Source organism: Dreissena polymorpha, chromosome 7, assembly GCF_020536995.1.
Source record: "Dreissena polymorpha isolate Duluth1 chromosome 7, UMN_Dpol_1.0, whole genome shotgun sequence".
NCBI lineage: Eukaryota > Metazoa > Mollusca > Bivalvia > Myida > Dreissenidae > Dreissena > Dreissena polymorpha.
The window spans coordinates 91,773,989-91,905,426 of NC_068361.1; the positions used below are offsets into that span (position 1 = coordinate 91,773,989).

The 131,438-nt window shown below is 35.5% G+C and overlaps 1 protein-coding gene across 3 annotated transcripts; it reads left to right on the forward strand.

Annotated features, from left to right (window-relative positions):
- The first annotated feature begins 57,092 nt into the window (after positions 1-57,092).
- LOC127838452 (microtubule-associated protein RP/EB family member 1-like) lies at positions 57,093-121,426 on the forward strand. Of its 3 annotated transcripts, none has more exons than XM_052366240.1 (5): positions 57,093-57,168; positions 107,449-107,582; positions 110,838-110,876; positions 116,580-116,686; positions 121,073-121,426. In XM_052366240.1, the coding sequence occupies exons 2-5, from the start codon at positions 107,462-107,464 to the stop codon at positions 121,409-121,411; spliced, it is 606 nt and encodes a 201-aa protein (XP_052222200.1). In that variant the 5' UTR covers positions 57,093-57,168; positions 107,449-107,461; the 3' UTR covers positions 121,412-121,426. The 3 variants fall into 3 exon arrangements, with proteins under 3 accessions (XP_052222200.1, XP_052222199.1, XP_052222198.1); XM_052366239.1 differs by lacking the exons at positions 57,093-57,168; positions 116,580-116,686 and adding exons at positions 79,829-80,039; positions 114,849-114,955; XM_052366238.1 differs by lacking the exon at positions 57,093-57,168 and adding an exon at positions 79,837-80,039.
- Positions 121,427-131,438: the final 10,012 nt, after the last annotated feature.

Here is a 131,438-nt window from a genome sequence, read left to right on the forward strand (position 1 = left end):
AATATAATTTGTTGTTTACTTTAAAAAATTAAATTAAATGACGATTTTTTTAATCATCTAAAACTATTCTAGAGATCTACATGATCAGCTAAGATTCAAACTTTGAGGTATTTATTTTATCCTTTATTATACATTACCGAAAAAGTTTGTGATTTTATACTGCAGTCTCGACAATTAAAGAAGCGAAAAATAATATTTCCAGTATTAATAGATTTTAACTCAAGCCAACTTAATTAATTAATTAACTTATTTCCTGCCGTTCATGTACATCATTTTTCTATAATGCTTTTATATAATACTATAATTAATTATAAAGAATATAATTATTTTTTCACGGTCCATTCACTTGATTTTTTAATGAATAAAAAGGAATTTAACACTATGTTGAACATAGGTCAATTAATAAGATTAACAATAAAGAAAGTTCTAGAAAACAAGTTAATTTTGTTTCAAAAAGGTAGAATTGAGATTTGGAAAATAGAGTTGAGACTTCTAAGTATGTACTTGTATTCAAACATATTTTAGCATCACAATAATTCCCTTGTTACTTTGTTCAATTTGGTCTGCAGTTATTTAACATAAACGAATTAATAGCTAAAGATTTGATACCATAAACGCTTTAACTGGGTATAACAGCAAAAGTAAGATCATTCATCAACATGACTTGTCAGACTGTTACAATTATACCACTATGTGGCATGTCGGACTGTGATAATGGTATCGGTATGTATTATGTTAGACTGTGACAATGGTACCAATATTAAGCATGGCAGACTGTGACAATTATATCAGTACATAGCATCTGAGACTGTGACAATGGTACTGGTACGAAGCATCTGAGACTGTGATAATGGTACCACTATATAGCTTGTCAGACTGTGAAAATTATACAGTAGGTAGCATCATTGCTGCATGTGAGACTGTAACAATGGTACCACTATGTAGCGTGTCAGACTGTTACAATTATACCAGTACATAGCATGCTAGACTGTGACAATGTAACCAGTATGTAGCATGTCCAGGCTTTTTCCGCTCCATTTTGGGAAAACGCCACACTGGAATTTTGGGAATTTCGCGTCGTGAAAACCCCCATTTTGGAAAAAAAATTAATCGCAAAATTGGCTCAATTGGGAAAAATTATCGCATGTAAATAGTGTTTCTTATATTTCAAAGAAGCCGTTAACTGGTAAAAAACAACTATTTGGATAACTAATTATTAAAATTTTACAAAATATTATGAACATGTGTGACAAGTGCAGGTTTTTTAATCTGAATTTGGGGAAAAGGCCTGGCCTTTTTTGAGGTGAAAAAAATCGCGCCAAGCGCCGGATTTCGAGGAAAATAAGGAAAGTCTTAAATAATCATTAACATATTTTACAGTTTAAAAAAAAATTAAGGCAGCAGATAATTTAATTATGCAATATTTCTATTTTCTACACCGGATGAGGTAAACTTATATATTTTAATGTTAATTTTTTTTTTTTTTTTTTTTTTTTTTTTGGAATTGGGAATATTTTTGTCAATTGGGAAAAAACAACCAGATTTGCATTGGGAATGGGGCCGAATTTCGGACCCGTGGCATAGAGCGGAAAAAGCCTGTAACAATCAGACTGTAACAATGGTACCATTACGTAGCATCCGCGACTGTGACAATGGTACCCGTATGTCGCATGTCAGACTGTGACAATAGTACCAGTACAAAGCATGTCAGACTGTGACAATGGCACCAGTATGTATTATGTTAGACTCTGACAATGGTACCATCATGTAGCATGTCAGACTAAGACAATTTAACCAGTACGCAGCATGTGAGACTGAGACAATGGTACCAGTACGTAGCAACTGAGACTGTGACAATGGTACCACTATGTAGCTTGTCAGACTGTGAGATGATACCAGTGGGTAGCATTTGAGACTGTGACAATGGTACCACTCTTTAGCTTGTCAGACTGTGAGATTAAACCAGTTAGTAGCATTTGTGAAAATGGTAACACTACGTAGCGTGTCAGACTGTTACAATTATACTAGTACATAGCCTGCTAAGCATGTGAGACTGTGACAATGGTACCACTACGTAGCTTGTCAGACTGTTACAATTATACCAGTATATGACATGCTAAACTGTGACAATAGTACCAGTATGTAGCATGTTAGACTGTTACAATGGTACCAGAACGTAGCATCTGCGACTGTGATAAAAGTACCAGTACGTAGCATGTCAGACTTAGACAATGTTACCAGTATGTAGCTTGTCATACTGTGACAATTATATCCGTATGTTGCATGTGAGACTGTGACAAATTGGTACCAGTATGTAGCAAGTCAGACTGTTATAATTATACCAGTATGGAGCATGTGCGGCTGTGGCAATCATACCACTACGTAGCTTGTCAGACTGTGAAAATTATACCAGTGGCTAGCATATGAGACTGTGACAATGGTATCACTACGTAGCTTGTCCGACTGTTAAAATAATACCAGTACATAGGCTTTTAGCATGCTTGACTGTGACAATGTAACCAGTATGTAACATGTTAGACTGTTACAAGGGTACCAGTTCGTAATATCTGCAACTGTGTCAATGGTACCAGTATGTAGCATGTCAGACTGTGACAAGGGTACCAGTATGTAGCAAGTAAGACTGTTATAATCATTCCAGTATGAAGCATGTGCGCCTGTAGCAATCATACCACTATGTAGCTTGTTTGACTGTGAAAATTATACCAGTGGCTAGCATGTGAGACTGTGACAATGGTATCACTACGTAGCTTGTCAGACTGTTACAATTATACCAGTACATGGCATGCTAGACTGTGACAATAGTACCAGTATGTAGCATGTGAGACTGTTACAATGGTACCAGAACGTGGCATCTGCGACTGTGACAATGGTACCAGTGCATAGAATGTCAGACTGTGACAATGGTACCAGTAAGAAGCTTGTCATACTGTGACAATTATACCGGTATGTAGCAGAGCTCCAGATAAGGATTTGTGAAATTAGTAACGGTACTGCCAATGACAGAAAGAAAAGGAGTAACGCTTAAAATCAATTAGTACCTGTACTACCATATCCAAAAATACATGCAGTACTGTACTACCCGTGTTCTTGGATATTAAAGGGTGTATAACTGACTTTACTGAAACATTTGCAGCAATAATAATTAATATATGTAGCTTCTTAAACAGTTGCTGTATTAGGTTGTCCATTCTGAATTATGATGCTAATACAACTACACATTAAAACTCATGACTAATACTATTTCTTCATTTTTCTTGACAAGAAAACACAAGCCAACTAGTAAGCTAAGTAAATGAACACTTATTTCACTGTCCCATCCGTTTCCCATCGTGTTTTCTAACGTTTTACGCCACCGATGCAATCAAATCGTTTAATATCGGGATGACAATGTCTTTTTCTGGGTTTACAGATTTAATATGACATTATATGACAACAAAGTGTTGTTTTGAGCCGCTTTCGGTTAAGTCGGCATTCAATTGCGCGCAGACATATCGTTTTTGACGGATTAATAAGTTACAGGAAATCACGCGACAGAATAGTCAATAATATATGAACCCAGTCTACAACTTTTTGGTAATTTAAATTAACGAAAAGCGCCGTTAGGTTAGAGACCAACAAATCACGCCACGCCTACGCAGACGTATTGGTACTGCCAGATTTTTTCGTATATGTGTAAAATGGATATTAATGTCGTAATTGTACGTTCAGTTTATAAAAATAAATGCGGTAATCTTCATGAAAAAGGCGTATTTACGGCTGTACGGCCCTTATCTGGAGCTCTGTATGTAGCATGTGAGACTGTGACAATGGTACCATGCAGTGTGTAGCATCTGAGACCGTGACAATGGTACCAGTACATAGCATGTCAGACTGTTACAATTATACCTGTACGTAGCATGTCAGATGGAGACAATGGTACCAGAATATAGAATGTCAGACTAAGACAATTGTACCAGTAAATAGCATGTCAGACTGAGACAACAATACCAGTACGTAGCAATTTAGACTGAGACAATGGTACCAGTGTGTAGCATGTCAGACTGAGACAGTTATAATAATGATGCTCAAAAGGTAGGAAAAAGATCAATCGCATTTTGTTCTAGTTTCTGTCTTATCATTTTTCTTATATCACAATTATATTTGAATAGTTTGTATTTGAATTCAGAAAGAGGATTAAAGTTCATTATTTTTTTTAAATTAAAATAAGCTGATAAGATAAACTTGTTTTGACTTTAACTCTGTTGAATAATAATAATTACAATACAAATCTTAAATGATTTAAGAAAGATGTAAAGGTAATTATGTATGTTCTTGAGAATTAAAAAAAAATAAAACAACCTATAGAATGTCAAGGCCCACATGGCAAGCAAATCAAACAGTGATGTCATAATTATGATGCCATAAACTAAAGATGTAAAGATGAGTTACTTCCCTTCCAACATTGTACACTTCGTAATTTTTTGTGCTCAAAGGTTGTAACATGAGATACAACTGTTTTGCATAACAAAAAATATCCAAAATTAAATACAACCAAAATCCAAATACATGTTTTCATGGGTAAATTTTCAGAATATAATCTTAATATCTATTTAGGATGTGTAAAGTAAAAAAACAACTTGAAAAATGAAAAAATATGATTTTTGTTAAAAATGTGAGTTACAACCGTTTTGCGCTAAGCCCACGATATAGTCTATTCCCAGAGCATGTGCGTATAGTCTTGTCCCAGATTATGGTTTGAGGGTTGGGTTGGAGCGTACTCATGTGCGTATTGTCTTGTCCCAGATTATGGTTTGACGGTTGGGTTGGAGCGTCCTCATGTGCATATAGTCTTGTCCCAGATTATGGTTTGAGGGTTGGGTTGGAGCGTCCTCATGTGCGTATAGTCTTGTCCCAGATTATGGTTTGAGTGTTGGGTTGGAGCGTCCTCATGTGCGTATTGTCTTGTCCCAGATTATGGTTTGAGTGTTGGGTTGGAGCGTCCTCATGTGCGTATAGTCTTGTCCCAGATTATGGTTTGAGGGTTGGGTTGGAGCGTCCTCATGTGAGTATAGTCTTGTCCCAGATTATGGTTTGAGGGTTGGGTTGGAGCGTCCTCATGTGCGTATAGTCTTGTCCCAGATTATGGTTTGAGGGTTGGGTTGGAGCGTCCTCATGTGAGTATAGTCTTGTCCCAGATTATGGTTTGAGGGTTGGGTTGGAGCGTCCTCATGTGCGTATAGTCTTGTCCCAGATTATGGTTTGAGGGTTGGGTTGGAGCGTCCTCATGTGTGTATAGTCTTGTCCCAGATTATGGTTTGAGGGTTGGGTTGGAGCGTCCTCATGTGAGTATAGTCTTGTCCCAGATTATGGTTTGAGGGTTGGGTTGGAGCGTCCTCATGTGCATATAGTCTTGTCCCAGATTATGGTTTGAGGGTTGGGTTGGAGCGTCCTCATGTGCGTATAGTCTTGGCCCAGATTATGGTTTGAGGGTTGGGTTGGAGCCTCCTCATGTGCGTATTGTCTTGTCCCAGATTATGGTTTGAGTGTTGGGTTGGAGCGTCCTCATGTGCGTATAGTCTTGTCCCAGATTATGGTTTGAGTGTTGGGTTGGAGCGTCCTCATGTGCGTATAGTCTTGTCCCAGATTATGGTTTGAGGGTTGGGTTGGAGCGTCCTCATGTGCGTATAGTCTTGTCCCAGATTATGGTTTGAGTGTTGGGTTGGAGCGTCCTCATGTGCGTATAGTCTTGTCCCAGATTATGGTTTGAGGGTTGGGTTGGAGCGTCCTCATGTGCGTATAGTCTTGTCCCAGATTATGGTTTGAGGGTTGGGTTGGAGCGTCCTCATGTGCGTATAGTCTTGTCCCAGATTATGGTTTGAGGGTTGGGTTGGAGCGTCCTCATGTGCGTATAGTCTTGGCCCAGATTATGGTTTGAGGGTTGGGTTGGAGCGTCCTCATGTGCGTATAGTCTTGTCCCAGATTATGGTTTGACGGTTGGGTTGGAGCGTCCTCATTTGCGTATAGTCTTGTCCCAGATTATGGTTTGAGGGTTGGGTTGGAGCGTCCTCATGTGCGTATAGTCTTGTCCCAGATTATGGTTTGACGGTTGGGTTGGAGCGTCCTCATGTGAGTATAGTCTTGTCCCAGATTATGGTTTGAGGGTTGGGTTGGAGCGTCCTCATGTGCGTATAGTCTTGTCCCAGATTATGGTTTGAGGGTTGGGTTGGAGCGTCCTCATGTGTGTATAGTCTTGTCCCAGATTATGGTTTGAGGGTTGGGTTGGAGCGTCCTCATGTGCGTATAGTCTTGTCCCAGATTATGGTTTGAGGGTTGGGTTGGAGCCTCCTCATGTGCGTATTGTCTTGTCCCAGATTATGGTTTGAGTGTTGGGTTGGAGCGTCCTCATGTGCGTATAGTCTTGTCCCAGATTATGGTTTGAGTGTTGGGTTGGAGCGTCCTCATGTGCGTATAGTCTTGTCCCAGATTATGGTTTGAGGGTTGGGTTGGAGCGTCCTCATGTGCGTATTGTCTTGTCCCAGATTATGGTTTGAGGGTTGGGTTGGAGCGTCCTCATGTGCGTATAGTCTTGTCCCAGATTATGGTTTGAGGGTTGGGTTGGAGCGTCCTCATGTGTGTATAGTCTTGTCCCAGATTATGGTTTGAGGGTTGGGTTGGAGCGTCCTCATGTGCGTATAGTCTTGTCCCAGATTATGGTTTGAGGGTTGGGTTGGAGCGTCCTCATGTGCGTATAGTCTTGTCCCAGATTATGGTTTGAGGGTTGGGTTGGAGCGTCCTCATGTGCGTATAGTCTTGTCCCAGATTATGGTTTGACGGTTGGGTTGGAGCGTCCTCATGTGCGTATTGTCTTGTCCCAGATTATGGTTTGACGGTTGGGTTGGAGCGTCCTCATGTGCGTCTAGTCTTGTCCCAGATTATGGTTTGAGGGTCGGGTTGGAGCGTCCTCATGTGCGTATTGTCTTGTCCCAGATTATGGTTTGAGGGTTGGGTTGGAGCGTCCTCATGTGCGTATAGTCTTGTCCCAGATTATGGTTTGAGGGTTGGGTTGGAGCGTCCTCATGTGCGTCTAGTCTTGTCCCAGATTATGGTTTGAGGGTTGGGTTGGAGCGTCCTCATGTGAGTATAGTCTTGTCCCAGATTATGGTTTGAGGGTTGGGTTGGAGCGTCCTCATGTGCGTATAGTCTTGTCCCAGATTATGGTTTAAGGGTTGGGTTGGAGTGTCCTCATGTGTGTATAGTCTTGTCCCAGATTATGGTTTGAGGGTTGGGTTGGAGCGTCCTCATGTGCGTCTAGTCTTGTCCCAGATTATGGTTTGAGGGTTGGGTTTGAGCGTCCTCATGTGCATATAGTCTTGTCCCAGATTATGGTTTGAGGGTTGGGTTGGAGCGTCCCCATGTGCGTATAGTCTTGTCCCAGATTATGGTTTGAGGGTTGGGTTGGAGCGTCCTCATGTGAGTATAGTCTTGTCCCAGATTATGGTTTGAGGGTTGGGTTGGAGCGTCCTCATGTGCGTATAGTCTTGTCCCAGATTATGATTTCAGGGTTTGGTTGGAGCGTCCTCATGTGCGTCCGTCTAGTCTTGTCCCAGATTATGGTTTGAGGGTTGGGTTGGAGCGTCCTCATGTGCGTATAGTCTTGTCCCAGATTATGGTTTGAGGGTTGGGTTGGAGCGTCCTCATGTGAGTATAGTCTTGTCCCAGATTATGGTTTGAGGGTTTGGTTGGAGCGTCCTCATGTGTGTCTAGTCTTGTCCCAGATTATGGTTTGAGGGTTGGGTTGGAGCGTCCTCATGTGCGTATAGTCTTGTCCCAGATTATGGTTTGACGGTTGGGTTGGAGCGTCCTCATGTGCGTATAGTCTTGTCCCAGATTATGGTTTGAGTGTTGGGTTGGAGCGTCCTCATGTGCGTATAGTCTTGTCCCAGATTATGGTTTGAGGGTTGGGTTGGAGTGTCCTCATGTGCGTATTGTCTTGTCCCAGATTATGGTTTGAGGGTTGGGTTGGAGTGTCCTCATGTGCGTATTGTCTTGTCCCAGATTATGGTTTGAGGGTTGGGTTGGAGCGTCCTCATGTGCGTATTGTCTTGTCCCAGATTATGGTTTCAGGGTTGGGTTGGAGTGTCCTCATGTGCGTATAGTCTTGTCCCAGATTATGGTTTGAGGGTTGGGTTGAAGCGTCCTCATGTGCGTATAGTCTTGTCCCAGATTATGGTTTGAGGGTTGGGTTGGAGCGTCCTCATGTGCGTATTGTCTTGTCCCAGATTATGGTTTGAGGGTTGGGTTGGAGCGTCCTCATGTGCGTATTGTCTTGTCCCAGATTATGGTTTGACGGTTGGGTTGGAGCGTCCTCATGTGCGTATAGTCTTGTCCCAGATTATGGTTTGAGTGTTGGGTTGGAGCGTCCTCATGTGCGTATAGTCTTGTCCCAGATTATGGTTTGAGTGTTGGGTTGGAGCGTCCTCATGTGCGTATTGTCTTGTCCCAGATTATGGTTTGAGGGTTGGGTTGGAGCGTCCTCATGTGCGTATAGTCTTGTCCCAGATTATGGTTTGACGGTTGGGTTGGAGCGTCCTCATGTGCGTATAGTCTTGTCCCAGATTATGGTTTGAGTGTTGGGTTGGAGCGTCCTCATGTGCGTATAGTCTTGTCCCAGATTATGGTTTGAGGGTTGGGTTGGAGCATCCTCATTTGCGTATAGTCTTGTCCCAGATTATGGTTTGAGGGTTGGGTTGGAGTGTACTCATTTGCGTATAGTCTTGTCCCAGATTATGGTTTGAGGGTTGGGTTGGAGCGTCCTCATTTGCGTATAGTCTTGTCCCAGATTATGGTTTGAGTGTTGGGTTGGAGTGTCCTCATGTGCGTATAGTCTTGTCCCAGATTATGGTTTGAGGGTTGGGTTGGAGTGTCCTCATGTGCGTATAGTCTTGTCCCAGATTATGGTTTGAGGGTCGGGTTGGAGCGTCCTCATGTACGTATAGTCTTGTCCCAGATTATGGTTTGAGGGTCGGGTTGGAGCGTCCTCATGTGCGTATAGTCTTGTCCCAGATTATGGTTTGAGGGTTGGGTTGGAGCGTCCTCATGTACGTATAGTCTTGTCCCAGATTATGGTTTGAGGGTTGGGTTGGAGCGTCCTCATGTGCGTATAGTCTTGTCCCAGATTATGGTTTGAGTGTTGGGTTGGAGCGTCCTCATTTGCGTATAGTCTTGTCCCAGATTATGGTTTGAGGGTTGGGTTGGAGCGTCCTCATTTGCGTATAGTCTTGTCCCAGATTATGGTTTGAGGGTTGGGTTGGAGCGTCCTCATTTGCGTATAGTCTTGTCCCAGATTATGGTTTGAGGGTTGGGTTGGAGTGTCCTCATGTGCGTATTGTCTTGTCCCAGATCATGGTTTGAGGGTTGGGTTGGAGCGTCCTCATGTGCGTATAGTCTTGTCCCAGATTATGGTTTGAGGGTTGGGTTGGAGCGTCCTCATGTGCGTATTGTCTTGTCCCAGATTATGGTTTGAGGGTTGGGTTGGAGTGTCCTCATGTGCGTATAGTCTTGTCCCAGATTATGGTTTGAGGGTTGGGTTGGAGCGTCCTCATGTGCGTATTGTCTTGTCCCAGATTATGGTTTGACGGTTGGGTTGGAGCGTCCTCATTTGCGTATAGTCTTGTCCCAGATTATGGTTTGAGGGTTGGGTTGGAGTGTCCTCATGTGCGTATAGTCTTGTCCCAGATTATGGTTTGAGGGTTGGGTTGGAGCGTCCTCATGTGCGTATAGTCTTGTCCCAGATTATGGTTTGAGGGTTGGGTTGGAGCGTCCTCATTTGCGTATAGTCTTGTCCCAGATTATGGTTTGAGGGTTGGGTTGAAGCGTCCTCATGTGCGTATAGTCTTGTCCCAGATTATGGATTGAGGGTTGGGTTGGAGCGTCCTCATGTGCGTATTGTCTTGTCCCAGATTATGGTTTGAGGGTTGGGTTGGAGCGTCCTCATGTGCGTATTGTCTTGTCCCAGATTATGGTTTGACGGTTGGGTTGGAGCGTCCTCATGTGCGTATAGTCTTGTCCCAGATTATGGTTTGAGTGTTGGGTTGGAGCGTCCTCATGTGCGTATAGTCTTGTCCCAGATTATGGTTTGAGTGTTGGGTTGGAGCGTCCTCATGTGCGTATTGTCTTGTCCCAGATTATGGTTTGAGGGTTGGGTTGGAGCGTCCTCATGTGCGTATAGTCTTGTCCCAGATTATGGTTTGAGGGTTGGGTTGGAGCGTCCTCATGTGCGTCCGTCTAGTCTTGTCCCAGATTATGGTTTGAGGGTTGGATTGGAGCGTCCTCATGTGCGTATTGTCTTGTCCCAGATTATGGTTTGAGGGTTGGGTTGGAGCGTCCTCATGTGCGTATAGTCTTGTCCCAGATTATGGTTTGAGGGTTGGGTTGGAGCGTCCTCATGTGAGTATAGTCTTGTCCCAGATTATGGTTTGAGGGTTGGGTTGGAGCGTCCTCATGTGCGTATAGTCTTGTCCCAGATTATGGTTTGAGTGTTGGGTTGGAGCGTCCTCATGTGCGTATAGTCTTGTCCCAGATTATGGTTTGAGTGTTGGGTTGGAGCGTCCTCATTTGCGTATAGTCTTGTCCCAGATTATGGTTTGAGGGTTGGGTTGGAGTGTCCTCATGTGCGTATTGTCTTGTCCCAGATTATGGTTTGAGGGTTGGGTTGGAGCGTCCTCATGTGCGTATAGTCTTGTCCCAGATTATGGTTTGAGGGTTGGGTTGGAGCGTCCTCATGTGCGTATTGTCTTGTCCCAGATTATGGTTTGAGGGTTGGGTTGGAGTGTCCTCATGTGCGTATAGTCTTGTCCCAGATTATGGTTTGAGGGTTGGGTTGGAGCGTCCTCATGTGCGTATAGTCTTGTCCCAGATTATGGTTTGAGGGTTGGGTTGGAGCGTCCTCATGTGCGTATTGTCTTGTCCCAGATTATGGTTTGAGGGTTGGGTTGGAGTGTCCTCATGTGCGTATAGTCTTGTCCCAGATTATGGTTTGAGGGTTGGGTTGGAGCGTCCTCATGTGCATATAGTCTTGTCCCAGATTATGGTTTGAGGGTTGGGTTGGAGCGTCCTCATGTGCATATAGTCTTGTCCCAGATTATGGTTTGAGGGTTGGGTTGGAGTGTCCTCATGTGCGTATAGTCTTGTCCCAGACTATGATTTGAGGGTTGGGTTGGAGCGTCCTCATGTGCGTATTGTCTTGACCCAGATTATGGTTTGAGGGTTGGGTTGGAGCGTCCTCATGTGCGTATAGTCTTGTCCCAGATTATGGTTTGAGGGTTGGGTTGAAGCGTCCTCATGTGCGTATAGTCTTGTCCCAGATTATGGTTTGAGGGTTGGGTTGGAGCGTCCTCATGTGCGTATAGTCTTGTCCCAGATTATGGTTTGAGGGTTGGGTTGGAGCGTCCTCATGTGAGTATAGTCTTGTCCCAGATTATGGTTTGAGGGTTGGGTTGGAGCGTCCTCATGTGCGTATAGTCTTGTCCCAGATTATGGTTTGAGGGTTGGGTTGGAGCGTCCTCATGTGCGTCTAGTCTTGTCCCAGATTATGGTTTGAGGGTTGGGTTGGAGCGTCCTCATTTGCGTATAGTCTTGTCCCAGATTATGGTTTGAGTGTTGGGTTGGAGCGTCCTCATGTGCGTATAGTCTTGTCCCAGATTATGGTTTGAGGGTTGGGTTGGAGCGTCCTCATGTGCGTATAGTCTTGTCCCAGATTATGGTTTGAGTGTTGGGTTGGAGCGTCCTCATGTGAGTATAGTCTTGTCCCAGATTATGGTTTGAGGGTTGGGTTGGAGCGTCCTCCTGTGAGAATAGTCTTGTCCCAGATTATGGTTTGAGGGTTGGGTTGGAGCGTCCTCATGAGTCATGTGCGTATAGTCTTGTCCCAGATTATGGTTTGACGGTTGGGTTGGAGCGTCCTCATGTGCGTATTGTCTTGTCCAAGATTATGGTTTGAGGGTTGGGTTGGAGCGTCCTCATGTGAGAATAGTCTTGTCCCAGATTATGGTTTGAGGGTTGGGTTGGAGCGTCCTCATGTGAGAATAGTCTTGTCCCAGATTATGGTTTGAGGGTTGGGTTGGAGCGTCCTCATGTGAGAATAGTCTTGTCCCAGATTATGGTTTGAGGGTTGGGTTGGAGCGTCCTCATGTGCGTATTGTCTTGTCCAAGATTATGGTTTGAGTGTTGGGTTGGAGCGTCCTCATGTGAGAATAGTCTTGTCCCAGATTATGGTTTGAGGGTTGGGTTGGAGCGTCCTCATGTGCGTATTGTCTTGTCCAAGATTATGGTTTGAGTGTTGGGTTGGAGCGTCCTCATGTGCGTATAGTCTTGTCCCAGATTATGGTTTGAGGGTTGGGTTGGAGCGTCCTCATGTGCGTATAGTCTTGTCCCAGATTATGGTTTGAGGGTTGGGTTGGAGCGTCCTCATGTGCGTATAGTCTTGTCCCAGATTATGGTTTGAGGGTTGGGTTGGAGCGTCCTCATGTGCGTATAGTCTTGTCCCAGATTATGGTTTGAGGGTTGGGTTGGAGCGTCCTCATGTGAGTATAGTCTTGTCCCAGATTATGGTTTGAGGGTTGGGTTGGAGCGTCCTCATGTGCGTATAGTCTTGTCCCAGATTATGGTTTGAGGGTTGGGTTGGAGCGTCCTCATGTGCGTATTGTCTTGTCCCAGATTATGGTTTGAGGGTTGGGTTGGAGCGTCCTCATGTGCGTATTGTCTTGTCCCAGATTATGGTTTGAGGGTCGGGTTGGAGCGTCCTCATGTGCGTCTAGTCTTGTCCCAGATTATGGTTTGAGGGTTGGGTTGGAGCGTCCTCATGTGCGTATTGTCTTGTCCCAGATTATGGTTTGAGGGTTGGGTTGGAGCGTCCTCATGTGCATATAGTCTTGTCCCAGATTATGGTTTGACGGTTGGGTTGGAGCGTCCTCATGTGCGTATAGTCTTGTCCCAGATTATGGTTTGAGGGTTGGGTTGGAGCGTCCTCATGTGCGTATTGTCTTGTCCCAGATTATGGTTTGAGGGTTGGGTTGGAGCGTCCTCATGTGCGTATTGTCTTGTCCCAGATTATGGTTTGACGGTTGGGTTGGAGCGTCCTCATGTGCGTATAGTCTTGTCCCAGATTATGGTTTGAGTGTTGGGTTGGAGCGTCCTCATGTGAGTATAGTATTGGCCCAGATTATGGTTTGAGTGTTGGGTTGGAGCGTCCTCATGTGCGTATAGTCTTGTCCCAGATTATGGTTTGAGTGTTGGGTTGGAGCGTCCTCATGTGCGTCTAGTCTTGTCCCAGATTATGGTTTGAGGGTTGGGTTGGAGCGTCCTCATGTGCGTATAGTCTTGTCCCAGATTATGGTTTGAGGGTTGGGTTGGAGCGTCCTCATGTGCGTATAGTCTTGTCCCAGATTATGGTTTGAGGGTTGGGTTGGAGCGTCCTCATGTGCGTATAGTCTTGTCCCAGATTATGGTTTGAGGGTTGGGTTGGAGTGTCCTCATGTGCGTATTGTCTTGTCCCAGATTATGGTTTGAGGGTTGGGTTGGAGCGTCCTCATGTGCGTATAGTCTTGTCCCAGATTATGGTTTGAGGGTTGGGTTGGAGCGTCCTCATGTGCGTCCGTCTAGTCTTGTCCCAGATTATGGTTTGAGGGTTGGGTTGGAGCGTCCTCATGTGCGTCCGTCTAGTCTTGTCCCAGATTATGGTTTGACGGTTGGGTTGGAGCGTCCTCATGTGCGTATAGTCTTGTCCCAGATTATGGTTTGAGGGTTGGGTTGGAGCGTCCTCATGTGCGTATAGTCTTGTCCCAGATTATGGTTTGACGGTTGGGTTGGAGCGTCCTCATTTGCGTATAGTCTTGTCCCAGATTATGGTTTGAGGGTTGGGTTGGAGTGTCCTCATGTGCGTATTGTCTTGTCCCAGATTATGGTTTGAGGGTTGGGTTGGAGCGTCCTCATGTGCGTATAGTCTTGTCCCAGATTATGGTTTGAGGGTTGGGTTGGAGCGTCCTCATGTGAGTATAGTCTTGTCCCAGATTATGGTTTGAGGGTTGGGTTGGAGTGTCCTCATGTGCGTATTGTCTTGTCCCAGATTATGGTTTGAGGGTTGGGTTGGAGCGTCCTCATGTGAGTATAGTCTTGTCCCAGATTATGGTTTGAGGGTTGGGTTGGAGCGTCCTCATTTGCGTATAGTCTTGTCCCAGATTATGGTTTGAGGGTTGGGTTGGAGTGTCCTCATGTGCGTATTGTCTTGTCCCAGATTATGGTTTGAGGGTTGGGTTGGAGCGTCCTCATTTGCGTATAGTCTTGTCCCAGATTATGGTTTGAGTGTTGGGTTGGAGCGTCCTCATGTGCGTATAGTCTTGTCCCAGATTATGGTTTGACGGTTGGGTTGGAGCGTCCTCATGTGCGTATAGTCTTGTCCCAGATTATGGTTTGAGGGTTGGGTTGGAGCGTCCTCATGTGTGTATAGTCTTGTCCCAGATTATGGTTTGAGTGTTGGGTTGGAGCGTCCTCATGTGCGTATAGTCTTGTCCCAGATTATGGTTTGAGTGTTGGGTTGGAGCGTCCTCATGTGCGTATTGTCTTGTCCCAGATTATGGTTTGACGGTTGGGTTGGAGCGTCCTCATACGTATTGAACTGACTGCAACATTTGACCCTTTTCCCCCATAAGAAGCAAAGTGAAAATGGTTTGCAACCAGCCTAAAACCTGAACAAACTGCGAGTAACTCGCAGTCTGTTCCAGTTTTATGCTGTTTGCTTCTCATCAGTATATATTATAAAGGGTTGGAAATGAAGCCTTTAAAACTTAAAATATTATAGTAAAAAGTGTTTAATTAAATGTAACTTTCAAAGGAACTACAAATGCGTTTAAATACGTTTCTTAGTGGTAAAGGGTTGGACCACTTGACCAGCTGAGCTCGTATGTTGAATGGTGTATTTTATATTTTATACCAGCAATCCTCATCATGTCATAAAATATAACAATAACAACAGAACTCTTCCAATTATTGTTCGATTCGCTTTGTAAGGCTTTGGAATTGTCAGGTTTTAAATTGTCAAAACGTACACATCCTGGATATTTTAGAGCATAGCAAACATTAAGTTTCCTCCCTACTGTCATAACTACAACGAAAATTTGCATTTTTGTTTATTTAACGAAATGTGAAAAGGTCTCCTCAACTCATTCATGAAAATCATTTTCTCAAAACTTTGAAACTTTCCCCGGTCTCCCATCTGACATCCAATCTCATTTAGAATGCAAAGGTTGCAGGGAATCTGCAGAATATTCAAACACACACAATCTCAAGGAAATTCTTCCCACTAAAGGCAATGTGATCCATGCGCCATTCCTCACAAACATTTGGGCCATGCTCTGTGAAAAGGGGGTTAAATACGTCATGTGTGAAAAGTGTCGTCCCAGATAAGCCTGTGCAGGCCACACAGAATAATCAGGAACGACACTTTCCACCTCAACTTGATTGTCACTAAGTAGAGACTTTCTTTTAATGAAAAATATCATAAAAGCGGAAAATGTCGTCCCAGATTAGCCTGTGCAGACTGCATGCATTAAACTCCATTTTCACTTTTAAATTAAAGTCATATTGATCTTGATAATATGTCATGACGATACTGATAATAATTGATGACGATGAATGGTGTTGAAGAAAGGAAAAACAAGATGAAGAAGAAGATGCTGATGTTGATGCTGCTACTGCTGCTGCTGATGATGATGACGGATTTGATGTCAAATAGAGGCATATCCTTCAAGTAATTTTATTACATCGCACGCATGTTTATTTCAGACAAATGGCAAACAATGGAGTTTATGAAAATCAGAAACACCTTGTCAATATAAGTCAGATTGGGTTTGAAAGCTGTAAGTCTTTTTTGCTAATTGTGCATCATTGTTTTAAGGTTATAATTATAGTCTACGGGTCTAATGTTTAAGCAGTTGTACTGAAATGTCCCCATCTTGACCAAAATTATGGCAGGCATGTGTTAACTTTGCCATATCTCAAAATCATAAATCACCTGCGTTTTAAGCAATCGACACATTGTGACTAAAACCTGTGGTTGTTTTTGTAGGATCCTCGTTAACACAATATCTGTCTGTAATTGTTTAAACAGTCATTGATTGATGTGACACTCAATAGCAGGTTAATTTCAAGGATCAAAGAACTTAACTAATCAAAGAAAAACAATAAGCTGATGATTAAAGAAAACAATAAGCAGGCATGGCATTGTGGACTAATAACATGGTATTGGTTCCTTAGGTCTTTGGAGACAACCTGTGAATGAAATTGACATATCCGAGACCGTGGTACATTTGAGACCCTGTATTTAACTAATGATCACTGACAAATTAACTTTTGTAAAACGTTTGTAAAACCTTTTGACAGATTTGGACTTGTGTCAATCAACATTGAGGTCTCGGTAGTCAATGAGAGATCTGCAGTCTAAATGAAAATGTAAAGGTTGGAAATAAATACTTAAAAATTGTGTTTTTTGTGAAATTTGCTCTGGTAAAACAGGGCTTACTGCATGTGTTTAAAGTGTGGTCCCAGATTAGCCTGTGCCATCCACACAGGCTAATCAGGAATGGCATATTCTGCATTAACTGCATTATTATTTTTACGAGTTTGCCTCAGGTACTCTTTTTATACTAGCTCTACACATAAAGAATCCTTATAGCATTACCATATTTTGTAACGTTTAAAACTGATAATTTAAGTGTAACTATCATTTTTAAAGTGCACATCTTACCCTCAAGTCGCTTTTGGCAGACCAAAGTGTGGTACCCTTTGTATGACTCCGGTGTTTGGCAATACAAATTAAAAATAGTTACTTTCATCAAAATACTGTTCATTTTTAAGCTCTTGGTAAATTTCTAAGCAGCACACTATTTGCACCAGGAATCCGTTTCTGGTACAATGCATAAGTTTACGCACTTAAATTAATTTACACATATATAGTAATGTGCAACATGTAATTTCGAAAGTGCGTTTCTAGACGTAGTTGCTAAGATCAAACATCCTTAAAATAGAGTTCTCTAGGTGTGAACCGTATACTAGTTTTGTGATTACACGTTCGATGCAAAGAAAAAATTGAAAACGAATTGAGAAAAAATGTAATGTAGGGTTATTTTCAGCGATATAACTCTTCGTAGAATCGACCCAGTTCAAATCCACTATTTCATCAATAGCGCTATGTAGTATATTTTTACATTACTGCAGTGAGCAGTCAAGTTAATGTTCCCCATTAAATATGTCAAATTTAAGTTTGACTACATAACTGCAAACACGAAATAAGGATTGTTCTAATGCGTAAAATCGCAATTTACCGGTAATATAAAAATGCTACTGTTGCTATTGCGTTAAATACTAAAGCAACGATTGCAAAATGCGTTGACCGTACCTCCAAAAATGCGTTGAAATGTTTCGTTGAAGTGGCTACTTGAAAATACGGAGTTACAGTTAGCAATGTTAGACATTAATCCACTTGGTTCATATACTTATAACTGATACGATTTGTTTCTTCAGTAAAGTGCAACGAATTTAGTGACTTGTTAAACCCAAGGAACACCAGAACGGGCGCTTCTGTGGCGTCCAGAAAAGCAGAACGCCGATGTGCGCACTGTGCAGTCTTCAGCAACGCTGTGGGTGCGCCATGCTATCGCCTCTAACGTCCATCAGAGCGATCATTTTAAACATTCAAAGAAATCGACGCAGACCGCTATTAAAGCGCATTGTAAACCGCACGGTGATGAGTTGTCAAAACGCTGTAGATGTGGGTGGTTTTTGCATTGTATTTGGCTTATTTTACGGCTGCGCAATAGGGCTATAAGCCAAAAGTTTGCTAGTGGAGAGAATCAGGCTTCATTACAGCCTCATGATTTAACTGTGATGGTGCTAGGCCCAATGGCAGAAGTCATGTAATATTGGCCGCTAGTGAAAGAATATGTTTCCTTGTCTCGTCTGTCCTTGAACCAGTCTCAGTATGAACCTACGTCTGTAAATATGTATTTTCAAAGGAACTGATTGGACCATGTTAACGCTTTTAAATTGATTTAATGAGAAAATAACATCACAACGCTGAAAATTTAAGCACTTTCATATGCCGTCATAAAACTAATTACGTTTATGTGAAAGACACGCGTCATCAAGAATGACAAAACTTGAAAGCAATTTCGAGTCGGGTGCGCTTATCCTTGTTGCATAACCGTATTGCGTATTGAGTAACCACTAAAACCGAGCTTGCCATTTGTAAGGCTAACGCTCTTTGGTAAACTGTGCTGTGGTACCCTTTGTTGCGACTTGACCTATTTTTTTCGCAATACATCTTGTAAAAGTAATTCATTTTAACAATATCTTTGTTTTTAAACTCAAAATAAATTTATAAGCAGCAGTGATTTACGTCAGAGCCACAATCTGGCGTATGATAGTTTGTACATGAGACTGAGTATCAAAAGTCAATCAGTACAAAAACAAAAACAAGAAAATGTACGGTGGTTAGTTTATTAATAACTCCATGGCATTTTTTTCACAGCAGTTAAGTTAAAGCAAAAACAAATTACAAAAACTACAAACTGTCATTTATTTATGTATGATTGACAACGTTTCACAGAGACTTACATTTTCTACTGTATGCTTCATAAACAATAATATGGGCCTTGTTCTGAGAAAACTGGGCTTAATGCATGTGTGTAAAGTGTTGTCCCAGATTAGCCTGTGCAGTCTGCACAGGCTTATCAAGGACGACACTTTCCGCTTTTTTTGGTATGTTTAGTTTCAAGGAAGTCCCTCCTTACCGAAAATCAAGTTTTGGCGGAAAGTGTTGTCCCTGATTAGCCTGTGCGGACTGCACAGGCTAATCTGGGATGACACTTTAGGCTTATGCATTAAGCCCAGTTTTCCCAGAACAAGGCTCATATAATCAATAATGTAGTACTGTTTATTGTTAATGCATATTAATATGGAAACATTTACAAGAGCTTTTTACATGTTCTTTAATTTAAAGATAACAATATAAACAAGAGATGTGTTCGTCAGAAACACAGTATGCCCCCTATTGCGCCGCTTTAAAATTATTTTTTTTGACCTTTGACATTGAAGGATGACCTTGGCCTTGAACTTCCACCACTCAAAATGTTCAGCTTTATGAGAACGCCGCTTTGAATTTATTTATTTTTTGACCTTTGACCTTGAAGGATGACCTTGACCTTGATGGATGACCTTGACCTTGAACTTCCACCACTCACAATGTGCAGCTTCATTAGAACGCTGCTTTATTATTTTTTTGACCTTTGACCTTGAAGGATGACCTTGACCGATGACCTTGAACTTCCTCCACTCACAATGTGCAGCTTCATAGGAATGCCGCTTTGAAATACTTAATTTTTTTTTTGAAGATCGGACTAAACATTTGACTTTAAGAGTGCTAACAAAGTTTTACTATAGCCATATAAGGAAAAAAGCCCTGCCCCCTGGTGGCCATAGTTTTCGACCAACCATTTTTTTAACTCAGCCGAGTTTTCATTAGAACAACTTTAACCATAAGGGAAAAATGCCCCGCCCCCTGGCGGCCATGTTTTTCAACAGACCAGAACCATTTTTGAAATCATCCATGATATCATAAGCACAATTGTTCTGACCAACTTTCATGAAGATTTGACTATTAACATGACTTCTAGAGTGTTAACAAGGTTTTACTATAGCCATATAAGGAAAAAGGCCCCGTACGCTGGAGGCCATGTTTTTCAACCAACCGGAACCTTTTTGAAATTCAGCTGAAATATAATTAGAACAAAATTAATGTTCTGACCAAGTTTCATGGAGATTGGACTAAAACTAAGACTGTAAGAGCTTTTTTTCTGTTAAACATTAAGCTAAGAGTTTAAGACCTGTTTTACTGTTTATCATTCCTCTACGTCATCGATTTTAAAGAAATAATGAAACAACGCTAAAAAGCTGCAGTAAACTTAGCTGGAAAGAATATGACTTTTGTCGTTTGACGTGTTAATAATGACATCATTAGCATGCGCGCTAAATATTTGTAAAAAATGTTTTTTGCTGTTTGTGTTTCATTTTGGGTTTAAAATATATTACATTTTGGTATCAAATTGTTGTTTTTGTTAAATCTGATTTGATTTTACTAAAAATGATTACTTTGTAGTTGATTCCTAGTAATATGACAATCCTCCACACTTGACTGATATAAGAACTTCCTGTTGATCATGATATAAAACAAGAGGCCCCAAAGGGCCCTGGGTCGCTCACCTGCGAGACTTAGATGGAAAGAAACAAAGATTAAAACTCTTCATCAAATATTTCAAATTATTAGTATGACAAGACTGACTTTAAAAATAAGGTGTTCCAAAGTATTCACAATAGGCCTATATAGAAAATTACCCCACCCACCCTGGCAGCCATGTTTTTAATACCCAGATTAAAAAAAAATATGTATATAAGGAAAATGCTTCTTTCAAACATATAGAGGAAACTGCCCCATCCCATGGCGGCAATGTTTTTCCACTGATCACGGCCATTTTCAAACTCATCCGACCTATCAATAAAACCAATGTTTTAACCAAGTTTCATGATGATTGGCCAAAACATGTGACTTTTGTGACTTTTAGAGTGTTCACGGGCTTTTTCAGTATATAAATATAAGGAAAATGACCCCCCCCCCCCCCACTGGCGGTCATGTTACTAGATGGATAAAAACCATTTTTGAACTCAACCGTCGTATCCAGGAAACAAGGGTTGTTAACGTTGTTTTGTGAAAAGAAGAGGTTTGCTGTTTCGGCAGATATATACATATATGCATTATCAGTAGTTTTGTGTATGTGTGTTTAAATGTTTTAAAATAGACATTTGTTACCCGTTGCGACAAAGCTTAAATTATTTTGGATTAAAGTAATATGAGTACAGTAATTTAATAATGAGCATCAGCAAAAGAAAATGGAAGTACATTTTTCAACAAATTGTTGTCCAAATTTGAGATCATGAGATAAGCATCTCAACATCTTTTAGGGGATGACTGTTTACAATCTATTTAGCAAGAACACTTTTAGATACTGAACACAAATGTATTGTGTTTTAATAAAATAGTTTTTGCATAATTAAATAAAATATGTTGAATTGTTTTCATATATCAAAGTCAGTTATAAAAAAGTAAATGAGTATGAGAATATGTACAGCTACTAGAAATTAAATACTGATCTTTTATAGTACAACACATCACTTGATCTTTCTTATAGTGTGCAAATATAGAAGTAAACACACACAAGACATTTGAAAACGTATCATATCAAAACAACTATCAAACTATTTGTATTTAAATGCTAAAAAAAAACTGTAGCATAAATATATTATTTTTGCAAAAACAAATGCAAATCAACTTTTCTTCAAACAGTTGTTTGTGCTTCTTAAAAGATGTGATAAGTTGTTGTTTTTTACTACCAAATTGTTCACATTTTTGACAAAGTGTTTTTAAACAACTGGAACAATTTGAGTACTCACCCTGCATTGATATTTCCAATTGAAACAACAATAAAACCTGCTAAAATAAAAAATCTTTTATAATCACACACAAACTACGGACTAACTGAAAGTTGTAGGGGTAAAACATTTCAAGTTGTAATGTCTTATGTATCTTATGAATGGTTTCCATCTGACATCAACACAAAGGTCTTTGATGAAAGTGACCAGTTAATGTTGGTCAATTTCCAGGAGTGTTACACAATTACCACCCAGCAACAATGCAGGCGCAGGTAAAAATGAGTTTTATAGAGAGTAGCCTAGCTAGGATAAGTGAATGAAAAGTCAAATAAGATTCATATGTAACACTTCTTGTTGTTTTTTTGGTTTTACCACTATGTTAAATTTCTGCAAAGATATAGATAACAATCATAAGTAATGGCAATAATTAATTTGAGTAATGCAATAATTATAATTAGATATTTCGGTTTGACATTAATGTTTCTGAATCCATTACCAGTATCATCATAATCATCCTCATCATTATCATCATCATCATCATCATCATCATCATCATCATCATCATCATCATCATCATCATCATCATCATCATCATCATCAATTGTTATATAATGCTATTGAACACATCATCACACACAATTTGGTATAGTCCGGAAAGGATGGTTATTAATTTGTCTAGGAGGGCAGTCTTTTGCATATTTAATTTGCAAGGCTTTTCAAAGCGTATTCTAACATTTTAAATGATCGTGAATACATCTATAACACTCAAACGTTTGCGTTGAAGCTACCTTTGCTAATTACACCTCGAGCTTTTGTTAAAGCATTTCTTCGGAATAAATGAATTTTATGTGCCTTAATGTCCAGGAATTGTAAAAAAAACACTTACGCCCCATATCTATTTATTCTCCGGATTGTATTAAAAAAGGGTGGGGCATTCTTCAATTCCTTTCATAACAAAAAACAATACATGCTTACCGAGTGGTTTGCCAATAAACAGTAAGATATTTAACAATGCTGACATGTACAATATACTGGCTATATAAGCAAAGTATTGTTTCAAACTATGATTCTTTTCAACTGAATGTAAAGGTAATATATTGGGATCAATTTATTTTCCAATTACCAGCTGTGCCATGTATTACAATTTACAGACTACGTGATAAAAAAAGTGTTGTCCCTTGCTCGTTATTCTATCAGTAAAACGTGATTTGCTGCTGATTTGTCAATCCGCTGTCGATAATTCTTAGAAGATGAATTTAACGTTAGGCCCTGCGTCGTTTACAAAATTGCATCCAGTGTTTCTTCAATCAGGAAATTACGCAATGATCATTTCTGTTTACATTATGTTCGACCGAATTCCTTTTGAATTTCAGACATTTAAAGCCTAGGAGCGACGGATGAGTTGTGAACACTCACGATGGGCAACGAAGCTTCGAAACAGGAATCTAAAGAAGGTACTGTTGGCTTTATTCTTAACATAGACGATTTATATTAACAAGTCGTGTATGTGTCACAAATTATAGTTTTGACAGTTTATGTTGCGATTTTATTTTTGTGTCTACCGAAACAAAGGCCAATACGTGTCCAGTGGATATGTCTAAAGCCACGGTCTTAATTCCAATTCGTACCATATACAGATACGTTTTAGGGACTTCAGTTTTCCTTACCAAATATAGGCAATTTATATGAGTCACAACTTAACAAGATTAAACACGGAGTTGCACGCTATTTGTACGATAGACAAAGAATATGCAAAATATAGATACATTAGTTCAATACGGTGCTACTATATAAACATTATTAAATAATCACGCATTCTCAATTTGTTAAAGAAACGTATACATAGTACAGTACGAGTTTCCGCGTACCACATGTTCCTGCGTAACACTCTACACAAATTTTTAAAGTCATGGAAGATCGAAGCGAGTGGGCTTTAAGGTTTTTCATATGGATACTGTGACGTATTTCATCACAGTGAATCAAACTGTTCCAAAAGCATACGCTTCTACACAATTGCTTACAGTCTCTGTACTATCTATTTACTGGGTTCATTCATTTCGCTATCCTTGTGGTTAACGAAAGCTATAACACACCTACAATGATGCTGTCATGTTTGTATTCAGTTATTACTGTATTTTCTATTTTTTAAACTGCTCTTTTTAAAGGTCACACTGCCTGTTGTCCTCGTAGAAATGAAGGAAATCGCGCTTGTTAGAATTATTAAATAATATTGGCTCATAATTGTAAGTGCATGTGTAATAATTGTATATACTAAAATAATGCACGTACAAGAATGCGCCGTATACGCCTTATTTCGTTGCAAACTCATAATTTAATCCATTTGAATCTAAATTATCAACGTATACATGTGTCAAAGATACCGATGCCCAAAAGACTTTTGTTTAGAAAGAGACCAATCCACTATGTATTCTCGACTAAAGACTATACCTCAGCCTAATCTGGTCGCAGTCAAAATGTGTTTCTATACGATCATCGAAACATTAATTTCGGCCAACTTTGAAAGTTTGAGTGAGGAAAAAGTATTCGTATATAATTAAGTGTGGGACTTCTATATCCTGTAGTAGAAAAAAACTAACTCGAATCTGCCAAATCCGTTCTTAACGATCACCTAAATATTCAGGTCATTCAATTGTATAATCTAACGTATTGTTTTAATTAGTACTTGAATATAAGTTAAAGGTCAAATGTCAATTTCATTACAAAAATGCTATTTTATAGATATGTATATTCTAAAACGATTGGAATCATCACGAACAATGGCACAAGATAGTAGGATACTCAAAACGATTTTCTTGTTTTCCGTAAACCGCTCGGGTATTACCGCCACCTATTTTGGTGGTGACATCATTTTTACACAATGCACATGACACGGAAACTAGTCGATTGTTATTACGGATTGGAGCTTCAACACTTTACGCTTAACTTCAAATTTGACATTCAATATAGTCCAATATTGTTAATTGTTCGTATTTTTTTAATTGAAGAGTTTGTTGAACTGTGCATGACAAACGTTTCAACATGGTTTAGATGTTGCCTTTAGGTGCATGGAGTGTCCGGACAAAACTTCGAGCTACACGCACCGGATCTTATAACTTAGAATGCATTATATCTTTTTTGATATTGAGCGACTATAGTCTAAATGTTGTAATATTACTAGAAACACTGAAACACATTATTGTTATGCCTTTTGTATGTCACATATACGAATTATTTCAAGTGCCGCTATTTTTCATAAACATATACGCATCAATAGTTTGGTTACAAAAACACGTAATTTGAACCCTTCGATAATCATTAAGAAAGAGTAGGTGAATCAGCACAACAGTTTAAAAAAATGACAGTTAACTTTCAATTTATAAAAAAAACTGTCGTAATGGTCTGTTTCACCATAACAATTAAAAGTGTTAAAAATGGTATGCAAGTTTATCAATTATATTTTCTAAATTAATATGAACTTATGAGATAATTACGGTGACATAGAGGTGCCATTCACTCCTCCTTTTTAAAATATCACTCGTCTTTTCTCTATCTCGTGGCCACGACTTAGTAACTCGTGGCCACGAGTTAGCTATGTCGTGGCCACGAGATAGAAAAAGACGAGTGCAAAACTAAATAAAAGAGGAGTGCAATTAAAAACATAAGCGGTGAAGTAAATAAAGAAAGGGTGCATTAAACAAAAGAGGAGAGAATTTCGAGATATCGAGATCCCAACTTGGCTAACTCGTGGCCACGAGTTAGTCAGCCAATCAAAAACTATCTTGTTCCCTCAAATTAATCAGCCAATAAAAGCGTCCTCAAGGCAAGGCTCTGATATAACATAACATACTACTATTAGGACTACGATTACTACTACTACTACTGCTGTTTTTGTTGTTGCTGCTGATACTGCTACTACTACTACTACTACTACTACTACTACTACTACTACTACTACTACTACTACTACTACTACTACTACTACTACTACTACTGCTACTACTACTACTTCTACTACTTCTACTACTACTGCTACTGCTACTGCTACTGCTACTACTACGACATGTAAGTAATGATAACCTCATTTACAATTATTTTCAAAATTTCATTTTGTTATATATAATTATGTATTCATCTCTTAAAATGAAATATAATTCATGCCTTCGGCATCCAGCTTTAACTAAACGTCATTTATTTCATTGGTGGGTGCGCCGCACTGAAATGTACGATTGAGACATTTGTATTTTTTTAATTGGTCAATTGTTTTTTCTGGGCGGATCTTTCGTTATGGCAGAATTAGAACTTCAATGTTTTGATTGGAGCGCCGTTTTGGGGGGCGTAGCAGTTTGTCAAATCTCGTCAAATACACATGATTACTGCCGAGTCGGTATATGTCATATCGAGGAAATCGTTTTTCACGAAGAGTTAGGGTGAATATACGTCGCGGTGCTTAACGACCCTAGAAGCGCAAATGATAACAGGTTGTAAAACATTACAGTCGACAATAAACAGCTAAATAGATTTATTTAGATTTATTTTTATTCATGATTGCGGGCAAGTTGTTAAATCAGGATATTTTTTATACAAAGAATATTTATATTAATTACAACCGATATTTTTTAGCTTGATTACATAGAAAGCCTTGGGCTCATTGAGCCACTCCCGAGTCCGTTTCCTGCGAAGAATCCCTATTATAACTGTTTCAACTCGATATTGACACGTCCTTATATTTATGTGTTTTAGTTTGTGCGTTACATGTGTTTATCTATTTTAGCAAAATCAATGTTCATATGCTTATATGCTAATAAATGTTGTTGTTTTACTTTTTGTACAAGAAAGTTTCTTGTAAAAAACGAAAATTAAGAGCGAATATCGTATTATTCAGTTTGAAATTGCAAAAAGTATTTTTTTTATTGTGAAGGTACTTTTAACGGGTAAAAAAAAAGAATATGAAAATAAAAATCAAAAGCACATGCTTTTTGCAGACAGACTCCGCCCACTGGTTTGCAAAAGGTGGTTGACATAACGCTGATCTATACAAATTATGTTGAAAATAACTGTAATTTCCACAATCATTTAAATCTTCAAAACATTTAACTCAATTGTATTATTTATAATAAATATTATTTTTAAAAACAACAACATAAGTTTGTTTTTCTATTTGCTTATAAAGCATTTGAAGTTATGAAATCAATGTGTCAAACATGAATATACACAAACAATATTTAGGTGAATTATTACTTGTAAAAACAAGTTAACACCGTTTGATTATCATTGGTTAACCTTTTAAAGTAACACAAACGGGTGTCATAAACATAAATGACCCAAAGTGCCCCCCAAGTTCCCAACATGTGGCGGATGTTTGTCCAGTAATTAAGCAAGAATAATGATGCTTTCACTTGTATAGTGAGCATTGAACCTTGAAAAATGCATGCAGTCGTGTGTGTGTGTTTTTATCACTTTCTTCGCCTAAATAAATACATTTCATAATATAGAAGGAACAACAGACAAGTTTTTGCATATTTCTGATACTAATCAAATCAAATAACAAAAATGTTTGACATCATCATCATCATCATCATCATCATCATCATCATCATCATCATCATCATCATCATCATCATCATCACCATCATCATCATCACTCGTATAGTATAGATAACCTGTATCTTTCTATATATTTTTTAAAAGGCTGACCTTAAATCATGTTATATTACGATGATTTTAGTAACGGAACTGTTAACTAATATGTATTGGACAAAAACATAATTTTGAACCGCTCGCGCGCCTGTAAACCGTACCGGGCGATTTATTTAGTGGATAAAAAACCGTCAAATTCAGATTAGGAAACCGTCCGGGACGGTTTCCTGGCGTGAACTATAGTACGGCATATTTGTTTGTTTTATTTGTGCATACATGTCAAGCAATTTACAATTCAATGCAATCAAGGCAATAAATAACGTATAGATTGCATTATTATCATATTCAGAAACATGCATTACATGAATGGTGCCATTTATCACAGATCCAAATAAGATTACGACATGATGTATACACAGGATAACCCGTAAAGCTTAGACATGTAAACATGAAAAAGCTTATTTCCAACGGGGTCCCCGGATTTAGTCAAACAGATCTTATAAGTGACTATAAATATATTGTTTTTTCAGTTCTTAATATAGAAGCGACATGATCCTACACATGATTTCTTCTACAAATTAAGTGAATCTTTCAAAAGTTGACATGATAATACACTGACACAAATAAATAACATAAAAATAATGAATTACATAAAATAAAACAAATCTAAAAGCAAAAATACATGGAATTCTCGTCTACCTTCATATCATTTAATAGATGTGTCTTAACAAGTTTCTTAAAAGTTAATTTCGATTCGATTGACTTTATATTATCGGGTAATGCATTCCAATCCGTAATACCATTGTAGTAAAATGACGAACTAGTAAAGCCATCAACTTGAGGTACATAAAAATTAAATCGGGATCTATTCCCATACTGATGGACATCAGTACATTTGACAAAATTGTCTTTCATATAGCTTGGACATTTATTGTAGAAAATCTTATGGATGTGGTTAAGCCAAAGTTGCTTGCATCTTTGCTCAACGTTCAATAAACCAAGTTCTTCAAAATGCGATACAACAAGTGAAGTCCTACAATGCGAATTGTTAATAAAACGAACCATTTTATTTTGGACTATTTGTAACTTGTGCTTAAGATGTTTCGTGAGTCCACAATACCACGAAGAGGATACATAATCTAAATGACATTGTATTAAAGAATTTCATAAGCTTTTTCTAAGACTTTTATTTAAAAAATCACGTTGTCTATATAGAAAATTAAGTCTAGAGTTAACCTTCTTGACGATTTTATTTACAATAGAAGTACCGGACAAATCAGCATCTAGAATAGAACCAAGATATTTTACATACGTCTGATATTTTATAACATAATCATTACATTGTATATGAAAATTGTCCACCTTGGTGAGTTTACGTTTCGAACCAAAAAGAATACATTCTGTTTTGCCTAGATGGAGGGATAGCTTATTGTCAATTAACCACTTACTACAGGACTCGAGCTCTTTGCCTAAAACTTGACTGATGGTACTTGGATCTTTATGTGAATACAAAATAGCACTGTCATCAGCATAGAGTATTAATTTACAGTTGGATGATATACTTGTTTTCATATCATTAACGTAGGTCAAGAACAAAAGAGGACACAGTATACTCCCTTGGGGAACACCACACACAACCGATTTGAAATCCGATTTAGCCGCATTAACATGTACAGACTGCGTCCTATCAGCTAGGTACGAGCGAAACCACCCCACAGACTCCACTCCCATAGCACGAAGCTTCCGACACAGAATGTCATGATCTACAGTGATCTAACATAATCATACCAGTAAACAAGCCATTAGAGGTTTGCCCACGTATATGATCAGACAGGTAAATAAGACAGGAGTCAGTGGAGTGATTTCCCCTGAATCCACTCTGATACTCATACAACAGACCGTTGTTCACTAAAAAGGTTTCCAACTGCAGCCAATTGTATAAACGATGGTTTAAATTAACTGTGGTAATCTGATTACCGCAGTTATTTACATGGTTAGGTTACCACCGTTTATTTTCATTTGTATAAACGATGGTAACTGCGCGGTTACATAACCACTGAAATTTGTAAACTTACCGCAGTAAAATTACCAACAATGCAATACTAAACATGACGTCATTTTCGCGCAAATTGTAAATTTTACAGACGACGTTTTGAAAAAATGGACTCTGCAAAACGGGCTAAAGCTTTTAGCGAAAGAGAAATTGATGTTATAACGGATTTCATGAAAACAAACATTCATAAGCTTAGAGCGAACCATGACTCGGGCGGTCCGGGCATGGTTGCTCGAGTAAGAGATATTTGGGTTGAACTATTAGCGGTGGTAAATGCTTGCGGCAACGGCCCCAGGACTCTCCAACAAGTGAAAGAAAAGTGGAGAAATATGGTAAATATAGAATTAGTATGTCTTTTATTATAAATTTAAATAAAATAGAAAAATTTCCATTTAACGAGTGAAAGTGATTAAACTGTTGACAAAATTAAGCAATGAGGGATATATATTTTGCCCGGGAGTGGCTCGAACCCTCGACTGCCTTAGTTAAAACACGTTGTTTTTTAACAATTCATAGGTATACAATTCACATAGAAATGCCAGAATATATAAGAATTTTAATAGGCAAAATGAAATGTATCCAATTGCTATATTTATTTTAGACAAAAAACGCGAAATCCGAGGTTTCTAGAGAGCGAAACCATGCTGCCGCTACGGGGGGAGGAATTAAGAATCTCAGGATTGTTATTTTGTAAAATTATGCTAAGGAATTTAATGTGAATTTTTTTTTTTATAATTAACAGATAACACAATTAACAATATTTTAATAATTAATAATGATAACATGTATAATGTATTTGATTTGCAATTTGTAAATATGTAACTTAAGACTTTTGAACATTAAAATCTATTGTGAAATTTAATGGATGTTCTACTATTACTGCATTTGATTCACAATAGATGAACTATTTTTAGAGATTTGTCTTCAGATAAATAAAAAAAAGGTAAGAACAAAACTATTATTAAATGATGTTTTAATGATAGGCAGCTTTGAAGCAGTCTTAAATGTTAGTATTCTTTTAGAAAACAAAAAATTAATTTTATATTTCTATCAACATAAATTTAATTATTTGTGTTCTTAAAACATACAAAACTCAATGATTATATTGCTTTACATGCACTTGTCTGTGACCAATAATAAACTGTGTTCATTTATGATGTTATATTTCTCATTAACATGTTTGTAAAACAGATTAGATACTGGGCTAAAATTTTACAGTGATAACACTTATAAAATGTTTAATTTCTTTCTCTTGGGATTGAAAAAAAATTCTTGTTCAAAGACAAAAAAAGTTATTACAATTTTCAATGAATATTTTTTTCCTGATTTAAATATTATTTGTTGCATACATCAAATGAATTATAATTCAATTTTTAAGTAGACATTGTCTTACTTAATACACATTTGCATTATAAACATCGTGTATAAATCAACCTCCAATGATAATAAAATAACAAACTATCAAACTAAAGCGCAGCTTTCAATTATTAAACATTTTACATATGGGTAAATAAAAGCTTTTGCAAGAGGTACCCCGTAGGGAACCTCAATGTCCAAAAGTTACAATGTATACGAACTGTGTAGTACATGTATTATGCATTCAGAGAAAACTGAGTGGATTTAGCCAGTTTTCACACGTTAAGTCGCAGATACGGTCGCATTTTTATAGGAAAGATAACGGAGTTAAATAAACGTGGATGTGCACATGGACAGCAATCATTTATGTTTAAATTAAATAAAGTATGATGCGATTATTTCGTTTTATGATGTATTGTTTAATATTTTAAGATGAAATACTTGCATTGTGAACATCATTGAAACAATGAAATATGAACTACGTGTTTTGGATAAGATTCCATGGATTTAAAAATTAATGCAGTTTTTCCTGGAGATCAATAGTACATATTGGCTAACCGTCTATGTCACAAGTTGCCTGTACGTTGATCGAGTGATAGTGTTTCCTGTTGACGTACGCTGCTTCGTCGGGCTGCCCGGGTGATAGAAGACGGATGTGGGTTCCGTCTATACAACCAATGACGGAAGGGAATCCCCGAACCCGGAAGAAGTCATTAGTCGCTCGGTGTCTGTCTTCGTCGCTGGTCGGAAATTTAATGAAACGGTTCTTCAGTCCGAAAATAGCGTCAACGACAGCGGTAATAACCCGAGAAACAGTAGCTATGTCAACGCCGAAGGTGTCGCCGATAACCTGGAGAAAATTCCCAGTAGCCAAGAATCGCAGAGTTATAAGTAACTGCTGTCGTGTTGACAGAGACCTGTTTCGTCGCGTCTGTCGTCGTAAAATAGGGTCCAAGAGGTCGACAAGTCTGTCTAGGCTCTGGGCAGAAAACCTATACCTTCGGCGCAGTTCGTCGTCATCAAGTCCATTCGTTTGTAAATCAATTCGTCGAAATCGTCGCTGTTGTCTGTGTCTAAAATAGAGAACGTCCGCCATGTTGGTCAGTAGTCCGTGTGGTAACCAGAATCTAACCCAGCTCGTAGAGGTGGGTTAAAAATAACCGCGGTAATAGGGTGGTTAACGTCAACGTCGTTTTTTATACAAACCGCCGAGACGCGGTAACCACAGCGGTAACCACGATTTTGCGGTAACCTTGTGGTTAAATTGTTTATACAATTGGCTGCTGGTTGTATACAGCTCTCTCTAATATTTTTGAAACAATGGACAAAATACTAACTGGTCTATAATTAGAAACCTCGGACTTATTGTCTTTCTTAAACAGTGGTTTTACCTTAGCACTTTTTAAATCAGTGGGAACTTCATTGTTAACAATAGAGCTATTTATCAAAAATGTAATATGAGTTTTGATATAAGGAGCAGAATCTTTCAAAAATCTGGCCGGGATTTCGTCTAACCCAGTACTTTTAGAACAATTCAATTTGCTTAACTCTTTGTAAACAAAATCTTCAGAAACTGTATGAAGTTTAAAAGAATTGTGAGCAGGATTTCTGTCTTTGTAAAACGATTTAAAAATGGTAGATGCTGTATTAAATAGATTTGGAGCAGTAGGAAGCTTATCAACTAGTACTGAAGCAAAAGTTGTGAAAAAATAGTTAAAATGATTGGCTTTTGTTTTAGCTTCAAAACATAGGTTGCCCTCTACATTTAAAACAACATTGGGTGAGGATTTACTATTATTGCTATGACCTTACAATTTTAAATGAGAACACAGACTTTTAGGATTGTGTTTGTTTTCTTCTAATTGATCACAATTATATTCTGCCTTTGCTTTCTTCACAGACCTTTGAACTTTATTTCTATATGAACAAAACTTTTGAAAAAAAATCCTTATTATTAGTTTTTTTTTAATTTGTACATAAAATAGTCCCTAATTTTAATTAGTTCTAAAATATCGGAATCCATCCATGGCTCTGTTCTCTGCTTTAAACGAACTTCTGTGGTTGGAGCTACACTATTCAAAACTGTCAAAAATTTGTCTTTGAAAATAACCAAGATTCTTGTACAGTGTCAGCAGTAAACATAGAATTCATATGTTGTAAACATAGCGTTTTTAAACTAATTCAGAACATTTTTAATATAAAATGGCACGTTTGTGGAATCTTAAATACATAAGCTTTAACGAAACATTCATTATGTTGCGTTTACAACAACTGGGCTAAATTTAATAAGCGAATATTCATAACGCGTGTGAAGTTAGCCAATTTAACCTATTCAGCCTATTAAGCCTACAGTACAGCTCACGCAAAACCAACAAATTTCGCGATCCGCGGAGTTTGACGACATCAATTGTTCGCGGAGTCGACTCGGCATCGACCATCTGGTCGCCGAGTCGCCGTGTCTGTTCGCCGAGACACGCCGCGGCATGATGCCGAGGAAATTGTTGGTGATATGACGCTGAGTCACTCGGCGAACAATCTTATAAACTATAATTTACCTGGGATAGAAACTGATTACAAGTTCCGAAATCATGATGTTTATTAAATGTAGATTAACTACGTTCGGACAATTCCTCTAAATAAAATATAATTTAAACACGCTGTATCTTTACTGTTACGCTGTTTCAGTTCCTTCATTACTGAAACAATTAGTGTATTGTATACTGACTGCAGCTTCTTGGGAAAACAGGGCTTAATGCATATGCATAAATTGTCAACCCAGTACCAGAGACTGTCTTTAAACGAAAAACACCATAAAATCAGAAAGTGTCGTCCTTGATTAGCTTGTGCGAACTGCACTGGCTAATCAGTGTGCACAGGACACCACTTATTGGACATACATAAGGCCCCGTTTTCCCTGAACGCAGCCAATATGTACAGATTTCAATGACAAACTGGCCAATGTTGTCGCACAGGCTGTTAAACACTATTGATTACATACACACACTCACTGTCTGCAGTGTACCAGTGGTGAAGCATAAACAGGCTAATCGGTGTGCACAAGCAGATGCGGTGGTCATCGTTCTTAGGGTAGTTAAGAGCAGACCGACTTGGAAAACTTGTTCTTAACCTTAATTGTTCGCAAGCGAACAACTAACACGCGAGGTGTTTGTCAGAAACACAATGCCCCCTTCTGCGCCGCTTTGAAGCCATATATTTGATCTTTGACCTTGAAGGATGACCTTGACATTTGACCACACAAAATGAGCAGCTCCATGAGATACACATGCATGCCAAATATCAAGTTTCTATCTTCAATATTGCAAAAGTTATGACCAATGATAAAGTGTTCGGACGGACGGACGGACTGACTGACGGACAGACAGACAGACAGACAGACAGACAGACAGACGGACGGCTTGACGGACAGTTCAAAACTACATGCCACTCTTCGGGGGCATAAAAAACACGTACGTATTCCAAATACTGCTGTTCACAGAACATTTTTGTATTTCAGCTAATGGAACCACATATATCTCAGACACGTGAAGTATCAAATGCAAATGATGATGATGATGATGAAAATGACGACGACGACCACGACGCCGCCGCCGCCCCGCCACCGCCGCCGATGCTGCTGCTGCTGCTGATGATGATACTGATTATGTTCAATATCACGACCGCATTTGAACATAGATGTAGAAGTGGACCGCTAAACATTAGAACTGACGTGTATACATGTACATCGAACAGGCATAATAGACTTCAATTTAACCCTTTACCACTTAGATACGTATTTTCACGCATTTGTAGTCCCTTGGAAAGTTATATTTAATTTAAGACCTTTCTTACTCGAATCAAGTTCTTAAGCCTTCATCTACAAACATTAGATACTGATGAACAGCAAACAGCATTAAACCTGAACAGACTGTGAGTTACTCGCAGGCTGTTCTGGTTTTATGCTGTTTGCACATAGCCATTTCCACTTCGCTGATAGGGAAAGGGTTAAACGAGTGTTCTGATTAAAAATAAGTTGCTTTTCTTCACATGGACTGGGTATTAAAGATAAAGACCGCAGGAGCCCATTGGCAATCGAAATAGCGCGAATTCTGTACCCCGCGAATTCATGTGTTGAACATTACGTTAAGAAAATAAGAACACTTTCATTACATTTTTCTTACAAAATTCCTTGCGTGTCATGAATTACCAACAGGTTGTAATCGTTACACTATTATAAGTTTGCCTTACATATACGTATCGAAGGCAATGATACGTGAAGTTTTCAGTGGTAAACCTTTATCATGTTTTTTTGGCAAAATATGCATTGAAAACTTTGGCATTTATACCTGCTCTAACTGCCACACTTAAAATGATCGCATTACCAAAAAGTTTTAAAATTACGACGAAAATGATCAACTGAACACTATTTAAGACTTACATAATGAATTTACATAATAGCGCCTGTAACTTAAGAAGCCTCTCCAACCAAATATTCAGCAATCAATACAACCATGACCTACTTAAATATAATGGCTGTTTATACAAGTTAACATGTAATATAATGTGATTCACATAACTACTGAAAACCACACTATGGCGCATAGGCGTTTGCAAGTAACAGGATTAAAGATCTTAACTACAATGTAAAGCGTGTTGTTCATGAATGTTGCTTATTCTTGATCATACAAATAGTTGTCTGAAAAGGCTTGATGTATAATACAATGCATATTGCAAAACATTTACAATGGCAGGAAAATAATATGATCGGAAGAAACACGTATTAAATATCCTTGCATAATGACACATCCGACCACCATGGCATGCACCTGTTTGTTCTTAAGTGTTAATACTCTCTTGGTTAGTCGTTGGAAATTCTACACATTCGATACTTATCTTCCTGTTGTCATGGACAATAAAAAAAATTATATTCAGCCTGCTGGTATGCAAAATATATTAATGTAGAGCAGGCTTGGCTGGGATAATGATTTTATCAGACCGCCATTCCCGGGCGTTGTATCAGATTGCAAAGATACAATACGTATTCAAATGTTTGTTTGAAAACTAACGGCGCACTGTCATGTTTTCAGCGCTAACACGCACGTAGGCCATGTTTAAGTACAGTATACTTTTCCACAATGAAATTGAGGCCTTGACATAAATTATTGCATTTTTAAGAGGGTTTTAACATGAAATTTAGTTTCAGTCCGTAACATGTAACCGCTGCGTGCTGTAAACATTAAGCTTGTATTATGATCCGCGGGAAAAAACTAGGCCTGTTAAAGGGAGCTTACACATTTGAATGAAATAAGAAAACGAATGAGGTGTATTGCCAATATATGAAGGTGTGTCCCCCATTTATATATGGTACTATATTTTTGTGCTTTATTATTCACATATCCATAATACTTATAATGAGTTTATGGAAAAGGCGATTATATAAAGTACAACATGGTAGATAATAAGACGAGACTTAATGTCATTTGCAGTACACAGGATATTCACTTTTTTTATTAAAAAAAACAAACATAATAAAATGCAACATGAATTCAAAACCATAAATATATATAATAAAAATATGTTATGTGTTTCTATTATACAATTAATCGATTTTATGATGCTTATTTCAAACAGAAAATGATAACTGATCGCACTTAATAAAATAACTCATCCTATTACGTGTATATCCCAGTAAACCATGTCTCGTAGGAAAAGAATATAAATACACATCTAAAAACATTAAGTGTATTATCAATAACGTAAATAATAGCCAGCTTGTATGGGAATTTTCTTTTCTTTATTTAAGAGTGTGCAAATCTAGTATCAGTTTAACGATCGGTATGTCCAGTTCCGAAAATTGGAATAACAAATATATATGAAGCATTTGAGTTACAAACGGAAGTTTAATACATAAAAGTAGTTAATAAGATATCAGCTATGTGTCTGCCCGACTTAAGTATTCATTGAAAATAATTGGCATTGCAAATATGTTCTTCCCATTTCACAAAATCTTAAAACAGCAAGCCCAAAAATTTAAGGACGTACTTGCAAACCTATTTTATCATATACAAAAACAAGCTTTGCAGGGGTATCGATTGCAACAGACCGGGATTTTCCAAAGCCGTATCAGATTTCACAAGTACAATTTAAACTTATGAGGTGTTCGCCATGGGTCGTATAAATATTTGGTGTATTAACATAAACGAAATATCAAGCGCACAAGCCCTCCCGTTCATCATGTTAAAGGTACACGATCTTCAACAATATACAAATACATACTAGTAATACATACCATGGCCAAAGCGTCCTAACAATATATACCAGAGTGCAAGCTTCATTTTTATATTATAACGGGTATTTGAACATAACATACATACTTTGGAATTTTTACAAGTTTAAGATTTATAAAGAATATGTTATGTTAAAGGTTTAATAATCGTACGTCAAATAAAACATTATATCAAATCGTTGAAGGCACTGAAGTTGTTCGGTATTGCATAATCTAAGTTTTCAAAGTTATGTTATAGCTTTTTATACCGCAAGTTTGAAATGCACACAACCCATTCAAATTTATAAAGAGTGTGTCGCAAAGCACAGGTTGAGATGTGGGTGCACTGTTTATCCTCATATTAATGTTAAAGAGATAACTTAGACAAAGCAACAACGATATGTCTCTCTTTTTTCGCAGATGGTTGCTGCACTGGCAGCCATCTTTAGAATTTTGGTTGCCTTACTAAAGAATAACAAGCCTGGAATCATGTACATGTTGTGAAATGTGTATCTAATACTTCATTTATTTTCTTTAAATTATTGAGCAACAATTTTGCCGACATGACAGACTTTAAATGCATCATGTCTTGTTGTGAGCCGGAATTGAATCATTTCCTATGTCTAATTGATCCACAGTCGCCAATTTGTATTCTATGTTTAATTGGATTAAGTTGTTTCAAGCTCTGAAAAAGCTAGTTGCCCTGCTGTTTAGCCCAACTGTAACCAACTTTTGAAATTGAATTTGCTGGGCTAAAATCTACTGGCCCCAGGCTAACAGGCAACCACAAAACATGTAAGTTATTCATTATATAATATCTGACAGTGTATTGAACTCATTCAATTTGCAAGTCTGAAGACATTAAAGGGACCTTTTCACATTTTGGTAAATTGACAAAATTAAAAGATTTAATAATTTGGAGAGTTCTGTTGCTGTCTTTATATTTTTTCATACTATGAGGATTTCTTATATAGAGTATAAAATACACTCTCATTGTATCAGCACGGATGGTCGAGTGGTCTGAACGATAGACTTTTATTCCAGGGGTCAGTGGTTCGAGACCACTCGAGGGTTACTTTTTTGGTTCTTTATTTTTGTTCTTGTTTTTTAATTGAGCTTTTAAGATGCAATGTTTACATTTATCATTATTAAGCATTTAATGACAAACTGTAAAAAAGTCCCTTTTAGATGTTTACTAAAATGCCACAAGGTAAAAAAGTAGAACTCATTGGTTGTGTATTTGCTTTAAAAGTGATTTTGTTTATTTGCCTTGTTAGCGAGGTTACTTTGAAGTTATTATCACTTTTATCCTTTTTTTCAAATCATTAATAATAAGATAATTTAAGCTTCATTTTGAGAAAACATGGCGTAATGCATATGCATTAATTGTCATCCCAGTACCAGAGACTGTCTTTTAACGAAAAACCCCATACAATCAGAAAGTGTCGTCCATGATTATCTTGTGCGCTTTGCACAGGCTAATCAGTGTGCAAAGGACACCACTTTTTTGACATGCACTAAGTCCCGTTTTCCCTGAAAACAGCAAATATGTACAGATTTCAATGACAAACTGGCCAATGTCGTCGCACAAGCTGTTGAACACTTTCGATTACATACAAACACTAACTCTTACTGTCTGCAGTGTACCAGTGGTGAAGTATAAACTGGCTAATCAGTGTGCACAGGCAGATGCGGTGGTCATCGTTCTTAGCGTAGTTAAGAGCAGACCGACTTGAAAAACTTGCTCTTAACCTTAGTTCTTTGCAAGCGAACAACTTAATATATCAGGGTATTATTTGTGTCGGTTTTTAATATTCGTTAATTTGAACATTATTTAACATTTGTTATAATCTTCATACCAGATTTGTAAATATTTCGTTTCGGCGAATCGCCGCGTATTAAACTCGGCATGATAAGGCGGATCGATGCCGAGGCAGAAACAGACGCGGCGTCACTCCGCGAATTATCGCCGAGTGCTCCGGCGGCATGCCGAGTGATTACTCGTTGTGGATGCGGAGAAACTTCGAAAACAAAACAATCTGTCCGCGGCATAGCCGCGGACTTTGTTTATTTTGCGCGAGCTGTACTGTAACTTTTATTCAACAAAATAATGGGAGAATGTAGACTATAATCATCGTACCTTTCTGCTGGTGCATTGGTTTTAGAGCCTTGCATTTTCTTTTAATTTATAAAGGTCATGATATTTCAAACTGTGTTATAGAGTCCCAATTTTTGTCAAATAACCCTGAAAATTAGGTAAAACAAGAAGATTACTCATATTTTAATTTATTAATGTGTCATATAATGAAATAAAGCATTCTCTTTGCTCCATTATATTATTTTGTATGAAAAGTTGTTTTTCAGTGTCTTAATGTGATTGCATATTTATGATGCATAAAACATGAATACTTTTCACTGTCAAACTATCGTTCTTGCAATTTTATTTTCAGAAATAGTATTTTTTTGTGAACACATAATCTAGTGAATATATGCTTTTCTTATTGCAAACAAATGTTGTTGTTTTTTACGTTATGTATGAATGACTTTTACTTTATTTTCAGACTGCCGAATGTTTGGTCAGGAAAAAGCATCCCACAATGTTGCGACAGGCCCATGTTTCAGTTTATCGAGACTAGTCGTGAAACGCAGACTTCTGATTCATGGCGGCAAACATATCTGTGCGACTCGATCACTCCACTGTAAAGACCCGCACGGCATTAAAATGGATATCATCCGACGTTTGCAAACAATGGCTGCATGAGGTCTGCGTCTCACAACCTTCATCCCAAGATAGCTTTGTGTGTGAGGTTTGTATTGCACAATATAGTTGATGTAATGAAACCAGGCTTTAAAAATAAAACAAGGTCAACTACAATTTAAAATTAAAACTAGAAATGGCGCGGCAGAGGTCGACGAGTATCCCCACGCCGCATGTTTGACCCAGGGGCGCCCTAGGGTTGGTAATGGGGCCATGCATAGTCGAGGCTTTGTTGATTCTGGTGGCAGTGAAAATGTTAAAATCGAAGTCCTTAATACAAGAGTAAAATTCACTTGGATTTAGGCCCTCATCCTGCTCTCCTAACAAATCTAATACTGAATCAACTTCACTGACGTCCATTATGTACATATCATCCTCATTGGAATGAGATGGCTGAACATGCTCTGTTATAGCCAATCTTCTTGCTTCTGCTTTGGAAAAGTTATGTTTTGAGGTTAAATGGTTGACTAAATAGTAGCGTCTCAGAACTTTTCTATCGCAATCATGTACACAACAATGAAAATGTTAAATGGCATGTCTGTCTTTGATGTGCCTGTTCAAGAGTCCTTTTTGCTTCAAATTGTTTGTCACATTTTTCACACTTGAACATTTTGAAAGATTTTTAATAATGAGTCTAAAAGTGTGATTGAACAAATTGAAAGTTTCAGCCGATTTATAGATTCTTGAGGCTCTATTCCATGAGTTTCTCATGCTTTTTATGCTTGACTGCATTCTATTCCTTTCTCTCAAATACAGGTGTCCCTTTGCACCAATATTTTATAATCCCTTGTATAAACATAAGATGGATGAGTTAAACCATTTCACAGATGAGTAAACACAAATAATTGACTACTAAATACATCTCTGCGCCACTGCTGTGTAACTCTATTTATGTTTTCAATACACAAGCTTCATTGTTGAATAATTCCTTTGTCTGATGAAAATGCTTGCACTTCTTCTGCTTGGGTAGATAACAACTTAATAGATTTCGAAATTTAAACGCGGACCTTAAGTTCAAGGTCAATGTCACAGGGGTCAAAACTTTTTAATGCGCATGAAAAGGTCTCGCGGTCGCAGATTTAGAAACCTGAACGCTGACCTCAAGTTCAAGGTCAAGGTAGCATGTACAAAATTGTATGCGCATGGAAAGGTGTTGTCTAGATACACATACATACCAAATATGACAGCAATATTTGAAGGGACACAGTAGTTATGAGCCTTTTTCGAATCGCGGTCACAGATTTCAAAACCTGAAAACTGGCCCAAAGTTCAAGGTCAAGGTCACAGGGATAAAAAAAAATGCGCATGGAAAGGTGTTGTCCACAAACACATGCATACCAAAAATAAAAGCAATATCTGAAGGGACACAGTAGTTATGAGCCTTTTTCGAATCGCGGTCGCAGATTTCGAAACCTGAAAACTGACCCCAAGTTCAAGGTTATAGGGGTGAAAAATTGTGTGCGCAAGGATAGGTGTTGTCTAGATACACATACATACCAAATATGAAAGCAATATCTGAAGGGACACAGTAGTTATGAGCCTTTTTCGAATCGCGGTCACAGATTTCGAAACCTTAAAACTGACCCAAAGTTCAAGGTCAAGAGGTAAAAAATTGTATGCGCATGGATAGGTGGTGTCTTGATACACATGCATACCAAATATGAAAGCAATATCTGAAGGGACACAGTAGTTATGAGGCTTTTTCGAATCGCGTTCGCAGGAAAATCGCTGACCCGGCCCCACCCTGACCCCAATAACTTTTGGCCCAGGGGTCAGATCAAAATTCCGTCGCTGTCACCGTCGCATATATGCTCATAGCTACCATGTATGTAAGTTTCAAGGTTCTAGTGCTAATAATGTAGGAGATAATAGTGTCCAGGACGCACAGATAGACAGACGGCGGAGCTAAACACAATATCCCCACGCTTTTAAAAAAACGTGGTGATAAAAAAAGGTAAAGATGAGCACTAAAATTTTGTGTGTACATGGTTTACCTGCATAAATAGTTTGAAATTGCATATATGTTTAAATTTTAGAACAACAAAGTAAATGTTGAAAATGGTTCATGATAGTTCTATGTATATTGTTAAATCACTCATTTTAGGGCAATTATAATTCTTTGTTTAAAAAGGCAATCTTATTCAACATCTGCGGATTTAAGGTGATACATGTATTGATACTGATTTTAAGTTGATGCCATGTTTTATACAGATAACTTGAATGTACTGATAGTTTTTAATTCATTGCTTTGTAACTGAAATAATGAATTTTTTAACACCTTCCTGTTACTTTTAATTTAGTGTTTTGTGGAAAATGAGATTTTTATGTTAAAAAGTATGCATTATTCAAGATAGATTAAATCAAAGACAACTGTTGATACCTGCACATTGATAATATTTCTTTCCTTATGTGTGTAATTTCCTATCCTTGACATGCATAAGTAATCATGTAAGAAACAATTTGTTTGCAGCTGGTTGTTACTGCATGTGTAATTTCTATTCAAAATGATCGTTTTAATAACATGTGATTCAACGAGAAATACATTTCTCAACTGTAACATTTCTTAATTTATATATGAATCATATTTACTATATCATGTGCTCATGCATACATGTTGCTTATTGTTGATGTCTTAATAAACCAAGAGTATATTATCAATATGTGTTGTTGCTCGAAAATATGTTTTTGTAGCAGGAAGTGCTTTGGGCTCGATTAATCTGAGAACTCAACAAAATATTAATAAAATCCTTCTGTGCCTTTTAGTTCTGTAAACAGAAGTAGCCAGTTGGTATTACACATCTCCTAAACAAGTACAGCACAATGAAACTGAAAGTTCTATAATCCTAAATTTTTATAAAATATTTTATATCCACACAAAAATATTGATGATTGTGGTGCTCAGATTGCAAAACCACCTGTTTGGCTAAAATAATGCAAATGGTTAGATTACGATAAGTGCAAGAACAAAAGAATAACTATGGAGATAATAATTGATATGATAATCATTGCTTGACATAATCACAATTGATCTAGATATTTATTTATGTAGTGATGTATTTTTCAATGAGTGCCTTAAGATTCCAAAAACATATTGACTTGAAATAAATAATCGCGGAAATGACTTATCATTTCATGTTCATGAACCAGTTTTAAAATACTTTGTAGACTTATCTGCTAGGCGGTGAGGACTTTTAGACGACCTGATAAACTTCAACTATATTTGCCCTAGTTCAGTAACCGACTAAAGATATGCTAACATAATACTGATGACGGATGAGTCTGTTGTGTCTTATATTCTCAATGCTACTTAAAATATTGAGTCCATTTCAACGTTTAGACTAATAATAAACAAATTCGTTAAATTGTTATCCCCATGCCAAATAAATTTTGATTATTGATGGATGCAGAACTAACAGAAAAGTTTATTTGAAGGGTTGTACCCTTATCCCACTTATTTAAAAGTTACAACATAAAAAACCAACAATTGGCAATAACTCTTATTTAAGAAAGTGTAGGGTTATAGTTTTTGTGCATGACACCTCTCCTCATTGATATCTTAACATCCATTAAATTTCATCTTTAAATTGTGTATAGTATCTGTGATATAGTCCTGAAAAGTAACATCAGACTGTGCATGGCACTTATTCTCATTGACAATTATACACTCATGAAATTTCATGTTGAATTCTTGTATTTATAGTTTCTGAGATATAGCCCTGAAAAGTTACATCATACAAAAACAACAAAGGGCAATAACTCTTATTTAAGAAAGTGAAGGGTTATGGTTCTTATGCATGGTTCTATAAATGAGATATAGCCCTGAAAAGTTACATCATAAAATAACAATAACAAGAAAGGGCAATAACCGTTATGTAAGAAAGTATACGGTTATGGTTCTTGTGCATTGATAATTATACACCCATAAAGTTTCATGTTAAAATCTTGTATAGTATCTGAGATATAGCACTAGTTACATCATACAAAAACAACAAAGCGCAATAACTCTTATTTCAGAAAGCGACGGGTTATGGTTCTTGTGCATGGCACCTCTCTTCAGCTATATTTATACACCCATCAAGTTTCATGTTGAAAACTTATATTGAGATTCTGAGATAAAGCCCTGAAAAGTTTGTGAGTGACTGCACTGACAGACAGACCGACGGTACGTTTAAGTATATTTAGCGTACCCGGGGTACATTAAAGTATACATGGGGTACTTTAAAGCATTACCCGAGCCGAACCGACAATTACCAATCAAGCTTATTGACAAATTGAATAAATGATGATAGTGGTAACTATGATTGTGTGAAATATAATACAATAGTTTTCCTGAATTGAGTGTACATGTGAATTAGCTAAAATAATGATAAAAACACCGATTGTGATTATACATTTCTGGAACTGAATTTGGTTCATAAACAGTTTTTAACTTTTTAAGCTGAAATAATATATATATATATATATATATATATATATATATATATATATATATATATATATATATATATTTATAATCTGAAAATATTTTCTTAAATCAATGTTATATGTTTGTATTACAACACTATAACACTAATTACTGTAAATTAGGCATTATCATATTTCTTTACAACGTAATGCATGTACATCATCGATATATATAACATTTAAAACGAAAATCGTTTTAAAATTCAAATGTTTGCATGGTGTTAGAACTACTGTTTTGATATCTGTTTTGTGAACAACGTGTTTAGGTTCAACGTCCGAAAAAAAGATGTCCGAAAATAAATGCAAGCTGTTAAAACGCGAAATTAAGTTGAATTGAAACAACATTGCGTTAAATATTATTTTTCATCAATCTGACATTTTTTACCCGTACTCATGAGGAAATGGTGTTTGTACATTTTGCTGCAACGGTTTCATTTCCTCAAAATAAGCTGAACCTAAATCAATAGTTCTCTCAGCCATGGTCTGTCACTTAATGTCAATTTACTGTCAAAGTCTAGTATAAGTATTTCACATATAGTACACCACACACACACATTTGCAATTTAAATACAACGATATGTAAAACTCATACAAACAAGTATTTATCTAACTATTCCTGGCTCACAAAAACTTTAATTTCAATATTTATCACACTCACACCCCACCATACAATCAATAAATACTCTTTCTCCACCCAATCAAAAATGGGAGCAAATGAGCACAAGTGTAATAAAACAAATTAATGGCCATCACAACTCAAATAACATATACTAGAAAATGTAACACCCAGTATTTGGTACCGGGTATTTGTTCTTTAGTGATTGTGATTATTAATAGGGTCAAGTATAAATATTGTTCAATAGTGTGTGGTTATCTAAATGACACCAGTGTAATAATATAAAATTGTTGAAGGGACTAGGTTTCAATCACCCAACAATACTAAATAGTAAATCTTTTTCTCAACCTGATTAAAATGGACACACAAAAAGGGTATCAAATAGACATAAATGTAATAAAACAAATGGCCATAAACACCAAAAATTTATGTATCCAAAATATAACACCCAGTATTTAATGCCGGGTATTATAGCCGTAGATAACTCTCAGTATTGATAGAGACCCAGTATGAATAGTATTTACTGGTATGCGATTCTTTTACTGACTCCAGGATAATAGGCAACTATTACAGGACATGGATTGGGTTTATACCTTTAACCTCAACTCAACCAGACACTGCCGGTAAAGTATGATGCAGGTTATGCGCAATCCCCAGCGATGCCGGAGAACCGATAGTCCCTCTGCTCACTGCGACTGCGCGATCCCTAGCGATGCCGGAGAACCGATAGTCCCTCTGCTCACTGCCACTGCCCGACCGCAATACACGTCTCCTCTGTACCCTCAAGGTCAGATACCTCCGGGGGCAGGAACTCGTGCACTGGCTAGGCTAGAACACAACTAATGTAGAAACAAAGACATAAAATGATTATTCTCCAAAAACAATTAATGGCAAAGTTTTTAATCACACTGATGGCACTAGCTTGAAAAGAAACTGAAATAATTTTCAGTGTATTTGGTTAACTGTATTTAATTATTTACTAATTGCTTTAGAGTAAATACGGTATTGCTACAGGGGCTCTTTAGGAAGTAGAAAAGCTTTACGGTAAACCAAAATATGCTTGTAATATATCTAGTCGCTTAGAAAATTTACAGTTTCAACTATGCATCCACCAGTAGTGATACTAATATGTGATGAAGCAATAAAGCAAGTGGAAAATATTTGTAATATTCTTACAATGAAATGAAAATGCCACTATTTCCTAAGTATTTATTTTTTGTTTCAAAAAAAATAAAAAAACGGGTTGAAATAAACTGCAATTGCTATTGCACTCTTATATCAACTAGCGCAACTAATTACAATTATTAGTTACACTTAATATCAATGAACAATAGATGCAATTGCTGGAATTCCAATCACCGGAAAGTAAACAATGGAACGATTTCCGTTTCCGGTAGGCTCAGGGCAACAACCAATGAAACATGGGGTATCCCGAGCTTATTATAGATGGTTGTTAAATCCGGGAAATTTAAAAACTCCCAGTGAAGTATCAATAATTCTAATGAAAATACGTCTCAAAAGAATAAATCTTCAAACTTTCAGATAAACTAAAGATGGGTTTTACTAATGCATGAAAGTACCCGTACTTTCACTGTTTAATAGTGAGTTTAGTCCAGAAACTATTCTGAAACCATGCAACTAATCCAGACTAATGAACTAAAGGTTAATTCACAAAATTAATAGAATAAATAAACAAATGTACAATGCAATCGTCAATAATGACTGACGACACTTGCAAAAACAAGATGGCTGACAATTTTCCGCGAAAGCCTAAATCGCAAAAATATCACAAATATCAAAATATTGTTGCACTTTTATAAAATGCAAAACTAAACGTCACTATTGTGCAGTTTCTGCACAATCTTGACAACAAAATGAGTCATACCACAACAGAAACAATCATACAATCAAACCACAATGGCGGGTATGTTCCCGCAAAGGTTCAATTTTTGGAACTGCAAAAGTTGCAAAAATTATTGCTCGCAGCGCCAGTGAAGTAAATACTGGTTGTACTTACCTAAAAATAGAGATGTATCTGTTCCAGGATCCCTCAGGCAAGGAACGTAGACACACAAAACATAGGATGAATACAGATTCAATATTAGACGTCCGTCTGGTAATAATGCTACAGTATGACTGTCGATTATCTGCATTGGTTTCCGGTCAATCGATCAGCCTCCGGCGTACTGTTCCGGTTACACACCAGTAAATTTTACCACACCTTGTTAAGGACGTTTTGTCGTCCAACGATAGATAACTACCGCAAATGACCGTTATTCCGAGACGTGTTCGATCTTCATATGATAAACACAAAACTGGCGTAAATTTCGTATCAAACTAGTTTTCTTTTAGAGTGACTGTTGATAAGATGCATATAATCCAGGGGTGTGCTTACATTCTATTTTTAAAAAACGTCAAATTAGAGTTCATTATTACCGTTATGAGTAAATACAGGTTATCTACTATTACCAGTAGTTCAAGGCGTGTGTTGTGTACATGTGTTTTCTTCCAGTGCCCTTAACACATTAAGAAAATGGACCCCGATGATAGGGACATGCGGATACATGTGACATATAAAACAATAAAAATGTATTCGTAATATTTGACAATTATATAATATGTTATTGCATACAATCACTTTAAAAGTACAAAATAATAACGAGGAAATGAATCAAATTCAAAACATTATGGGATTGCTTTAAAGAGATCCACACAACCAATCGTAAGATATCTAACGGTTTAAATCAAATATTAGTCTTTCAAGAAAAAAAGCGAACATTTTCATCAAGAACACATTATAATATTTCAACAATGAATTGGTATTTTTCCCCAAAGAAAAAATTACTTGGTAAATATGTTTTGTAAGATATTGAGTAACCAGTAACCTTGAGTTTGACCCCAATTTCCAAAGTTTCGAACGCGTTCTAGATATTGTTAGAATGAACAATATGACCAAGTTTTATCGAGATTTGGTTATAAATAGTCGCGCTTGTAAAAGTATTTATCGCTGTCAGGATCCGACGACATTTCATAAGTGTTGACGTTTATTTGAGCTTCCAGTTAAATGAAAGCTTTCCGTTTCGTAACAAATAGAATATCTCGTTGTCTACGTGCGTCTACGTGCTTTGCCTTTTAGCCTTTCGGACTTGGAAAATAAAGTGTAAAACAGACTGATGAAAGGCATGATTTGACTTGATATTAAAAGGTCGCCTGAACTTATGCTATGTCATCAGACATAGCTAGCGGATTAAACAGAAGTATCGCACTTTCGATTATTTTAATGAAATTTGTGGAGTGGTTTTTTTTTAAGATTCGACTTCAACCCTTCCGACATTACCCCGATAAGAAAGCGACTTAGATACGCCTTATATTCAGCTTAAAAATTATGAACAAGATTAATTAAGATTTTGTTAACTCTTAAAAGGCAAATGGGCTAAAGGTTGACACAGAAAACAGCACGAAGCATTACGACGAAAGTAATAGAGCTTGATTTGGTAAGATATTTGAACTTTTAAGCTTAATTATGACAATTGACCTCGGAACCGGTTTCATTTACTTGACACTACGTCGAATCATTTTCTTCAATTCCACCAAAATAATTTCATCTATATCTGGAAACACTTATGGTGCTACAATATGTTTAAGGTCTAATTTTTACAATAATGACCTTAACCTTGTAATAAGTGACCTGCTTTTATTATTATGGTAGATCATTTGGCAAGACATTTGAAAGTTAGTAATGTGTGTTGGACATTTTTTTTCCTGATAAAATATTGAGGACATATTTTCTAAATGTAACATTTGACTATTGTCTATGGGTCTTGTTCTTGCTTTAGCACATTGCTGAGCACGTGTTTTAAATAATTTGAAAATCTATCGATGTTTTGAAAAGATATGGTTAGGCCGGCAAACGACTTAGCGGCCCGACATCTCGACAGGTCATTTAGTTTTCTTGTATAATAATAAAAGTTATAAAATGGTATTTAAGTAAAAATATACAGCATGTTGATTGCTATAATAACATATATATTGACGGTTTCAGTATGCTATATGCCTGTTTAAAAATGCATGATGACTGTTCCAACGTGCTGTTTGACTGTTTTAGCCTATTTTGGAACGTTTTAAAATACTTCATTACTGATTGAACGAACTTATAATGAAGGTGTCCAGCTTCAATGTTGAAATACGATAATAATGTCAGAAAATGTTGCTAAATTAATTCGGCAGCCATCCCATCGTTTATATCATGCTCAGCTCTACAACTAGGTTCCACACATTGTTTTAGTTAAAGTAAGTTAGCAACAATAAGTAAGCCGAAATTTAGGTACAATATTTAGCGTAAGAAACGAAAATTCTAATGCGCCCTTTTGTTACTGGTATGACATTTGATCTCTCACTTCTTACTATTTTCGTGAGTGTTTCACTTTACTTTACGCACGTAGTTCTCCATGAATTATTTATATAAGAACCGTATTTACTAAATGCAAGTTTTCGGACACCCACTCTTTTAAACATTGAAAGGTTAATTTATTTTTTGTGACACTGTTTTAGGACAATAAGATTTTTCCATATAATCAGTCACTCTGAATTTTCTACAGTTCGGTTTTATAAGAATTCTACCAAATTGCGTTATTCAGTTGACAACCTACACTTGTTTTGTTTTATAACAGAACAGACAGTTTATTAAGACTTAAATATAAGTACATCGTTTTTAAGGCATATCATTATAAATAAAGTAATTTCACGTGTTAGTATACTATAGTTGGCAACCAAATCAAAATTAAAATGTATATATGTTAAAAGATTAAATGAAATTTCAGAACAACATGTAATGAAATTTCTAAGCAAAATAAGAACTTAGAACAATAACGATTTTGAACAGGAGAAACATAATAAAGGCAGTAAGAACAAACTATTACGTTTAATTTACTTTGGTATATATAATTATAATTCAAATACTATCAGTGACTGTCAAGTGATTCATTAACTTCTTTTAATGGAATTATATCAAACTATTATTTCGAGTATTGGTATTTACAATAGTATTTCGTATTAAAGCTTCCTTTACATATTAACACACGTTTAATATTTCAAATCTACATGTTCATAATTATAAACTATGAAACCAGGGGGGCACGCGTATACGGGAGCTTACCGCGTTTAAGTGAGAAAGTTGTTGCAAAACTTCAAAGATGGCGTCGTTTAAGTGTTTTTCGTGAAGGAGTAGCGGATATTTTCACCCGGTAAGCCAGTTTATATTTATATTTCTTTTAAATGAATAAGCTCTTTCGGCTCTACGGTGTTTATGCTCCCCTCGGTTTTTTGTTTCAAAACCGTAGACGTCGGAATAAAAAAGTTATTGAAGCAAAACCGTCGACAAATTTGTTGTTTAATTTCTTGACCTTCGAGATGTTGGATGTTCGAATATCATTTTCTCTCATAATAAACAGTATTTGTGCATGTGTACAGTTAAATATAACATAAATCACGAATATTTTATTATCTCGACGCGTTGTTATGTCTATTAATTCATTTAATGCCGAATTATAACGGGTTAATCCCCATTTTTGGAACAAAACTTCCTTTAAAGCACATTTCGGGACCTGACTTCCAAATGATTAACAGCTCTTTCCTATGTTACAAGGTTTTATGCGAAATAACTTTCGTGAATGAATTCCGCATTGGTGCGAATGTCTTGGAAAACATTTTCACTTGAAGAAATCAAGAGTTTTCTTTTTTCTATTAATTGTTTTATTATTAATTTGTATTATTATATGTTTTATCGGGTACTTAACGCTAACATTTAGTGTGTGCAATATAAGACATTCGACGGTATTATAAACACAGTGTAATTCTTACCTGTTTATTTTAACACATATGGACATACTTATGTTTGAATATGCATCCAACGGAATACTATGCTTACTATTTCCAGATATCTAGACGCCAGTTATATATGTTGTGGATGCCAAGATTTAAAAAGACGGCGTAACGAAGTGTGTACCGCTCTAGAATGCGATAGGTACATGAAAACCCACCAATAAAACAAAAAAGATTACGTCGAAGTTCCTTGCCAAACAATCACATATACGTGCAATAAAAGTGTAATGAAAAACAGAAGAGGGTAAAGCCGGTTTGATACTAGTATAAGGTTGATGTAACCAAATACTGCCATTGCTGCGATTCGGAAAACATGAAGCAATTTGGAATACCTGATATCTGCTTAGAAGATGCATATCGGTGGATGTTTTTTTTATGATACTTATATATGAGTTGTTTATTTAATACAATGGCATTTGACGCGTTTTACCATAACGATACTGATACATGTATGTGACTTTGATGTGTCACATTTTGGACGTCCTTCTTTTAAACCAGTTCTGAGTTGGGGACTATATTATAATCGCAAAAAGTGAATTTGTAGTGGATAGAAAGATTTGTGCAAATGCAATGCACGATATGATTTCAGTAGAAGTGATCAGTATAATTTTTATACATGTATGTTTTTTCTCTTTTATACCTATGTGAATACATATTATTTATGAATGTTGTATTGAGGGAATAAAGTATTGGTTCACTTAGAAAGATTATTTCGTTTGTTCCTAACATTGCCTTCTAATCGTAAGTAATGTTAATATGTCAAATGCATAACGAATTAAATCCGACCCAATTCTTTTTTTTATCATGTATGTAAGTGCTGAATACAATTCAAAATTTATGCAGAGACATCGTAGGAAGAAATGACGTAACACAGATAATAGTTTATTTTCATAACAAAGTGAAAAACTAGCATCATGACATATACGGAATAAAACGTGTGAGTAAGTAGCACGCATAGCAATTATATGTCAGACGTGTCTATGTAGACTTTATAAATAAAACAAAAACACTTCAAAAATCAGCTGTACATGTTTAGTTATGTTTGTGTTTTTTATTTGCTGTTTTAGTCCGGCTCTGTTGAAGGATTCTTTCTTGCATATTCTACATTTAAACTCATGTGGTCCATGAATGGGGCATGATATCTCAATCCTCCCCTGATGTAAAATTCGTCATTACATATACTGCAACGAAAGATGCTTTTATTTTCGCCCTTTAACCTGCATCATCTAAAAACAGTAAAAGAATGGTTGAAAAAAAAGTTCATAGCAGAATAAGGTCGACACGTCATAAAATACATGAAATTAATTAAAATATTACTGAAAGATAAACGTTCTATCATCTCGTACATCAGCCACCCCACAACCCATCTTCTTGAAAATAGGTGAATTGATTCAATTGGTCGGCAGGTTTTTCGAACAGCATTATTATTATTCTACAGTAAGTAACGTGATTAAGAAAACACTTATATTGCACCACGTAACATGCTATAAAACTATAATATTGAAGTACACATATACACTTTTTTTCAGATGGGTAGTTATATCATGTCAAGCTCTTTTACATATTTAAGAGCTGTTTGTCATTTTGAAGTCAGGTCCCAAAATGTGCTTAAAAGGAAGTCAGTTCCAAATAAGGGAGTTAAACCAATGTTTGCCAATAAATTAATTATCAGTGATGAAACGGCGTCGGTAAAATGAAATAATCATGATTGTATTTGTATTTTACTGTTCACGTGTGTCAATGCTGTGTATTATAAGAGAAAATGATATTTGTACATCCAATATCTCGAACGTCCCGTAAATAGACAACAGATTTGTGGACGGTTTTCCTTCAATAACTTTTTTATCCCGACGTCTACGATCTTGAAACAAAAAACCGAGGGAAGCACACACACCGGAGAGCCGAAACGGCGTTTTCATTTAAAATAATTATAAACACAAAGGGGCTTACCGGGTGAAAATATCCTCACTTCCTTTAAGAAAATCCAACAAACGACGCCATCTTTGAAGTTTTGCAACAAATTTCTAACTTAAACGCGGTAAGCTCCCGTATACGCGTGCCCCCCCCCCCCCCCCCCCCCCTGGAAACTTACCAACAGGTGGATTAATGTAATAAAAACGTTTAATATATTTTTGCTTTCAAAACGGTAACATGAACAAACACAAATAAAATGGAACTCATCCTCTATGCCCCGTTGATTACAACAAAGTCATAAACGTTCTTCATGTGGGATATTGTTGCGTGTGTATCTTCCGGTATTAATTCTCAAAGGATGGGCAGAAGCCCATAATTTCACAAAGTAAAAACGTAGACTCTTGGGCAATAAATCTAAGTAGTTTTCATATTTTAACATTCTATACATATCTAGAATAGAAATTCTATTCATATCACCAAACCACTCTTGCTTAAAGGTGTCAATAATTGTGGATTTACATTCACATACAAAAGCATTACTACTAGTTATCTTCGCATATTACCGGATGACGCTTTATGTGGCTATGAACTAACAATTATCATACTAGTATTTAAGAAAAAAAATGCATGATATCAATTAGTGTCAATTATGAAAAAAAGTTATTTTCAATTCATAAACTACGAACAATTGTTTTATCTAATGCAATGATCTTCAGAACGTTTAATTTGCAAAATTGACTCCGATTGTATTGCGTCATATTAAAAGGTGTGTATTGCGTCATATTAAAAGGTGTGGACGTAAACGTTTCGAGAACAAAGTCGATATCATAATAAGCAAGGTATAGTTAAGTCCAAGTTAAATAGTTATAGGTCAATCCTTAAGTATATCAGATTATTATACGTGTACTTGGTGATCAAAAATCACCACATGAGTACCTTTCTGTAAAACAAATTTTGCAATTATTTCATTTTCATTTTAAATATATCTTTAGAAATTAATACTTTACGGACAATATTTTTTAAACATACGCTCTGATTGATACACTTGTGAATTGTCTCTTTGATATTCACATATAATATGATATTCAATAAAAATTATTCACACTTACCATATGTAGCATTGCATAAACTGTTAATTGGGTTGTCTGTTATACACATGATAATATGTCAATATTGTCAATTTTATGCAATTCAAGAATACAAATATAGAATGGCTTAACTGTTAATTTATTAGTTCATACCCTGATGCAAATCATAATAAATATTTATGTTATTTACATCCAATATAGCACATAGCAGCATAATTGTGGATTCAATATTCACTTTTTTATCTAAAATAATAATATGTAGCACAAGTTAAACTGTTAGTAAAGTAATTCATACAGTTATGCACATCACTACTATAAATATTCGTATTATACAGTTAAATATCTAAATAAGTATATACCTTAATAAGACACAAATACCGTTGTACACATTAATATTACACAGTATAGTTGCTTAAAATTCAAATAATGCAAAATACTCGTGTTAAAGTAGAATTTCCCTTAGATTATCGAAATGAAAACTTTCATTTTGTAACATATTAAAAGTTAAAGAATCATGTATTTCAGAGAACCAAACGAGTTGTGCAAATTTAATGTTATTGGCAATTAATTCTCTCCAACATATCACCAAATCTGATTATAATTACCCGGGTTATAGTAACTCCCAAGCGTAGTTATGTCCGCTTTTTAAATATTGCGAAATATGCTTAAAACATAAAAATCTACTCACCCTGAAGAATTATCACCAATTCGCAAAAAAGAGGTGGCGCCCGTGATTAACAGTCGTGAAAAGGCTTAATTTCAAATTAAGTAATATTAGAAATCTCAAAAAAGACAAATAGCCACTGAAATGTATGTGGAAGGTTTATTGGTTTATTTAAGTCTCATCCAATACACGTGTTATACAACATATATAAAACAGGCATTCAATGCATAAAATATAACAACTTGTACTGGACAATCTAAATTAGATTTACAGGAGACTATTATACACAAATAAACAGTAATAGCATATTAACACATTATAAAAGTCAGACTACCATTGTTAACCTTAAAATTTAGAACTGCTCTAAAAGAAGGGGACCTTAAAAGCTGAGTTTTGTTAAACCCTGGCATTATCACGCACATAATAAATGTTTAAAAGGAAAAAGGCATATATCACCCATTATCAGATAACGAGTGAACAGGTTAACAATAATTATCTTCACGGAGTTAAAACATTAAACTAATTAAAACAAAGTATAGTATCAATTTATATACAATAAAACTGCACAAGATACTATTGTAAAAGTAATACATAACTTTACATTGTAATTTAATGAAATTATATAGAGAGGAGTCTGTCAGTAAATTACCATTGTTAAGGGTCAACCAATAATCAACAAGAGCGTTCTCACCCTTATATAATAAATACAGTAGATAAAAACTTATAGATTCAACACCAACAACAGAGCAATTTATCGGACAGACCCCCTTTACTCCCTACCAAATACAAGTATTTCCAATCACTATATATAGAATTATATCACTGCACTTTGCAGAGACCCAAACAAAGGTTGTGTATATTAAGTAAACACGTAATTGTATAAATAGTTATTTCTAGTTTTTAACATATCATGGCAGGTTTTGGCAGTGTATTTAACAATTTCAATATTGGATAACAAGAAAGACATTTTATCAATATCTGACAGATTACCGAATTCACTATTAATATCATTAGCCTTTTCATTAAGTTCATTTCTTGTATTTAAGTAAGCTTGACAATGCAATAAAACATGTTCTTCATTTTCAACAGACTCTTTACATAATGGACAAAGTCTCAAATCTTCAGGTATATTTTCATATCTCCCAGTGTCCAATCTTATGGGAGCAACTCCACATCTGAATTTAGCTATAGCAGATCTATATTTATATGATAATGGCATACTTAGGTAATGTTCAGTGGAATGTACATAAATAAAATGCATTTTTTGTTCATAATTTTATCACACACAATACGCTTTATCACACATTAACTTATACCTTTATTTGTACAACTAATATAAACAATTATCTCAATTGTAAGGTCCAATGTATTTTATGTAGGCAACAGTTATTGGTGGATATTAAACAATTGTAATTAGTGTGCATGTGAAAATGAGAAAATCTGTGTTATTCCATTTGCGTTGATTTCTCCCCCTGCATAATTTCTCAATACCGGTTAATATATAGATCTAACTCAAAAAGGATTTTAGTTCGCCGAATTAAACATGTGAAAAAAATGTAAATGCTTTTATCGTTAAGTGTACGGGTAAATCGAGATGCAGATCCTTCCGATCGAAACAAGGTTAACCTTCTGTACATTTATTTTCGTACAATTATAAAGACAGATTTTTCAATCAACAAAGGTATGTATTGGTCTTTGTATAAAGTTATCTTTTGTGAGTTAATCAGTATAAATGTAGTACGGTGACGTATTAGGGACACTTATACTGCCTGTTGTTGTTGTTGTTCAGAGTTTATTTTCAGGTCCTGAACAACAACAACAACAGGCAGTATAAGTGTCCCTTATACGTCACCCTACTTATACTGCCTTGATATGTGAGCTAGCTTTTATAGCGACGCGGTAGAGTGTCTGTCTGTTTTGGAACCGGGAGGTGCCGGATTCGATCCCCATGGTGATCGGGGATTTTTCTGGCTGGGTTACATTAAGTTATGTTATATCATTTAATCCGGGAGCCATTCTAATCAAAATCCACGCAGTGATTTGACTTGTTCCGTCCCGGGGAGTAACTTCATATATACGGGTATATAGGGGTGTGCCGAAAATATGGGGTGTGTTTTTCGACTAAAATTATAGATATGGGCATGGTTTTGAGCATCTTAGTATAGATATGGGTATTGAAATCAGAAATTTACTTGTATATAAATGCATATAGATTTGAAAGTATCTGTATCAAAATGGGTATGATCAATTTCATTCTTGAATGTAAATGCATGGGTATCAAAAAGTAACTTTCATATATGAAATTTACAAATAAACATATAAATTCAATAAGTATACTGTATTGATATGATAGAGATTACAATTCTAGTATGAAATTTGTCCACTTTATCAAATTCTAATATTGAAATAGGTCCAGTTTATCAATTTTCTTGTATTGAAATGGGTAAACTTTCTCAATTGTATTGTATACAAATGGGTCTGCTTTTTCAAAAATCTTGTATCAAAATTGTTCTACTTTATCAGAGTTCCGGTTTAAAAATGGGTGACGTTTCGGAAGTCTCAGTGGGACACCCCTACCCTAAAATTTGGGAAGTTACCCCCCCCTCCCCCCCCCCCCACCTCCCGTGTTCCGTCATAGCTATGTACAGTATGATGTAATGCGAGGAGTTTGCGGAGGTAGGCGAAATTTTTGGAATTAATTATGGTGCAATGCAACCTATTTCATAAAAATAGTTTGTATACTAAACAAAACATTAAGAAAATAATTAGAATAGCTTTTCTTAAAAAGAGCAGTAGAACAATTTTATAAACATCCGTTGATTCTTTTTTAGATCATTGAATAATTATTTACTCCGATCCGGATGTCGTCACGTGACTAATTCGAAAACATTTTCCACAATAAGTGCCGGAAATTTTCACTCATCTGCTATTTTAGTGTACAGGTAACGTATAGTTACTGCTAGTTATAACATCGTACATGTAATGCCTTCTTTTTTAAACCAAACAAGTTATGTGACATGTTTTCGTTAACATGTTTCTATAATGTGTGTGATTGTTTACCCCACCCACCTATCATTAATCCAAACAAATACAGGACAGGAGAATAACCGTCGAAAGAATTTTATGAACAATCCAATGCAAGGTATGCTGCTATTCAGGGGATTTACACTAAGGCCCTCGGAATTTAAATGCTCTAACATCTGAGGTCGGGCCATTGTCTTTACCTGAAATTATGACAATTCACGTTTCCTCGAGGCTTGAGTCACCAGTTTTTTTCAATGTAAGAATTAATCGACCACATCAGATTTAATCAAATAAACTCGGCAAAATAGAAAATTCTTACATGTATACTACTTTACAGTCAATTTACTCATATTGAGATCAATCAATCCCTTTTCCATCACTGCTAGGAACATGTTACTCGTTTGAAGATTGATTTTTTTTATGCATTACTTTATTATTGAAACAATTATAATATTTTGAACACAATAATGTCCATATAATTATTAAAAATACATTGTTATCAAAAAAGCATTTGCCCGTAAATTAGGTAGCACCTATATTCATATTAAAGATGCGACGGGGGTGAATGATTCGCTCGAGGAAAAAAGCGGCCAACCTTGTTTCATTGAAACTATGCTCCGTGCTGAGACAGTATCGCACGCAACAAGGACAAAGTATTTTCCCTGAATTCCAATAAGGCATTCCATAGTGACAATATACAAATCAACAATTTCAGAATGAAGCAGCAAAACAAACCGGCACCGGTTCCGGTTTAATGGAGTAAATAAAAACTACACCGAATAAAAAGGCGACACTACACGCATTTCAAAGCAGCCTCAAGTCCAGACGGCTTAAGTCTGTAAAATTCCGGCATCTTGAATACATTCCCATTAAAGTTTCCATGAGCTTAACAGAATCATATTAGTAACATTGATATTTTTTCTTCATATTTTAGTTTAAAATTAATTTAAAATCTAAAGCAGGCGGTTACGTGTTGATGACAGTGTTCATATCGTTCATGATTACGGTTGTGGTGTACCTGTCGAAGAATATATTAGCAAGCCAAATTTTGCTAAATATACCAACTGTTATTCTGTTTATCTCTTTAATTGTACTTCATATGAGGTTTATACACAAAGTCGGGGTTCTTTGAAGTGGAAAAAGGCGCAGCTTAAAACACGCACCAACGTCAACATAAAAACGTTTTATTGTTGTTTTTTTTTGTCGCCATATGCGCATTTCTTTGTCGCTTAAAGGGACCTTTTCATGATTGGTTAAATTGACAAAATTTAAAAAAACAATGTTTCAGAATCGCAAAGTGTTTTCCTTGTTGTAATGATATTAATGAGGAAACGTTAGAGAGGTCTGTTGTTGTTATATTTTGTGACACTACGATGATTGCTTATATAAAGTATAAAATACGTTTTTCATTCTATGAGCACGGATGGCCGAGTGGTTTACTCGTTAGACTTTTACTCCATGCGTAAGTTGTTCGAGCGCAGTTGAGCGTCATTTTTTTCTTTTTTTAATTTTATTCTATTTTTTTTCATGGAGCTTTTTGATCTGATGTTTAACATTTATCAATATAAAGCATTTAATGACAAATTTCAAAACACGTCTTGTCAGTAAACTCTTTTATTTAACGCATTTCAATAAATATTGCGTACGTGAGGCTGCAAACTGTTGGGGGAAACTAAAATATATAGCGAGGGTTAATGAATGTATTTCATTGGTTTTGTTTATCCTTGTCTTAAAATAAGCACATGCAACATAAATTGTCGGAAAAAGAAGTATTTAATTTTATGAAAAAGTCACGATTTTAGATTTGCGCCGGAACAGGAAAAAATATCGTTACATGAAGCATTATTATTCGGGGGAAACAATATTCAGCGCCGAAAAACACGGCATTGTGCATAGTAAACTTATATAAATTATTTTTCTACCTTACAGCACTGAATATTTCCGGGCCGAAAAAGCCAGATGTTTTCCTTTTAACAGAAACCTTTCTTAAAGCCATGTCCATTTGCCGAATATCGCTTGTCGATTCTATAAAGCGGATAACATACTGGTTTTCGGATCGGTGTTCTGCGCCGATGGAAAATAATTTGATGTCGTTTCAATAAACGCATTTTTGGCGCTCAATAGTGGCCACAAAAGATGTAATTTCGTTGAGGTCTCAAGTTCAAGGCAAATCAACAATATGATTAAGTCCATTTGTACATCATTTAAACTCAAGTATTCAACGGGGCAGCGTTTGCGTCCGGAGTGTCCATGGTGTTTAAAACATATGGAGAACTGCGAAATAGGCGCTGTGATGTAGCGAGAATGATCGTCGCAACGCAGAAGAAGTTCTGTATCATCGCATTTGAAGGCCACATCGCTGCAATCCCTTTGATCTTCTTAAAGCACAACGCCGGAGCTGGATGGTCACATACCACGGTTGAGAGATGATTCCCTGGACAACCAACCTGCGTGTGCGTGAGTGTGTGTGGCGGGTGCGAACCTACTACTAAAACACGAGTGTGCAGTGTTTCAATACCAAGGTTATCTCTTATATCCTTAAACGTACTTTAGTGTACTTAAAATGCATGGACAAACGTACTAAAAGTGTATTGACGTTTTTTTTTGCTGTGATTCTGTTTAGATTTGCACTAAATGTATACGGTTCGTTGGCAAGTTATTTACTTACAGTGTGGTGAAGTAGAGTTTTTACCACGAGATCTTGTGAGTTAAACATGAATTTCCACTTCTTTTACAAAGATCTCAAAACCGCTCTTATTTCTGTTCTGTAAGGTTAAATTGCACGACATTAAGGACATCACGTTTCCGAACTGGGGTACTCACCTTTGCATTTCTTATTCGTTCAATATTTCGACTCTACCGGCTATGAAGCTAAAACATCCTCCAACAAATAGGTGTGGTGTCAGTCTTACGTATAATTACTCAGCATTTATTTTATTTGAAGCGACGCATGCCTTTTTCGATGGTGATTTGTTTATTTAACATTACTTTGTGCTCAGGCGTTGCATAATCAGATGGTATGCACGATGCCACACGCTCCAAGCAAAAAATAAATATGACGCATGGTCAGGTCGGAGGAGCGCTAGACCAATAAAACATAAGTTTGGAGTAAAAATGAATGGTTCCAACCCTTAAGCATTGAATTGCATGTATTCAGGATTTAAACCAACTTCGCAGCGATTTAACGAATACTAATGTTTAAGTAGTACATTACAATTGATTTATTGCTTAAGCTTTAAATACATCATATAGATGACAAAACTTGAATATTAAAAATAAGTTGTTTTCCTAAAAACTAATTCGATATCGTAATGAAGTAAATGTTTAGTACAACCTTCATAATTGGAACTGGCGTGGCCTCAGTTCATTGTTTCATTAAGAGGATTCTCGTATACGTCTTCGTTCGCGTTTACTAGTTTTTGTCCAAATATAACATGTGTGAAATGTCTAATAAGTATCCATGTGTCTCAATCACGTTTGTCAAATTTATTAATACAGTTATCTTAGCATGTCATATTTTGTACCCGTTACTAATTTGGCTTTTTGAAAGCGTATACAATAAATATGAATCTGTTTACATGAAACGTTATTCGCAATAATGAATATTATTCCTACGCTCTTCAAAGGTATGATTCGAATGCCCTTCTAAAGATAAAAGCCCATACGTTGCTGCCAAACGAAGACATTTCGGATTCAGTGTCGTTTGAGAAATGTTTCTGTTTATCTTGTGCGGGAGTCTTACGTGCGTCGTTGGAAACACAATCGAAAATGCGACAAAATCAGATCGGACAGAAATTCAACCGAACACGACAATGTCAAAGACATTGCTTGATCTTCGCAGTGAACAACCACGAATGGAGGTTTGTTTATGGTTACATTTTGTCTACAAAAAGTTTTGTTAGTTCCTTATCGGAGGACTTTTATTTAACTTGTGGTCTGTCTGTCTATCCGTGTGTTTGTTCGAATGTTGGTCCTGCGATTAATCAAAAGTAGACTGAATACAATTGGTATTAGTGCATAGGTGTTTACGAGGTAAATTAAAGTTATTTCACTCTTTAAGTCCTACAATGTAGTGGTTGCTATGGTTACGGAAATATTTTTAAACAAAAATATGGGTATTACCATAACTTAAAAGGTACTCAAAATAGGTTGAGGAAAGTTGTTATCTCGATCGCGGGCCATATTGGGGATATGCACATTCTTTTTTCTTTATCCTCATACGTTATTGTTTTTGATATATTTTAGTGGCTACGGTTTTAGAAATATTTGAAAACTTAATATAGATCATGGAATGACTTAAAATGTCAGTAAGCTAGGTTAATTTAACTTTGTGTATAAATGGAGGACCACATGGCTGTATTACAATAATTTAATATTGTCCGTCGGTCGTGCGATACTGTAAAACTGATTAAGCTATATTATTACAACTCCGTACGTGGATAGAAGCAAAATAGTGAATATGCACATAATTTCATTGAAGTAACTATAGTTTTTCGTCACAAATAAATTCTGGCTGCTATGGTTACGGAAATAAGTGAAAACAACATTCTGGATCCTAGGACTACTAAACAATTACCTAAGCTAGGTTTATAAATCTCGGTTTGTGGATCGAGGGCAGTGTAAGCAATATTCAGACAATTTGATAGATATTTCCGTTTTGTCTGTTCGTCCGTCCGCTAAATCTGGATCCTGTTTTTTTCCAAAGGATTTCTATAATTAAAGAAATACGTGAATATTCTTGATCGATGGACAACTCAAGACGTAATATAAAACTCGGTATGTGCGCAGAGGTCCGTATGAGGAATATGTAAATTGTTTGAGTTTATTTCGTCAGACAATTTTTTTAGTTGCTATATTTACAGAAATAATGTAAAACTAAAATGTGCGTCCACCCATAACCCAAAAGAACTTAGGCAGGTTAATGACACTTATGGAGTTTTTTCCTTGATAATATTAACTGACTAGGAACTACTGTTTTGTCTGTGACAAATCTCTTGTTATTACGTGTCATGTAATGATTTCATTGTATATGAGATGTGGCGATATGTTCCAAAGTAGAGAGATCCAGTTAACCACGCTCGAACTTCTTCGGTTTTCTAGTCGTTAAGCCGTCAAAATAACATGGTATGACTGCAAATCATTCATGCAGTTGTTTGCACTTAAAGGAGCTGAACGACCGACCGTTTGGAAAAGGCATGATAAATACTTCAGACGAAGAACGAGAATCTATTCAAAAACGTCAATGTAATGTTTTTCACATGACATGATTCAGTCTGACATGAGCTTAAACAAATTTTCGAATAAGCAAACGCATTCCATGCTAAATACGCTATGTTTGCATTTGTCTTATTTTATTAAAAAGTTTTATATACATAATATATTGGAAAAAAGAACCGTTAAAGGTGATATTGGTAATGAAATTTGGAAATAACGTTTAGAGTGTGCGAACACTTGCCAATTTTGGTAATAAGAAATAAAATAACAAATTGATAAAGGCGAATAGTGCCAACAATTCCAGGTAAGCAAATGTATGCAATTATTAAAATAATACAAATAATAATCAATTTAAATCATCTTGTCGACTATATGTGCTCATCTCTTTTCATTTAACCGTCATGATTTGCTAAAGACATGCGATAAAAGCTCTTTTAACAAAGTATTGTTCTTAGACGAAAATGACACGTTATGACCTATTCTTGGTACTGACTCTCGCATAAAAATGAATATCCCAATCATGAAAACTTACATAAACACATTATTTAGCAGAAAACAAAAGTTTAGTGTATTTTGTCTTAGAGTTGTGTGCGTATGTTACATCTAAGATAATTACAATATGTGGAAATATTTGGAATATGTTTTATTATTAGAAAGATACATGGACATTAAAAACAATTATATGGGATTTTTTTCATTAGCATAGACAAAAACACATTTTATGCGCTGTAAACGTGAAAACATTAAAGTCTGAACACAATGTTGGAGTTCAATTACTTACCTGTATATTAAGATGGTAAATAGCCGTAACATATAAATACTCCTACAAAGTTAAATTGAAAAACAGTCTATTTTCGGGGGACGAAGCAGTCAATACGTGATAACTTCGACGAGGCACACACACATTACAATTTGAAATTATTCTTTGAAATTAAGCATACATTAGCACAATACGTAAAATTAGAAAGATAATGCAAAGGAGCCCAACGAGATTAATGAATGATATGAAACTTTATGAGCTTTCGGTTATAAACATACGTATAAACTATACTTTCTTATCGATCATGTATCCATTAAGGTAAGTTTACCGTCAAAGTTTGAGCAAAATTTACCTCGTTGTGTAAGAGATGTTAAAGTCACAAATGTGGGTATTTTATAGTGGAAAACATAGGGCAATAAGTCTGCTTTTATAATCAATACCTATACGATCATCTAAAGTTTCAATCGTTCAACTTCGAAAGTTTAAGCATGATCCACTATGTAGTTTAAAGGGGCATTTTCACGTTTTGGTAAATTGACAAAATTGAAAAAAATTTGTTTCAGATTCGCAAATTTTCGTTTAAGTTATGATATTTGTCAGGAAACAGTAATACTGAACATTTACCATGCTCCAAAATAGCCATTATATGCATATTTTGACGATTTAAAACCCTGAAAATTATAAAGCGTTGCAACGCGAAACGATTGAATAATTTGGAGAGAGATTTCTGTTGTTGTCGTGATATTTTGTCAAACTACGAGGATTGCTTATATAAAGTATAAAAAACATCGTTTATTGTGTGAGGACGGATGGCCGAGTGGTCTAAGTAGTAGTCTTTTACTCCAGGACTACAGGGGTCAGTGGTTCGAGCCCTGCTGCGGGTTAGCGTTTTAGATAAAATGTTTACATTTATCAATATAAAGCATTTAATGACAAACTTCAATACATGCAAAATCTGTGAAAATCCCCTTTAAGAGGAGTTGAAAACATAACATATTACGACTATATATTTTGTGGTGATAAAACAAAACAGGCCCATAATTCAGCCCAAACTCGTAAATGCCAAATTTTTTCATCTACATATTAAGATCATTCAATTGTGAAAGTTTGAAAACACAAGCTCCAGGATATTAAAAACAAAGAAAGGTTCATAATTCAAAAAACACTTGTCGCAGCCGAAATTCTTTTTTTTAACGATAATGTTCACATTACTGTCACTCAAATGTGAACATTTGAGCAAAATTCGCCTTTCATTTAAGAGGAGTTGAACACACTCGAAACGTACATACGTGTTTAGGAACACGGCTTAATGCTTCCCACTATGTGGAGCCTCGGGGTATAAAACTGTATAAAGCTGTTTTATAGTACATGTAGCACCACACGAGAGTGCATCATGTCAGCGCATTACATTACTGTATATGCAAGAAGGGCGTAATGTCGTTTTTGCATTTAAAGCGTATATTTTCGCTGTTGTTTTTTATTCTTAAAGACACATCTGCGACACAATTTAACAATACCTAAACACCAGAAAAAATAATGAAATTAATCTTAAATGTTTGAAATCAAATTCGTGAAACAGGAATACAATGATATGTTCGTTTTTATATCTAATTAGGTTTTAAATTTTCGCATAACATAATTTACCTTTATTGTTTTACTCGTCACTTGGTTAATAGTTCGTATAAGAACAGAACAGAACATAATTTTATTACACATAAACTTTACAGTTTCTAGTGTTAAACAAAAGCAATAATACAAAATACAGGAATATAGTAAGTGGATTTAGCAGAAATGTTATAAAATAGTCATGGATGAACTTTACATGTACTTGAATGAAACTCGTTATAAATCACATGTTAACAGTATATATTGCTACATATGGATGCTTTTTAATACTTTTATAATCATTAAGGTAAAACATTAATTGTAATTCGAAGGAGCATAGAATATAATAGTGCGCATCCACACCACATAAAATTTAAGTAGCAATGGCACAATTACAAATATTAGTTGAACTTGTAAAATAATACATCAGCATAGTCTATAATCAGTAAAATATAGAAATAACAATAATTTTACTTTCGAAGGAGCACACATAATACATTCGAATCACAATCACAAAGTCAGGTATCGAAACAGTACCGGATAATGAATATAATTAATATGAATGCAACATCTGTATCATCATATACAATACATGTTCAAATATAACATATCACATGATGTATTGTATTCAATATACATTTTAAACTATAAAACAAATACATTGAATAAATTATACATTATTATTGATATCATTAATATCTCGATTCCACTCGTGTAAGTATTCGTCGATAACTCTCTGTTTAAACAAAGACAAAAAATAACCTCATTGATTTGTGAGTTATTAGTCCAAACAAAATTAAATCCGTATTTAGATAGTAAGTCCCTAACCTTCCCAAACCAGTTCAATTTATTATCATTTACGTCAATTAGACCATCTACCAATATATATCGTAATATAATGTTTTCGCTTCTAGTTATTTTAAACCAATATTTTACAATACGTACATATCTGTTAATATACAAAGGGTATCTACCAAGTTCACCGTAAACGGCTACACTTGAGGTTGATTTTCTGACACCAAGAACAGCTTTGCAGAATTTAAGGTGCAATTTTTGCAACTCGCTACACTTTGAGAAACCCAATATTTCACGAGTATGTGATCATTGAAGACACAAAATCATCAAATAACTGCAAAGCTACCTTTGGTTTACAACTATAAGTTTTCAGGTTGGATAACAAAACGTTGAGTGCTTTTAAGCCCTTACCACGCAAAGTATTAGTATTGAGATTAAAGTTCCCTGTATAATTAAGTGTTACACCCAGATATATAAAATCGTTTACAGTGTCTATGTTTTCGTTACCATATAACCACCGCTCATTACGTTTGATAGCTCCGTGTTTGCGGAAAAACAATAATTTTGGTTTTTGGAATGTTATTACAATATTTATATAAACGGTCGATAGACTGTTGCAGATCTTCCGGCGTTTCACCTATGACAACCATATCGTCTGCAAACAAAAGTAGAATTAAACATATGTCTTGTATATTTATTCCAGCATTTTGTCTATTTTGTAAAAACATTTCAAGATCGTCCACGAAAAGAGAAAAAAGGATCGGCGATGTTATCTCCCCCTGTCTTAGTCCGATTGCTATATTAAAATACACCGAGTATGTGTTACAATGCCTAACACATACTTTGACCGACTGGTACATACTGCATATTTTGCACAACATTTTGCCGTCCAAATTGGACTTGTATAACTTTAACCACATTAAATATATAGAATCAAAGCAACGTTTCATATCTGTGAAACAAAAATACAATCGTTTATTCATATTAACATATTTTTGAATAATTGAATGGAGAATGAAAACCGCATCTATTGTTGACCTGCCTTTTCTAAACCCAAACTGCGCGTCAGATATAACATCGTTTATTTCACACCATGTTGTTATTCGCTGGTCGAGTACACATGTAAACAACTTTGCGAAGTTACTTAATAAGGTGATGCATCTATAATTACTAGGGTCAGATTTATCACCCTTCTTATGTATAGGGATTATAATCCCTTCAGTCCAAGATAACGGGAATTTGCCTGTATTTAAAATCATGTTAAAAATCGACGTAATGTAGCCCTTACTACCTTTAGTCACACTTAACACGCTTGTGGTATTTATGTTCATACCAGGAATAACAAGCTGGTATAAAGGGGGCTTTTCACGTTTTGGTAAATTGACAAAATTTAAAAAAAGTTGTTTCACATTCGCAAATTTTCGTTTAAGTTGATTATGATATTTGTGAGAAAACAGTAATACTGAACATTTACCATACTCTAAAATATCCATTACATGTATCTTTTGACGATTTAAAAAACTGAATATTATAAAGCGTTGCAAAAACGAAACGATTGAATAATTTGGAGAGTTCTGTTTTTTTCGTCTATATATTTTGTGAAACTACGAGGATTGCTTATATCAAGTATAAAATACATCTCTCAGTGTATGAGCATGGATGGCCGAGTGGTCAAATTGGTAGACTTTTACTCCAGGACTCCAGGGGACAGTGGTTCGAGCCCAGTTGAGGGCTATTTTATTTCTCTTTTTTCGGCGTAAGCTGTATTAAGCCAGCTTTTCACCTTACCTGACCTTTGTAAGTGTCCAATAAACTTCAAATAAAATTTCCCGCGGCTAGGTACGAATGAATACACTTCATTTATGCCATTGGCTGATTTGAGTATACCACCAGAACATTGGAAACATATCCGCGTTTTTGTAACACTGTTTTACTGCATGAAACAATTTTATTTCTAATGAAAAGGCTTAATAGATAGAACAGTTTTACACTCAATTCTCGACATCAATACAGTTTGTGCGTGCACCTTTTATTTTCAGAGAATTACCAGCGCAACGCGTTTATACTTAAAGGTTATGTTCTCATATTTAGTACTTTCTTCCATATTCTTGTCGACATGTTAACATGTAAAAGTATAAAGAGCAGTGGAAGCGAGGCCTCACTTTAATACATTGCATTTCAACCCGCGAGGTATCGGGTCAATTCGCGGCCAGTGTATGAATGTCAGAGTTTATATACAGGTCATCACCGGAGTTCGCGGCCAGTAAAATAATAGTTATATAATAAATACGCTATCCGTGAACTAGGTGACCTGGAATTTTCTTTATACCAGAAATATGTAGATTCTTAATGTGTTTTCAACAATACAATGATAAATATTATTTTTGATTAATTTAACAATAATTATTCCACCATATTGACCAATGTATTAAGCATGAGCGCGATGATTATCGATACTGTTAATAATCGAATCAAATAGCAACGCCCGGCAAACCACTAAAACAGGTTTGTTCGAAGAACGCGGCTATAAATACGGATACTTCTCGTGTGGCCGGTTGACTCGTATGTTTTAATTTCACTTCCATTCTTCTTTTGGTTTTCTGTTTTGTATCTATAGGTTTATGACCAGCAATATGTAATAACGTAAAATAAGCCGCGAAAACTCCGCGTAACATCCCGTACTGCGTGTGATGCAGCTAAGAACTGCACAGAAAAAAGACATTCGCTATCCTTGATCTCATTTATTGAACTATCAACGCCGTATATCTTTTTTAAAGATATTTCTTGTTAATGTTATTCTTTTTTTTATATGACAACACAACTGTAAAACGGTTTAACAAGGTCACCATTGTTAGTATTTTAGTCCCATTGCAAGCTTTGATAGATGCAAAAATGGCACTTTTTTCATGAAAAATATTTAATACCAAATATTTATGCAAGCATATGGGTTTTGCGTGATTCGGTATTTTACAAAACTGCATGATATTATTAAAACGAATATAAGCATCATGTTTGACCACTTAATATACGTCCTCATGCATGTTTATACTGTAGAATCAGAGTCTCTAGTCGGTAAATGAAATATTTCTGTTACAGTACCGGCCATGACCGTGGCGTTCACTGCATGCATTTCGGAACAGGATCGCGTCAACATTGGTCACCTTCAGACGATTGTATTTGACCTGGTAAAAACAAACGTCGGTAATGCATACAAAGGAACATCAGGAATTTTCATTGCGCCTGTCAGCGGTGTTTATGATTTCCACCTGTCTGCCATGGTGACTGTCGACCATGTAATCTATTTGAATATTATAAAAAACGGGGTAACCTTTGATGTTATGGTTGCTGAAGGACACGGTCGTGTTACCACGGTTACTGAATTCTGGACAATTGAACTACAAACCAATGACTTAGTATGGATTCAATCTGATACAACATGGGTCGACGGACACATTACAGCTTTACATGGATGGTGCAACTCGGTGTTTTCAGGATTTTTAATTGGCGTGTGAATCTAGGTGGGGTTGTTTGTGTCACTGTAGAAATGAAGACTGAGACATCACAGAGGATAATGTTAAACATTTTGACATAAAAGTGCATTTGGCATATTTTTTGTTTCGCTTTTTATACTTGTTTTATATGATTGAATGGTTTTAAATATACTGATGCTTCCTTTAAATATTTGTCAATTCAAGGTTTGCGTGAAAAGCAACTCTATCTGACGTTGCAGTTTACAACTACAACAGGATCGGGCGGAACCCTCTACATTCTTATATTCAAATTACTAATGATGCTTTGGAGCACAGGGTTTAAGTTTAAACTATCCGTATATGTAATTCCAAAAACAGATCAAGGTTGCAGATTAAATTAAGAAAAGTTTACCAGTTCCGCATAAAGAAAACAAAAGATTATTTAAATTACATGTATCGAAATGAAACTTAAAATAGAACATTGTTCCTATCGCGAGTGCATTTTAAAACTAATAATCACTCATTATTTATTATAATTATTTATGGTAAAGGTCACTATTTCACTATTTAAGGAGCAAGATGCTAAGCAGAAATGAGCAACACATTTAAGAACGTTTTGTCGTCCAGCGATAGATTACTACCGAAAATGACCGCTTTTCCGCGACGTGTTCGATTTTAATATGACAAACACAAAACTGGCGTAAATTTCGCATCAAACTTTTTTTTTACTAGAGTGACTGTTGGTAAGATGCATATAATCTAGGGATGTGCTTACATTCTATTGTCAAAAAACGTCAAATTAGACTTCATTATTATAATACCGTTATAAGTAAATTTATATACAGGCTATCTACTAATACCAGTAGTTCAAGGCGTGTGTTATATACATGTGTTTTCTTACAGTGCCCAAAACACATTAAGAATGTCGTTTCCGATGATGACAACATGCGAATACAGGTGACATATAAAACAATAAAAATGTATTCACAATATTTGACAATTATATAAGATGTTATTGCATACAATCAGTTAAAAAGTATACAATAATTACTAGCAAATGAATCAAATGCATAACATTATGGGATATTTTAACATATATATTGGAATATCTCGTTGTCTTCATGCGTCTACGTGCGTTGCCTTTTAGCCTTTCGGATTTGGAAAATAAAGTGTAGAACAGACTGATAAGAGGCATGATTTGGCTTCAATACTGCTCCAGCAGCTGGAGTTTCACTTCTTTATATTGATATTTAAAGATCGCCTGAACGTGACCTTTTATGCTATGTCATCGGATATAGCTTGCGGATTAAACAGAATTATTTACACTTGCGAAAATTTAATTGAAATTGCTGGAGATTTTTTCGAAGATTCGACTTAGTAACTTCTGACTTTACCCAGATAAGAAAGCGACTTAGATACGCATTGTATTCAGATTAAACATTATAAGCACGTTTAAATAAGAGTTTGTGAACGATGTGTCCTCTTAAAATGCAATGAGCTGAAGGTTGACACAGAAAACCTCACGAAGCACTACGACGGAAGTAATTGAGCTTGATTTGGTAAGATATTTGAACTTGTAAGCTTAATTATGACCTTGAGCCTCGGAACTGGTTTCATTTACTTGACACTGTGTCGACCTATTTTCTTCAATTCCACCAAACTAATTACATCTATACTGGAAACAGTTATAATGCTACAACATCTTTAAGTTCTAATTTTTACAATGGTAACCTTAACCTTGTAATAAGTGACTTCCTTTTTTATGATTTTTGGTAGATCATTTTGCAAAATATTTGCAAGTTATTAATGTGTGTTTAACATTTATTATCCTGATAAAGTCTAAAGGACAAATTTCCCTCATGTAACATTTGACTATTGTGTATCATGACCATAGACCTATCGGGTCTTGTTCTTGCTTTTACACATTGCTGAGCACGTGTGTTCAATAATTTGAAAATCTATCGATGTTTTGAAAAGATATGGTTAGGCCGGCAAATCGTTTAGCCGACCGACATCTCGGCAGGTCATTTAGTTTTGTTATATAATTATACAAGTTATCAAATGATATTCAAGTAAAAGAAATTACAGCATGCTGATTGCTATAATAACATATATATTGACGGTTTCAGTATGCTTTATGCCTGTTTAAAAATGCATGATGACTGTTCCAACATGCTTGTTGACTGTTTAGCCTATTTTTGGAACGTCGTTTTAAAATACCTCTTGAGTGATTTAACGTCCAGCTTCAATTTTGAAATACGATAGTTATGTCAGAAAATGAATTCGGCAACCATACCATCGTTTTTTTATGCTCCGCTGTGTAACTAAGTTCCACTCATTGTTTTAGTTAAAGTAAGTTAGCAACAACATGTAAGCCGAATAAGGTTTAATAATTAGCGTAAGAAACGAACATTCGAATGCGCCCCTTTGTTACTGACATTACATTTAACCACGCCCCTTTGTTACTGATATTACATTTGACCACGCCCCTTTGTTACTGATATTACATTTGACCACGCCCCTTTGTTTCTGATATTACATTTGACCACGCCCTTTTGTTACTGATATTACATTTGACCACGCCCTTTTGTTACTGATATTACATTTGACCACGCCCCTTTGTTACTGATATTACATTTTACCACTCACTTTTCACTATTAACACGTGTGTCTCACTTTGACTAAACGCACGTAGGTCTTCATTGAATTATATAATATAAATACCGTATTTACTAAATGTAAGTTTTCGGACATCCGCTCTTTTAAACATTGTCAAGTTAATTTATTTTTTGTGACACTGTTTTAGGACACGAAGATTTTCCAAAATAATCAGTCACTCTGTATTTTCTACAGTTGGGTTTTATAAGAATTCTATCAATTTGCGTTCTTCAGTTGACAACCTTCAATTGTTTTGTTTTATAACAGAACAGAACAGACAGTGTATTGAGACTTATACATGAGTACATCGTCTTTAAAGCATATAATTATAAATAAAGTAATGTCACTTGTCAGTATACTATAGTTGGTTACCAAATCATAATTAAAATGTATATGTAAATAGAATAAATCTATATTGCACTTTTGATATCCATATTCTTAATGGCCGATTTGAATCCGATACAATTGTTTTTCGAATGACGGGTCAAGCGTAGTTGACTACATGATAGCATCACCAGAACTTTTTAATACGCATTTGAAAGATTTCAGAGTATGAGATAGAGATGCCCCTGATCAATTCCCTTTATCATGTTCTATTGAATTGAAATCCTTTGTACCATCAACAACGCCCAAAACATATCATAACTCAAGTATCACGAAACCGTTACCCCGATTTAAATGGCGTGATAACAGAATGCATGACTTTGTATCCACATTTAAGAGCGCCCTCCAGTCAAACAGCACAATAATTACAAATTATATTAACATTCATATTAACGAAGCAATAAAGCAAATCATATTATTATACGCAACAGCTGGAAAGCAAATGCAAGTACGATCACTCAACGCAACGCAGCCCGAGTGGTGGGACTCTGAGTGCGACGAGAAAAAGCGAGATAAGTACGCGGCGCTCCGTCAATTTAGACTAACAAATTTAGCAGCTCATTTGCGCGAATATAAAGATTTAAGAAACGAATTTAAATCTATCTGTAAAAACAAGCTTTTAGACTTTCAGCGCAATGAAAGAAAACAACTGCTTGATGTAAGAAACAATACGTCTATGTTCTGGAGGAAACTCAAACGTTCTAATACTAAACCGTGTATAAATTAAAATATTAATGGCTAATGAATGGTATACACATTTTAGTAAACTACTCTATGCTACAGATGGCGTGGAAATTGACAATTCTGAAAATACAAAATTTATTGATATATGAACATACGAACCTAATGAACCATTTACCGTACAAGAAGTCGAACGATCATTGTCCAAATTGACGAACAACAAAAGTTGTGGTGTTGATATATCCCCGCGGAAATTTATAAGTATACCTCGAACCAAATAAAACCGTATCTGTGTAAACTCTTTAACAAAATGATCGATTCAAGTAATTTTCTAGTTTCGTGGGGAACCAGTATAATATGTCAAATTTATAAATCGGGAACAACTCATAGCCCTGGAAATTACAACGGCATTTCTGTTACAAACACGATGTACAAAGTATTTTCTGAAATAAGTAATGTTCGTTTATACTCTTGGGCCGAGAAAAATAACAAAATCGACGAATCGCAAGCTGGTTTCAGACGCGGGCACTCGACAGTTGACAACATTTTTTGCCTTCAAGCTATGATACATAAATATCTATCGAAAAATAAGGCAGATTCTATTGTTTATATGCTGATTAAAACAAAGAGTTTGATTTAATTAACCATTTTAAATTGTTTAAATGTCTTGAACGGAAAGGCTTACATAGACAATTTCTGAATGTTCTAAAGGCTATGCATAAGAACTTAAAATCCTGCTTAAAAGTGCAATAGAAATATACATGCTCAAATGATTATAACACACAATCAGTTGAGCACACTGTTACCAATTGGTTCTCTTGTAACATCGGCACCAGACAAGGAGATAAAAAAGTTTGACAATATTTGCCCTCTTTATTGACGAGTTTTCTACCTTTCTGCGTGAAAACTGTGGTTCGGGTATTTTTGTCACCAATGATATTCCCGACATGATTTGTTTAATTGCTGCTGCAAAACGCGCGCAAACAAAACAAAAACTACAAGAACACATTAATTAAATGGAGTTATTTTGTCAAAACACAGAAATGGAAGTAAATCTCAATAAAACCGAGATAATTGTATTTCGTAATGGTGGAGTATTAAAAAGCACCGAACGTTGGTATTTTCGGGGCAAAGAAGTCAAAACAATACCAGTATACAAGTATATGGGCCTTATTTGTACCCCCCTCATTATCATGGAAATTTGCACTTAATAAGCTAGCTGCCCAGTCACAAAGGCTAAATTCTCAATAAATAACTTTCAAAAGCCATTTTGTTACTTCCAACCTCTCCAAATGTTCAAAAAAATTGATTCCATGTTCAAACCCATTCTTTGTTACGGATCCCAAATATGGGGATATGAGTACATACAAGCAATCGAAACTGTTCACACCACTTTTTGTAAAAAAAATCCTGAAACTTAATAAAACACAAATAATTGTATTGTGCTGGGAGAATGTGGTAGACATCCACTGTGTGTAAACTATTTTACAAATTGTATTAGTTATTTGTGTAACCTTTTACAAATGCCCGCCCATCGTTATCCGAGAAATTGCTATTTACTGTTAAAATCACTAAATGAAGCTGGGCGAATCTGCTGGGCATCGAAAATAAGACACACTTCAATACATGCAAAAATCTGTGAAAAGGTCCCTTTTACACCAACATATAAGATTGCACTTCCGAAATTTCAAGCCTCAAACCACAAATTACAAATCGAACTGGGTAGACACAATAATGTACAAAAAGAGAACAGAATATGTAATAATTGTTCTACAAACGAATTCGATATCTGAATTGCGAATACCATGATTTCATCAAGTGAACCAAATACAATGAAATACGATTACATTATCTTTATAGTTGGTATTCATCAAGCGATTCACCGCTAAACTTTTATAACTTAATGAGCTCTAATAATGAAACTATTTTAGAAAGTTAAGAATATATATGTGTATCTTCTATTGAAAATTATCAATAACTAAATAAAATACTTTTATATATTAATACATCTGTTTTGTTTGTGTTGTTGTTGTTGTTTGTGTATATCTTTTTCTATGTATAGATATGTTCTAAACACAACTATGTTAAGATCTAAAATATTAATAATTTTAGAATGTATATTGCTATATAAAAATACCCGTATGTATTTTATAAATATGTTCTAGACACAACTATGATATGATCTAATAGTTAGTTATAATGTATTACTATGTATTTTGGGCAATAACGATTTTGAACAGGAGAAACATAATAATTTTAAAGGTAGTAAGGACAAACTATTACTTTTATTTTTCTTTGGTATATATAATTATAATTCAAATATTATCAGTGACTGCAAAGTGATACATAAACTTTTTTTAATGGAATAATATCAAACTATTAATTTGAGTAGTGGTATTTAAAATAGTATTTCGTACCGTTAAAGCTGTCTTTACATATTTACACACGTTTAATTTCAAATTTACATGTTGATGATAATAAACTATGGAACTTTACAACAGGTGGATTCATGTAATATAAACGTTTAATATATATTTGCTTTAAAAACGGTAACATGAACAAACAAAAATAAAATGGAATTCATTCACTATGTCCCGTTGATTACAACAAAGGCTATAACATTCTTCACGGGGGATATTGTTGCGTGTGTATCTTCCTGTCTTAATTCTCAATGGATGGGCAGAAGCCCTTAATTTCACAAAGTAAAAACGTAGACTCTTGGCCAATAAATATCAGTAGTTTTCATATTCAAGAGTAGTTTTAAACATGCTATACATATCAAGAATGGAAATTCTATTCATAACACCAAACTATTCTTTCTTAAAAGTGTCAATAATTGTGCATTTAAATTCACATACAAAAGCATTACTATTAGTTATCTTCGCATATAACCGGATGACACTTCATGTGGCTATGGACTAAAAATGATCATATTTAAGAAAATAACTGCATGATATCAATTAGTGCCAATTATGAAAATCTTTTGAAAAAAAGTTATTTTTAATTCATAAACTACGAAAAATTGTTTTATGATTTTTTTTAAATCTAATGCAATGATCTTCAGAACGTCTAATTTTCAAAATTGACTCCGATTGTATTGCGTCATATTAAAAGGTGTGAACGTAAACGATTCGAGAACAAAATCTATATCATTATTAGCAAGGTATAGTTAAGTCAAAGTTAAGTAGTTTTAGGTCAATCCTTAAGTATATCAGATCATTATCTGTGTACTTGGTGATCAGAAATCACGCTATAAGTACCTTTCTGTAAAACAAATTTTAAAATTATTTCATTTTCATTTAAAATATATCTTTAGAAATTAATACTTTACGGCCAATATTTTTTAAACATACGCTCTGATTGATACACTGTCTATTCAATATTCTCATATTCAATAAAAATGATTCACAATAATCATATGTAGCTTTGTTTAAACTGTTGATTGGGTTGTCTGCTTTACACATGATAATATTATTGTCAATTTTATACTATTTAAGTATAAAAAAATATAGTATGGCTAAACTGTTAATTTATTAGTTCATACCCTGATGCACATTATAATAAATATTTATGTTATTTACATCCAATACAGCAAATAGCAGCTTAATTGTGGATTCAATATTCACTTTTTTTTATCTCAAATAATAATATGTAACACTAGTTAAACTGCGAGTTAAGTAGTTCATACAGTTATGCACATCACTACTTTAAATGTTCGTATTATACAGTTCAATAATATAAAATAGAAGCCAAATGTGTGTTAAATATCTAAATTATTATATACCTTAAAAAGACACAAATACCGTTGTACACATTAATATTACACAGTAGTTGCTTATAATTAAAATAACGCAAAATAATCGAGTTAAAGTAGAATTGCCCTCAGATTGTCGAAATGAAAAATTTCATTTTGTCACATATTAAAAGTTAAAGAATCATGTATATCAGAGAACCAAACGAGTTGTGCCAATTTAATGTAATTGGCAATTAATTCTCTCCAAGATATCGCCGAATCTGAATATAATTACCCGGGTTATAGTTACTCCCAAGCATAGTTATGCCCGTTTTTATTGGTGAGCGTTAGCTCACAAATAATGCAGACCGAATTTTGCAAATCAGTGTGCCTTAGCTACGCTAGGAACCGTAACCCATGACTGCCTGTGTGGATAACTCCAGTAAAATTTAGCAGACGACAGAATGCTAAAAGCGTCTTCTCTAACCACCGCATCTGCCTGTTCTCACTGGTACAGTACATATTATGTATTTAACAGCTTGTAAGACAACGTTGGCCTGTCCAGTGTTTATCATTGAAATCTGTACAAATTGGCTGTTTTCAGGGAAACGGGGCTTAATGCATGTCAAATAAGATTAGCCTGTGAACACTGATTAGCTGTATCAATGATTTGAAAGAAAAAAACATCTCGACCTGTGTTTTAAGACACACTCTTCATAAATTTCAATGGGTTGTGGTCATTTCAAACTTGCGATATAAAAAACTATTACATAATTTTAAAAACTGAGTTGCGTCTTAGATAATACGACAGCGAACAAATTCAGAGCCTTCAGCGCTTTGATTTAATTTGTAACTTTGCAGCAGAATGGTCAAGAGAAGTCTGCAAAGCACCAAGTGTATTTCGTGTTCTCGTTTCAGTTTGCTGTTCTTCTTTCGTGTAGTTTCCATTCCATTTTATCATCTGCCTGTTCTCACTGTTCTCACTGGTACAGTACATATTGTGTATTTAACAGCTTGTAAGACAACGTTGGCCTGTCCATTGTTTATCATTGAAATCTGTACATATTCGCTGTTTTCAGGGAAACGGGGCTTAATGCATGTCAAATAAGATAAGCCTGTGAACACTGATAATCTGTATCAATGATTTGAAAAAAACAACACATCTCGACCTGTGTTTTAAGACACACTCTTTATAAATTTGAATGGGTTGTGGTCATTTCATACTTGCGATATAAAAAGCTATAACATAATTTTGAAAACTGAGTTGCGTCTAAGATTATACAACAGCGAACAAATCCAGTGCCTTCAGCGCTTTGATTTTTAAATATTACGAAATATGTTGAAAAACATAAAATCTACTCACCCTGAAGAATTATCCTCAATTCGCAAAAAGAGGTGGCGCTCGTGATTAACAGCCGTGAAAAAAAGCTTAATTTCAAATTAAGTAATATTAAAAAACTAAAAAAAAGAATGTTGCCACTGAAATGTATGTGGCATGTACATAAATCAATGTATTGCTATTTAATTAATTAATTTATTTATTTATTATTGTTTCATAATAAATTTAAGCACACACAATACACTTTATCGCACATTAACTCATACTTTTATTTTCAAAACTAATGTAAATAATTATCTAAATTGTAAGATCCAAGGTTATTTATGTAGGCAACAGTTATTGGTGCATATAAAACAATTGTAATTAATGTGCATGTCACAGTGAGAAAATCTGTGTTATTCCATTTGCGTTGATTTCTCCCGCTGCATTATTTCTCTCAACCGGTTAATATATAACTCAAACAGGATTTTAGTACGCCGAATTAAACAAGTGAAAACATGTAAATGCTTTTATTATTGAGTGTACCGGTAAATCGAGATTCAGATCCTTCCGATCGAAACAAGGTTAACCTTCTGTACATTTATTTTCCTACAGTTATAAAGAAAGATTTTTCAAAAACAAATGTACGTAAAATCTATTGATCTTTGTATAAAGCTATCTTTTGTGAGTTAATCAGTATAAAGTTATGTTTTGTCAGTTAATCAGGGAGCCATTCTGATCAAACTCCACGCAGAGATTTAACCTTTTCCGGTTATAGGTTACAGTATACTAAATAACCGTTTCATGTAGTGCTGTACTCTCTAAAAAATACCATAGTTTGTTCGAAGGCATGTTGTACACTTTAAACTATTCTTCTTGCTTTATCTTTTGGAGAAAGTAGTAGGGCATGAATAGGTGCTCACTACTAAATCCCTGAAATATGATAAATTAATAGACTAGAGTAAAACATTGCACTAATAGACTAGAGTAAAACATTGCACTGAAAAAGGTGGTTACATTCCACTATAAAACGGCTGGAAAAAAAGTTGCAAAAACAGTCGATTTTGACTTTTGACAAGTTCTTTTTTGGTTCGTACATGACATATCTTTTTTATTGCACAAATCCACTCCGCTTAGAATGGCCTTTAAGAAAATGTATGGTTATGTGGGTCTCTATGTGAAAATGTTGCGTTTATTTTCGCTTAAAGATGTCGCTTTTACATTGAATTATATAGGGAAACTATTTAGTATATTGTGACCTTATAGCTATGTACAGTCAATCTCTTGCACGACGGTCACATTACATTCACCTCTGTGTTGGGCTCAGAACGGACTATTGTTATGAAAGCGTCTCATTCATGTCATGATCATTCCAAGCGTCCATCATTGAGGTTACAGTATACTAAACAATCTCTTGCACGACGGTTACATTGCATTAACTGCATTAAAGAAAACCATCTCATACCATGATATCTTATATCAGTCTTAATTCATTATTATATAAAATTTATATGTTTTTTATGTTGAGAAACCAACATACATACACACGTCGAAGCAATTCCTAACGTCACTCAATAAAAAAGTATGTTTAATTGTTTACATTTGTGAAGTGCATGGAATGATTCCATCTGCGTAAATGGGTGATAAAATAGTTCCAAAGAGTTACATTAAAACTCGCAAGTTTTTGCACGAATTATCGTACATTTTAAAGTCATATTTCTTAATTTAATGCATGCGATCTTAAATATCCAATCAAATATACATTGAATGCGTTTGTTCGGTTTTAGCTATTTGGTAGACAAAATGGCGTGCTGAGCCTTACGCAGAGTTGTATGTGATAGCAAGGAACGACAACTCTGCGTGGAGATTGATGTACAGTATGTAATGCGAGGAGTTTGCGGAGGTAGACGATTTTTTTGGGAATTAATTATGGTGCAATGCAACCTATTTCATAAAAAAATATTTTGTATACTATACAAAACATTTAGAAAATAATTAGAATAGCTGTTCTTAAAAAGACCAGTAGAAGAGTGTTATAAAAATCCGTTGATTTTTTTTAGATCATTGAATAATAATTTACTCCGATCCGGATGTCGTCACGTGACTAATTCGAAAACATTTTTCACAAAAAGTGCCGGAAATTTTCACTCATCTGCTATTTTAGTGTACAGGTAACGTATAGTGACTGCTGGTTATACCATCGTACATCTAATGCCTTCTTTTTTTTTAAATCAAACAAGTTATGTGACATGTTTTCGTTAACATATTTCTATAATGTGTGTGATTGTTTACCCCACCCACCTATCACTAATCCAAACAAATACAGGACAGGAGAATGGCCGTCGAAAGAATTTAATGACCAATCCGATGCAAGGTATGCTGCTATTCAGGGGATTTAAACTAAGGTCCTCGGAATATAAATGCTCTAACATCTGATGACAGGCCAATGTCTTTCCCTGAAATTATGACATGTTTCCTATAGTCACGACGGGTGGCAGACGTTTCCCCCCCAAAGATGTTTCCTCCCCAGACGTTTCCTCCCTAGACGTTTCACCCCCATTTTGGGGGTGAAATGTCCACATAATATGAAAATGTATATTAGAAGTAGTTATTTGTAATAATGACGGGATATGTGAAAAAAATAACTTTATTGATTAGTATGAAAATTCAGTGCATTTTATGTGTCTTAATAATTAATTATTGGGAAAAAAAAGGATGTAAGTTGAGTCCTGAGTGAGTAAAAACAAAGACCTATAGAATGCATTTTATAGGTCTTTGGTAAAAGTTACTGGGTATTTTTTTATGGTTGTTTTTAGGGAAGCCTCAAACAAATTTTACCAATTAAATTTGATCTAAGTGCCTGAAATTTTTCTTTCATTAATTGAGATCATTGAAAAATTGAGTAAAAGCACACCGTTGATGTTCTTTGATGGTAATTTAAAGTGGAATAGTATGTTACTTAAACAATTATAACTATTGTATTAATAAATTGAGTAAAAGCACACCTTTGATGTTCTTGTGTTAGAATTCATGAACAGATGTGGGATCTTTGTTTAGATTGTAAGAACATTGTTAGTGAACAAGAAAAAGCTATTGAATGTGATTTATGTCACAAGTGGCAGAATTTTTTTGGGGATAAATGTACATGTATTTTGCAGTTTATAAAATCCTATTAAAACATGTTATCAATAATTCTTGTGTTTTGTCAACATGATATATGTACTTGACAACTTTATTTTTTCATTTATTCTAAGAAATACCCAAACAGTCAGTAATATGGAATACAAATAAAATAGGGATCCGGAGAAGTGCCCTCCCGGAGAACTGCCCCCCGGAGAACTGCCCCCTTATTTTAAAGGTTGCGGAGAGGTGCCCCCCCATCAAATCGGCAGGGGCGGAGAACTGACCCCCTGTCAGAATTTAGTAGGCGGATATCTGCCCCCCCCCCATCAAATCTGTAGGGGCGGAGAACTGCCCCCCGGTGTCATATTAGTTATTAGTTACGTAGTGAAAACAATACTTACGGGTAATTTTACGTTATCGCCGTACACATTTTATCCGGTAACAATTTAATTTCAGTACAAGTATATTACCATTTATCGAACTGAATAACACAAATTGTCTAGAGGCATGGGATAATACTGTTTAAGGCCCTTGGTACGCATCTGCACCACTCACTATACATGAATGCCTTGTAAAAGTCGTGTTTTAATAAGAGCGCGAAACATAGTCGAGATCCACACAGGAAACGCGTGCGTGTTAATACTGGCAATGTGTTGCAACTAAATATAGACGTGCAACTCGGTACTTATGGAGGAAAAGTTACATCGAAATTAATTTACATTATAAAGAAAGTATTGACCCATGGAAAAAACGTTAATTGACATATAAAAAAGTAAATTAATAGGCAAGGCAAAGGCAATAATTTAGCTGACTTGAAGAAAAAAGTGAAGTGAAGTTGAATTTATAAGCAATTTATTTATGTTGTTTAGTTAATTCATGTCTTCTAGTACCTTATCCGTCGGTAGCATCGCCAGACCGTCGAGTCGTCCGCAGTTTGCATTTTGAGCAGATCATGTCGACATGCCAAACAAACAAAATCGGTAACAGTTGCTTTAATTAGCAGCTAATAAGGCAGGTAGAGAACTTGTTACCGTTAACGATAAGTACCGCGATCTTTTAATTGGTAGACCGGACCGACCTTAATTGTTAAGAACTTGTTAGCTTTGAATAAAGCCGCATACGGGTTTATTATATTGAACCATCCAAATCCGTAATTGGCGAAAACAAACAAATAAATTATTGTTTTCAGCTGGCATAAGGATGGATTAAATTGCATGCTAATTGTTTGTTTTTTTACGGGGAAAATATCAAATAATTCAGCCGCGAAAACTTTTTATTAGCAAAAAGTTATTTGTTTTTCTTTGTTCACATTGACGAAAATCACGTGATTATCAAGTTGGCGACGTGACGACGTCCATGCCGAGGTAGGTATTTTATGCCGTTTTATAACTTTTATTACTTGTACAACTTTATATTACTTTTGAAATTTCACTCAATTTCCATACATAATAGCAAGAAAGTTACTGGCGTTATTGTCATTATAATACTCGCTTTATATATCACCGCTATTTCTTTAATTAGGGGGCACTTCTCCGGGTCATCAATTCTGACAGGGGGGCAGTTCTCCGCCCCTTATTAATCAGCAGGGGGGCAGTTCTCCGCCCTATACAAAAACAGTGAGGGGGCAGTTCTCCGCCCAGTGAAAAATCTTTGGGGGGGGCAGTTCTCCGGGGGGGCACTTCTCCTAGAGCCAATAAAATAATCATTTCATATTAGTATAATTATAAAGATAGAGGAAACTTGAATTGTTTGCTGAAAGGATCTAGCATGATTTTAGGCCAAATCTGTACACTTGGGACATTAAATTGTAAATACATCAATATAAAGCAATTATCCTGAATATTCTATTTGATAATGTCAATATCAGTCAATATCAGTATCAACTTCCTATTACCAGTATATACTGTTACACCATTAAAAACAACGTTATTTTGTGAAAATATCCACACAATAAACCAAAAAAAAAATATACTGCTCTTTTACTCATGAAATTGGGAGTTCAAGACTTAATTCAACCAAAATTTAGAAACTACTATGTTGTTTTCTCAATTTTTAAAATTAAAACTATGATATCCTTTGTGATTTTTTTTTACTGGAATTGGGTAACAGATGTATTGTTTTTCCATTGGAAATATGACTGAATAACAGCTATAAAATAAGCTGAAAAAAAGCCCTGAGTTACAAGGCTTAAGAAAAATATAGATTTTATTCAATACCTGGTGTTTATTTTTTTACAGTCTAATTTTTTTACACTTGCCTTTTAACAGGTTTACTGGGATACATGGCTATTGTGTTATCTTTAATTTTGGTAGCCAAATAAATGTGACAGCAATTTCATTATTTCGCTAATATTAAATAACAACACACACCTACCATTATACAAGATATTAGGCAATTATGGTGCAATATACAAGCTTTGATTAGATTCGCAAGTGTATTACACAAGATAACAGCTAGATTATAATGGGTGCAATATACAGGCCCTTTAATCAGCATTGATGAGATTAGGTGACATCTTTAAAGGGGGATAAGATGAGATTAGCACATTATCATGCAAACATTTTCTTTAAATAGTTTATCACTGTATTAATTATTATTAATGAATTGATTGCATTCAAAACAGTTTTTTTTTTAAGTTGTAAAGTTATTAACTTTTCCTTAAATTCCACAAATTCATTAAATAAAAATTTATTTTTTTTTTGCTTTTAAATATTATTAATATCATTGAGTTAAATTTTAAAAATATCAATAAGTTTTAATTACAATTGCTAATTATATCATTAATAACAAAATAATGCACAAGGAAAGTGCAATTCAGTTTTAATTAGTCTAAATTAGTTATTAGTAAAAATTAAAATATCAGTGACATCCAATAATGTGATTATATACATATGAATTCATGACAAAATAAAATTGTTGACAGTTACATAGTTTATTTATTTATCATATTTAACTGTTACAAGGACAGGGTTCGCCAAAACTTGAAAAATCTGTCAGTCATTTGGACTGACAGACTTGAAATTTTTGTCAGTCCGAATCAGTTTCTGTCAGTCCCACTGTCCGACTAAACTATAACAGCAAAACACAACAAAAGAGAGTACCTTTTTGATGTTTATTGGTTTTGATCACATTGAAATACAATACAAACATGTCCAAAGTCGATATAATTAAACAATTATTATATTAATAATAAACCAAAGGTATTCTTTTTAGACTTCTTTTGTCAAACTGTTTTTAGCCTGCACAGCTCTACAAAATCCGTGTTCTTGAAAAGTTAGGGTGGCATCCAATCAAGTTTGACTTAATTGCACACACCCATTCACACTACTTTGAATGACTTCAATTTCTGTTCATTAGCCGTTTTCACAAGTTCTAAAACAACACCAACTGTATTGTTAAAATATTTTCTCTTAGCTGAGATGGTTGATTTCCAGGTTCAATTAAATGAATGTCTTTCACACCTATTTCTTGATAGAAAGGTCCATGATAATTACCACCATCCATTCTTGTTGTCTGAAATAACACAAAACATATTGCTACAAACTATCAAAACATACCGGTAAATATCCCTATGTCCGAATTTTAAAATATCCGAAATATAGTACATCGGCTGAAAAATCTAATTTTGATTTCAGAAATTGTTGGTGTGTAAATTAAAATATATCCTTCACAGAACAATATAATAATGAAACTATTTAACAGAAATGCTCACAAATGCCTGTTGAAACTTTCTTTCATGCGGTTTTTGTTGTGGAGAAATTAAATGGAACAAATAAAATGGCGGACGCACTCGGTTGCTTTTTAAACAATGACCATTGATTTTGAACTCGCGTGTGATAGTCAATTCTAATCCAACTTTAAACATCAAAACATCAAAATGAAGGTAAGAAAAAAAGGATTTTGACAGAAGTTGAACAAAAAGCATTTACCTTCTTTTAATCCAATAGCATATTATACACTTTGAGTGATCTTTTCATTTTTCATCCGATTGTGTCGGTCAGTCGGACCGATTATCTTAAATCACTTGTCGGTCCTTAGAAAAATTTGCCGGTCAGGACCGGCGGACCGACGGTTTTGGCGAACCCTGTAATAGTTTATCTTTGATGACAGTCCTCATCTCATCTCTTGGGTTGCAGATACTGTCTTTATCCTAATATTATATACGCTCGTGCCCTAATAAACGTGCCCCTATCGTATAATAAAATGAAGGAGTGATCAAAATATTAGCGCCCCCATTTCTCGGCTGTTAAGGGGTAAAGTAATTGCATTTTATTGAAGGAAATTTTTTTTATCAACAAGGTAATTGGCAAGAACCTTATAGAAATATAATATATATAAAATATAGAAATAAAACTTTAATAATAATAATAATAATAATAACATATATACAGTACACTCCACGAGTTTTCCCCAATTTCCCTCCATACGCCGCGTGCAGTAACGCCGAGGGAGATTAGGAATATTTCGTGATACGCGGTGTTTGCATGATTTGGAAAAATTTATAAGCCTACGCGGTGGCTCTCGGTGTTGGCAACGCGGGGAAACTCCGTGTTTTACGAGATAACAATCAATTGAACTTTTTTTGACTTCCTGATTTTCAAATAAAGTTACATTTATTACAAGAACATATATATATTTATTTAAATATGTATAATATACCATTAAAAAAACAAACTAAGATAGATCGATCCCCACGTGGTTGTAGAAGTAGTTGTATAGAAAACTCGTTGATTTACAACAAACAAATCGTTGTCTTTAAACTGATACTTACCAATTATTATAATCACAGTTTGCAACATTGTTTTTATTTTGATAATTTAATCCAAAGTTTTCATGTTGGCAGGTGTTTTTTCTATACTGAACATGTAAACAAATGATCGAGGACCATATTAAAAGTCTTGGAAATCTGTGTGAATTGACAGTTTGACGTTATCAAACGGGAGCCGCTTCCTGTCGGAATGCATAACTTACTCAAGTAAACGAATGCATAAGGAATGGTTTTAATTGTCGGAACAAAGTCAATTCACTGCTCACGAAAGCATTTATTTTCTCTTCGTAGGTAGGTTATTCCATTGATTGCTAAAAGAAGGTGATAACTATTGAGTTGAGAGTTGCATTAAATATTCACAGTTGTGTTCTAGTTGTGTCTACATTCAAAACAATGTTTACCAGTAATTATGGACCAAATCGGCAGAGTGAAATTCACCCATGTTAATCCCTTTTGTCAAAACAACACATAACGCCAAACACTTTATCAAGTTCCGTCCAGATGTTCTCTTTGATCAGTATACAGTACAATAACTGTTTCAATAATTACTATACTAAAATACCGTAACAATAAAGATATTTGAATTGAAATTAATTTGGAGGAAATAAAAATTATTTGCGATATAATTGTGTTAAAAAATACCAAAGAAACTTTTAACCGAAATCAACAGAATTCAGTGTTCTCTGCACTACAAAGTTTGTATAAAAAAATCAATACACGCACACTTTCCACGCTTTTCAAGCATAAACCTTTTACATTGTAGCATGTTTTTTGCGCTCTTTTTTCGGGAAATTTACATGATGACTGTATATTGGAAGCATTTGTAAACGTCGTGTTAACATTAAAAATCGGAAGCGTATTTTGGATTACAAACAATTATTCTCATTTGGAAATTAAACGGAACATTTATTCTGGTGTTATATGTGTTGTGAATTTGAATATTAATTGGTCAAAACGCTTAACATGTCGTTTATTCATTCATATTGTCGACGTACCTGTGAATAAAAACATATATGAATTGTTTATACAATTATCTTTATTTTTATAAGCCACAGTATTTAAACAATTTTTAATGACAATGTTTTTATTTTTAGGCATGCCCAGTAGCAGACTGCTAACGCGGTGTTGCGTGGCGGTCGCTGATAAGAACTGAAATTGTCTGCATGTACGGACTCAGGCTTTTTCCGCCCTATGCCACGGGTCCGAAATTCGGCCCCATTCCCAATGTAAATCTGGTTGTTTTTTTCCCAATTGAAAAAAAAATTCCCAATTCCAAAAAAAAAAAAAAATTTTTTTTTTTTTTTTTTTTACCCTTAAAATATATAAGTTGACCTGATCCGGTGTAGAAAATAAAAAGTATTGCATAATTAAATTATCTGTTGCCTTTAGATTGTTTTAAAAACTGTAAAATATGTTAATGATTATTTAAGACTTTCCTTATTTTCCTCAAAATCTGGCGCTTCGCGAGATTTTTTTCACCTCAAAAAAAGGCCAAGCCTTTTCCCCAAATTCAGATTTAAAAACCTGCACTTATCACACATGTTCATAATATTTTGTTAAATTTTAATAATAAGTTATCCAAATAGTCGTTATTTACCAGTTAACAGCTTCTTTGAAATATAAGAAACACTATTTACATGCGATAATTTTTCCCAATTGAGCAAATTTTGCGATTAATTTTTTTCCCAAAATGGGAGTTTTCACGGCGCGAAATTCCCAAAATTCCCCTGTGGCGTTTTCCCAAAATGGAGCGGAAAAAGCCTGCGACTAGGCTAAAGTTATACACGCCGCGGGTATAGCGAACTCGGCGGAACGCCACGTTTTACCTCGCTTTCAAACCCCGCGTAAACACTCGCTAGCAGGAATAAAAACGCAGAGTGAGCGCATTCTTTGGGGAAACCGCGTGGAGTGTACTGTATTTGGAACAGATTGATGTAAGAAATAAACTCCAACATGCAGGCGATTTTATTATTGCTGTGATTTTTTTTTTTGCCCAAAATTACAGCCGATATTCGGCTGCTTCCCAATTGCAAAAAATGCCGTTTTTTCCCAAAAATTTGATTAAAATTTCCCAAAAAAAGACAAAATTTTCCCAATAAAGCCAATAAGATTACAATGTAATTTAGCAATAATTTCGAAGGAGTGCCGATCGAGCTTGTTGAGTCGTCGCCGAACAACAACTGACGTATTGTTCGCGAATTTAGCCGAATACGATTTTACGTTGCTATCCACATCTCTCTCTATATTGCGGAGGATACCGACGATAGTCGATGTATCCCGATTGTAAACGCTTGTTTTTACACACGTCCAAGATGGCGGCAAGCAGACGAGAAATTTGCTAGAGCGGCGAAAATGATAAATAACATTCAAATTAACAACGGATATCATATGGTTATTACGGAATAATTTAATGCATGTGTCAATTAATGCAAAATGCAATGTTTGAGATAAAAACAACAAATATTTATTAGAAATCTTCACAGTGAATGTGCATCACGGAAATCAGTGTTGGGAAATCGGAGTTAGTCTACCGGTACTCACAAAGTTAATGCATTTAAGATGAGTATCGTTCGAAAATGGAAAGAGACAAACATGATATGATTTATATGTTAGTGGATCTGTGTATAATCAGATTCATATGCATATTCTGCTTTATTATGTTTTTTCACACTTTACAGTTTACTGAAATAGCATTGAACGGAGGATGTCAAGTGCAAGATGTTGAAAGGTAAAGAAATGAAATAAATTATTTTAACTCCATTTAATACATCATTGACATAGCAAGACCACTAAAGCGTTTTTTTTTAAATATTTGTTAATGTTTTTACCATGATATTTAATTTAAAAAAATACTGAATTAAATTCTTACTGTTAAAGAGGTTATGATTAAATGGTATATTTAAGACTCTATATAGATTATTGCAAGTTCAATATGCATGTAGAAGGATATAAACTTAACATTGTCTTCATTGTTAATGATTGTAAGAACACATTAAATTAGCACTTTATAATATAAAAATGCTGTCAAACAAATTTTAAAGGGATCTTTTCACGCTTTGGTAAATTGACAAAATTGAAAAAAGTTGTTTCAGATTCGTAATTTTTCGTTTTAGTTATGATATTTGTGAGGAAACAGTAATACTGAACATTAACCATGCTCTAATATAGCCATTATATGCATCTTTTGACGATTTTAAAACCTAAAAATTATAAATCGTTGCAACGCGAAACAATTGAATAATTTGGAGAGTTCTGTTTTTGTCGTTAAATTTTGTGAAACTACGAAGATTGCTTATATAAGGTATAAAATACGTCAAGAATGTGTACTCGGCTGAATAGCTCAGTAGGCTAAAGCGTTTTTACTTCAGGACTCTGGCAGGACTCCAGGGGTCACTGGTTCGAAACCTGCTCTGGGCAATGTTCTTTTCCCTTTTTTAAATGTTTTTCTTGATTTTTTACTGGAGCTTTTATAATCCAATGTTTACATTTATCAATATAAAGCATTTAATGAATAAGTTAAAAAAATGCCAAAATCTGTGAAAAGGCCCCGTTAATAATTTTAATTCTGTTCTTATAATCATATTTATAATGTTTCCCAATTTCATGGTTTATGGCGCTATTTTTCACAATTTCATGGTTTATAGCGCTAATTTTCCCAATCCAAATGCCACAGGCTGTAACAAAAAAAATCAAAAAAAAATCACTGTATTGTATCGGTGTTTTCAGTTTAAAATGTCAAATTCATGTTACATTTTTTTTTACACCGTGCATTTAAAATACGGATCTACCCAGGTTGTTCAATATGCGGTATGCTGGGCCGAAGCTACCGTAACCATAAACCTTCACTTATTAACACTGTTCATATCTCGGCCACGCGCACTGTTTCAGTTCTCACTACGGTCATATTGACAACGGCCCTTTCATTTCGCATGATAATAGGATGTAGTATTTATAAAACTATTTGTGATATGTTTATAATTGCTCAATGAACTTTGAACTTTTCACAAATACCGGTTTACACATTTTAGGTGTTGGCTCATATTATACCTAAAGGAGGGTGAAATAAACGTGCCCTCTTTCTGATTTGCATAGTGCCCAGGCGCGTTTATTAGGATAAAGACGGTATACACGTCTACCATGCACATTTTGTGTGACACATCTAGTTTGAAACGTAAGTAAATTAAAACAAACTTTCACAACAACAAAAAATTTACATTAACACAAAAAAACGCAAGCAATCAGGAACAAAATCTCGCCATGTAATGAAAAGAAAGTCAAAATATTTGACTGCTTTTTGACCGATTCCAATTTGCGCCTTATCATTGTTGTTGTTGTTGTAATGTGTTAAGGAAGATAATCAAGTGCTGCCTTTGCTTAATAGCAAAAAGGAGCAAAAGTACCGGAAAGACACGCAAATTTCAAAAAGTCAATTGCAGATTGTCCAAATATGAGCGATTTTCAACCGGCCCAAATCTGATTTCAAACGGCCAATTTGGCTGGTGGCTGGCTCTTATACCCTGTAAAGATGTGATGAATTAAGACTAATTTTTTAGTAGTATTAAAAGACCGTATATCAGTGCTCCAGCTAGGCCTGTATCGAAGGGCGCCGCACCCTGCCCTCCCGAACCTCCACCCTGCCCCCCCCGAACCCCCGCCCTGCCCCCCCCCCCTCAAAAAAAAAAACATATTTTTTTTTTTTTTTACATATGATAATTCATAAATCTCTTATTACATTGTAATTAGTTTAATCCTCATTGTAGACATTATATTTGAATGGTTTAATAATAATGGGAATAATACAATTATTTATAACATATAAATTAACATGCAATAGGAAGCATTCCAGAAACACCTGTGCGCTCGAACGTGCCCTTTTCACAAAATACTTCAAGTCGAAAGTGCCCTTTGGACAAAATACTGCGCGTCGAAAGTGTTGACAAAAAAGCCCCCCTGCCCTTTTCAAATCCTAGCTGGAGCACTGCCGTACTGAAAAGATACATTCACGGAACATACCGGTATCAGGGTGTAACGGGAACAGGACTTATTTTATGGCAGTGTGGAGAAATCAACATCCGGTAAATTTTAAATTGCCGATTAAACGTTGTTTTGTATGGTAAAGATGTGTTAAAACTTTAAATTTAGATCTTTTCGGCCAGAAATGCCTCTCGCCCTGCAGGACGAGCGCTGTCGGAATATTCACTCGTCCGGAGCCGAGTTCTACTCGTAATTACAAGCGGGCGAGGGGATTTGTCAAACCCTGGTGTTTAAGAATTTTATGAACAGAGATGTTCTCCATTTTCCAGAAGTTAACACACATATGTGCACTCTGACGATGAATCCATTATGTGAAATATGGGGCATGCCTCTATTTGACTTCAATTTGGGACAGAGGCATATGTTATGGTCCAACGCGATGTGCGCCCATCGAGCACTTTTTAGTTCGACTATTATATATAAAATATATATAGTGGAGCTATCCTACTCACCCCGGCGTCAGCGTTAGCGTCTGCGTTAGCGTGCAAATGTTTAATTTTTTGTACCCAAATATTTTCTTTGTCCCTTGACATATTGCTTTCATATTTTGCATACTTGTTTACCAACATGACCCCAACCTATAAACAAGAGCAGACAACTCTATCAAGCATTTTGTCATAATTATGGCCCCTTTTCCACTTAGAATATGCAGCAAATGTTACGCAAACTATTTTCAATGTCCCTTGACATATTGCTTTTACAGGGTTCGCACAGGGCTTGAAAAGTGCTTGAAAACGAGTCCAAGGCTTGAAAAGCCCTTGAACAAAGGTTGGCCTTGAAAAAGTGCTTGAAAAGTGCTTATTTCATGTAAAAAAGCCTTGAAAATGTTTATTTATGCTCAAAATTACTTTTATCATCGCTTTAATTATTTTGCTTAAATCGTTCTTAAGGGAAATATTATGAAAATTTATCATAAATTCCTTCGCGCAAAAAAAGTTGAATACGAAATATAAGTTTCGTACACTATTTAGTACGAAACGTTATGTGTACACGTCACAGATTATGTGTACTACGTCAGAGGTTCTCCATTGTGATCAATTTTTGCGAGTGAAAACGCAGGGATGGGGAAGTGTCGTTTCAAACCAGGGTGGTTAACTGAATAAGAGGAGAGAGCTGGAAGAACTGGAAAAGGAAATCAATTCTGTTAAAGACAAAATGTTATAGTAACTGACTGCTGTTCAAATGTAATGAACTAGTCTGTTTGATGTGAGCATAGAAAGAGACAATGTGTTTGTTTGTAATAACTTTTAAATGTAAATACAGTACAGCCAATGCGGAACAAACGTATTTCGCGATCCGCGGCGGCAAGGCGAAACGAGTCGATGCCGCTTCAGTCGTTGAAGCAACGTCAGTATGCGGCGGCAAGTCGCATTTCGCCGCGAAACTTCGCATCTGTCCGCCGAGGCATGCCGCGATCCGCGACATGATGCCGAGTCGATGCGCATCATGAAATAAAAAATCTTCAATTTTTTTAGTTACATGTAGTTAACAAATTTTGAAAGAACAATTATAATAATAATTAAAATCATAATAAATGTATTGTGCGCGGATTGTCTTAGCATATACATGTAAGCATAGTTAATGTGTCTGGCCAATTAAGTTTGTTTCCCGCCCGTAGTGTATGTATTTCACACATAAACACTGTCACGTAATTATGTTTTCGCACATACAAGTGGTCAAGGCTCCAGCATATGGTTGATTTATGAATTAATTGCATGTTGATTTTGCTATTATATTTAAGCTAAGAAAATTAGCAGCTTGAAGCCACATCAATAATCAAGACGGTGACGACGTATTTGTTGTTTTGTTAATTATCAGCTTATTATAACTATTGTTTGAATATGTGTATGTAAACACGTTTTATTTTGTTCATATTATACAGTTAATATCGCTACTAATTACCCGATAATTCTGTATATTCCAGTTTTAAAGCAAATGCTGGTAAATATTTACGATACACAAACATTCTCGATATTTCCTTAAGTATCAAATACATTTTGGCATGTGTTACTATTTATAGAGATGATGAAATAACGTCTAATCGGTGCTTTTTTTCAACTGAACACGCGATTTACGCTTGACGTGATGTTCATGTATTTATACAACACAAAATACACCCAAACTTTCCAAACGACGTTCTACATGTCTGCATAATTTTCGCGCGCTTTTTATGAAACAAAGGATATTTTAGCACTGTTTATTTGACGCTAGAATTTGCCAAAGGTCGCGTTAGCATTAAAATTCGGAAGTGTGTTTCGGATTACAAATTTAATAATGATAATCGAACGAAACATTAACAGTTGCGCGTAATTAATTCTACGCTTCACATACATGTATGTACATGTAGGTGGATATCTTTTCACTCGATCTGCCGCGTACGTATGCGGCGGATTTACTCCGCGAAATTACGCGAGGTTAATACAGACTCTGCGTCGTTGCGCGGATCGATGCCGATTGCCACGGCGATACGCCGCGTGAACACACGATTCGGCGGCCGCGTACTAATAATCTGGCCGTGGCGTAGCCGCGGATTATGTTTGAGCCGCGTTGGCTGTACTGTACATATGTGACACTCATTGTGTTAAGGATGGATAACCTGTATTTCTATGTAATAACTAGAAATAACATGTATGAGTTATTGTGGAATAAGTGTAATGTGTTTGAGCAAATAAAAAAAATGATATTTACTATGTAAATCTGGTTTGAAAATGCAGTTTTTAAAGGAAACTAACGTACGGTGCTCGGCCTTGAAAATGAAAATTTGGCCTTGAAAAGTCCTTGAAAAGTGCTTGAATTTAGGTTTGAGATTTCTGTTTGAACCATGTTTTATATTTTGCATACTTGTTTACCAACATCACCCCAACCTATAAACAAGAGCAGACAACTCTATCAAGCATTTTGTCATAATTATTGCCCCTTTTATACTTAGAATATGGCCAATATGCATATTATTGATAAATCTATGTTAAAGTTTGCGTACTACCCAAAATATTTCATATCTCCTTTGACATTGCTTTTATATGTTGCATACTTGTTTACCAACATGACCCCAACCTATAAACAAGGGCAGACCACTGTATCAAGCATTTTGACATAATTATGGCCCCTTTTAAACTTGGATAATTGAACATTTTGCTTAAATTGCCATAACTTCTTTATTTATGATCACATTTTATTATTACTTTGACAAAACAAAACTTACCTGAATACCACAATGGATTCCACCCAAACAATACCCCACGCCCCTACCCAGAATCCCTACCCCCCTCCCATTTTTTTTTAAAACATCATCTTATAAATTACCACACCCCACATTATACCCCCCTCCACCCCCCCAAACTCCTCCCCCCCCCCCCCGATTTTTTTTTTTTAAACATCTTCTAATAAATTACCACACCCCACGTTATACCCCCCTCTCACCCCCCTACCCCAGACCTGTTTACTTCTACGGATTCGCCGTAGTTACTACGGATTATTTGGCTTAACTACGCACGACGGATTTGTACTGAAAAACTACGGATCCGTCGATCAAAATGGTCAAATTGCAGATTTTAATCGTACTTTCCCTTATTTTCGGTCTTAATGGGTAATTTATCAATCATAATCATTTTGGCGCTTGCGTAGTAAAAAACATTGAAATTCAAGCCTCCCGGGGAAGGAGTGCTGATCGAGCTTGTCAAGTCGTCACCGAACTGACTTGTGTATTGGTTCGCAAATTTAGCCGAATATATACGATTTTACGTTGCTATCCAGTATACACATCTCTCCTACTATTGCAGAGAATACCGACGATAGTCGATGTATCGGGATTGAGCACGCCTGTTTTTACACACGTCCAAGATGGCGGCAAGCAGACTAGAAATTGGGATTAACGGCGAAAATAATAAATACCATTCAAATTAACAAAATATAATATCATATGGTCATAAGGGAATGATGTAATGCGTGTGTCAATTGACGCTACATACTACGTTTGAGATTAAAAAAAACCCAAATATTTATCAGAAATCTGCACAGTGAATGTGCGTCACGGAAACGAGTGTTGGAAAATTGGAGTTTAGTCTACTCACAAAGTTAGAGCATTTATTATAAGATGAGTATCGTTTTAAAATGGAAAGAGACAAACATGATTTGATTTATATGTTAGTGGATCTGTGTATAATCAGATTCATATGCATATTCTGCTTTATTATGTTTGTTACGCTGTACAATTTAATGAAATAGCATTGAACTGAGGTTGTCAAGTGCAAGATATTGAAAGGTAAACAAATAAAATATATTATTCTAACTCCATTTAATACATCATTAACACAACAAGAACACTAAAGGATGTTTGTCAATATTTGTTTATGTTTTCCCCTCATGATATTTAATTTTAAAAAATACTGAATTAAATTAATAGCTACTCTTAAAGAGCTTATGATCAAATGGTGTATTTAAGAATTTATAGATTATTGCAAGTTTAATATGCATGTGGATTGATATTATCTAAATATTGTCTTCATTTTAAGAAGACATTGAAGCAGCACTTTATAATATAAAATGCTGCCAAACATGCACTTAAAAACAATTTAAATTTTGTAACTTATATTCATATGTATAATGCTTAATGTCTACAAATTTCATGGTTAATCGCGTTTTTTCCAATTTAATGGTTTATCGCGCTAATTTTCCCAATCCAAATGGCACAGGCTGTAAAACATCAAAGCAAAAAAAAAATCACCTAACAGATTTTATTATTAGCAAGTAAATTCATCTTATGCTTTATGTACCGTTAAACTGATATGTGACCCAGTCATGGTGTTTTCATGCTCAAAATGATTGAAAAGTTTAAAACTACTAAACTACTGACAACAGCCCCAAACTACTGAAAGATGCCCTCCATACTACTGAGAAGCAATCGGTAGGGTAAACAGGTCTGCTACCCCCCCCCCCCTCCTTTTTATATTTTTGAAAGATCGTCTAATAAATTATTGAATACCAACAATTTCCCCATGATGGCTTACGTTGTACTGTCAAGCACTCGAATAGTCGAGTGCGCTGTCCTCTGACAGCTCTTGTTTTATTCAACCAATCATCAATTAACTCTTAATTTAGATTGATGCAATATGTACATTTTTTTCTGAAAATCTGTCAAAAACGAAAGTAAATTTATGTGAAACATCAATGTGTATCGGTCAGGGCTCAATTTGTTTGATATATAACAGGCCTTTTCCGCCCTATGCCACAGGTCCGTATATGGGCCACATTCCCAATGCAAATCTGGTTGTTTTTTTCCCCAACTGAAAAAACAAAATCCCAATTCCAACTTCCAATGATTGCAAAGTTGATATTTTTTCGGCCTCTAAAATGCGCAAAATAACGTTACCTTAATCTGCAAACTAAACATTGGGGGAAAATCCGCTTGTTTTGAGCCCGGCTTTCAGAGCTCTAGATAAGGATTTGTGAAATTAGTAACGGTACTGCCACTGACAGAAAGAAAAGGAGTAACGCTGAAAATCAATTAGTACTACATGTACTATCATATCCAAAAATACAGGTAGTACTGTACTACCTGTGTTCTTGGATATTGAAGGATGTATAACTGACTTTAAAGAAACATTTGCAGCAATTACAATAAATATATTTAGCTTCTTAAACAGTCACTTTATTAGGGTTTCCATTCTGAAGTACATGTATGATGCAAATACGACACATTAAAACTCATGACTATTAAAATACTATTTCTTTATTTTTTTTCTTGACAAAAAAACACAAGCCAACTAGTAAGCTAAGCCTTTGTAAATGAACACTAATGTCACTGTCTCATCCGTTTCCCATCGTGTTTTCTAACGTATTTGGCCACAGATGCAATCAAATCGTTTAATATCGGGGCGACAATGTATTTTTGGGTTACAGATTGAATGTCAGGATGGTTTGACGACCTTATGTGGTCATTATATGACAACAAAGTGTGTTTGTTTTAACCCCTTTCGGTTACTTGGCCTTCCCTGCAAGCAGACATATTGTTTTTGACGGGTTAACGAGTTATCGGAAATCACACAACAGAATAGACAATAATACCTGAACCAAGTCTACACTTTTTTGGTAATTTTAAATTGATGAAAAGCGCCGTTAGGTTAGAGACCAACAAATCACGATGCGCCGACGCGGATGTATTGGTACAGCCAGATTTTTTTCGTAAATGCGTATAAGGGATATTAAAGTCGTAATTGTACGTCCAGTTTATAAAAATAAATGCTTCATGAAAAAGCCATATTAACGGCTGTACGGCCCTTATCTGGAGCTCTGGTCTTTGTATCGATCAATACTGCGCACACTGTGCAGGTTATGATAAATCATCAAAATGGCGTCTCACAACAGCAAATATTACATTGCCAAAATAAGAAAACAAGATTAGAAAAATATGCCAACAACTTCGTCCCTTTTCAACAAGCAAAAAGAAAATTTTCAACAAGCAAAAACAGGCCTTTTCCGCCCTATGCCACGGGTCTGAATATGGGCCTCATTCCCAATGCAAATCTGGTTGTTTTTTTCCCAAACTGAAAAAACAAAATCCCAATTCCAACTTCAACAAGCAAAAAGAAAATTTTCAACAAGCAAAAACAAAAACAAAATATGGGCTGTCAGTTGTAGTGGCAGCCATTGTGTGAATATGTTTTTTGTTACCTTTGTCCTAGTGACCTGAAAATCAATAGAGGTCATCTGCCAGTCATGATCAATGTACCTATGAAGTTTCATGATCCTAGGCCTAATTATTCTTGAGTTATCATCGGGAAACCATTTTACTGTTATGAGTCACTGTGACCTTGACCTTTGACCTAGTGACCTGAAAATCAATAGGGGTCATCTGCCAGTCATTATCAATGTAACTATGAAGTTTCATGATCCTAGGCATAAGCATTCTTGAGTTATCATCCGTAAACCATTTTACTGTTTCGAGTCACTTTGACCTTGACCTTTGACCTAGTGACCTGAAAATCAATAGGGGTCATCTGCCAGTCATCATCAATGTTCCTATGAAGTTTCATGATCATGACGTGAAATTCCCAAAATTCCAGTGTGGCGTTTTCGCAAAATAGAGTGTGTTTTCATTTCAGCCTAAAACACAATTTTACATATCTTAGTTTTTATCCGATCTTCACCAAACTTGGTAAGAAGTTGTATTTGGACAATATCTAGGTCAAGTTCGAATTTGGGTCATGCCGGGTCAATAACTAGGTCACGGGGTCACTTAGTGCATTTCAAGCATTTAGCATGTTGTCCGCTCTGTAATAGAAGTATTTATCATCCGATAATCACCATACTTGGTCAGAAGTTGTATCTAGACAATATCTAGGTCAAGTTCTAATATGGGTCATGCAGGGTCAAAAAATAGGTCACAGGGTCACTAACTTCATTTCAAGCATTTAGCATGGTGTCCGCTCTCTAATTGAAATAGTTTTCATCCGATCTTCACCAAATTTGGTCAGAAGTTTTGAGTCTAGACAATATCTAGGTCAAGTTCAAATATGTGTCATGCCGGGTCAAAAACTAGATCACGAGGTCACTTAGTGCATTTCAAGCATTGAGCATGGTGTCTGCTCTCTAATTGAAGTAGTTTTCATCTGATCTTCACCAAATTTGGTCAGAAGTTGTGTCTAGATGATATGTAGGTCAAGTTCAAATATGGGTCATGGTAAAGTTATCAAGTTGTCCAAAACCTTCAAACTGGCGTATCTTGTGACAGTTTGGCACTCTTGTTTTATTTTTGAACGATCATCTTAAAAATGACCACACCCTCACACTATAACTCCCCCCTCACAAACAAAAATATCCCACCCAAGAATCCCCACCCCCCAATTTTTATAAAAAAAAATTTTTGCATTTTTATTTCTTATTTTTGGAAGATGATGTAATAAATGACCACACCCCACACTATACACCCCTCTCCACCCACCCCTCCGTTTTTTTTTTATTGAAGTATTGAGATAGGTCCCTTCACCTTTAAAAAGAAAAATGGATGAGCGGTCTGCACCCGCAAGGCGGTGCTCTTGTTTACCTTTGTTGCCAGCTGGTATCGTGTTATTAACCTTTGATTAAATGTATATTTATTTAAATTACATTAAAATATAGCAATTTTAAGTGTTGAATGGTTGGTGAAAAGATCTTCTAAAATTCCCCTTTTCGCCAAAAACGAAGCGAAATTCCCCCATCTAAAGGCCCTGGCCCCAATCCCCCAAAGTTTAGCAAGGGCCCTGTGGTGTTTTTGATTTTTTGCTCACAAATACTTTAACATTGATAACTAAATGTTGTCAAGGTGTCAATATTATATTTACTTATGTTCAACCAACAGAGCTGCATATATATATTTATATATATTAAATTATGGAAACTAACAAAATGTTGCATTTTATTTATAAATAAGACGAAAAATATTTTTTAGCGTCCTTCAAGTGGGAATTTGTTTGACAGCAATTGGGAAATTTGTAGTTTTTTCCTAATTGGGAAAGTTCCGTTTTCCAGTACTTCATAAAGAAGGAAAAAATTCGCTGCACTTTATACATGTATAACATTTAATATGAACTTGTTAAACAAATTTATTTGAGTCTGTATATTACCAAATGCAAGTCTTTAACTTGTGCTACATGATATACAGTAGTTATTTACAATCTACATTATAGACACAGCAGTTTCTAACCTTAAACACACCTTTTAATGAAAGTAAGTTTTATTGATGTTTTCCTGGACACATCTGTCACCAGGAATGCTTCCGATTTACAGAATTTGTGTGTTGGCTTATTCCTGGCTATCGCCAGTCAAAAAGCACATAAAATAAGGGAATAATCTTATTGCTTGGATTACATTATGTGGAAGTCAGAAGTAAAAGACGAAAAGTATCACTTGCGACAAAGAAATCGCGCTATGGAATTGTGGAACATTGCTCGTAATTCGGTGTCGACACAGTCATACAAGTGTCCATATCATTCTTACAAAAATGTTCATCTATGCCATCCCATGTAAGTTGTATTTATAGATTTTTCTGTTGAATTTTCCTGTGAAACTGACTTGAGAATTAAAAAATTGGGTCAATTTATGTTTCTTCAGTTTTGTTGCACATGCTTTTCATTTGGAATGGAGGATTTATATGATTATGTAGTATAAACATGGCGTTTCGTGAGTTTTGTTGATTTCAACCTCTCTACAATTAATGGAATCAGTGATATACATGTTAATTTCCACTTTGCCCTGATAGCCCTCATGTACTGTTTTAGTAGTTTTTGCATAGAGAACATGGGAGATTTCTCTGCAAATCAACAAGATGAGCACATATTTTAAGGACGAGGGCTATTAAGCCCTGCACATATTTTAAAAGTGGGCTAATGCAATTTATTTCATTTTGCAAATGTTCATATGATACAAACAAGAGCATCATGCCCATTGATCAAAATAATCACAAGCCTTTAAGCAATTTGCTGGTATATTTTGAATTTGATTGGCTCAGATAATCTGTTGATCTACACAACTTCGTATAATTACAAAAAAAAACGCTTTCTTGGTGTTAAAAAATGATAGAAGTATAAATTACTTGGTAGAATGTCTACTTTCAATGAATAGCTTGAAAAAAACTGTTGCAAACCTGTAACAGTTATGAAATTAATGCATAAGTTTGGTGAAAGCTTGGTTGTTTATAATATTTATAAAACAGAAAAAGTCCTAAGAGTTAATTTTGCTTCATTTTGAGATAAAGTAAATACAAGTTCAAATTTCAATTGCTGATATTTATCTTACTGTTAGTGAAATGTGCATGCCAATATTAAACACAATGCCAATTAATGTCATTTAAAACAATGAAATATAGAAATACAAGTACAAATTGGCAAATATAGTGAACGTGATCTGTATTCAATTACAAATGCAGTTCAGCCCAAGTGAGTGATAATATTTAACTACAGAGAATTCCCTAGATGTAATGTGCACATTGTTGTTGTGTTGTTGTGCTAATTTTTATTCAGAGGAAAAATGAAGGGATATAGGTAAATAAATAAAAATATTTTTTGAGACCTTAATTACTCCAGCTAGTTAAATTTGAGGTTAATGTATAGTAATATCTCATTGTCATTCATTCATTTATTCCGATGTGCTAATAATAAATAAATTGACATCAGCTACTCATAATGGTGTATGTTAACCCTTTGCATAATGCTGGGAAATTTGTCGTCTGCTAAAATGTTGTCTGCTGAATTTCTAAAATTAGCATTTTCTGCGATTTTTTTCAAAGAATACTATCGGAATAGCAAACAGTTTGGATCCTGATGAGACGCCACAATCTGTGGCGTCTCATCTGGATCCAAACTGTTTGCAAATGCCTTCAAAATTCGGTTCCAGCACTGAAAGGGTTAAAACTGCTACAGGAAGAGAAGAATATTTGGACAACTTCCTTGATGTGTTAAAGTCTAGGTTGTTTGAATGCAAGTCTTTTAGTGTGAAAAGCTACTAAACAAAATTAATTTGGTCAATCCCTTATTCAGGGCTTAACACTAAGGCACGTCCGAACGACAATCACTGCCTGTACCTTAGGTCTGGGCTAGCCAATGTCCGACCGGTCGTGTGTATTTTGTGTTGGATTATGTGTTCTATATCAATAAACTGCGTTTTAAATAAGCTTTTGAAAGATGCAAAAATCTCAATACAGTATGATCAGATGACAATTAAATCCCAGAGTGAAGTCGGAGACTACAAACAGATCGTAACTCGAAATAGATTTGGAACCCCCTGATGGCAATCAAAAAGAGGCCGACAATTCAGAAAATCCCCGGCGGTTTTCCTGATAAAACACGTCAGTACCTATTTTTAAACGGAATTCCGACAGATACGGTTTTGATTGTTTTCCTCAAAGAGACGTGTTTTTAAAAAAAATACGTTTAAAACTAAAAGCCGGGATCGCCCAGGATTGTCCGGGATCGATGAAGGTGTAAACCTCGACATTAACACAAAGTTAATATAAAATTATTATTAATTTATCAATTTTAAATAATTTTAATTTGATTGATCGATTAGAAGTGTTTTGACAATCTTTTTTACGCAATTCGAATTAGCAAAACTTATATTAATGGTCGATCCCGGCTTTTAGTAGAGAGTTAACCTTGTACAATTGTCACGACTACTGTAACACTTTATTTGTTATTTTGCGACACCTAAGATTCACTTACCGTTTGTTGTCAGACGGCAACCGCGGCAATCTATGTAAACAGGTTTTAACGTTCATGTCGTTGTTTAAGTTTGGCTTTACGGGTGGGGATGGGGGTTCCTCGGATAAAAAAAGAAAAGGGAAGGAGGAAAGTAAGAGAAAGTATGAGGGACAAAAAAAAGGAACTTTCTCCAGAAATTGCGTGAAGATTACAAATAGATGTCTTAAGTAGATGAATATTGAATTCATTAGCATTAGTAAGGCAAGCTAATAAGAATGATTGAATCATAATTGCGCATCTCCACGCACAAGAAAATACAAGTTAAATGATAAATATACAGGTTTTGATAATACTTTGGTTGGGGCACATGAAAGATTGGTCGGGGCTGGTTCTGCATTTATTAGCCCGAATGGGCTAGTTGAAAAAAAGTTAGTGTTAAGCCCTGCCTTATTTGATTTGATGATTAAATTGTCAGTGAAGTTTTCATTTCTGACAATTACTGGTTGTGTTGAGATTATTTAATGACTTCACATGTGTTGGTTGCAATGATCAGTGTAAGAGCACAGGAGTTCAGAATGAAAGGTCTGATATGACATAATTGAGTGACTTAGTGATGAGGGTGTGATTAGACATCAGCGATTTTTTTGTCAAATTGGGAAAAGTACCCGTACCGGTCCAATTGGGAAAAATTGAGTCGTGAAAACCTGAAAATTGGGAAAAATCGAGTCGTGAAACCCTCAAATTGGGAAATTGGTTTATTTGATTTTATGCTTCCAAATACTTTAAAATTGATAACTAAGTGTTTTCAAGCTGTCAATATTATATTTACCTAGGTTCAAACCATAGAGCTGCATAGGGAAACTAACTAAATGTTGCATTTTCCAAAAAAAAATAAAAAAAATGTTTTTTTGTTGTTTTTTTTACCTTAAATTGGGAATTTTTTGGACAGCAATTGGAAAATCTGTAGTTTTTTCGTAATTGGGAAAGTGCCGTTTACCGGTACTTTATAAAGAAGGAAAAAAATCCCTGGACAAAATTAATTTAACCAATGTGTGATAACATTAATTTCAATTCATGTTCAACTTGTGTGAGTTTAGTAAGCTATAATGAGCCTCTGGCCTGGAAGGACCTTATAAACTTTGCAATGCACACTGTTCTAGGTCTATGAAAGTAGTAAACATGTATTACTATAATATGTAAATGACAAAATCAACAGTAAAAGTATGATGGTGTTTTGCAGTCAACTATGCAACTGATGATGACAATTAAGCTGTTATTGATGCACATTTGACTTGGCTCTTAACCTCCTCCCTTTAGATATATAATCCGGACATTTAAAACTTTAAGGCAAAAGACATAGATGTTCTGAGTTGAATAAGACAGAATTCGTGCAAATCGCTGCATAACTGATGAAGTTATGGCTGTTCAAAGCGATGCACCCCGTTTTCGGGTTATTTTGAGTTGAATACCTTGTTATATATATATTTGGTAGTGATTTTTTTTTCAGAGCCGTTGTTTTTTTGTTATATTTGATTATTTATCATTCAAATTGATGTTTTCACTTATTAATATCATAGCCACATGCTAACCACCTGTAAGATGTTCAGCACTGAATTTGCTAATATAACGCTTGATCTTTTTTCAAGCACAAAGGCTTATATAAGATTTTTTTCTAGAAAATAATGATTTTTGGTGGTTGGCCAGTAATAACATGCAGGAAAATCAAATGAAGACAGCTGTTTGTGTTATCGTTCTTTGTTCACAATTTAAAAAAATAAATTCTCATTTATTTGATTTAAAGGAACACAGGTATTAAACTATGTTGTGGGGTGCTCACAAAACCAGATGTTTAAAGAAGTTGCCGTTTATAACTATTGTATAAAGTACGAGTGTTTTCTTAATACAGATTATGGTTATTTAAGAGAACACTTAATGATTTCATATAATGATGAATTCTGGCAGGAAGTAAATTGCTTGCCATAAATTTTGTTGAAAGATGTGAAGTGAGTAAGAATTGTTTATGTATTGTGTTTTAATGTGCTTTACAAAGGTATAATAATAGACCTGTTGAATAGTGTAGGAGTGAGTACTTGTTTGGACAATATTGTGTGACTGGAGTGAGTACTTGTTTGGACAATATTGTGTGACTGTCTATAGACTGAAAGGCATCAGACATACAGAGAGATAGACAGACAGATAGACAGACTGACATTCTATGGAGAATTCACAGTATTCAGTATTTAATAAGTCTTAGTGAGGGGTATAATAAATCCATGAATAAAAAAAGGTTGAAGTTTGATAATGCCTTTCCATTGATGTGTCACAAGAGATTAACTTTTAACAGTCAACTATCATTGTGTGGTTTATAATGGATATAAGGATGATTTAGGTCAATACATTATCAGTTCAAAAGATTATAATACACTTTTCGTGTCCGCTCTCTAATTCAAATAGTTTTTATCCGATCTTTACAAAACTTGGTCAGAAGTTGTATCTAGACAATATCTAGGTCAAGTTCGAATATGGGTCATGCCTAGGTCACAAGGTCGAAAAAACAAATCCAAAGGAAGTAATAAGCTTTAAATGGACATAATTATCTGACCTGCCAAATTATATATTTTTAACCAGGTTTTCCGAAGGAAAAAACTGGTTATTAGATTGGCGAATGCGGGCGGGCTGGCTGGCTGGCTGGCGGGCGGGCGGAACAAGCTTGTCCGGGCCATAACTTTGTCGTTCATTGTGAGATTTTAAAATCATTTGGCACATTTGTTAACCATCATTAGACGGTGTGTCGCGCGAAAAAATTACGTCAATATCTCCAAGGTCAAGGTCACACTTTGAGTTCAAAGGTAAAAAATAGCCATTAATGAGCTTGTCTGGGCTATAACTATGTCATTCATTATGAGATTTTAAAATCATTTGGCACATTTGTTCACCATCATGGGACGGTGTGTCGCACGAAAGAATCACGTCAATATCTCCAATGTCAAGGTCCCCACGACTAAAAATAGATTTATTTAAAAACAAACTTACAAAGGGGGTTAATTTTGTTTGTTCATTTCAAAAGTTCAGTTTGAGTTGTCTCCCTTTATCAGATTTTTTTTCACAATGAAAACCTGGTTTTGTGACAATTTTGTCCCTTGTTGTTAAATAAATCAAAGCGGCGCAGAAGGCGGCAAAGTGTTTTTGACAAACACATCGTGGTAAAAGGTTAATGTCATCCTTCAAGGTCTAAGGTCAAAAATCCAAATCCAAGGGAAGTAATAAGCTTTAAAGGGAGATAATTATTCAATATTGAACATAGCAACTTGATATTTGACATGCATGTGTATCTCATGGAGCTGCACATTTTGAGTGGTGGATCTTCAGTCACCGTAGTGGCTTTTAATTATTTGCTACTAAAAATAGAGATTTGTTAGAGACAATTATTTTCAAGGGAAGTAATTTATATAATTATAAATTGCAGATTATATATTTCCTCACCAAGAATTTAAGTTCTTTTCACAGTTACTGTACAGATTTTTTATTTTGATTATTTATAACTCAAATGATTGATTTGTCAAAGATTTTTATACCCCGGATAGAAAGATCGGGGGTATATTGTTTTTGGCCTGTTTGTCTGTCTTGTCATTCATTCATTGTGTGTGTCCCAAAACTTTAACCTTGGTTAAAGTTTGATAACTTTTGCAATATTGAAGATAGAAACTTCATATTTGGCATGCATGCGTATCTCACGGAGCTGCACATTTTGAGTGGTAAAAAGTCAAGGTCAAGGTCATCCTTCAAGGTCAAAGTTCAAATATCATTGTATTTTTCTTTCCTAAAACTTTAACCTTCATTAAAGTTTGGTCATAACTTTTTGAATATTGAAGATAGCAACTTGATATTTGGCATGCATGTGTTTCTCATGGAGCTGCACATTTTTAATGGTGAAAGGTCAAGGTCATCCTTCATGGTCAAAGGTCAAATCTATGGCTTCAAAGTGGGGCATAGGGGGCATTGTGTTTCTGACAAACACATCTCTTGTTTTTAAATGATATAATTATCATTTCTTTCCTGTACTAATGTGTGAATGGTAGGGTTCATTACTTCATTGCATACCTGTGGACTTGTGTCCATAGATACATGATGAACTTCTTCTTCATTATTTTTTATCGAGTGCACAGGGATTGTCTCCCATATGGCCATCGCCCCCAGAAAGACGTGTTAGTTGGTTACGGGGGATAGTGCAAGATACAGGAGACACCCTGTTCCAGAGGTGACCCTGGGTCTTTTAGTGCCCGGTGTATAGCACCTAGTACACTGCACCTCGGTTTAACGTCTCATGCGAAAGACGAGTGAGTAGGTGAGGTGCAGCGGGGGATCGAACCAGCGATCTCTGGATTGTGAAGCCAGTGTGTTGCCACTAGACCACGGATCCGCTACACATGATGAACTCTGGCTATGATCTCTTTATAAACCACAGGCCTTGGTTGTCAGTGATGTCTGACTTGGTCATTTTTTGACTGTCTACAGACCCCCCCCTTTTATTTCAAAGCGGCGCAGTAGGGGGCATTGTGTTTCTGACGAACACATCTCTTGTTGTGTTCTGTACTGTTAACAAGTGCCAGTTATTGGGTATGTGAGTTGGTGAAAAGAACTGTGCTGTGATGGGAGTTCATGTAACTTAATGAGGCCCAGGGGTTTGAGAATCTTATTTATAATTTATGATTTCTCCATGAGGTTAATTCTCATCATCTGCCCAACAGCCTGCAGATACATGTATATGTTCTCAATGAAACAGCCTTTAATATTGTACATGTATTCTTCAATATCTGGCAATTTACCCCTTACTGCCTAAGCCCTATCACCAATAACGGGTAATATGTGGATGATAATGTGATGTTTAGTTATTACTTGTAACCCAGCTTACTCAGGAAAAGTTTGAGCACTGAGGTGATTGACAACTATATAATATGGTGAAAAATCCACATACATTAACAAATGTTTTTCACATGTACCAATTTATTTCTGTCAGTGTGATATTTAAAATTAATTAATTAAAATTCAGTTAAAAGGATTTTCTCTTATACATTTGTAAAAACTAATAGCAGTGTAATAAGTCATGTCATCGTCATTCATTTCATGTCAGAGCTCTTTGAAATATGCACCCAGTTGACCAACACAATGGATTTAAATCAAGAAATCATGGGCTGAGCAATCAAATTCATTTATGAAAACTTTTAGTGGTGAATACTTTAACACAATTGCATAAGCCAATCCATGCATTTGAAATTTGCAGTCCACACAATCTTAACAGGGACAACACTTAAAACAAAAAATTCTATAAAATTGAAAAGTGTTTTCCCTGATTAGCCTGTGCAGACTGCACAAGCTTATCAGGAATGACCCTTAACTGTTAAAGACTGCACAGGCTTATCTGGGATGACACTTGCATTAAGTACAGTTTTCCCAGAAATCTCACTAATGTCTTTATGATTTCAGAACTATAGACGCCATGGCAGTTAACGTGTACAGTACGAGTTGTACACAGGAGAATCTGAGTAGACACGACATCATCACATGGGTCAACGACAGTCTCCAAACTAGTTATAGTAAAATTGAGGAATTGTGTACAGGTACGTCACCGCTTGAATGTAGTGATTTTCTTGTACAAGTCTAATTGAGCCCTTTCTGGGAAAACTTGGCTTAATGCATGTTGATGAAGTTTCGTCCCAGATTAGGGTGTGCAGTCTAATAAGGGACGACACTTTCCACTTGACACAGTTTTGATTTGGAACAGACTTCCTTTAAAAGAAAAATTCCATACAACAGAAAGAGTTGTTCCTAATTTAAATTAGCCTGTATGGAGTGCACAGGCCTATCTGGGACAACACGTTAATTATGGAATGCATTAAGTCCTGTTTTCCCAGAAGAGGCTAAATGGGAAATTTAACCTTGTAATAGGCTGCTTGGAATGGTCTTATGTTTTCAAAAATGCAGGTGTATGTTTGCTGATTGTATTATATGAAGTGAATGTCCTTGAGTTTGATAATTTTAGGTCTCAAACAAACTATAATATTATATTATGCTTTTGTTGGCTTTTCTTAAATGTAAAACAAATCATGAATTATAATTGGGCACCAAAACATACATGTACTGCATGTGCTCTGTGATGAAACATTTCAGATTCCTTAATATTTTTCATTTCAGATTCCTTAATATTTCAGTGCTTTTTTATACCTCAACAAACGAAGTTTAAGGGGGGTATATAGGAGTGAGCTTGTCTGTAGGTCGGTATGTCGGTCTGTCTGTCGGTCCGTATTAGGCCAAAAAAAAAATAGTCTTGGTTCAGGGAACATGGCCAGAAAAATGTAGGAGGGTAGGTAGGTTTTTTCTTTTTTTTTTTTTTTTTTACCAGTCGACTGATTTCAGGGTGAAAAAGGGTCAGTTAATGCACCCATGATTGTTTAAACACTGACCAAATGATTAACATTGCACATGTGGTATTTAGTCGTTGTATATTATTCAATATTCCTAGCTCTTTATGCACTTCTTCAGGGCTAGCGCTGGCCCAAAATTTCTTTGAGCCAACCATTTTTTGTTTGTCTGTCTGTGATAGTGTGACCTTCATATTCAAAAGTGAACACGCCATCTTTATCAGTCTCTGGTGTTTGGGGTGTGACCTTCAGAATTTTTTTCATCATGAGACCTGACCTAGTCTCCGACACGTGCTCAAGAGTCTGAATAGTGGCTGTCAAAAGAAGGGTAACCTCAGAATAGCACAAGTCTTTCTTCTGGTACATTTTTTGATAAAATGGCAATGGGTTTGAGCGCATCACACAGGAAGTGAGCAGTGTACATAAATTTGAATGTTGCTATTGGTTTGTACAGGCTAAGGGCCTCACAGTACATTGATTTTGATTCATTATCAAAGCGAAGCCAATTGTTGTCAAGTTTCCATGACTCTTGGAATGCTCTAGTGTTTTGTGTTTTAATTTTTTTTTTTTGTTGTTATGACTCTTTAAGGTTAAAGACGCCATGTTAGCGACTGTAGAGACAAAGTGGTTACTTCCATTTTTATAGTAGACTAGATGAATGACTCTTCCTATGTGTTAAAAATTCAAAACTTTAATTACAATTAAACCGCGCGTGTTTTTCACATTTTCATTTGATTAAAATACGCTGCTGTCAGTTAGCATAGTGTGCGAGTAAAACAAACAAATTAATTAATTATCATCTTTTCATTTCGATCGGAAATTGGCAGAAAGTTGTAACATCATCGACATAGAACTAATTATTTAATTATCACTTTTAAATTCAGATCAATAGACAGCTTGGAAATAATTAAATTATTGTCACGCTTCTTTTCATTTTTAATCTTCAATAATACGACATTTGCGACCGGCCGCTATTTTGTTTGCAGACGACAATATTAACTGTGTATTCAAAGTGCACAGTATCTGCGCATGAATGACCGAATATTACTCCATAGCTCCACCCATTTTTACATTTCATTCAACAACGTCATTTGATGTGTAAGAGAGCTCAATGTTGATTGGCCAGCTAGCATGCGCACTTCAATGACAATAAGGTCAAGCGATGTCTCGTATACAGGTGCAGACCGGTTTTTGTTCACTGTTCAAATTGCGAACACTTTCATTGAAACAAAGAGAAAAATATAGAAACCCAATCCAGATTTAAATGGTGGCTGTTTTCAATGAAATTTTACGAGATTTTAGCATTTTCGCCATCAGATTTTTTTCCATGGACCAAAAAAATCGTTAGGGTCGGGGGCAAAAAATAGGGTCGGTCGGGTTCCCTGAACCAAGACTATTTTTTTTTTTGGCCTTAAGTGTCCGCTCTCTAATTCAAGTTGTTTTCATCCCATCTTCACCAAACTTGGTCAGATGTTGTATCTTGATGATGTCTAGGTCAAGTTCGAATCTGGGTCATGCTGGGTCAAAAACTAGGTCACTTAGTGCATTTGAAACATTGAGCATGGTGTCTGCTCTCTAATTCAAGTAGTTTTCATCCGAGCTTCACCAAACCTGGTCAGAAGTTGTATCTAGATGATCTTAAGGCCAAGTTCGATCATGGGCAATGCCAGATCAAAAACAAGGTCACAGGGTCACTTAGTATGTTTTACACGTTCGGCATGGTGTCCGCTATCTAATTAAAGTAATTTACATCCGATCTTCACCACACTTAGTCAGAAGTTGTATCTAGGTGATGTGTAGGTCAAGTTCGAACATGGGCCATGCTGGGTCGAAAACTAGGTCATGGGGTCACTTAGTGTGTTTTAAACATTGAGCATGGTGTCCGCTATTTTTTGTGAAGACAACGTGCAAAATATTCTGTGTCAATGTGGCATGTGGGGGTATTCGTCATGTCTGTGACAAAGCTCTTGTTTTACCCAAAATTACAGCCTCTTACAGACTGCATTTTAATAGCAAAAAAGCAATATTTTTCCCAAAAAATCTGGCCAAAATTTCGAACAAAAATATGCAGAACATAATTTTCCAATAAGCTTAATAATGAGTTTATTTAGTTTATTATACAGGGATATGATTCTGTAACACTTTATAATATACATTTTAAAATGCTGTTAAACATTCACTTTTAAACAATGTGAATACTGATATTTATCATCATATGAATAATGTGTATTTTTCCAAATTGCATGGTTTTCCCCCTATTTTTCTCAACCCAAAAAGCAAAGGCTGTAAGATATGAAGTCCCAAAAAAGAACGTATTTGAAACATAATGTTGTATACTTAATTTGAGGTATTCTTTAGAGAATAAATCAACAACAGAAGAAAATAACTTTAAAAAAGTTCATATGACCATAATTTGCTGTTTGCTATAATCTTTTGACCTGCTTTATATTCCAGGTGCAGCATATTGTCTTTTTATGGATATGTTATTTCCAGGTATGTTAACTTCTGTTTATTGCTCTTCTGATGTAACATATTCTAAAATGTTAATTTTTAGTGAGGCTGTTTTCGGAGAAAACCCGAGCTATTGTCATAGCCAGCTCGCCATCCGCCGTAGGCGTCGTGCTAAAACCTTAACATTGGCCATAACTTTTTATGCCCTCAGATCATAGGTTCTGGGGGCATATTAAAATCGCACCGTCAGTCAGTCAGTCAGTTAGTCCCGTCCGAATTACTTTCCGCTCAATAAGTCAGGCAATTGTTATCCAATCTTCACCAAACTTCATGAAAATGTGTAAGGCAATAACATATAGATCAAGTTCGATAATCCGCCTAATTTACCCAGACACTCTTGAGTTACAGCCCTTGAATCATCGTAAAATTGGTTTTTTTCTCATTTCCGCTCAATAACTTAAGCAATTGTTATCAGATCTTCTCCAAACCTCATGAAAATGTGCAAGGCAATAACATCTAGGTCAAGTTCGATAATCAGCCAAATTGACCCAGACACTCCTGAGTTTCAGCCCTTGAATCATCGTAAAATTGGTCTTTTTCTCGTTTCCGCTCAATAACTCGAGCAAATTTCATAGGATCTTTACCAAACTTCATGAAAATGTGTAAGGCAGTAATATCAAGGTCAAGTTTGATAATCAGCCAAATTGACCCAGACACTCCTGAGTTACGGCCCTTGGATCATCGTAAAATTGTTGTTGTTTTTGTTTCCGCTCATTAACTCGAGCAAATGTCATAGGATCTTTGCCACACTTCATAAAAATGTGTAAGGCAATAACACTAGGTAAAGTTCAATAATCAGCCAAATTGACCAAGACACTCCTGAGTTATGGCCCTTGAATCAGCGAAAAATTGAGGTTTTTTCTCATTTCCGCTAAACTTCATAAAAATGTGTAAGACAATAAAATCTAGGTTAAGTTTGATAATCAGCCAAATTAACGCAGGCACTCTTGAGTTACGGCCCTTGAATCATAAAAAAAATTGCGTTTCCACTCGAAAAATGCTCAAAACTTTTATGTTGCTTTAGATGTAACCTGCATATTTGGTATGCATGTGTATATGGACAAGGCCTTTCCATACTCACACAAATTTTGACCCCTTTGACCTTGACCTTGAACTTAGGATCCGCGTTGAGGTTTCGAAATCTGCGTTAGCTTTCGAAAAAGCATTTCTTGGGGGCATATGTCTTCCGATGGAGACAGCTCTTGTTAAATATTGAAGATAGCACCTTGATATTTGGCATGCATGTGTATCTCATGGAGCTGCACATTTTGAGTGGTAAAATTTCAAGGTGAACATCATCCTTCAAGGTCTAGGCTGCAAAAAACAAAGTCAAGGGAAGTAATAAGCTTTAAATGGACATAGTTATCTTACCTGCCCACGTATATATTTTTGTTAAATAAATCAAAGCGGCGCATTAGGCGGCATTGTTATTCTGGCAAACACATTGTAGTAAAAGGTCAAGGTCATCCTTTACAGTCTACGGTAAAAAATACAGATTTAAGGGAAGTAATAAGCTTTAAAAAGGGAGAAAATTATTCAATATTGAACATAGCCACTTTATATATTTGGCATGCATGTGTATCTCATGGAGCTGCACATTTTGATTGGTGAATCTACAGTCACAGTAGTGGCTTTTAATTATTTGCTACTAAAAATAGAGATTTGTTACAGACAATAATTTTCAAAGGAAGTAATTTATATAATTATAAATCTCGTATTATATATTTCCTTACCAAGAATTGAAGTTCTTTTCACAGTTACTGCAAGGATTTATTATTTTGATTATTTATAACCCAAATGATTTATTTGTCAAAGTTTTTTTTTAATGATATAATTATAATTTCTTTGATGTTCATTACATACCTGTGGACTTATGTCCATAGATACATGATCAACTCTGGCTATGATGTCTTTTAAACCACAGGCCTTGGTTGTCAGTGATGTCTGACATGGTCATAATTGCCTGTGAGATTCCCCCCCCCCCCCCCCCCCCCGGTTGGATTGGACAAAATTCAAGGGAAGTAATAACCCTTAAAGCGAGATGATTTCTATACCTGCCAAATGATAAATAGAAATTTTATTTCAATGCAGCGCAGTAGGGGGCAGTGTGTTTCTTACAAACACACATCTCTTGTTGGGTCACCAGATCAAAGGTCAAGGTCACTGTGACCTCTAAAAAAAAAAAAAGATTGTGACAAGCTTTCGCAGCCGAGCGTGGCACCTGTAATGAGGTGCTCTTGTTAAAACATTACATTATTGTTTGAGCCATGTTGACATTTCTTAGCAAAGAGAAAGTTTCATTTGATCAAAACATTTTCTTCTTAAAATTAATAATTTGTTAAAGCACCAAGAAGTATAATAAATTGCAACAGAACAAGATTAATATTTTGTGTTATTGATTCCTCTTTGACGTGAACAGTGGGGGTTATACAGTGTTTTTTTTTCACCATTTTGGGAATAGGGCCGGGTCCCTTTGAATTGCGAAAAAAATTAATTTAAACCTTCAAATGGGAATTTTTAGGTCCTGTTTGGGAAAAAATATTTAACTTTTTCCATTGGGAAAGGGGCCGGATACCGGACCAGATTTTTAACAAAAAAAACACACACACTGATATAGCTTTGCATTTGTCCATCAGTCTGTCATTTGATAGGTCTGCTAGTTGGTCTGTTAGATTGTAGACGTTTCATTTCAGTGCAATATCTATAGGAACGAGTGTTACAGAAAGTTCATTTCTAGTAATTTGTTTGTTGTTTGTCAACTGTCCCATCGTGGCTAGGTTTTGAGATCTTTCTGCCCCCCCCCACCCCCACCCAAAAAACGCACACACTTTGAGAACAGTTTTAATCTACATGTATAATGAATAAAAAAATGAATAAATTGTCGGCTTAAATACCTTCTGAAAAACTTACCTCTGCTTAAAGCACCAAGACATAAAAGCAGTGGCAGTTCTTGTTAAACTGAGGTGAGCGACCCTTGGCCAACATGGCAACAACAATATTGTACCCAAGTATGCAATTAATGACCTTTCTTTATGCAGTCCATCTTTGGCATCCAATTCTTGTCTTTTATAACTAAATGGAGCTGTGATTATTATTGATTTATTTCATATATGTTCTGTATCACATACATATGTTTTGATGTAATGAAATAAATGATCAGTTGTTTCTCAATTATAGGTGACATAAGTTTTATGTTATAATTTCTTGTTTAATTCTTAGTTATGGTGCTACAGTTTTACAGTGTATTTAAGTGTCTTACTTTTGCCTGGCATAAGTTTTTCAAATGTTAACTCTTAAATTGTTTAATATTAACATATTTAAAGTGAATAATGTGTTATCTGGATTCTGTTATGATATTAATCTATTAACTTAATGTTATTTTCTTTGTTCATTTGATACAACAAAGTCTCTAGAATAACCATGTTTAAACAGATATGGAGCTTTTAAAAATACACTGATTTACTTTTTGGAATGGTAACCTGTTAAATGTATACATACAATATGCAGAACTTATTTTAAACTGCAAGGTAAAGACATCCTTTAAATAACAATCATATTCTCTTTCTTCAACATAAAATATTTGTTAATATTTAAAGGAATTTGATCGAACTTTGTATTATTACCACAAAAGTGTGTTCCAATGGCAATATTTAGCTCTATCTGTTTTGTTAAAATAATTGACTACTAGGCAAGGAAGTTTGTTTTCTTATACAGCAATATAAATAATAGCCATCAGATAATACTGGTCTTAGACTTTTGTCCAAGGGATTTTTTGTAAACCCCATGTCTAAACAGCATATTTATACAGTTGGTGTGGCTTTTTACATTGTAATGTATTTTAATGATACATATCTCCTGGAGGACTTTAACAGGTTTCATTCATACAAGTATGGACTTTATTTGCAGATTTGTCTTCCTTGTTGTTTAATGCTGATGATATAATTCACATTGCAGGAAGTATTATTATGAAAAAGGTTAAAATTTCAACCAAATTGGAGCATGAATCGATTCACAATTTCAAGGTGCTTCAAGAGGCCTTCAAAAAAGCAGGAGTGGATAAGGTGAGAAAGGGAGATAACTTTCAGGTCAGGGGAGAGAATGCCAGGTGTTCCTAAAGGGAGGCCATTCCGTTAATGAGTTTCTCCTAAGGAAGGGAGGCTATCACTTGGTTATTGAACTATTGACCAGTTATGTTACTACTAATCACACATTCTTTACAGCTGTCTGATTGACATTACTACAGCAGCATTTCAGGACCATGTTTTGATGTCAAAACATTACGGCTAGTTTTATTTAAAATGATATAAAAGTCCTTAGGCATTTCAAACATTTGCATCGGCCAGAAAGTTTCTGAAGATGTCTGTTAACTTGTTTAACCAGATTTGTTTATAGTTATGGGATCAACACTAAAAAAAATTAAGCTGGTATTTACAAAGTTGAATCACTAAAATTGTTTCTGAATTTTTAAAAATACAAATATGGTTTTATTTTACAGAATTAAACAAAATCATTTGCTATATACGACCATAGGCTTGCTTATAATATTATTGTATGAACATGATATATTATTAAGGTTGAACTGTCAAAGTGCCTGATGTAGGCCTTCAGTACCAATATTTGTGAGTCATGTTTACAGCCATGAGTCCTGAAATGCTGCTTAGCATGTGGGTACATACAGCATGCCTTGCCGATGACACATATCCGAACCTATGCTATGCCAACTCTTCTGTAGACCAAGAGCCCTCATGATTCTGTAGATGCTGTATACCCATATGAACAAACATATATGTTTATTATTTTATGCGTTAATTAAGTGTTCTCATTAAAAGGTAACCCCACAAACCTCATTGCATTTACTCATTTGTTATTTTATTTTAAATATGGAATGTACTAGAATAATATTGTTAATAACAGATATGTTTATTTATGAAGGTTGTGAGTGCTTACTTAGAAGTGAGAACATTTAAGTGAATGCCTACTAAAACCTGCAGAAAGAAGGACATTTATGTCGTGATAATTATTTTAATGTAAATTGTGAAGAAAGTTTATTTATTATTTACAAAAACAACAACACAAATAAACCAGAATGAAAGAATAATACATGCCATAATTATTTATTATGGACATTGACTCTTTTGAAAAAAAAGGAGTCATATCTAACTTGGATGCACGTTTCCTCCTCCTTGCCATTGACCTGCCTGGGATATCTATTCATGTTTATGTTCTATGAATGAACTTGAGTTTCCTTCTTTCTTCTAGCATGCCTTACTAACCAGATATTTGTTTACAGTAATTGTAAGATTAAGAAACAAACAAACTGCATTGTTATTACCCAGGATAACACACCACCCACAGCAAACCAATGTAACCCTGTTCTGAAAAATTTGGCGTAATGCATGTGCGTAATAGTTGTCACAGATTAGCCTGTGCAGTCCACACAGTCTAATCAGGGACAACACTCCGCTTGCCCGGATTTTCTTGTAGAAGAGACCTTTAAACAAAAAATTCCATAAACGCAGAGTGTTTTCCCAGATAGGCCTGTGTGGACAGCACAGGCTTATCTGAATGACACTTTACGCACATGCATTAAGCCCAGTTTTCTCAGAACAAGGCTCAATGGTATCAACCAACTGTTACCAATATCTAACCCCTGTTTATGTGTTCTCTATTTGTACCTCTTTGCAGGATCAGTAGGCCTTAAAAAAGTGAAATTCAATACAAATTTAGAACATGAATATATACAGAATTTCAAGTTCCTGCAATCGTCGTTCACGAAATTAGGTGTAGACAAGGTAGGTGGGAGCGGCGTGACTTGTCGGTGTCTCAGTCGTGCCACTTTAGCCTTTTCACAGGAATGAGCCTCACTCTTGAAAAACGGGGCTTAGTGCATGTGAGTAAAGTGTCATCCCACATTAGCCTGTGCAGTTTGTAGTAGACAGGCCAATCAGGGACGACACTTTCTGCCTACACTGAATTTTTGCTAAGATGAGTCTTCTTTTAAGCCAAAAAATGCGTAGTGTTGCCCTTTATTAGCCTGTGCCGACTGTACAGGTTGATCTGGGACAACACAATATGCACATTTATTAAGCCCCTTTTTCTCAGAGTGAGGCTCTAATTCATTATGTTCCTACATAACCAGAATATGGGTCAGGGGGAAAATGTCTGCAAAGCTCCTTGAATTCTATTTTTTATATGTCCTAAAATTTAAAGGAAATATTATGGTTAAGTCTGTTTGTAAACATTAATATTTTATAAATACAATGTGGATGAAATAAGAGGAATCATCTTTCAGGTGTTGTGCATGCAATCAGATTGCCTTATTGTTGAATTTTCTGATAGTATGAAAAACGACTGTTGGTCTGAATTTGCCAGATACATGTAAGTCATTAATGGGCAAGTTTCAGGTCATATTTTTGAAAAGATACGTTGTATGGGAATTTAGTTCCCCTTTACTATACCCATATGACACATGTAAGGTTAATATCAGTTTTCTTTAGGAACATTTTTGTTTGATACTTAAACACAAATTAGTAAATCCATTCCCAGAATGAGCAAATACAAGACAAATATGTAAATAAACTGGTTACAGAATTAAGGAATTTTATCTGAAGAATGTACTTAAAATTTTCTCAAATGAGCTTTGAGGATATTATTGACCCTAGTCCAATATTCAAGGTCCTCATTTGAATTGTGTTGTAATGTTTTTTTATGCCCTTCTTTGAAGAAGGCAGCATATAGCAGTTTCACTGTACGTCTGTGTGAGCTGTCCTGTCTCAGCTTTGATTGTGTCATATATATGATAGATTTTCAAATAAATTTAGGGCAAATGTCCAACCATAATAAGAAAACATGTCACATGATGACCTGTCTCTCTACCTTAACAATTTCCTACTTAAAAGCAAAGTGAAAATGGCTATATGCAAAAAGAATTAAACCAGAACAGCCTGCGAGTAACTTGCAGTCTGTTCAGGTTTTATGCTGTTTGCTGCTCATCAGTATCTGGAGGTTTGGAGATTTGAATCTAGTAAAAAAGTCGTAAATTAGATATAACTTTCCAAGGGACTACAAATGTGTGAAAACAAGTATCTACGTGGTAAGAGGCTAAATAAGTTAATGGTCAAGAGCACACATGAAGGTGGAAGGTTTAATTTGTCAATAAAAAACAGCTTAAATATTCTTGTCACAAGTTTGCCATGTACCTGGATTTATAAAAAAAATTGTATGAATGGGGTTCCAATATGTGACAACATATCACGTGAAATACTTGATTCAAAGTTCAAGCAAGGTCAAACTTGGGGTTCAAAGGTAAAATTTTGTAATAAAACATCTTGTAAGAAGTTTGATTTGCAATTAATCAGGCTATTAAAAAATAAGTTACTAATTATGACCACCTTAAATGTAATGCTGCAGAGCTCCAGATAAGGGCCGTACAGCCGTAAATACAGCTTTTTCGTGAAGGTTTACGCATTTATTTTTATAAACTGGACGTACAATTACGACTTTAATTTTCCTTTTACGCATTTACTAAAACAATCTGGCCGTACCATACCGCGTCAGCGCAGCGTGATTTGTCGGTCTCTAACCTAACGGCGCTTTTCGTTAATTTAAATTACCGAAAAGTTGTAGACTGGGTTCTGGTATTATTGTCTATTCTGTTGTGTGATTTCTGATTACTCGTAAACCCGTCAAAAACAATATGTCTGCGCGCATGGGAAGGCTGGCTAAACCCAAAAGTGGTAAAAGAAACACACACTTTTTTCGCATATAATGGCTACAGTCATCTTAACCATCCAGACATTCAATCTGTAAACCCAGAACAAGACATTGTCGCACCGATATTAAACGATTTGATTGCATTGTTGGCTAAAAAACGTAAGAAAACACAACAGGAAACGATCCAAACAAAAACTGTGGAAGCTTGGAAAACCAAAGTTTAAGAAGCTAAATATATTTATTATAATTGCTGCAAATGTTTCTGTAAAGTCAGTTATACACCCTTCAATATCCAAGAACACGGGTAGTACAGTTCTACCTCTATTTTGTATATGGTAGTACAGGTACTAATTGATTTTCAGCGTTTTTCCTTTTCTTTCTGTCAGTGGCAGTACCGTTACTAATTTCACAAATCCTTATCTGGAGCTCTGATGCTGGTTACTTGGTAGAAAAAAGTTACTTTATTTTATTTTGAGCTGAACATGTCTTGAGGTGACACGACTTTTTATGTGCATGTTAATATAGAGAATACTTTGATCTTTTATCATCCTAAGTGATATGGCATCGACCTTGATGTCAACCAGTTAGGGTTCTAGCTCACAGAGGCTTGGGACATAAAAAAAAATGCTTCCTTATAATATCTCAAGAACTTGTGAATTTAGAATGATATAATTGGTAAATGGTTAGTATTGAGGGGAGAGCAGGCCAAAGGTCAATGTCATAAAGGCATAGTGTTCTTTAAAGATCTTGTTCAAAGCAACTGCACATATTGAAGACTTGTCTGCAAAATGGTGGTGAAGCGGGGGCTGACATGTTATACAAACATCTCTTGTTAACATTTTCATTTGTGTTTATAGTATGGGGCTACTTTGTTGCTTTTATTTGAAATTTTTGTCTAAGGAACATTTGTGAAGTTTTCATATAACTTGTACAGTTTGCTTCATCTGCTTGAACTTATAACTAAGTCATCTTTTTTACAGAAATTATTGAACTACCTCTGTCCAAAGCTATGAAGTTTGAGCAAAAAAAAATTTTTAACATTAAAATAATAATGTTAATGTATTTGTGTTTAAATACTTTGCTTACAAGTTTCTTTAGTATATTGTGTTATAATTGAAACAAATGTACACAATGTGATACATTTTATAAAACATTCATCGTACTTAGCTATTTAATTGTATTTGTTTTTGCTTAAATGAACAGTTTTCCTACTAATTCACTCTCAAATCAATCAAAAAGTTGATGTGACCTTATGAAGGTCTGTATCATTGCAGTATTGCCACAAAATTCTTTATTTTCTTGTGACACATCTTCCAGACACCTTTGTATTGCATGGTAACATATTGACATAATCAGATGACTCATCTCTCATCTATGTTAATGCTGAAAAGCATCTTGCAATGTCTAAATATATTTTTATGTCCCCCAGTCTATACTGGGGGACATTTTGTTTTTGCCCTGTCTGTTGGTTTGTTTATTGCAAATTTTGCAATATTGAAGATAGCAACTTGATATTTGGCATGCATGTGTATCTCATGGAGGTGCACATTTTGAGTGGTGAAAGGTCAAGGTCATCCTTCAAGGTCAAAGGTCAAATATATGGGGGGTACATAGTGTTGCACAAACACATCTTGTTTTATGATGTTTTAGTAACACACACAACTATATTAATTTTACCATAATGTTACTTATACTAATAGCATGTTTTAATATAATTATATTTGAATTCAGGCTTACTTTGTTTTTTTTTGGTCTTCTTAAAATTAATGGTGTTCATTTGATTTTCAAAAATGTCCTAAATGTATGCGTGTTTTCTGATTCTGATTCTTTGACTTTAAAGTAATCTTAAATAGAATTTGTAAATTTGAATTTGATTACTGTGAAATTAAATGATTTATACTGCTAAATAATTCTGAACATTTTTTGAAATACATGTATGTACATTCAAAGATGTAATCAAAGCCCTGGATTTATTAAAAACTTCTTACAACAAAACATGCTTATTCCTTCTTCATGAAGCATTTAAAACTAAAAAAACATTTCTTAACTGGTGTCTTATCAGCTATAATTAAAATATTTTGTTTTGGTTGCATGCAATATGTTGAATAGAAAATTTTGTAAAACAGATTTTTCACTGTCTATTATTTGAAGTTTAATTTCTGATGATTCTAGATAAAACCTAAACCAATTTAGCAATCTAAGTGAATCTGTGTGCCATATCGTTAAAAGAATTAAGGAAAATTATTAAAAAATGACTTCTCAGTCTTAAAATTAATAAAAAAAATGACTTGTCAGTCTTAAAACAAATAATATTGACACTAGGTGTCAAAAAACATGCAACATCATATAAACCTGATTAATAAATATGGCTGCTAAAGACATTGTATATATTAATAAACTGTATGAGACTCCATATATCTACTGCATGCCTATGATCTCACACTAGATTCATTTTCCCCGCACAGATAATACCAGTAGAGCGGCTGGTGAAAGGTAAATTTCAAGACAATTTCGAGTTTGTCCAGTGGTTCAAGAAATTCTTTGACGCCAACTATCAAGGCCAGGAGTATGATGCAGTGGCCGCACGGGAGGGCCAACCGCTAGGTGGTTCTGGCAAGCCTGCAGGGCCCGGGGGTCTCAAACCCAAGAGCCATGTTGCCAAGCCAGCTGCCCCAGCAGCGCCGGCCGCGGCGCAGAGAGGTGGGTCTTCTGGGCTTGCTGCACCCTCAGGTCTGATTGATTGTAGTTTGTTATGGACTGTTTGGAGTTTTATTAACATCTTGTCTTTCTTGATTAGCCTGTGAATTAAAACTGGGTTTTTGTTTAGAAGAGACTTCCTTTTTACATAAAAATTCATAAAAGTGGCAAGTTTTGTCCCTGATAAGCCTGTGTTGAAAGCACAGGCTAAACTAGGACAACGCTTTACGTGCATGCTTTAAGGTAAGTTTTTCAAGAACAAGGCTCAATTGGTTTTGTTTGCTAGACTTTTCGTCAAATTGTTCTAGCTATGCTACTCACCCAAATGTCTGTGTCAGTGTCGGCATTTGTGAAATGCCCTGTTGAAGGTAAAAGTGCTGAATCTTTATAACAGTGTTTCTTTTAAGGTTTTTTATGTCCCCCACTATAGTAGTGGGGGACATATTGTTTTTGCCCTGTCTGTTGGTCTGTTGGTTTGTTTGCGCCAACTTTAACATTTTGCAATAACTTTTGCTATATTGAAGATAGCAACTTCACATTGTGCATGCATGTGTATCTCATGAAGCTGCACATTTTGAGTGGTGAAAGGTCAAGGTCATCCTTCAAGGTCAGAGGTCAAATATATTTGGCCAAAATCGCTCATTTTTTGAATACTTTTGCAATATTGAAGATAGCAACTTGATATTTGGCATGCATGTGTATCTCATGGAGCTGCACATTTTGAGTGGTGAAAGGTCAAGGTCATCCTTCAAGGTCAGAGGTCAAATATATGTGGCCCAAATCGCTTATTTTATAAATACTTTTGCAATATTGAAGATAGCAACTTGATATTTGGCATGCATGTGTATCTCATGGAGGTGCACATTTTGAGTGGTGAAAGGTCAAGGTCATCCTTCACAAAGTCAAGGTCATCCTTCAAGGTCAAACATCATATAGGGGGACATTGTGTTTCACAAACACATCTTGTTTTAATGAAAGCTTCACACACGGTTTTTGTGTCATTCTGCGAGTTCACTGACCATTTTGCATAGCACTAACCTGCAATTCAGCAGAACTATGCCTTTTTTTGTTCTTCACATGTGTTCCAGACTTAACAAACTTTTACTTGCCAAGACCTGTAATTGTTTCCAGCTTTTAAAAAGATTACACATTCATAAAAGCAACTACCCTACACTTAATTATACCCATTAATTATACCCCTATTACCATTGGTAATGGGGGGCTATATAGGAGTCACTTTGTCGGTCTTTCCCTAAATTTCATCTGATCTTCACCAAACTTGGTCACAATTTGTATCTAGATGATGTCTAGGTCAAGTTTTAATATGGGTCATGCTGGGTCAAAAACTAGGTCACAGGATCACTTAGTGCGTTTTAAACCGAAAGTTTGTTCGGACCATAACTATGTCATTTATCGTTAGATTTTAAAATCGCTTGGTACGTTTGTTTACCATCATGGGACGGTGTGTCATGCGAAAGAAGTACGTCGATATCTATAAGGTCAAGGTCACACTTGGAGTTCAAAAGTCAAATGCTTGTCCGGGCCATTACTTTGTCATTTATTGTGAGTCTTTAAAATAATAACTATGACGTTCATTGTGAGATTTGAAAATCATTTGGCACATTTGTTCACCATCATTAGCTGGTGTGTAGCGCGAAAGAATTACATCGATATCTCCAAGGTCAAGGTCACATTTTGAGTTCAAAGGTCAAAGATGGCCATAAATGAGCTTGTCCAGGCCATAACTATGTCGTTCATTGTGAGAGTTTAAAAATTATTTGGCACATTTGTCCACCATCATTAGACTTTGTGTCATGCCAAAGAATAATTTTGATATCTTCAAGGTCAGTGTCACACTTTGAGTTCAAAGGTCAAAAATGGCCATAAATGAGCTTGTCAGGGCCATAACTATGTTGTTCATTGTGAAATTTTAAAATCATTTGGCACATTTGTTCACCATCATTGGACGTTGTGTCATGCGAAAGAATTACATCAATATCTGCAACGTCAAGGTCATACTGTAAGTTCAAAGGTCAAAAATGGCCATAAATGATCTAGTCCGGGCCACAACTATGTCATTCATTGTGAGATTTTAAAATTACTCGGTATATTTGTTCACAAACATTGGACTTTGTTTCATGCAAAAGAATTACGTCCATATCTCCAAGGTCAAGGTCACACTTTGAGTTCAAAGGTAAAAAAAGGCCATAAATGATCTTGTCCAGGCCATAAATATATATCATTCATTGTGAGATTTTAAAATGACTCTGTACATTAATTTTGTTCACAGTCATTGGACGGCGTGTCATGCGTAAGAATTCAAAAATTCATAGGTCAAAAAGGCCATAAATGATAATGGCATAATAATTCTTAAAAATCGCCATTAATTAGCTTCTCTTGTTTTGTGAAGACAGCATGCAAAATATTCTGTATCAATGCATCATGTGGGGGTACAGTACAGCCAACGCAGAACAAACATAATCCGCGGCTATGGCACGGCCAGAAATTTAGTACGCCGCGGCCGTGTTGAGTGTTCACGCGGCGTATTGCCGAGGCACTCGGCATCGATCCGCGCAGCGACACCGAGTCTGTTTTAATCTCGCGTACTTTCGCGGAGTAAAATTGGGTGAAAAGATATACACCTACATGTACATTTGTGTAGCATAGAAAACTAGATTTACGCTGGTTTCATATTTATTTATTTATTATTTTCACGTTTTAATTAGCGATATGGCACGTTTTAACAAATTATCGTTGAATAAATAACACACAATGTTAATGTTTCGTTCGATTCTGAAATGAGCTTTATTAAATTCGTAATCCGAAACACGCTTCCGAATTTTAATGCTAATGCGACATTAACAAATTCTATCGTCAAATAAACAATGCTAAAATATCCTTTGTCTCCATTAAAAGCGCGCGAAAATTATGCAGACATGTACAACGTGGCATGGAAAGTTTGGGTGTATTTGTGTTGCATAAAAACATGAACATCACGTCGGGCGATTTATGCGTGTTATCACATCTTTAAATAGTAACACATGCCAAAATGTATTTGATACTTAAGAATAATTGCGAATGTGTGTGTGTCTTGAGCACTTTTATCGTAAATATTTACGGGAATTTGCTTTTAAAACGGGAATATACGGGATTATCGGGTAATGATTAGCGATATCAACTGTATAATATAAACAAAATGAAACTACTTTATATACGCATAGTCAAACAATAGTTATAATAAGCTGATAATTAACAAAACAACAATTAAGTGTTGGTTATTGATGTGGCTTCAAACTGCTAATTGTCTCAGCTAAAATATAATAGCAAAAACAACAAGCAATTATAAATCCACCAACTGCTGGAGTCTTGACCACTCGTATGTGCCAAAACATAATTACGTGACGTTTATGTGTGAAATACATACACTACGGGCGGGAAAACAAACTAACTTGGCCCAGACACATTAATATGCTTATATGCTAATACATGTTGTCGTAAAAATTAAACCCAAAACAAATATGTTTGTGATCGTTTAATATAAAAACAATATTCATACGGCGCAATAAACGCACACAAGTAACTCAGGTATGTGTTAATTACACATACCTGAGTAACTTAAAGTACTTTAGCCGATTCTAAAATGACAATGGCAAATGATTATTGGAATTTTATTAATACATGCTCATAATAATCGTATTTTGTTTTTATAATTTGATATTTTTTTTATTTGCATTCTTTTGAAATAATATTTATTTCTGTCCGGATGACAGCAATTTTTTTTAGAAACGGGAATGCAATCACTAAAAACAAAACAACAACATGCTTTTTTATTAACTAGTTTATCTATTGAATCCGCGCACATTAAATTAATTATGATTTTAAATATTATTATAATTGTTCTTTTAAATTTCTTTGACTAACTAATCATTTTAAAAAGATTTTGATTTGAAGATGCGCATCGACTCTGCGTCATGTCGTGGATCGCGAATTATGTCTGTTCCGCGTTGGCTGTACTGTAGACGTCACGTCGGTGACAAAGTTATTACCCTATACTTAATGATTCTTAATGCACTGATCCATAAACAAAGTTATTTGGCAGGGGATATCACAGGTATTGGGTGCATGGCAATTCAACGAATTAGCTTGCAGGGCTCGACATTAACTTTTGAAGCCATTTGTCCTAATTAATGCGCCCCTATAGTATAATAAAATGAAGGAGTGACCAAAAATTTTACTTGTCCTGACCATTATTAGCTCGACTATTATATATTAAATATATAAAAGTGGAGCTATTCTACTCACGTAGGCGTGAGCGTTAGCGCGAGGGTGAGCGTCAGAATGTTAAGTTTGCGTACCACCTCAAATATTTTCTATGTCCCTTGACATATTGCTTATATATTTTGCATACTTCTTCACCAACATGACCCCAATCTATAAACAAGAGCAGACAACTGTTTCTCAAGCATTTTGTAAGAATTATGGGCCCTTTTTCCACTTAGAATTATGCATATTATTGATAAATCTATGTTAAAGTTTGTGTGCAACCTCAAATATTTTCTATGTCCTTTGACATATTGCTTTCATATTTTGCATACTGTCTTTATCCTAATAAACGCTCCCGCCCAAATAAATGCGCCCCTATCATATAATACAGGGTTCGCAACAGGGCTTGAAAAGTGCTTGAAAATGAGTCCTAGGCTTGAAAAGCCCTTGAACAAAGGTTGGCCTTGAAAAAGTGCTTGAAAAGTGCTTAATTCATGTAAAAAAAGCCTTGAAAATGTCTATTTCTGCTCAAAATTACTTTTATCATCGCTTTAATTATTAACTTAAATCGTTCTTACGGGAAATGTTATGAAAATTTATCATAAATTCCTTCGCGCAAAAAGTTGAGTACGAAATATAAGCTTCGTACACTATTGAGTACGAAATGTTTATGTGTACACGTCACAGATTATGTGTACTACGTCAGAGGTTCTTCGTTGTGATCAATTTTCGCGAGTGAAAACGCAGTGATGGGGAAGTGTCGTTTCAAACCAGGGTGGTTAACTGAATATTCCTGGGTACAGAAAACAAATGACATTCGAAAAAGCACATTGTCGAGAATGTATGAAGACCCATTTGATGTCGGGAGGATGGGGAAGGAAAGCGCTTTGAAAAGCCACAAGAAAACATGAAATTGAGAATCAATATGTTGTTTGTAATAACTTTAAAAAGTAAATACATATGTGAGACTCATTGAGTTAAGGATGGATATTAAAAACATGTATTTGTATGTAATTAAATAACATGTATGAGTTAATATGGAATAAGTTTAATGAGTTTGAGCAATTAAATGACATTTACTGTGTTAATCTGGTTTGAAAATGCATTTTTAAAGGAAACTAACGTACTGTTCTTGGCCTTTGAAAATGAAAATTTGGCCTTAAAAGTCCTTGAAAAGTGCTTGAATTTAGGTTTTGCGATATTCTGTTGAACCATGTAATAAAATGAAGGAAGTGATCAAAATAATAGCGCCCCCAATTCGCTGCGCTAAGGGGTAAAGAATCGCATTCTTTATTGATGGAAAATTCTTTTTTTTTTTTATCAACAAGGTTATTGGCAAGAACCTTATAGAAATAAAACTTTAATAATACTAACAATATATTTGCGCATATCGATTGTTAGGTTTTAAACTCCAACATGCAGGCGATTTATTATTCAATATTGTATAGGTGTTTTCAGTTTTAAATGTCAAATTCATGTTAAGATTATTTTTTTGACACACGTTTAAAATACGGATCTACCCAGGTTGTTAGTCCCCTACCGGTTTCACCAGAGGGGACTTATGGTTTTGTCTCCGTCCGTCCGTCACACTTTTCTGGATCCTGCGATAACTGTGAAAGTTTGAATATTTTTCATGAAACTTGGAACATGGATAGATGGCAATATGGACATTATGCACGTCATTTCATTTGTTCCTACGTCAAATTGTGGTTGCTATGGCAACAAAGAGACTAGAAATAGTGCTGAAAATGGTGTTTTTTCTGGATCCTGCGATAACTTTTAAAGTTCTTAATATTTTTTCATGAAACTTGGAACATGGATAGATGGCAATGTGGACATTATGCACTTAATTTCATTCTGTTCCTACGTCAAAAATTATGGTTGCTATGGCAAAAAAAGACCAGAAATAGTGCTGATAATGGTGTTTTTTCTGGATCCTGCGATAACTTTAAAAGTTCTTAATATTTTTTCATGAAACTTGCAACATGGATAGACGGCAATATGGACATTATGTACGTCATTTCATTTTGTTCCTACATCAAAAATTGTGGTTGCTATGGCAACAAATAGACTAGAAATAGTGCTGATAATGGTGTTTTTTCTGGATCCTGCGATAACTTTAAAAGTTCCTAATATTTTTTCATGAAACTTGCAACATGGATAGATGGCAATATGGACGTTATGCACTTTATTTCATTTTGTTCCTATGTCAAAAATTGGTTGCTATGGAAACAAAAAAAAATATTCTGAAAATGGTGGAATTTCTGACAATGGTGGAGCCGGTAGGGGATTTTTATTGCTTGGCAATAGTCTTGTTCAATATGCAGTACGCTTGGCCGAAGCACAGGGCTTACATTTTATACATACCGGGTAGATTGCTATGTCACTTCGTTTAGACACAATGCAGGGCTTAACTTAGTAAAAATTAAATTTATGATCTATAAATTGTGTTGCTATAGTTGTTGACATTGGGGACATTCCTCAGCTGCTTTATTGTTCAAATATTAGCGACTCCCCTGGATGTGCGTTTTATGTGTGAACACAATACTTATTATCTGCATATCTTCTCCTGGTTAATTTTATTGCAAGACCCAATTCAACCAATTCTGGTTTATAATATATCTACCGTAACCATAAACCTTCACTTATAAACACTGTTTCTATCTCGGCCACGTACTGTTACAGTTCTCACTACGGTCATATCAACAAAGACCCTTTCATCTCGCATGATAATAGGGTGTAGTATTCTGGTGAAACTGATTGTGATATGTTTACGATTGTTCAATGAACTTGGAACTTTTTGCATATACCCGTAAACACATTTTAGGTATTGGCTCATATTATACCTAAAGGGTGGTGAAATAAACGTGCCCCTTTGTGATTTGCATTGCGCCCGGGCGCGTTTATTAGGATAAAGACGGTACTTCTTTACCAACATGACCCCAATCTATAAACAAGAGCAGACAACTGTATCAAGCATTTTGTTAGAATTATGTTCCCTTTTTATACTTAGAAAATTGAAAATTTGGTTAAGTTTTGTGTTTAGGTCCACTTTATTCCTAAAGTAGCAAAGCTATTGCTTTCATACTTGCAACATTTACAAACTATCATAAGAGGACTCTACAGACAAAGTTATGTAACTCTGACTGGCATTTTGACAGAATTATGGCCCCTAATTTTATACTTAAATAATTGAACATTTGGTTAAGTTTTGTGTTTTGGTCCACTTTACTCCTTAAGTATCATAGCTATTGCTTCAAAATTCGTACACTCGCTATCTATCGTAAGGGGACTGTACAGGGCAAGTTGCATAAGTCTGGTTGGCATTTTAACGAAATTACGGCCCTTTTTGTCTAAGTAACTTTGAATATATTTTTTTAGTTTTGTGTTTAGATCCACTTTACTTCAAAAGTATCAAGGCTATTGCTTTCAAACTTCAAATACTTTCTTACTATCATTAGGGTACTGTACCTGGCAAGTTGAATTTGATCTTGATCTTTGAATGACCTTGACTCTCAAGGTCAAATTATTAAATTTTGCTTACATTGCCATAACTTCTTGATTTATGATCAGATTTGATTCATCAGGCCTCGACACTAACGGTGGTCCGGGGACCCGAGGCCCCCAGATTTTGGCGAGGACCACCAGTTCTTTTAAGCTCGGGGTCCTCCGGGAACCCTAAATTTACAGAACCACTTTGTCTTGATTGACCATTTGAAGTGCCTCCAATTTTTAAAGAGCGGCGCATAAAAAAATCGGTAAAATCTTATCCGAAAATGTACTGCGAATCGAAAGCACGCGACTGAGCATTAGCGGCCAGCGTCTGTCAGTTGTAAATATTGGTTTTCAACGATGTAAGCGACCTACAGTGCAGAGAGTATATTGAAATCACTGAAGCGTGTAAGTGTTACAAACGGTGTTTTTACTGCTATTGTCAAGTTTTATGGGGGTTATTATTGGATTATTAATGGCTCCTTTATGATATTGAGCCCCCAAAAAGTAACACTGGGACAAACTGTCACGACGATCAGTAATTATAATAATTATTAGGGCCGCTATTTCTTTAATCAAAACCATGGCATAGGGCATGATAGGCGATCGGGCTGGCAAAAGCATTAATTCTCCACTAAAACACATGCCGGTATACACTTTTATCTACAGGTATTTGTGAGCATTTCTGTTTAATAGTTCCATTATTATAATGACCTTTGAAGGATATAATTTGATTAAGATACCAATAATTTCTGAAATAAAAAGTATATCGTTCACTTGGTGTACTATATTTCGGATATGTTAAAATTCGGACATTTAAAGAAGATATGTATGTGTTTTTTTGTTGTGATAGTTGTTTGTAAAAAAAAATATGCTTTATGTTATTTCAGGCAACTAGAATAGATGGTGGTAATTATCTGGGCCTTTCTGTCAGGAAATAGGCGTGAACAACTATAATTTAATTGATCCTGGAAATCATCCACCACTAACAGAAAACGTTTAAAACAACAGAAGCTGATGTATGACATGTCCAAATGACCATATATAACTGTTTAACAAATTAAGTGAGATGATTTATTTTTATTTTGATGTTATTTCTTTTTTCCCTTTCAAAGGATGTTAATTGGTGTGATTCTATGTTTAAGTAATTAATTTTGAAACATTTAGGCAGCATACTGTTTAATACATTGAAGTTAACATTGTTATATTATTTTGGTTATCTGTGTTGTTTATCAAGTTGAAAAAAATGTATTTATATACAAATAAAGCGTATTAAGACTTATGAAGGTATGACTTATGAAGGTACTTATTTTTTTTATGTAAAAAAATATACTTTTTAAAGTGATAATATAGGCAATGACATTAATGTAGTAAGGTTTCTTTAAATGATTGTTCTTATTAATAAGGTTGGAATAATTGACAGTTTTCACGGCGCGAAAAAGTTGCAACAAGTTTTGTTGAGCCAGTGAAACCCCTGAATGCGCGTAATTACCTTATTTTCTTAAAGTTGATAATAAGAACTTCCGAAACGCTAAGTTCTGGCGGCAAAATGCTGAAGATGATAATGCTGAATGAAGATGATTATGAAAAGGATGACGATGCTGATGATTTTGATGAAATACATGATATCAAAAGTTTACAAGACACTAAGGTTATGAGCTTTTAATGGGTCTGCTTTAAATGGCAACAGAATTGAATATAGGAAATAAAAATGTGTACTAGTATGCTTCTTGTACTTATTTGCCCTTACGCCGAGAGTAGCTGTGTGTTGAAACAAGAGGACTCCCTAGTTTGGGTGAGGGCCACCAAAAGTTGAAAGTAGGGTTCCCTCCGGGTACCCTGTCAAAAAAGTTAGTGTCAAGGCCTGTTCATACTTTGACAAAACAACACCTACCTGAGATACCACAATGGAATCCACCCAAACCATGCCCCACGCCCCACCCCAGAATCCCCCCCCCCTCACCCCCTCATTTTTTTATTTTATGTTGTTTTCCTTTTATGCACCCGGTAGGGTGGCATATAGCAGTTGAACGACATGTCTGTCAGTCTGTGCTACCGTCCGAAAACTTTAACATTGGCCATAACTTTTTCAATATTGAAGATAGCAACTTGATATTTGGCATGCATGCGTATTCATGAAGCTGCACATTTGAGTGGTGAAATGTCAAGGTCATCCTTCAAGGTCAAAAGTCAAAAAATACAATCCAAGGGAAGTAATAAGCTTTCAAAGGGAGATAATTTCTATACCTGCCAAATGATATATTGAAATTTCATTTCAAAGCGGCACAATAGGGGGCATTGTGTTCTCTGACTAACACATTTCTGTTTTTTCTTATTTTGAAAGATCATCTAATAATGACCACAGCCCCACATTATACT

Bases quoted from the DNA above. Each gene is read 5' to 3' on its own strand.
- LOC127838452 (XM_052366240.1), top strand. From the start codon at position 107,462: ATGGCAGTTAACGTGTACAGTACGAGTTGTACACAGGAGAATCTGAGT. The intron at 107,583-110,837 runs GTACGTCACCGC...TTTATATTCCAG, and splicing joins AATTGAGGAATTGTGTACAG to GTGCAGCATATTGTCTTTTT. The intron at 110,877-116,579 runs GTATGTTAACTT...ACCTCTTTGCAG, and splicing joins TATGGATATGTTATTTCCAG to GATCAGTAGGCCTTAAAAAA.